The sequence below is a fragment of the Nycticebus coucang genome, chromosome X (genome assembly GCF_027406575.1).
Source record: "Nycticebus coucang isolate mNycCou1 chromosome X, mNycCou1.pri, whole genome shotgun sequence".
Taxonomy (NCBI): Eukaryota; Metazoa; Chordata; class Mammalia; order Primates; family Lorisidae; genus Nycticebus; species Nycticebus coucang.
In genome coordinates this window covers 127,619,575-127,763,753 of record NC_069804.1, presented here as the reverse complement: position 1 = coordinate 127,763,753, position 144,179 = coordinate 127,619,575, and the positions used below count along the sequence as shown (strand labels likewise).

The 144,179-nt window shown below is 42.0% G+C and overlaps 1 protein-coding gene and 1 pseudogene across 4 annotated transcripts; one reads left to right on the top strand and one right to left on the bottom strand.

The window, feature by feature from the left end:
* The first annotated feature begins 40,296 nt into the window (after nt 1-40,296).
* LOC128577007 (40S ribosomal protein S2-like) lies at nt 40,297-41,004 on the top strand (annotated as a pseudogene).
* A 6,494-nt stretch (nt 41,005-47,498) lies between these two features.
* On the bottom strand, nt 47,499-113,113 carry AMOT (angiomotin). Of its 4 annotated transcripts, none has more exons than XM_053580528.1 (14): nt 112,658-113,113; nt 104,567-104,641; nt 97,429-97,577; nt 94,096-95,029; nt 87,273-87,735; nt 83,134-83,278; nt 81,690-81,782; nt 76,694-76,839; nt 63,788-63,937; nt 62,825-63,015; nt 54,387-54,509; nt 53,393-53,625; nt 51,581-52,288; nt 47,499-51,243 (listed from the first exon to the last, which is right to left on the bottom strand). In XM_053580528.1, exons 4-14 carry the CDS (start codon nt 94,965-94,967, stop codon nt 51,146-51,148), a joined length of 3,222 nt encoding a protein of 1,073 aa, XP_053436503.1. In that variant the 5' UTR covers nt 94,968-95,029; nt 97,429-97,577; nt 104,567-104,641; nt 112,658-113,113; the 3' UTR covers nt 47,499-51,145. The 4 variants fall into 4 exon arrangements, with proteins under 4 accessions (XP_053436503.1, XP_053436504.1, XP_053436505.1 ...); XM_053580529.1 differs by having other exon boundaries at nt 94,096-94,985; XM_053580530.1 differs by lacking the exons at nt 94,096-95,029; nt 97,429-97,577; nt 104,567-104,641 and having other exon boundaries at nt 112,658-112,956.
* Between the last annotated feature and the right edge of the window lie 31,066 nt (nt 113,114-144,179).

The following is a 144,179-nucleotide window of genomic DNA, read 5'->3' as shown; positions in this document are numbered from 1 at the left end:
GGTGCCCGCCACAACACCTGGCTATTTTTGGAGGTGGGGGTCTTACTCTGGCTCAGGCTGGTCTCGAACCTGTGAGCTCAGGCAATACACCTGCCCCAGCCTCCCAGAGTGCTAGGATTACAGGCGTGAGCCACTGCACCTGGCCTGCCAGGTTTTTTAAGAGGCAACAGAAAAGGCCCCCTGTCCATTGGGGTCCAAAGTGTAATGTTCTCTAAAAGGTTCCATCACTTCCCTGGACTTCTGTTTCGTCTTCTGTAAAGATCCATGGTTTAACTACATTATTCCATTTACATTTTGGAAGGCATTTATTGAGTGCCTATCTATTATGCTTCAAATATGTGAGACTCCAGAGATGCCAGAAGGAAACAGACAAGTCCCTATCCCTGTTCAGGGAAAGAGTCTACTGAAGGAAACGGGTATATAAAGTATATTACAAGTATGACTCTACTACCATTCCCACAATAATAGGAATATGTAGACAGTGCCACAGAGGTTGAAATGCCCCTTGGGAATGAGGAAGATCTCAAAAAGTAGGTGATGTTTAAACTAGGTCTTAAAGGGTGCTTAGGAGTTTAAAAGGTGAAGAAGTTGAGATAGAGCATTTCAGGCAGAAGAAACAGCATTCATGAAAGTAGAGAAGTGTCTAGTAGACATGAGTAACATCAAGAAATTTTGGAATGACCAGAACTGAGTGTCTAGTAATAGCAGCAGTTAACATTTATTTATTTACTTAAGATTAATATGAGGTTTAATTAAGTCCCATTTGTTTATTTTTGTTGTTATAGCACTTGCCACGGAAGTCTTCTTCATAACATCTTTCCCCAGGCCAATATCTTCAAGTGTTTTCCGACACTTTCTTTGAGGATTTTCATTGTTTCATGCCTTAGATTTAAATCATTTATCCATCTTGAATCAATTTTTGTAAATAAATGGTAAGAGATGCAGATCCAGTTTCAGTCTTTTACATGTGGTTATCCAGTTCTTCCAGCACCATTTTTGAATAGAGATTCTTTTCCCCAGTGTAGGTTCTTGTTTGGTTTATCAAAGATCAGGTGGCTGTAAGAGACTAGTTTCATCTCATGGTTTTCCATTCGGTTCCAGATGTCTATGTCTCTATTTTTGTGCCAATACCATGCTGTTTTGATCACTATGGCCTTGTAGTATAGCCGAAAGTCTGGTGGAAAAGCTTCTGTACAGCTAAGGAGACAACAACCAAAGCAAACAGACAACTTTCAGAATGGGAAAACATATCTGCATATTATGAATTGGACAAAAACTTGATAACTAGGATCTATAGAGAGCTCGAACTAATCAACAGAAAAAGATCCAACAATCTCATATATCACTGGGCAAGAGAGATGAATAGAGCCTTCTCTAAAGAAGATAGATGAATGGGTAACAAACACATGAAAAAATGCTCATTGTCCCTAATCATCATAGAAATGCAAATTAAAACTACCCTGAGATATCACCAAACCCCAGTGAGAATAGCCCACATCACAAAGTCTCAAAGCTGCAGATGCTGGTGTGGATGTGGAGAAAAGGGAACACTTTTACGCTGCTGGCGGGACTGCAAACTAATACAACCTTTTTGGAAGGAAGTATGGAGAATCCTCAAAGAACTCAAATTAGACCTCCTATTTAATCCTACAATCCCATTACTGGGCATCCACCCAGAAGGAAAAAAAAATCCTTTTATCGTAAGGACATTTGCAATAGAGTGTTTATCACAGCTCAATTTACAACCACCAAAATGTGGAAATAGCCTGAATGTTTACCAACCCAGGAAAGGATTAACAAGTTGTGGTATATGTATATCATGGAATACTATTCATCCACTAAAAAAGATGGAGACTTCATATCTTTTGTATTAACCTGGACGGAGGTGGAACACATTCTTCTTTAAAAAATTCACAAGAATAGATTGCAAGAGGGACTTTGTCTAACAAATACAATTGGTGTAATCTGGTTTATTGTGCCCTCAATGAATCCCCAACAATAAAAAAAATAAAACAATAAAAAATAAAAAAAGTCACAAGAACAGAGAAGTAAGAATCCAATGTACTCTATTCTAATATGAAGGCAGTAGATGAGCTAATACAAGGGGGGGGATAGGGGAATAAGCAAGTGGGGAGAGGGGAGGAGGGAGGGGAATGGGGGGGTCACAGTGTATGGCACACCTTTTGGGGTGGGACACAATTATACGAGGGACTTTAACAAATGCAATCAATGTAACCTAATTCTTTGTACCCTCAATGAATCCCAAACAATAAAAAATAAATAAATTTAAAAAGGATTAATATGAGGGTACAAAAGATTAGGCATTTTTCAGGTAAGGTCCCTGTTGTAGTTGTGCCCCTCACCCTGCAAGTGTGCTATATACTCCTACATTGTGAGTTAACATTTATCAACCACTTCATATGAACCAGGAGCTGTTTTGTAATCAACGTAAAAAATATTAATGAGATACTGCACTATGCTTTTTTAAGAAATCTGGTATGTATTCTACATATACTCTACATCTTCATTCAAACCAGCCACATTTTATTCATTTATTTATTTATTTTTGAGACAGAGTCTCACTCTGTTGCCCTGAGTAGAGTGCTCTGGCATCATAGTTCACAGCGACCTTAAACTCTTGGGCTCAGGTGATCCCCTTGCCTCAGTTTTTCTATTTTTAGTAGAAATGGAGTTTCACTCTTGCTCAGGCTGGTCTCAAACTCCTGAGTTCAAGTGATCCACACACCTAAGCCTCCCAGGGTGCTAGGATTACAGGCATGAACCACTGCGCCTAGCCACCAGCCACATTTTACATGCTCAAACGGCTTACGAGAAATGTTTTGTTGTGCTATAGGGCTTAGAGGGTTTTTGTTATTGTCGTTGTTGTATTATCTTATGTTTTTCTTCTGTTGCAACAATATCACAGTTTATATAGTCATCCAAGGTGATCGATCCTCTGTGGACCCTGAAAATTCAAGAGATTTCCTAGCTAATCTGTTCACGTAGTTTTTAAATTTGCTACCATTTGGGTCAGACCAACTGATCATCTTCTGGTCAGCTTTCAGAAGACTTACCCAATAAGTCTTGAGTTTACTCGGTAGACAAATGAATATGCAAATCTAGGCCTCAGGATAGACTTAAAAGCAGGAGATTTGTATGATGACATCCTCAGCAGCACAAGTTGGTAGTTGAAACCGTGGGAATGGATGAGGTCAGCCAAGGAAACTGTGTGTATATTGCAGAATGAGAAGACAAGAAGACAGAGGGGCTCAAGGAAGCATCCACACTTCAGGGTGCATCAAAGGAAGAGAAGTGGTCAAAAAATTAGAAACAGAGCCAGGGACAGAGTGGTGTGTCAGGAACCAAGGAGAAAGAATCTTTAAAGAAAGGAATAGGCAACCATATCAACCACAGTAGAGAGGTCACGATGATTAAGAAGCCTGCCAACTGCGTCTTTGTATGACTCCGTATTGTTTTCAATGATAACAAAATTAAATTTGTTAATGAAAAAAAAAAAGAAGATGGTACATGAAAGTGCCTACATTAAATTCTTCATTTTAGCTGAAAGCTCCCTCTTGTGTCCAGAAGGGGGATTTTCTAGGCAGCTAACAAAAAAGCTTTAAGAACATCATCTGGGGCTGGATGCAGTGGCTCACTGTAATCCTAGTACTTTGGAGACTGAGGTGGAAGAACTGCTTGAGTATGGGAGTTGAAGCTAACCTGGGCAACCTAGCGAAACCCATGTCTCTACAATAAAAATTTAAATATTATCCAGGCATTGTGGTGAGCAACTGCAGTAGTCCCGCTACTCGGGAGCGTGAGGCTTGAGCCCAGGACTTTGGGGCTGCAGTGAGCTATGATGGTGCGACTGCATTCCAGCCTGGGCAACAAAATCTGCTGATCTATATTTTCATAAGATTAATTTTTGCCAATAAATATGCATTAATTTTATAATCTTGTAGAATAATCATAATTAAAAAACAGTGTTTTTTAATTAAAAGACAGTGTTTTTCGTCTAGACTTATGGCTGCTGTAGCAAGAAAATTGTCACATAAACACAAATATTCCATTAAGTGTTTTATACCCTTCCCAATGGTATAGAGAGAGTTTATTGAGAATCAGTAACTTTCAGTAACTTCTGGGAAAGACTGACATGGTTAACAATCCAGCTCAGGTGATTCACATTTGCCATGTAGTTTGAAAACTATCTCTCTAGCCATCAGGTCTCCACTACATGGCAAAAGGAAACAAAACCCTCACTTTAAGAGACCCAGGAAATCTGTAAGGCTCTCAGTCCAGACACAGGGAGTATGTATAGCAATGGAAGGTGCCAGAAGCAAAAATCCTAGCCTGGTTTGTCCTACTGTGGAAGCTCTGAAGAATCAGAGGAAGAACAGTGTCCTAGGAAGTTGGAGACGTAGCGTCTAATATCCCAGCTCTGTCTCTAAATGATTGTGTATGTATAACCTTAGACAAAGCCCTTCCTTTCCTGGAACTCAGAATTTCCTTTGATAGGGCCCTTGTATTCCACAGTTTAAGAGTCCCACTATGAAAGATGCAAGACTATAAAGCAGATGATGTTTCCCATCCTTTCTTCTGACCTGTTTTCAGGGCTATTGCCATGAGATCCCCGGGTCCTGATGCTGCTCACCCTACACTGTCAAGTACCCTCTACTTCAAGACCCTGTGCAAACCAGAAGCAACTTGCACCAACCTCCTCTCCATGATAAATTTTACCTATCAAATAAGAAACAGTTAACAGTGGTTATTTTGCAAAAGGAGCTAAGGGTTGTAATAGAAGAAGGAAAGACTTTTTACTGTATTCCTTTTGTTAGGCAAGGGGTTTTTACCATATACACATTGTGTGTTTATGTGTGTGTGTGTGTTAAGTAACAACATGTTTGCCATGTCAATTGGAATCTGTTGACCTCACAGCCAAACACATTTGGGAATGTGAATTCCCAGTGAGATCTTACTGGCATTACATAATGGTAGAATAATATATATATATAGCCCAGAGGCATTGTCATTGCTAAAGGGGAACAAAACATAAATTTCTTAAGAAAAGGAATGTATTTGATATTGCAGGTCACATACTGTGCTAGGTCCTGGAATGAGAATCTAGGCTGAGTTGATTCCAAAACCTGTCTTCTCTTCATCATATAGGGTATTTTCCTTGACCACATAGTAGGGAATGGAAAGTCTGTGACTCAAATAAAGATGCCTTGTTTATTGAATTCTTGCGCAGAAAAACAGGGAAAGCCACACGAGTTAGGTGTGGAAATCAGGGCCCCTTTCTTCAGGGTTTTTCTTCTTACCTTTCCTTTCATTTTCTTTCCTCCCACATTCTCTTTTCTTGTTCTTTCTTTTTGCCTTTTCCTCCCTTCCTTTCTCTTCCTTCCAAAGGATGTAGAGATTTCCTTTACCCTCATCTCCTAGAAACAGATCAACAGAGTGGCAGTAGCACCTGGACCTTGGCGCTGACGAAGGCAGATGTATCAGGTGTGGTAGCCTGTAGCCTGGCAAGGGGCCAGCGAAACCACTTCCACTGATCAACCAGGGTCTTGCCTAAGATGTGAGCAAAGCTGTGGAGCAGCAAAGAGCAGCACTTTTGTAGGAGCAGGCAGTAAAGGGTAGGTTATCTGAACATTGATTTAAGTTTTCAAAATTCTACTTGATAGTGTCCTAAAAAAAAAAAAAAAGGCAGAAAACAAAGAACTCTATCCTCTATCCATGAAAAAAAATCAAGGGTCACATTTGGATGGGACTGTTACTGGTAGTCATTGAGAAGGACATAGCTTCACGAGGTTTAGGACACCTCTGAGCATTAACCATTCCAAGCACAAAGCACACACAGAAAAACAGTGCATGTCAATCTCTCCTCGCTCTGTCACCTGCTCTTGCTTTTTTCTCCTTCTTCCTCTTCTTCCTCTCTGATATATTTTCTAATTTCTTCTCTGTCTCTCTCCTTCTCTCTCTGTTTCACAGTCTCTCTCTCTCTGTCTCTCTCTCTCCTTGAGGTAATCCAACCAGAGAGTCTCTTCAGAGATTTATTCCAATGAAATTAATTCCAATTTATTCCAATGAGGGACAGCAGAGTGGGGTTTTTCTCCTCTATAATACCCCATGCACAGATCACAACTCAGCAGTCACCGGGGGGGTTCTGTTACTTCCCTTCTCCCTTAGGTCACCGGGGGGTTCTCTTACTTCCCTTCTCCCTTAGGAAGCAAAGGATGTGAGCAGCTAGTGAGGCCTGCCTGGGTGAACGACTGAGTAGCTACTCTTGTGCTGTCCAGTGGAGTTTGCCTTGAGAGCAAAACCCACTAACATGGAGTCTGGAAGCTATCAGAGAAGAAATTGGATTCATGGATATTTTTCCCTACAGTCGTCCATCACCAGGGATTTTTGTGTTTGAGGCATGTTGCAGAGACTCTGGCAAGCTGCTGTATATCAACCATGATCAGTTTTTCACATGCTGTAATAATATAAAGGGAAACAACCCCTAAAATCTACATACCAGGATTTTTCTTGTTCGCCTTTGTCCTTTGGTGCCAAAATAATTAAAACAAAAACCTGAAAGGCAAGACAAATGAGTACTCTCTATTTTAGAAAGGCCTGGCTTAAAAAAAAAAAAAGAAAGGCCTGGCTTACTGGAACTTATGTCTGTGACCACAGGACAGGGTGTGCATATTTAGGTAACGACAGTGAACTCAAGTAATGCCACTTGAACTGTGTTGGCTACCTATTACGTTTCAGAAACTATTTTAACATATGTGTATATATATTTATATTTTATATATGTGTGTATATATACACACATACAAAAAAACTTTGTTCTTTATTTATGTTAAACTAAGAGGAAAAGAGAAATTCTGCTTATGTGTTATGGACTGAATGTTTGTGTGCCCCCAAAATTCATATGTTGAACCCCAATCCCCCGTGATGGCATTTGTGGGAGGGGAGCCTTTGAGAGGTAATTAGGTCATGATGGGGGGAATGCCCTCACAAGAGGAGACGTAAGAGAGAAGATATTGCGCTGCCATATGAGGACATAGAGAAGTGTCAGTCTGCAACCAGAACAAGAGCCCTCACCAGGAAACAAACTGGCCAACACCTTGATCTTGAACTCTCCAGCCCCCAGAACTATGAGAAATGAATATTTTTTGTCTATGGTATTTGTTATAGCAGACTGAGCTGACTAAAACACTGAGTCAAAAGAGATGTGATACTTCAAAAGCATGTTAGGTTAACAGGATGAAGAAAATGAATACAATTTTCTGCTTAAAGAGACATTCAGTTAAGGAACACAGAAAGCTTTATTATGAATATTATTACAAGGCAATTTGCAACAATACTCAGAAAAAGGCACTACTATATATTAGAAGTTGGGGCTCAGCACCTGTAGCTCAGTGGCTAGAGCTGATGGGTTTGAATCCAGCCTGGTTCTGCCAAACAACAATGACAACTACAGTGGAAAAAAAAAAAATAGCCGGGCATTGTGGTGGGAGTTTATAGTCCCCCCTACTTGGGAGGCTGAGGCAAGAGAATTGCTTAAGCCCAAGAGTTTGAGGTTGCTGTGAGCTGTGACACCTTGGCATTCTACCTAGAGTGACATAGTGAGACTCCATCTCAAAAAAAAAAAAGAAAAGAAAAGAAAAAAGAAGTTAGAAAATGTACAGTCCTACAATTTGTTAACATTCTCAATCGCGTCAGCCACAGAAAAGTGTTAGAAAATTCCAAGAGAAAAGACAAGACCTGAAAGGCAAGACATGTTGGGGTTTCTAAGTCCTACAGTTCCTAAGAGATATAGTCCAGGACAAGCACCAACCCTCCCCTCTGTCGGCCCCTTGAATGCTGGTAGTCCTCTGAGTTTTTATGTTCAGCCTTCCTCCATTCTCATCATACATCTTCTCTCTAGATGACCTCATTCTCTCCGATGATTTTTACTGTCCTTTGGTGTTTTCCATATCTAAATCTCCTGCTCAACATCCCACGGGATCTTGAGATTCATATATCAAAAACTGTCCACTTGGATACCCCACAACCGAAACTTGAGATGCCGAAAACTAAACTCATCACTTTTCTCCTGGAATCAGTTGTCTATTCTTTCTCTTAGTTGGTGAGACCAAAATTCACTTGTTAATAAGGGCAAAGATCCTGAGAGTCTTCCTCAACTCCTTTTTCTTCAACCACCATATCAAATCCATTACCAAGTCCTGCCAGTTTTAATTCCCTAATCACTGCCCTCCTTTCTAGTGCCCCTGCCTTGCCTTTGTCCATGAACTTATTGTCTTTAATATGGTGTTCCTTCCTCTGGTGTTGCCTCTTCTAATACCACCCCTTCCAATCCTACCCTCTACGCAGTCTGCTAGGCACAAGTTTGTATCTGGGAGGCTGGCTCCTTATTAAATCATTTCAATGGCTCCCTTTCACCCACGAGAGTATGTCCAAACTCCTGGGCATGGCATATAAGGGTCTCTTAACCTGGATCTCTGCCTTCCTCTCTAGCTCCATCCCTCGCCACCTACCCTTGATGCACTTTCCTTTCCAGCAACACTGAGATACTTGTAGCACCTCCCATATCCCATGCCGCTGCAGACCTCTGTGTCTTCACTCCTGTTATTCCTGCTACTGGAATGACAATCCTATTTCTATCCTTTCTTTGCCTGGATAACTCTTCTTTACCCCTCAAAACTTAGTTCCAGGACTCCCTCTTACGGCTGGCTATTCCTGACTCCCCACCTGAACAATGTTTTCTCTCTGTGCTCCTCTAGTGCCCTGTCTGTGTGTCTGTCACAGAACATACCACACTGTGTTGTAACTGTTGGTTGGCCTTTGATCTGGGGCCTGGCTTCTACACTGTATTGTGGGTTCCTTGAGGGGAGAGTGGGGACTATGTTGCAACTCCTGAGCAGACATGCACTATATATTCAACTGATTTTGAATAAAGGAATGGAAGCGCTCTACTTTTTAACATTCCCTTTGAATTACTCTATTTCCACTGCTGCTGTGTTAGTACAGACTTTTATTATCCCTCCCTGTGCACAGATTGAACACAGAGCCTTTGATGATTTTCTAAAGGGTAATGTACAAACTCCTTAGCATTGCATACCCAACTGGTTGCAACCAAACTTCAGGCCTATTTCCTACCAATACCTACCCTGCCGACATCCATACTCCAGCTATGCTCAACAAGCTTGCCTTTGCACATTCTCTGCCCCTCTTAATGAACTCTTATTCACCCTTAAGAGCCCACCTTAAATGTGCCCTCCTCTGTGCTGCCTTTCCTAAATTTCCCCCCAGGCAGTTAGTTGCATACATCTTTCCACTCCTATTGCTCCTGTCTCTTATAGCACTTTTTATGCTCAGTTATAGTCATCTACTTACCTTCTCCTAGCCTCAGTTTCCTTATCTGGAAAATCAGGCACAAGAACAGCTTCTATTTTATGGGGTAGTTGTAAGAAGTCATGGACACAATTCATTGAAAGCACACAGCACAGACAGCACCAAATAAATAGTAGCGAATATCATTTGAGTTCTCAATATGTGCCAGGCATTTTACATGTAGGGACTCCGTTCATTGTCCTCATATGAGGTAGGTACAACTATTGCCTCCATATTCTGAATGAGGACACAGTGATTTGGAGGAAGCTGAAATGACTTGCCCAAGCTCACACAGTAAGTGGAACATCTGATTGAACCTACATGGCCTGGTGCCAGAGCCATGCTCTTAACCACTATTCATCTGTGTTCGCTTTTCTCATCCCTATTACGTGTGAACTGTTCCAGGACTGAGACTACTTCTGCTTTCATTCAAAAGCTAGACTCACAGTCCCTAACCCTCTCATATCTGCTCAGGACAAGAGACAGAGACGCAGATTTTCCAGCCCACAATTGGCACTTTCTCTCTCCTCCCTGGATTGCCCCCTGCTATTCAGCTGCCTTGCCCTAAAACAACATGCTTTACCTTTCAAAGCCTGTCTCTTTGCCCCTTTCTACTGCCTCAATGACTTTCATGCATTCCAGATCTACTTGAGGAGGCCTGAGCGCCCCTCAGGTGGACAGAATATGGCTCTATGTCGCATACAGTTTTCAATCAATGTTCATTAATTGTTTGGGGCACAGTGTTATAATGCTTACATGCAGAACTGCAAAACCACCACCCGGGCTGCTATTCTGCTTTGATAAGTCCAGGCCACCATCTGAGAACTACATGGACCCGCTCAATTCTACAAACATCCCAGTCTATCCCAGAGGTATGAAATGTTGCTATTGCTTTGCAGTCTTAAAAAAGAGAATAGCATATAAAGTAACTAGCCAGCGGTAGCTCGAGAATTTCTATATTGGGAAGCCACACCCACCCTCCTCCCATGTTATCTTTTACAGTTCATATTTATATTCTCTATGTGAAGAGGCTTGGTAGGGCTGGTGAAGATGAATGGATTTGTCTGGAAGGCATGTTTGTAGAGAAAGCACACTTTCTGTCAGCTTATTTGGGATAATGATTAATTCGGGCTTATACCTCCCTTCCCTAAGCCACATGGCGTTACAGAGAGCATGGCTCATGGGCACATACTGAGTCCTGGATATAAGAGAGCTCAGATATGTTCATTTCTTGGCCCTGATTGCTGGGTTCCAGAGAACCTAGTTCTAACACCCTTTCCAGATACCTACTAATTTGGGAGAAGATGAAAACACTTTGCTGGTGAGAAATCCCAATTCGAAAAATAAGGGACTCAAGCGAAGGAAGGGGGGGGGAAAGAGTAAGACAGGAGCCAGAAAGAAGGAAATCACACCCACGCTGGAGTCAAGGCAAGGCTTGTAGTTTCCACTAAGAAACCAAAAAGCTCATAACAGGAAGAAAGAGGTGAGTTGCAATCCAAAAAGCAATCAACTCACTGACATTTTATTTATTTTTACCTGGGGAAAGTGGTGTGGGGAGAGGTGTTCAGCTCCCAGGCTGACCCAGCAGCTGCAGCTGCTACAAAGGAAGTGGGCGTTTGGGAGAGGGGGAGAGGGGACCAGGATAGGGGGCTGGCATATTCCTTGCTCCCAACAGAGGCCCTGAGATTCTAAGGAAGGAACCTGAGACTGTGTGAAGCCCAAGGGAGAGAAGGTATTTTCCAGCCCGGCTGAAAAGGAAGCCTCTCTCCAAGGACATAAAATCTATCCCAGTCTTGAGCTGAAAACTCAGAGGAAACCTCCCCATCCCCACTGCCTTTAGACTGCCCTGTTTGCCTTGGTCATTTTAAGTGTAATGAAGACAATGGAGTTGCAGAGGAGAAGGAGGAAGAGGAGAGAAGAGAAATAAACTGTGTCAATAAACAAAAATATATAAAATTAACAGAAAATAAGACTTTCTTGGGCTTTTCCCCTGAGCTATAGCATCTGGTTTCATTTCTCTTTCTAGAAGGAAAAAAAAGGAGGGAGGGAGGGTAGAGAGAGAGAGAAAAGAGGAAAGAAAAAGAGAGAGAGAAAGAAAAGAAAGAAAGAAAGGGTGGGGGGGTGGTGAGTACAGGGCATATGTTTTCAATGAAATCCTTTCAAACATGCTCAGGCAGCTGGAAGCTTGAGCCCTGAGTGGAACTCTTACTGCTGATGGAGACAGCACTGCCCTGCCATGACGGTATACAGGATGCTATATGGTCCTGAGCAAGTCACGTCACTTTCTGTCCCAGCTTCTGCCTCATAGAAAGGCTAGTGAGAGTTTCAAAAGAAGTAACAGGAAAATATACCCTGAGAAGTATAACAATCGCAGTAACAGTTCCTGGAAGCTTTGCTGTGCTTTACCTGCATTTTCTTATTCAATTCCTATAACACCTGATGTGGTGAGTGTCATTATTACCTCATTTAAAGAGGAAAAAACTAGATTACACAGCGGCTGCCTTGTGAACATCCATAGGCAGTAATTGGAAGAATTTGAACCCGGCTCTGATTGCCTCCAGAGCTTTTAACACCTAGATTACATAAGTTAAGATTGTTGGTATTGTTATTAAATTGTACCCTTCATGGTACATTTTTTTTCTGGAGGAAATCTTCGATTCAAATATGGTTTTCTTTTCTAAGTTTGAGGGACTAGAGCATTTCCATCTGTTAAATGGGAATCGAGAGAGGGGGACATTTGATGCCAGGGCCCAAATTCCAGACTTATAACTGAGGCAAGTGACACCTCCCATTTAGACAGTCTGGACTTCGTAATGTCAGGTGTGAAGAAAGCCACCCTCCTCATATTCTCTGGAAGGGCTTTGACATTTCGAAAACAGCACTTACTGTTTCAAATTGAGATCACATTCATTCTAGCTGGTTCAGTATCCTAACCCAGATCTCCCATCTCCTCATCTCCATTTTTTTTTTTTTTTTTTTTTAGAGACGGAGTTTCACTCCGTTGCCCAATGTAGAGTCTGTGGCATCATAGCTCACAGCAACCTCCAGCTCTTGGGCTTAAGCGATTCTCTTGCCTCAGCCTCCCAGTAGCTGGGTCCTCATCTCCCTTTTATGGGTGCCTACCAAGTAGGTTCCAATACTTCGCTTAATAGAATCCTCTAAAGAAAGACACACTTAAAGGTGCATAGAGATCGTTCCAGCTGTGAAAGATGTTGAAATATTGGAATGGGCAACTAAAAAGGGGGAATTGAATCTGAAAGGCTTTAAGAACAGGAGGATCATGCCTGTAATCCCAACTCTGGGAGGCCGAGGTGGGTGGATCACTTAAGCTCAGGAGTTTGAGACCAGCCTGAGCAAGAGCGAGAAACCATTTTCTTAAAAATAGAAAAATTAGTCAGTGTTGTGGCAGAGGACTGTAGTCCCAGCTACATGGGAGGCTGAGGCAGGAGGATTGCTTGAACCCCAGGAGTTTGAGGTTGTGAGCTAGGCTGATGCCACAGCACCCCAGCCTGGGCAACAGAGTGAGACTCTGTTCCCCCATTCCTGCTCCCAAAAAGGAACAGGAGGATCTCAGAAGCCTGAGCCACTCAAGGGCCACTCCTGCTAAGAGGCAGAGGAATGAACAAGCTTGCCTTTTAAACTTCCAGCACCCTTACTCCAACCAAGCTGGCTTAGGAGAGTGACCTCAGAGACTGAGATTGCAAATTCATGTAGCCTAAATATGTCCTCTGCAAAATGAAGACACTTGCATGTTTGGATGGCTTGAGTGTTTTTTTTTTTTTTTTTTTTATTAAATCATAGCTGTGTACATTGACATGATCATGGGGCATCACACACTAGCTTCATAAACCGTTTGACACATTTTCATCACACTGGTTGACATAGCCTTCCTGGCGTTTTTCAGTTATTGGGCTAAGACACTTACATTCTTGAGTGTTTTAATCTTTCTGTATGCCTGTAAGACTCATAGCCTGTCACTGAAGAGCGCCACCTACCAGCTGCTTCCAATTTCAGCCTCCTGTTAATAAAATCCAGAGCTCACAGGCCTGGGAACAACATATCCACTGGATATGGTACAATGGAAAGGTTTCTGGAGCCAAGGATGAGATACCTGAGTTCTACTTGGAGCTTTGCCTGTCTCTAGCAGTATGAATGTGAGAAAATCACTTGCTTATGAGCCAAGGGGATTAATCACATTTGCATGGTATACCTCACGGCTGTAGCCCGGGGCACCAGGAGAGAGATAGCATACATATAAATTTCAGTAGATAGTTCCACAGGCCATGCCTTGACTATACCTTGTAAAATCAAAGAAGAAAAAAAAGAAAAGCATTCCGAAAATATTGCAGGAATATTTTAATAAAAGAACGTTACTATTTTTCATGGGCATTTCACATTGTTTCTTGAAGAACTAGATTTTGTCTTTCTCTGTACTGAAACAAGTGAGTCCCCTTCACTTCCTAAATCTGAAACGTGTGTCAGAGTGTCTGCTGAGACAACTTAAGGATCAGACGCAGCCACCAGAGAGACATGTGACCAGCCAGGAAATCACCCTGGAAAGTCAAACTACAACTCTCTTTTCTGGCTATGGCTTGGCAAGTAAATATAAAAAGGGAGTGAGAGAAGTGGGAGACAAAAACAGATGAAAGAACAGAAGGCAGGAGACAGCTGAGACAAAGAGCAGGAAGGCAAGGTGAAGTGCAGAGTTGAAGAAATCCAGCTTGGAGTCTCAGGTTTTAACACATCTAGCAGATGCTTGACCTTGAAGCAGACATGGGAGGGATGTATGGATTTTTTATTTCCTCTGTGAAAAAGACAAAATAAGCATTTAGGTTACATGAAGCTAGCCTGCGTTACTTTAGTCATCAATGCTTGTCTTAGTACAGACACCAAAAAGGTGTTTTTCTCCTGTCAACTGACTATGTTCCTACTCCAGGTCTTTCCCATGACCTAAGCTATGCGTCTCTCCAAGAGTATTGGAAGTACTAACCAGGAACCAGGGGTGGGAGTGGGGGCAGTGGGAGCAGAGCAGAGAGGGATTCAGAACAGATGCGAATTGGATAAGAGGAGAATTCTTGGGCTCTACAAGGATTCACTGAACTAAGGCAGACCTAGCCTTGAATCTTGATTCTATCATTTACCAGATATGTGACCTTGAACCCGTCGCTGCCACTCTTTAAGCCTCATTGTCTTACCAGTAATGTAAACATAATAATAGCCTCTGTCTCTTAATGTCATTGTGAAGATTGAATGAGTTAGGGCAAGTAAAAAGCCGGGTGCAGAGCCCAAGACATAGGTAGTAGGCACTCATATGTGTTGGATGTTACTATAATAATTTGGTACGAGAAAGAGCTGACCCCTGAGCCATCTTTTGCAGAAATGCCCCCATCTTATTCAGAGTAATTGCTAGAAACAGACGAGCTTGTACCCTCCACACTTTCTCAAATGCTTTCTCAAAATACTGAAGAGATTTTTCTTTTATTAATCTCTCTTCCGCCTTAGCGCCCTCTCCAGCTCTCTCACGCTCTCTCTCTCTCCACACACCCCTCCTCCCTGATCATCACCAAAGAAGCCCCCTATGCCCCCAATAGATAAAAAGACGCAGCGGTACTCTGGCCCTGCTGCATTCGAAGCTGGGTAGACGTGCCCAAAGGGGACAATGTTGCTTTTGTTTCTCAGATACTAGAATATCTCATGAATCCTTAAGTGGTCATTCCAGCGCCTCTTCAGTCCACTCTTAGCTACTTCAGCTGGGCTCTCAGGAACCTAACAGTGCCACCTTTAAGGCCTCTCTCACAATTCTGACACCTGCATCCTGGTTCCTATAGAAACTCTTTCCCTCTTCAATGTATGTGATGTTGAGAAAACCCATAGGATGAATAGAGAAGGCAGAATCATAATGTTAATGGGACTTTAGACATGCAAATGCATGCTCCGTGGATGAGCTGAACAAAGTCGATGTGGGGGACCGGAATGGACAAGCGCCATCAGAGCCCCAGATGTGTAATGCTGGGACGAGAGGGAACCTAGAAATGATGAAAGGGAACACAAGGCTTATTTAGAGAAATGAGACATTTGAAGGGCCCAGCGAGAGGTGTGTAAATGGACAGACAAGATGAGAAAGTGGGAGGAAGTCTAAGGATGCATAGATCAGAGAATTCTTGAAAGCCATAGGGCAGGAGAGGAGGAGGCTGAGTGGGAAACTGCTAGCGGCTGGGAACTTTGTGCTCAAAGAACTCTAAGAGAAAAAACTATGGGAGTCTTGTTTGATCAGGTTGCCAGGTACACTCAAGGCATTTTTAACCCAGCACCAAAGGGCCCACCTAGGAATCAGACCAAAAGGTTCTCGCCTCCCACTGATAAATTAAGCTAGTCTGTGAACCTGGCTTTGCCCGTCTGTGTAGCCTTTGAACTTTGAATTTCTTCCCACTATAATAACGCATTTCAAACAGCTAACTGAAAGTTCTGGCAAAGAGGACCATAAAAGACTGAAAGGACATCAGCCTACATCAGAGTTTATGCCCTAATAGTTTGCTCTCCTCTTAATGATGTTTTCTAAACTGTCCCCTCAGAGAATACAGTGTTCCGTGAAAGTCAGAATATTCTGCCACTGAAGTTGAAATAATGTGTTTTCTCCAAATTTTTCAAGGAAAAGCAATAAATTAAAGGATAGAACGTACCCCCATATTTTTTTTTTCTGAAACCCTTGGTTCCTGCTCCCACGTGCCTACACTAGAATATAAAAGTTAGTGTATGATTTACATAGAGTTATATTTATAGATATTCTGTGATTTAAATCTGAATGTTTCATGATATTCTACAAAGAACTCTGTGATTTCCCATACTGTGTCACTGGAACCAGTTTGGAAGCTCTAGAATTAAGGACTGGGGTCATGATCTTTATTTTGCACAATGACTCTCTCACTTTCATTTTTGCTCCTTTCCAACTCATTCACTCATCACCCCCACACAAAGTAGCAAGAATGATCTTTCAGATACATCAACTAGATCTCATCTTTTCACACTTTTAGATTCATTAGTAGCCTCCTGTTGCTTTTCAGCTGAAACCCAGACTCCTGAGCATGGCCCACAAGTCCTGTATGAGCTGACCCCTGCTCTCTTTTCCAACCTCATTTTGTCCCACTGTCCTGCTTGCCCACAATATTCCAGCGACATGGGCATCTCAGTTCCTCAAATACGCCAGGCTGGAGTCTATCTCAGCACACTTGTACATCATACTGTTCCTTCTGCAATGTCATTTCTCTGTGCAGTAGGCAGAATTGGGGCCCCCGTAACCTTTTCCCCCAGCATCACACCACTGTCATGTTACACTACACAACAAAAGGGGTTGTGCAGATGGAATTCAGGTTACTAACAAACTGACCTTCAGATTGAAATTTTGTTTTGGATTAGCTAGGTAGGCCCATTGTAATTACAGGAGGCCTTAAAAGCAGAGAGATGCAGCAGAAAGGAAGTCAGAGAGATCTGAAGCATGAGAAGGTCTCCAGACACCCTTGCTGGCTTGAAGATGGAAGGGGCCATGTGGAGAATGCAAAAAGGAAATGAGCTTGGAAGTAGATTCCTCCCACAGAGACTCTAGCAAGGAATGCAGCCAGCCTACACTTGATTTTGGCCTTGGAGACCCTAAGCGGGGAACCTACCCCAGCTGCACTGTGCCTGCACTGCTGCCTCATGGAAACTGTGAGATAATAAATCAGGGTTGTCTTAATTCACTGACTTTGTGGTGATTTGTTATGGCAGCAGTAGAAATCTATTATACCATCCTTCCCTTTTCACAATTATCTCCTTTCCATCTTTTGGCTCTTAGCTTAAAACATTACCAGATTGGTAGGCCCTGCCCTGACCATCCTGCTCAAAAATGAGTCTCCTCTCCTCTCCCCCATCCCCATTATTCTCTTTCTCAGTCCTCTTTGTTTTCTTCACGAAGCTTATCAGAATTTTACCTATTTTATTTATTTGACTTTTTAACTTTTTTTTTTTTTTTTTTTTTTTGCCTGTCTCTCTCATCAAATTGCCATGAGACAAGGGGCCCCATCTGTCTTGGCTCTCCATCCTAGTCTCATTGCCAGCACAGTGGATCACATATAATAGGTACTTAATAGAAATGTGTTGGGCAGCGCCTGTGGCTCAAAGGAGTAGGGTGCTGGCCCCAGATGCCAGAGGTGGCGGGTTCAAACCCAGCCCCAGCCAGAAACTGCAAAAAAAAAAAAGAAAGAAAGAAATGTGTTGAATGAATGAATAGTGCCTGAAAAAGTGATATTCACAGTACAAACCACTGGAATGTAAGCTCCATGACAGCAGGGATTTTTGTTCACTGGGTTATAGAAGAATGGCCTAGGCACTCAGTAAATATCTGGCAAATTAATTAATATTTGTTGAGCCCCTATTTTGTGCCAGGAACATGTTTTGCATGTCCTACCTTATTTTATTGGATCCTCACAATACCACTTCAAGATGGGAGCTATTAGTTTCTCTATTTTACAGACGCTGCTCAGAGTGGTTAAACACACTGTTTAAGGCCACACTGCTAGTAAGTGGTAGAGTCAGAATTCAGACCCAGGCTTTTCTGCAAGTTTGTGCCTCTTTCACTGTATGTTACTGCCTCCCAAGTATTAACAGAACCCATTACCCTCTGGCCTAGAAAAGCTTTACAATAGGTAAAAAAAAAAAAAAAAATAGATACCTTGGCTTCCACATGTAACTTCACATACGAGTTTAAGAAATTCACAGAGCCTACCCATAAACCTCAGGTTAACTTGAAGTATTTTTTTTTTTTTTTTTGTAGAGACAGAGTCTTACTTTACTGCCCTCGGTAGAGTGCCGTGGCGTCACATGGCTCACAGCAACCTCCAGCTCTTGGGCTTATGTGATTCTCTTGCCTCAGCCTCCCAAGCAGCTGGGACTACAGGCGCCCACCACAACGCCCGGCTATTTTTTTTTTGTTGTTGTTACAGTTCGGCCGGGGCTGGGTTTGAACCCACCACCCTCGGTATATGGGGCCGGCGCCCTACTCACTGAGCCACAGGCGCCGCCCAACTTGAAGTATTTTATCTGTATTAAAGAACGTTCATGCCGTAATAGAGATTAACTGGGGTGTACCAGATAAGCTTTAGGTACCCTTCTGGTTCTTCTAGTTCTTAGATGGACATTCTTTTTTCTTTCTTTTCTTTTTTTTGATAATATCCTTCAATAAAAGCTGAGAGATGGGGATTCTTGAAGATGAAAAAAAAAAAAAAAAAACCTTCAGGCCTCCAAGATGTTAGGCATTGAAGAGGCCAGTATTTTAGGGATGCAGCTCTGTCTAGTATATTCAGTGACTGAAAACCATGTCAGTGTCCAGCCCTGGCTGTAGCAGTTCTTCTGCTGGTACCTAATCTCCCAAGTATTTGTGAAGTCACCAGAGATTTGAGAATAGCATGAAGCCAGAGGCAAAAGGCCAGGAACACAATCTCTCCCCAGAGCTGTGAACCCTGCGGTAGGGCAGTCTTCCTGGCTCAGGGTCTGAGATTGATGGCAGCTTCTCTTTTACCAAAAGCCTCCTCTTAGCTCTGGTGCTCAAGCGTTTGCCTATCCCTCTCTGAGCACTATTTCATTGAAACCAAGTATTTATGTTTCCTCGCTGCTTTGTGTAACACTTGAAATTCCTTCCGGAAGGATTGTGGCCAAGAAAGAGCCATGAATGAAGTTGGAGATAAGACCTTAAGGCTTGATTCATGCAGCTGAATTTCTGAAAATGCTTACATCCTTCAGTTGTTGGACAGCAGCTGTTGGCTTCTCTCTTCCAAGTTCCCTGTCATCACCCCCAGACTTGTCCGGGCTCCTCTGGTGCCCACAGCCCTGGAATGCCACTCTCCCTTGCCCTGGTCTCCAGTCCCCTTCCTCATAGTGTGTCATTATGACAGCAACAGGCTTTCAGGCCTGGATTTCTGAATGCAACCGAAACTACCCTGGGACAGATCGCAGGGAGAATACCAGCCCCCCCCACCCCAGTTCACAGACAAGGATTGCTTGTCCTCCACAAGTACCACCCACCCTGAAGCCTGTGTTCTCTTAAGAATCTGGGAACTTTCCAGATAAATCCCCTCCCCTTTTCTAAATGGCTTCCTTGCTTCTCATAAGGCTTGCCTGGAGTTTATCTTCCATTCTGCAAAGGAAATAGCATCGTGGCTAAAGGTTCAGGCCTTAGAGCCACACTGTCTACGATTAGATACTACTCTGCCACTTGCTTAGTTGTGGCCTGTGGCCAGTTACCTAACCTCTCTGGATCTTTTTCTTTATCTGTAGAATGGGGATAAAAATGATAGCCCTGAACTACTTGGTGGTATAAGGATTCCAATAAATACAAGTAGAGCACTTAGAGCATCACGTGGCTCATAGTTAGGATGACGTTCGCTATTGTTCTTTACCTGTTCTGGGGGGTAAGCTATCATTTTGTGTGTCCAAAAGCACAAATGGACACCTTGCCTACTGCTATGTCATCACTACGTCTGATACAAATCAATGCATGATGGCCCTAACTTGGGGTTCTGCAATGCCCCACCTTGATGATCATAATCAAGGTGATGATCATAATCAAGTAACTGATGTTACTTACTGAGCACTTACTACGTTTCAGGCACTGCCCTAAAACACTTTACGTGCATTATTTCATCTAGTCTTCACTAGAAACCTAAGAGGTGGATGCTGTTATTTTCTTCATCAAAGCCCAGAGAGATTTAATAACTGTATAATGTAAAACTTAAGTCAGCTTTGTGCAAAGGTTAATTATTATAGTTTGGGGCAATAATAGAATGCTCTGTGGAGGAGACAGAACTCTAATTTGACTTTGAATCCCATCGTAGAATTAGGATAAGCAGAGGGAACGAGGAAAGAAAATTCCAAGTAGAGGAAACCAGAAAAGTGGAAGCTAGAAATTGGTCTGGTGTGTGGAATAAAGAGAAGAGACTGTTCTGACTGTTCCAGAGGCCACAATAGAGAAAGGCAAGAACTCGGGCTGATGAAATCGTCCTTCCCACCTCACAGACTGAACAACTGAGCTGTGGCACTGGGACAACACTGCTCAGTGACTCAGACCCAGAAGCAGCAATCATTTGGTGTCCTGCCCTACTCCATCCACTTTACATGATTATGTTTCTATATCATCCCTCAAGCCCCTCCCCCAAATAGCTCCATGGCCACGTGGTATACTATCAATTTCCAAGGTCACAATCTCCACTTCTCAGGCAGGCTGTCGCTTGTGTCTCTCTTTGGGTGCCCCACTGAGGTATATGAGATGAGGAGAATGGGCCTTGTGAGGCTGACCTAACTTGGTCCATCCCCTAACTTAGGATTCCAAAGCAGTTCAAATCTACTCTAGAACCTTACTATAGCCCTATACCTTCCCTCATCTAAATCTCCAGCTTCCCTGCTGGCTTGTGGAAAGAGCTCTTTAAGAAAAAAATAACATTTCTCTTTTGCTATAAAAGCTTGTGAATCTCTCAGCCATGTCACACTATTGGTGGAACCCTGTGGCAGTGTATGGGATCAGGAAAGAAGAGTAAGATGAATTGGGTTTCAAAGAAAGGAGATACAGCCAGAACAATTTTCTCCAGACAAGGAAGGGTTAATGGCAGCACAGTGTTTTAGATTGCAAGCAAAATAACAATGAAAAGAAAAGCTTCTCCTCAGTTTCGTCCTTCCCTCCCTCCTTCCTTCCCTTCTTCCTTTCCTTCCTTCCCTCCCTCCCTTCCTTCCTTCTTTCCTTCCTTCCTATTTCCTTCCTTCTTTCCTCCCTCCCTCTCTCCCTCCCCTCCTTAAAAATGAGAACATTGCACACAGGAGAGAGTGTCTACTTCCCCACTGCCCTCATCTCCCCACCCCCCAACACACTTGACAGTTGGAGGCCCATTCTCTTGGAGTGATGAATCACATCTTGACAGGAATGAGAGGCCAGCAGGATATGAGAATTCTATCTTCTCCCTTGAGTCTGAAATGCATACTCAGATGTTGCCATGGTAACACACTGGTACTTGGGCTCCAATCTACACAAGCCAGCCCTATGCTTCTCTGGTGACCACCCAGTTCCACAGGATTTTATGTTTTGTTTCACCTTTCCTAGATGTCAGTAGCATACTGGCATCTTATCAGCTCACAAACCAGTCTGGGAGATGACTGTATCATCAGTAAACACGGGGTGGGGGGCGGGCAGAAAGAGGAGGCTAAAACTGGGCGGTAAGGTGGAAGACTGGGTTTTATATGGAGATCCGTGCCAGCAAACTATGTAACTTGGCAAGATTTTTCACCTCTTGTGACCTTATGTTTCCTTTCTAGCATTTCAGGGAGATGGACTGGTTGATTTCCAAAGGCTTTTCTCTCTCCCAAATGATTCTTTGCATATCTTTCTTTTTCTTTCTTTTCTTTTTTTTAACATGCACCGAAACATCAGTGGTAACTGTTTCTAGAGTTGGGGTTCTGAGAATTTTTTAAAGTGACTATTTAATGAAAAGCCTATGAAGGAAGTCGAAGAAAGGAAATAAATGGGCTAGGGATGGGTAGAAGACAAATGGTAACTTCCTACTTTCCGGTCTGGTGGGTAGTTGTATTCCATGAGGGCACACTCAAGGTCAAATGTAAGTGGGAAACGGAGCCATCTTTATTCTTCCACCCTTCGTACCTTCAATGTAGGTGATATCTTTCTCCTCACTCAGTCTCCCAAATTTCTAGCTAACAGTGGTTTATCTTGCTTTCTTGCCTTTATGTGGACTGCCTTCCCTATCTGAACTCCCTGTCATCTACCAACCAAATCTTATGTACGTGTGAAGTCTAGCTCAAGCCCTGTCACTCCCACAAAGGATCTCTGTGTCTCTTTTAGGCTACTGGGACCCCTCATGGTCTTACGGCTCTTGGGATATGCACCTCTTAATTTTTTCCATAGACTGCTCTCTCACCTTAGCTACTTGCATTTACATTGTTTTAAAAGTACTTTCTTTTTTGCATTTAATTACTTTCATATTGATTATTATTATTATTATTATTATTTTTGGCCTGGGCCGGGTTTGAACCCACCACTTCCATTATATGGGGCCGGCGCCCTACTCCTTTGAGCCACAGGTGCCGCCCACTTTCATATTGATTTTAAATATGAAGAGATATAAAGAAGAAAACAGAAATGGACCATAACCCCCTTTCTACTTCTGTTGACTTTTTATAGAAAGGTAACACATGGGAGAAGTGAGAATAGGGGGATGTTGGCCAAAGGATGCAAATTTCAGTTAGAACAGAGGAATAAGTTCAACAGATCTATTGTATAACATGGTGACTGTAATTAATAACATTGTACTGTAAACTTGACAATTGCTGAGCAAGTAAATTATAAGTGTTCTCACTGCCCCCTGAAAACGAGAAGTATGTGAGGTAATGTATATGTTAATTAGCTCAATTTAGCCATGCCATAATGTATACATATTTCAAAACATGTTGCACTCTATAAATATACATATTTTTGTCAATTTAAAATTTTTAAATAGCTCAAGATAATACATATGTGAGGTTAGATGATTCAAACTGTAGAAAGATACCGGAGGAAAAATAAAAGCCTCTCCCCACCATCCCTAGTCCCTTTCCTAGGGATTACTGTAAAATATCTCATGTGGTATCATCCAGAAAAAAAGAAAACAACATATACCCACATGGATATATGGATCTGTTCTAGGCATAATCTCTTATCCCCAACCCTGAGGTCAGAACTATGTTGGCATTCAACATTTTTAGGTTTTTAACATGGTGATAGAATGTCTATGACATTCAGTATGTCACTAACTCAATGGGGTTTGGGACAGCAAAGAAATAAATTATAAATGTTCAATATTAAATATATTAGAATTTATAGAGCAAATATTCACTGCATGTCTGATGAAGATTATAAATAGCCACATGTCAATTAACCTCCAGTTTTTTCCCTAAGTGAGTTTGTGCCAGATTTTGAAAACTAAAATCACTTTCAGAGCTTTTAAAGAAATGAAGATAAGGGATTGTCTTCACATTCTCTTTTTCTCAAACTCACACACAGACGCAAACACACACGCTCACAAAGAAGGTACTGTGCACACTGTTCTGTCCTTGCTTCTTTGTCCCCTGAGTCACAGATCCTAGCGATGTTTTTGTATCAGCCCATCCAGATCTAACTGATTCTTTTCCATGTTCCCCCAACATTCTAATCTATGACTATGGCAATAGTGACTTAGCAAGTTTCCTGTTGGTTGACTTTTTGGTAATTTCTAGGTTTTTAATCATCATTTTTTTTTTTTTTGCAGTTTTTGGCCAGGGCTGGGTTTGAACCCGCCACCTCCGTCATATGGGGCCGGCGCCCTACTCCTTTGAGCTACAGGCATCTCCTGTTTTTGTTCTTTTTTAAAATTTCACAATATTATGGGAGTGCGCATATTTTGGTGTGGAAACAACCCAAGTAGCCATTAATACATGAACAGACTAATAAAATGTGATGTATGTATACCATGTTCTTTCTCTTTTTCCTTCCTTCCCTCCTTCCCTCCTTCCTTCCTTCCTTTCCTCCTCGTCCTCTTCCTCTTCCGCCTCTTCTTCTTCTTCTTTTTGCTGTTAGAAAATCAAAATGAATATCCTTCTTCTTTATGTCTCTTGGTGAAATTTGGAAGTATATCTGTAAATGAAATTCTTGCCAGCAGAATTTGGCAACCATTTATGTGTTTGGGTCCTGTCTTTTTGGATAGATTACAAGCCCCAAAGTGCACAGTGTATATCTTTAAATTCTTTATATCTACCTCCAAGCTTTGACATATAGTAAGTGCTAGTAAATGCTTGCTGAATTAGTAAAAGTAATGAAGATGATGAAATAACATAATTAAAATAAAAATAATGGAGATAATGGAAACTCTCATGAAGGCCCTTATACAGATCTTAAAAATCAGGTGAAAATATTTAGCAAGAGCTTAAAAATATCATATCATTGGACCCTGTAGCTCCACTTCTAGTTACATTTTTCCTAAAGAAAGCATTTACTATATAAATGGAGATTTATGAATAAAATACCAGTTGTAATGTTATTTATAATAGCAAAACATTTGAGAATGTCTAAATGATTAACAGTACTGGTGCTGGGATGGCAGGTGGGAGAATGAGGGGAATATATATATATATATACACACAACTTACAAAAATCATGTTTGCAAAAAAATTTAAGAATACGGAGAAAAATTTGAGATCAAGTAAAAAAAGCAAGATAAAATTCATACATAGAATTCTCAACTATGTAAAAGTGTTTTAAAGGCACTGGAATAAAACTAAAGCGGAACATGAACTATTGTTTCCACACTGCAGCTAGGTTGAAGAATAATAAAGACTTTTTTTATCTGCTTTTTAGCACTTTTCTGTACTACGCATATTATATTTCTACAGTGAGTGTGTTGTTTTGATAATCAGGACCAAGATGCATTTTTTAAGTTAGCTAGAAGGAAAAGAGTCCCCTTTCCATGTCCACATAGATGAGGAGACATCTTTTGGTACTCGTTCACACCTTACCCACCTGGTACCCTGTGGATTCTCGGACAAGGCCCCAGCATGTGTTATTAGCCACAAGATGTGCTCATGGCCAATGTACCCATTTTATAAACTCCAACCCAAGCCAAATAATGTCTTTCCACAGAAAGCTTCTTTCTCCCCTCTCCCCTCCCCCACCCACATCTACTCTTCAGACTCATCCTAATTCAGATCAGTCAAGGTGACTACTTGATTATTTCGACAGTTTTTACTTGTTTGTTATTGTCTCCCTAAGGGTAGGCTGGTCTTCTCTCAGGTGCCTGCCCATTCAAAGTTCCCTCAGACCTGGAGAACAGTCATGCCATTTATCAGAAGGAGGACAAGCAAAGAGGTTAACTAGAGAGTCTGCCTGATTTAAGTCATTGTCACCAGCTTTATTTTGCCTGATCAGTCTACGAGAAGTGTCTTTTTCTGAGTTCATTATATTTCCCTTGCCTTTGGAACTTTCATAGAGAGTGGAGACTACCTATGAAGCCAGATCCTTTCCATATCCCACCCCTAGCCTTTTAAAATGATGTCCTCAAGCCAGTCTTGCCTTTCTCATAGCCATAAGCATATTTCCCCAGAAATGATGCATGATCACGTGCCTGAAATGGGGAAAGGGACCTCTAAGCCACATGATACCTACCCTGTTAAACCCTTTGGTTTTCTAGGCTAGGGGTCAGCAAACTACAGCCCTTGGGCTAAAACTGCTTAGCAGTCTCTTTTTATGTAGCCTATGAGCTAAGAATATTTTTATGTTTTTTAATGTTTAAAACAGTCAAAAGAAGAAAAATATTTGGCGATCATGAAAAGTATATAAAACCCAATTACAGTTTTTTGGGAACACAACCACACCGCTTAGAAATATCAGTTTGTCTATGGCTGCTTTCCTGCTACTATGGCCGAAGGAAGTGAGTCGTTGTAACAAGGCTGTAGGGTCTACGAAGCCTAACATATTTATAAACTGTCCTTTAACAGAATACATACAGGGACATAAAGTGACAGGGAAGGATGCAGCAAACTAAAGAGCACATGTCTATCTAAATCTAGCAACCAGGACTTGCAATCAATCTTTCATGATGCAGGCCCAGCTTCGGCAAATCTTCTAAATTTTTAGGGGGAGACAAAAATCCTTATTTTTATGTAAATTCTCCTGATTTTCATATGTTGGCAAACACTGCTCAGGTCAAATAAATCTGCCAAGGATCAGTTTACAATGTCTATTCTGAGACTGAATGTGTAAGGAGCCAGTTCAGACTAGAGGTCAGAGCCACTTATTCCACCATCCTTGTAAACCAAGGGTGCAAGCAAAGAACAACTAAGTTCATTAAAATAACCTGCTCTACTGCCAATGCCACAGCGTTTGGGGTAGAGCATCAGAAATGAAAAGAAGGAGAAAAGTTCAGCCCTTCCCTCTGCTATCTCTTCTCATGTGACTCCTCCTGTGGCTTTCAACACTGGTCACTAATTTCTTCCTGAACGCTCTCTGGGTTTTTTCTCCTCCCTCTCTGGCTGTCCTATTAGCCTATCTCACTGTTTCTTTCTCTGGCTCCTCTTCTGCTCGCTTGTGTTTTCTGTATTCTGGAATTTCTCTCCTATTGCCACTCTTTCAGGTCCCGGTGGGGAAAGGGGTCACAGAATATGCTCTGGGGTTGGTTGTTCTTGTGGATTCCTCCAGATTCTAGCCACAGGTTTTAGAAAGAGGTGGAAATCCTACTTAGGCCTCTGGCCTAACCCATGTGACTTCAACTTTCCTAGAGAGCCATGCATTGAGTTTTCAGCTTTTCTATTAAAGCGATACTTTGTACACCATTTCCCTCCTGTTCCTCATAAATCTTTCCATACAGAATCTCATGAGAGGAAGGGCTGATTGGCAGGGCAGGATTTCAGCATTCCCAGATTCTATAGACAAATGAAGTCTAAACACTAGCAAAATTCACCCCAGTTCTTACAAACCTTCTCTCCTGTTTTCTTTGTGCTTCTCAGGCTGTTCTGCCCCTGGCTCCATTACTAACTCCTCTTCTTGTACTCACCTTGTAAACGCTGCGAAGACCCAAGGTTCTTTCTTGCCCCTTTTCTCTTTCATTCTATACACTCTTCCTACGCAGTCTCAACCGGTCCTGTGGCCTTAAATACAATGTACAGATTGATGAATCCAGAATCCTCATCTCAGTCTAGCTCTCTCCTGAGCTTCTGACCCATGTGTGTATCTGTCTGCATACTCGTCCCCTCAGCTGGAATGTCCCCAAAGGATCTCAAATGTAGCATGTCCCAAATGAAATGGACGATCTCTATGCCCTCACCCCACAAGCTTCTCCTCCTGTGTACTCTTAGCACATTGCAGCACTACCCCTCCCAAGTCACTCAGGCCAGAACCCAGCAGTCATCTTAGATTCCTCTCTCTACCCTCCCCCACTACAATCGCTCACTCACCATAACCTGTGGCTGCTACTAGTAATCGCCCTAGTTTAGACACTCGTTATTACTCCCTGCAAATACACACACACACACACACACACACACACACGCGCACAACTATCGTCACAGCCTGCTTCGAGTCTGACCCCTTTCAATCCATTCTCCAGGCTGCTGCCAAGGTTATTTTTCTAAAATGCAAAGCTGGCCATGTCTGTCATCTGTTTAAAACCTTCTATAACTCTCCAGAGAGTCAAATTCAAGTCCCTGTGTGCACAGGTAAGACTCTTAATGACGTGGCTTCTGCCTACCTGCCTTGCTTTAGCTTTGGACACTCTTTCTCAAATACATTCTATCCAGTCGCCTGGAGCAGCAACTCCAAACACAACGTGCTACTTCTGATTTTCACTCCTTTGCCTGGAATGCCCTTCTTCATAACCCCACCCCTTACAAATCCTAGAATACATCTCGTCAGAGCTTTGGTAGTGACAAGCTAGCTAATATCTAATAGACATTCATGCGGAGATATGCGATGATAGCTACTTCTTGTCATATGAGATCATAATACTAGTATTAGCCAATATGTAAATACTACTTACCATGTGGTAGGCATTCTTCTAAGTATTTTTTTATATCAACCCATTTAATCCTCAGGATAGCTCTGAGAGATAGGTACAGTTATCATCCTCATTCTATAGATGTGGGCACTGAATCAGTGTCACACAGCTCCCAAGAGGCAGAGCAGATACAATCCCATCCTTCTGCCTCCAGGGTATGTGCTGTTAATCACTGTTCTCCTGGTGTTACGTTGCCTTAATTGTGTCACCAGTTTGTGGAAAGCAATATGATATAGCAGTTAAGAGTATGGGCTCTTTAGACAGAACTTTCCTCAAATCAAAGCTTTGCCACTTACTAGCTGTGTGCCTTTGAGCTGGTGAATTAACCACTCTGATTCTCAGCTTCCTCCTTCTAAAATGGGGGTAATTGTAAAGATTAAATGAGACAAGCACTATGTAGTATTAAACGCTTAGTACAGTAGATGGTCCATATTAAGTGATGTATAAATGCTAGCATTATTGGTTGTAATTAAAAGCAATGACACTCTGACAGTAAGGATTTCAGATATCAAAGAGAGGGGAATGTAGCAAAGTGGTTTAGGAAAGGATTTTGAATCTTAGCTCTGCCTCTTAGTAAATGATTTACTCAATCTCCCTGTGTCTTGGTTTCTTCATATGTAAAATGAGTACAATAGCATTTATTTCTTATCGTTATTTTGGGACTGAAATGCATTAATAAGACGTAAAACACTCAGAATAGCACCCTTATCCAAGGTTTTGTTTTCCACAGTTTCAGTTACCCGCAGTGTGACTACCTAGTCCAAAAAAACATTAAATAACAATTGTCAGAAATAAAAAAATTCCTACATTTGAAATTGCCTGCTGTCCAGAATAGCATGATAAAATATCTTGCTTTCTAAGTTTGTCCCACCTGGGTTGTGAGTCTTCCCTCTGTCCAGTGTATCCACCCTGTAGATGCCACCTGCCCATTAGTCACTTAGTAGCTGTCTTGGCAATCAGCTTGGCTGTCATGGTATTGCCGTGTTTACGTTCAAGTAACCCTTATTTTACTCAATAATGGCCCCAAAGTGCAAAAGTGGTGATGCCAATATACTGTTATAATTGTTGTATATAATTACTAGTTATTGCTGCTAATCTCTTCCAATTCCTAATTGATAAATTAAACTTTATCATAGTTATACCTGCGTATGGTTTCTACCTGCAGTTTCAAGCATCTACTGGGGTAATATTCCCCTTGGATAAAGGGGGAATACTGTTGACATATATTACATTGCTGTTGACATATGATAACAAACAAATTTCTTTGAGGCCTTTGCCTCTTTTGCCCATGTAACGGTCCACCCTAAATACAATTTTGTTTTGGTCACATCTGTGCCAGACTGCTGTTGCTTCTTCTTCTTCTTCTCTTTTTAAGTCACTATCACCTTTAAAATCACAGACTTGACTTTTACACTATAACCTCATACCCAGCAGTCTCTGGGACATGATATGATGACTGAATGAATGAATGTATCTGGATCAAAAATATGAATAAATAAAACAAAAGAATGAAGAATCAGGCTGAAGTATTGTGACTACTATCACAACTGCAGGTGGGACCAATTTTTTCTAACCAAAGAGTAGAATAGAAAACTCCCTTCTGCTCACTGTGAGGACTCATTAAATATTTAATAAATGACAAAAAAAATAGCAACATGCAAATGGCATATTCCATTTCAATTAATTCAATGTGCTACCTCATTATTCTTCATCTGAAAACAAGCATGATAGATTGTTCATTTTCTCATCCATACCAAGAATTAGCCTGAAATAGCTGCCTTTTCTCAAAACATAGCAGTCTGATCTAGCTAAGGAAAGATGAGGTGGGCTTTTATGCAGTTATGTCTTCATTTGATTTTGGGGGGGGCTCTGGAAAACAAGCAAGGGTTTTAAAATCCTGGCTGAGCATCAGAATAATGAGGGGGAGTTTATTAAATATGCATATTCCCCAATCCCATACCAGACCAACTTCATCACAGCTTCTGGAAATGGATGCCCAGAGATCTGTATTTCTATTTTTTTTATTAAATCATAACTTCGTACATTGATGCATTTATGGGGTTCAAGATACTGTTTCTATATACAATGTGAAATGCTTACATGGAACTAACACATCCCTCACAATTATATTCGTTTCTTAATAGTTTTGAAATGTACCATTGCATCATGTACATTAGGTGAGGTCCCCCCAAATACCTTTCCTCCTCCCATAGCCTCTCTCCCCTCCCCCTCCTCTCTTCTTCCCTTTTACTTTCTGGACTATAGTTACGTTTTACCATTCATATGAGTGTGTAGGTGATTATATATTGAAGAAATCTGTATTTTTAGATGCTGCCCAAATGACTTTAAAGCAGTGTCTTAAAGATAGTCAAGGTTGGCCAGTAGATGTCACTGAATCCTTCCTAGCCTTTACTGCCCTACCTACCCACTTGCCCCGCAGTCCTGAACTTTATCCATGTACTTGAAAATAATGTCTGTAGAAAGTAGTTTTGACCCTATCTCGGGGGCATTCATAGCACAGGTCACATGGACCATGAGAAAGAACAAGGGCCCTGTCATACGTTGCATCTGGAAGCCAAATGTTTTCCTAGGCATTTTGGTGAAGCAAGGGTAGCAGGCAGTTTGGCCTATGCAGGAAGCAAGCCCAAAGCCTGTGGTTTTTCCTTCTGTCCTCATGCATTGGCTTGTAAGGTGATACAGTCTGAAGGAACCTCTCTTGCTCTGGATTCTTGGAAATAAATCTGTTCAATGGAGCACAGAATCAGAAGCAGCAACATCAATCATTTTAAAGAAAAATAAACATATTTTCTTCTTAAATGGACTTCGGTTTTTAATTTTACTTCTAGTTCTAGAGAAGCAAGGGGGAAAAACACACTAGAAGTAGGTGCAGAAAGAATCCCATCTGCTACAGAAGGCCTCCACAGAACTTGACCACTAAAAAAAGAAACAGACTGTTCCTTGCTTCAGCAACTCAGCTTCTCGTGGTTCAATCTAGCCAGCCTTCCCACTGAAGGATTCAGCGATTTGCTCAGAAATATGCCTTTAGTTTAAAACACAAATGACCCCCTGCTAAAAGACAGTTCTTGATTCCACCAACTCGACACAGAATTTCGGCAATCCTTGTCTGGAGACACAGGTGCCGCTCATTCACATACCACATGACACTCCTCCCCAGGTTGAGGGGTCTCAAATCAGAGTGGGCTTTCTATTCCTCTTGATTTGTAGCTATTTCCTCCAGGGCTCCTGTGTGCAAGACTCTGCGTGCCTAAAATGTGATGGGAAGTATCTTGGTCAGCACAGGGTGCCATAACAAATACCTCCATTCCCAGAAGCTGTGATTAAGTTGGTCTGGTATGGAACTGGGGTATCTACATATTTAATAAACTCTCCCTCATTATTCTGATGCTCAATCAGGGTTTTAAAACCCTCACTTGTTCTCCAGAGCCCCCCAAATCAAAAACAACAGAAATTTTCTTACATTTCTAGAGGATGGAAAGTCCAAGATCAAAGTCTGGCAGGCAATGTCAGCGTTCTCACTGTGTCCCCACATGGTCTTTCCTTCGTGCAGGGGGTGAGGGGAGATCTTTTCTTATAAGGCTACCAATCCTACTGGATTAAAGACTCTACGCCTATGACCTCATTTATCTTTAATTACCTCTTAAAGCCCTATCTATAGGCCAGGCAAGGTGGCTCACGCTTGTAATCCCAGCATGCTGGGAGTTGGAGGCAAGAGGATTGCTTGAGCTCAGCAGTTTGAGACCAGCCTGAACAAGAATGAGACCCCATCTCTATTAAAATTAGAACAACAACAACAAAAAAAAAAAACTAGCCAGGCATTGTGGTGGGCCCCTATAGTCCCAGCTACCGGGAAGGTGAGGCAACAGAATTGCTCAAGCCCAAGAGTTTGAGGTTGCTATGAGCTATGGTGCTATGGTACTATGGCCCTCTACCCAGGGTGACAGAGTTGAGACTCTGTCTAAAAAACAAACAAAAAAAAGCCCTATCTACAAATGCAGTCCTATGGGGAGTTAGGGCTTCAACATGTAAGTTTGGAAGCAGGGTGCACAATCACTTCATAGTGGGAAGTGTGAAGCAGGTTCACTATGTACTGCTTACTAACTTGTCTGAGTCTGGTGAGACAAAATGGCCACATAAGCAGTAAGTTACATGGAGTGGATATGTTACTTTACCCAACAAGAGACAGCAGGGGCCTAGGATTCACTGTGAGCTATTTCTCCAAGGCCCAGACATTTGCTGGGGGTAAACAGAGCCATGACTGCATCTGTCCCACTTGTAAGTGACGCACCCCAGAAAGCAGCCCACCTTGGGTTTTATACCTGTGTCACATGATTCACTGGGCTGAAGCACTGAAGGACATCCTATTTCCAAGTGGGTAGGGGCAGGAACAGAGCCCAGGATGTCCCCATCAGCTCCCCTCTTATCTCAAGGTGTTGATTCCCCAGGGTATTCTGTAGTTATGTTTTTTTCCAGAATATTAGGAGGTACACACATTTTGGTTACATAATTTATCTTCATACAGATTGAGTCAAAGTTATAAGTGTGCCCTTCACCCACATAGTGTGCACTGTATTCATAGGTGTCATTTTTCCCACCCCCTCCTCCCCCTTCCCCCTACTTGATTTCCGTTGAGTTTTACTTTCACATATGTCCATTAAGTGTTGATCAATTGGTTCCAGTTTGGTATCGAGTGCACATGGTGTTTGTTCTTCCATTTTTGTGATACGTCACTTAGAAGAATGACATCCAGTTCCATCTAGGTTGTCATAAAAGATACTAGATCACGAAACACAACTATAGCCTAGGATGAATGAGGGAAGGGGAGGGAGAGGGGAACGGAGGAGGGTGGGCTGATAGAGGGAGGGTTAGTAGGGGGACCACACCTGTGGAGCACATTGCAAGTACAAGTTGGATCTATCAGGTATAGAACACAAACGTCTTAATGCTGTAATTGGGTAAATGAGGTGAAAGCTATGTTGATTAGTAGGATATAAACACTCCAATTTGTACAAATAATCAACACATCCAATCCCATAATGGCATAAGTGTATTTATGATCTATGTACAAATGAGTTAATTAAAAAATAAAAAATAAATTAAAAAAATACTAGATCACCATTTTTTTATGGCTGTCATACTCTGTGGTATACATATACCACATTTTTATTAATCCATTCATATATTTATATGGGTGGGCACTGAAGTTATTCTTAAGAATTACAAGTGAGAGAGAAGAGAGAACTGAGTAGATCCAAGGCCATCCAGAGAATGGTCCTGGAGACAGGAAGTATAGGAAGACTGAAAACAGACAGCTAGGCCAGCCTGCCTTCCAGCTGCTCAAAAGGTCCAACCAGGAGAGAAAAGCATTAGACAGGGGCATGCGTCATCTGCCAAAGCAAGTCAGTCTGCACTCCCCACCTCCTACCTCCCACCTCCACACCCACCCAATTGTCACCCCCAATGGCTAGAAGTCTTCTTTAGCCCACATTTCAACAGTACCCCAGAAGATTTTCACTCTTCAGGGCTTAATGATCTTACCTCCAAGGAGAAGGAGAAAGGGAAGTTGGAAAAACTGGGGACCAACCATCAGCATGATAAATAAGAAAAATGAATATTAGCCATGTATCACAAGATCAGAGACATGAAATTCTTGTGTCATGGTGACCATTATTGCATTTGTACAGCATAGTTTACTTTGACTAAGTATGTTCTAGAATATTACCTCACTCGACCTTCAAAGTAAACCAGGAGTTATTATTCCTGTTTGACAGATGAAGAAACAGATATAAAGGAGCTAGGACAGGGCCAAGGGTCACACACCAAGTTACAATAAAGTCTTAAAGAATGTCAGCAGTCATCAATAAAGTAAAAGTGCCACACTGGTCCCCTGGGCACCAGCAGTGCTCTTATGAACACAGCATCACACAGCGTAGGATTGATTCCCTCCAACTACTTTGTACACGTATATTTCATCTCCTTGAATAGTGAATTTCTCAAAATTAATGACCCAGTCTTTTATGTGGTTGTATTGTTGCAAAGCTTACCGCTGGACTGAACAAAAAGGACAAAATTTCTGAAAATATCTAATGTTGATAATAAAACTCTATAGGCTGCAATGTGCGTCCACGCATTTTATTTCATCTTTATGGAAACCACAAAAAAGGACATGTTAGGAAAGGTTACTTTGTCTTCCAATCCTCATGATGCTTATTTTAATTCTCTTTTAATGTATTCCTTTTATGACATATTTAACAAGAACATATCATTATTCTTTTTTCTTTTTTTTGAGACAGAGTCTCACTATGTCACCCTAGCTCGAGTGCTGTGTCATCACAGCTCACAGCAACCACCAACTCTTGAGCTTAAACAATTCTCTTGCCTCAGCCTCCCAAGTAGGGGGAACTACAAGTGCCCACCACAATGTCTGGCTATTTTTTGGTTGCAGTTGTCACCGTTGTTTAACAGGCCCGGGCCGGGCTGGAACCTGCCAACCTCAGTGTATGTGGCCGGCACCCTACTCACTGAGCTACGGGCACCGAGCCCATATCATTATTTTTATCATTAATAATTAACAATAGTTGGGCACCTACTAGGTAGCAGGTGTGGAGTCAGGCATGAAAACTGCTGAAGATACAAAAATAAATCACACATACTCTTGCAATGACGAAGTCTTGTGACTATATATTAATGAGTACTACAGTGTGAGGAATGCCTAGTAAGCAATCATTAGTCTGTGGATTGTACTTCTCTAATGCTGAGGATCTAATCATCCTCTAAGCAAATCCAGTTTTGGAGAGTTCTGATAGAAAGCTTTCTCACTCTCCCCAAATCTCCCTCCCTCCTTACTTCCACTCCTTGCTTATAGGCCTTGCATTTGGCCTACACAGTGTAAATCTTCCTTTTCACTTGACAATCCTTCGAATATTTGAAGGTGATTGTCACCATCAGCCTCCCTCTCCTCAGCTTCTCTGTGTCTACCTATGCCTGCAAGAGGACTCTGTCCTGCCCCCAATTTCCAGAGAAAACCAGGGCTTGAGATAGGAAGAATTCACACGCCCACCTCAGGCTTTCCTACCCCAAATTCCAGCTGCTGGGGGTTTGCACTGGGGCACACTCCTTGTTGTTTAGTTTGTGAAGCACAGTTTTCTCTCCACCTATGCTCACTTTGGGCCGTCTGCCTGCATCCCTACTCTGAGTTTCTGGTCCACTAGCCCAGGCCTTTTTTAAGAAATGTGGCTGTGTCTTAGTAAAGCATTACAAGAATGGAGAAGGAAGAATCCAATGTACTCAACTCTAATATGAAGGCAGTAGATGAGCTAATACCAGGGGTGGGGTAGGAGGATGAGGGATTAGGGAGGGGGGGAGCGGGAGGTGGGTTGTGGTGTAAGGCACACACCTCTTGGGGGCAGGACACAATTCTAAGAGGGACTTTACCTAAAAACTGCAATCAGTGTAACCTAATTCTTTGTACCCTTAATGAATCCCAAACAATAAAAAGAAAGAGATGTGGCTGTGAAGGGAATGCAGCTTGAGCACCTTGATTAGATGAGGAGCAGGAGCCAAGGAGGGGGGAGAGGTTGCAGACAAGGGAAGTAGAAGGCTTGGGGCTGGTAGGGGCTGCCCGAGGAGACAGGAGTGGCTAAGATCTAGAGCAAAGGTGGGGGATGGTGGAAGCTGATTTCGATCTGGAAGAAGGGTGCCTGATGCTCAGAGACTGGAGGAAAATAGGAGTTGAGTGAAGCCGTTGCTATGTTTGCTGGTAGAAAGGGCTGGAAGTTGGGATTGTTCCTGAGGTGGCTTTTGAGCTGGTTAACACCAGCACGGCAATAGCAGCTGTTTGCAGCTAACCTGCTTTCTCATCCGTCTGTGGCTGTGCTCTATTTATTGTTATATATTTTTAATATGAGCCTCACGTTCCCAACTGAAAACTCTGCTTTCAGGTTGAAATGGGAACTAACCGCTATCTGTGAGCAAGGGAGATGGATATTTGTGGGTTGTGTGAAAAGAATACTACATGTGGAGTACTTGCTGAAGGGAACAGGAAGCTGGCCAAGGGCAAGTACAGAAGGTCCCAGCTGAAATTGGAGCCTATGAATGTGTGGTGGCACCAATCTGCACATCGTTCTCCAGCAACCACAATAGGCCAGGCACGGTGGCTCATGCTTGTAATTTTAGCACTTTGGGAGGCTGAGATGGGAGGACTGCTTGAGGCCAAGTATTTGAGACCACTCTGAGCAATACGGTGAGACCCTGTCTCTACAAGAAATAGAAAAAATTAGCCAGGCATGGTGGCGTGCACCTGTAGTTCCAGCTACTCAGGAGGCTGAAGTAGAGGGATCACTTGAGCCCAGAAGCTCAATGCTATGTTAGCTATGTTAGCACCACTGCACTCTAACCTGGGCAGCAGAGCAAGATCCTGTCTCAAAACAAACAAGCAAAACGAAAACAACCAAAAAATTTCAGATCAGATACAGAAGTGGGAAATGCAGTTTCTGGATGAATCATTCATTCACCTATCCAGCAATGTTTATTGAGCATTTTTTACATCAGGCACTATTCTAAACTCTAGGGATACACTAGTGAGCAAAAACAGGCAGGATTATTTACAGTATCAAAATGACTGCATAAGTCAGCATTCCCCTTTCATTTTCTTAAGATCATGCAAGAACAACAAGGAGGAATCAAACAAGAACAAAAAACTCCTACAAACTCTCTGTATGTCCTAAGGCAAATGTGACCCACAGACTCACAAATATATGTGGGAGCTGCCAAAAGTAGCTGAGATAGGGAAGGAAAGAGAAAGAGGGAAGGAAAGGAAAGGGAGGAAGAGTTGGCTGAAGTGAAGAGAAGAAGCACTGAGAGAACAGAAAGGACAGCTCAGCTCTCAGAAAGTTTTAACAAAAATATACTCCCTGAAGGTGAGGCGTACACCTGAGCTGCAAAAGCTCTACCCTAGTTTGCAAGAGCAGGTTCAGGGTCTGGAATGACTAGAGCAGGGGCATAGACCTTTCAGGACTAGGTTTGGGTTAGAGAGACTAAAGAGGTGGGACCACTTAAGAACCACATGGACGAACCATATTTGCAGCAAGTGGTTTGTGTCTTTGCCTGCAGGGGGAGAGAGTTTGTTGATTGCGTTAAACGGAAGTTATAGGAGGCCATTGATTTGAACTGAGCTCCTGTACTAGACCTCAATAGACCAATAGACCAAACCAAAATGGAATCACCCATGCTGAAGTTTCACACCAACAAGCAGAAACTAAGTTATTTATCTGATCTTCCAAGAAATCAGGAGAGGGCAGGGGTGGGGGGAGAGAGAGAAGAGAGGGAGGGGAAGAGAGAGAGAGAGAGAGAAACTAGTCAAATCCTCAAACAGGCCAATTGTAGCTGGCATGATAATAAGCAGGTTTCCTCTGCTTTAACCTTCACAGGGAAAGTAAGTTTGAAATAACCAATCTGATTTTTGTTTCTCTTTATTTTTTGAGACATGATCTCCCTCTGATACCCAGGCTGGAATACAGTGGCATCATCATAGCTTGCTGTAGCCTCAGACTCCTTGGTTTCAAGCGATCCTCCTGACTCAGCCACTCGATTATCTAGGACTACAGGCATTCACCACCATGCCTAGCTAAATTGTCTTACTTTTGTAGAAATGGAATTTCCTGAGTTGCCCAGGTGGGTCTCAAACTCCTGACCTCAAGTGATAACTGATACTTCTGCCTCAGCCTCCCAAAGTGCTGGGAATACAGGTATGAGCCACCACACCCAACTTCTAATTCACTTTTTATTCCTTGTCTCTGCTTTTCTGTCTATAAATACCACTTCCTGTGCTGCAGAGTGGAGTTCTCTGAACAACTTCTGGCTGTGGGGGCTGCCCAATTTGCGAATCATTCTTTGCTCACATAAGCTCTGTTAAATTTATCTTGTGTAAAGTTTTTATTTTATCAAATCGGGAAGCATGGGGGGCTACCTGGCCCATTTTTTCATCATTAGAACCTCCTGCAAATAGCTGGGCCAGAATAATCCAAATCATTCAAGGATGGATAATTAAAATGGATTGGCACAGTACTGATAAAAGTACATTCGTTTTTCAAAGGTGGAAAAATGCAGCAAAAACAAACCTCACACAAAATTTTGTGGCTGAGTAGATTAAAATATTATCCAATCTTCCATAAAATTAAAAAATAATGAAGTAATCAGATGCCTAAGTGAAGGCTACAACACAGAGAACTATAAAAGAGATGGTAATACAACAAAGGTAGAATTTGAGCTGGCAGAACTCAGTGGAATTGGTCAGATTCTGAGTATATCTGAAGGTGGAACTGATAGGATTTGCTTATGAATCGGATGGAGGGTATGAACTGCATGGGCCTCTTCCGGTGTACTGGGAGGGTTTCCAGCAGATGGGTTCACAAGGCAGTTTGTTTCTATAAAATTTGGAAAAATCAGAGTATTTAACCTATTGGTTAAAATCAGTTAAGATGAGTGTATTTGTTAGTTAACTTTGTGTTAACTTGACTAAACTATGATGCCCTCTAGTTTAGGTTATGTCAAACACCAGTGTAGATCTTGCTGTGAAGATATTTTTTTAGATGTGATTTGCATTTCAATAAATAGATATTGTGTAAGGAGAATACTCTTTATAATGTGAGTGGGCTTTGTCTGATCAGTTAATGGTTTTAAGAACAAAGTTCTAAAGTAAACACAATACTGCCTCAAGACTACAATGTCCAGGGCAGCACCTGTGGCTCAAACGGGTGGGGCACCGGCCCCATATGCTGGAGGTGGCGGGTTCAAACCCAGCCCTGGCCAAAAACAAAAACAAAAACAACAACAACAAAAAAGACTACAATGTCCAATGTCTGAATTTCCAGCCTGCTGGCCAACTCTACAGATTTCAAACCTGTCAGCCCCACAATTATATCAGCCAATTCCTTAAAATCTCTCTCTCTCTGTATATATGTGTGTGTGTGTGTGTGTGTGTGTGTGTGTAATCTCCTATTTGTTCTATTTCTCTGGAGAACCTTGATGAATACAAATCTTATCTCTTTCCACTCTGATTTCCCTCCATTATACTTTCTCTCATATTTGAGATCCAGCAAAGGGGAAGCTGAGTTGAAGATATATTTAGTTTTTGTTTACTGAGATAGTTGTATGTGATTTTCACTCCATCCTGCATATAGATAAATCATTGCTTAACTATCTTGGTAAAGCAATGGTTTCCAGAAATACCCTAATTGCTTATTCTGCTGACTCATTCAGCATGGTAATTACAAAGGTGCAAAGCCAGAGATATTATCACTATATAAATGTATCCTATGATACTTGGTACTGAAAGTATGTGGTACTGGAGGAGAAACAAAATTTGAGATGTATGGATTCAGAAATTAGCCTGGGGGAAATTCTTTCAATCACCTGATGGAAATTCTCTTCTATTCGCAATATACTCAGTAATAAAATGTACACAACTATGTACTATACTTTTATTTCATCTGTGATGTGAATTGCATAAAATATAATTTATTGGAATTCTTGTGTTTTAGGCAGAGACCTAAATCAGTTCGACAAGCATTGAAAACATCTGTGTGTACAATTGCATGCTTATCTTCTCAATCATCAATAATAACAAATTTTGATCAGCTGTGCTAGTAAAAGACTAAATTATCTTTCTATTCTCCTGATAGCAAATGGTATTGCAAAATCATTTCCATATAAAGAAGTAAACAAAGAATATGAATCCAAAAGTATAGGAGGCTGGGCACAGTAGCTGTAATCCTAGCACTCTGGGAGGCCAAGGCAGGTAGATCCCTTGAGCTCAGGAGTTTGATACCAGCCTGAGCAAGAGCAAGACCCCATCTCTACTAAAAATAGAAAAACTGACTGGGCATCATGGTAGGGGCCTTGTAGTCCCAGCTACTTGGGAGGCTGAGGCAGGAGGATCACTTGAGCCCAAGAGTATGAGATTGCTGTAAGCTATGAGGCCACAGTCCTCTAGCTAGCCTAGGTCAACAGAGTGAGACTCTGTCTCTCAAAAAATCAAACAAAAGTATAGGAAAAAAGTACAATGGATCTGTATTTGGCAGTTAATTAAAAAATACCGTGCTGCTTCTTCTCAGAGAAAACACCAAATGGTAAATGACACAGGTATGGTAAGAGGGCCTGGAGGCCCTGGGGTGCCATAGTGGCTTCTGCACGGGCTTTGGTAATGGCATTCAGGGCTAGTGTAATGGCCAGGGTCATGGCTATGGTCATGTTTGGGGATGAGACTGTGGCCTTGGAGCTTGCAGAAGCAAGGCAGAGGACAGGAGTGATGCCCATCATCATGCTGGGCCTCCTAGTCAAGGACATGGCTCTTTGGAGGAGGTCTATCTCTACTTCATGCCCATCAAGGAGTCTGAGATCATTGATTTTTCCTGGGGGCGTCTCTCAAGGATGAGGTTTTGAAGATTATGGTGGTACAAAAGCAGATCCACTTTAGCAAGTAGACCAGGTTCAAGGTGTTTGTTGCCATAGGGGACTACAGTGGCCATGTCAGTGTAGGTGTTAAGCGCTCCAAGGAGGTAACCACTGAGGGGCTATGATCCCATCTAAGATCTCCATTGTTCCAGTGTGGAGAGGCTACTGAGGGAACAAGATGGGCAAGCACCACACTGTTCTTGCAAGGTGCCGGGATGCTACACCTCTGTGCTGGTATGTCTCATCCCTGCCCCTAGAGGAAAAGGCATCATCTCAGGCCCTGTGCCTAAGAAACTGCCAATAATGGCTGGTATCAATGACTGCCACACCTCAACCAGGGGCTTCATTGTCATCCTGAGCAACTTTGCTAAGGCCAGTTTTGATGCCGTCTCTAAGACCTGTGGCTATGTGATTCCAGACTTCTGGAAAGAGTGCATTCATCATATCTCCCTACCAGAAATTCATAGACCATCTTGTCAAGACCCACACCATAGTCTCTGTCCAGAGGACCCATGCTCCAGCTGTAGCTTACAACATAGCATTTTTTACACAAGAAAAATGAAGTGAATTAAGCCTGCTTAAAAAACTGTGCTTTTTGTTATCATGTTTCTGCTATTTGTCAGCTTTTAAAAAATTGTACTTACTTATGATTTCTCATTCTAAATAAATATTTGAATATCTGGTTCTGTATTCATAATTTTAAAAATTCTTTTTCCTAAAGAGGGTCTTTCAAATTATCTAAGCTTCAGAACTCACAAAATGTGGATCATGTCAGAAAAAGGAAGTATTGAACAATTTGCCCCCTTTTTTCTTTTGAATTTTATAACTTTGCTTATTGCAAAGAACTCATGAGTATCTATCACACAGCTAATTTCTAGATTGTCACAAAACAGTTATTTGCTTTTCCCCTTTTCCTCTCTCTAGTTTGTCCCATGAGTATCAAGGTGGCTCAGCAACTATCTCACTTCTCTTGACCAGCGATTGTGACATGACACGTGCCTTGATTACCTCTTTGTACCACCCTTGCTTGTGCCACTTAACCCTACAACCTTAAAATCACGGCTTAAAAAAATGTAAGATCTCTTGTCTTCCCACTTTTTTTTATTTCCTCAGATTTGGGGGAGAGAGATTTTTTCTTGTAGACTTATCTTCTCTGAAAAATGACATGCAGAATAGGGTAATAGAGTAGATGAGAGAATAAAATTTAAAGTGCAGATAGAGCCAGAGGAGAAAAAATGAGGCTTGGTGAATAAATCTGCAGGCTGGTAAAATATTTTCAGATTTTAAAATGTCTTTCATCTGTGCCGCGTAGCCACTTTTGGATCCATGTGAAAGAATTTATGACCTCAGAGGCAGTATTTGGTCTCATGGAATCATGGAATGTAAGAGCTAGAAGGGACATTAGAGATCTTAATCCAGTGACCTCATAGTACAGAACAGTCATTGGAGGTAAATGAGCTAGGCAAGATCACAAATGTAACTGTGGTTGCCTCAAGGACTATAAACCATAAACCAAAGCCAAAAGTAACCAACAACATACCATGTTTGATCAGAGCAGTAAATCAACCACTTAGAGTAATACTTGGGGAGAAGAATAACCAGCCATTTCACCATGGGTACTAAGAGTGAATGAAGGAAACCAAATGGCTACCCATTGAAGTAATGGAGTGTGTGACAGCTAATACTCAGACTGGACTTATCCATCTGACTACATGTAGTTGGGAGTCTATTAAGTAGCAGAAGAACTGAAGAGAGGAAGGAAAGTTAGATAAATGCCAGAAAATCCTTGGCTAGTGTTTCCCAAAGTATGTAGTCCCAGAAAGAGCTACACAGATCATGAAATCCTCCTGCTGGGTATATATCCAAAGGAAATGAAATCAGTATGCCAACAAGATATCTGCATTCCAGTGTTTATTATAACACTACTTACAGTAGTCAAGATATAGAATCAATGGATAAATTGATTAAGAAAATGTGGTGTATATGCACATTGGGATACTATTCAGCCATAGAAAGAATGACAACCATGGCCAGGACGCCTGTAATCCTAGCACTTTGGGAGTTTGAGGCAGGAGGAACCCTTAAGGCCAGGAGTTCAGGACCAGCCTGAGCAAGAGTGAGACCCCATCTCTCCAAAAAATAGAAAATTAGCCAGGCGTGATGGTGTGCACCTATAGTCCCAGCTACTTGGGAGGCTGAGGCAAGAGGATCACTTGAGCCCAGGAGTTTCAGGTTGCAGTGAGCTATGACCATGCCTCTGCTCTAGCCTGGGGGAAAAAATGAGACCCTGTCTCAAACAAAAAAAGAAACAAAGTGACTAGAGGAGAGATTTCTGAATCTGCTCATTGCAAAGAAATGGTAAATGTTTAAAATATAGATATGTTAACTTCATTACACACTTTTTACATTGTACTTCACTATAAAAGTATTATGTGTCAATCATAAATTAGAAAAATAAATCTCCTGAGTGGAACATATTCTTCTTAGTAAAGTATCTCAAGAATGGAAGAAAAAGTACCCAATGTACTCAACCCTACTATGAAACTAATTTATGGCTTTCATATGAAAGCTATAACCCAGTTATAACCTAAGAATAGGGGGAAGGAGGAGAGAGAGGGGAGGGGGAAGGATGGGCAGAGGGCGGGTGAATGGTGGGATCACACCTACAGTGCATCTTACAAGGGTACATGTGAAATTTACTAAATGTAGAATATAAATGTCTTAACACAATAACTAAGAAAATGCCAGAAAGGCTATGTTAACCAGTGTGATGAAAATATGTCAAATGGTATATAAAACCAGTGTGTGATGCCCCATTATCGCATTAACATACACAGCTATGATTTAATAATAAATTTTAAAAAATAGAAAAAAAAAGAAACTTAATATAAAAAAAATCTCCTGGGAAACCTGTTAGAATGCAAATTCCTGGGTCTTACTCTAGAACCAAAGGGTAAACATTTCTGAGGGAAAGTCAGAGAGGTGATTCCAGAACAAATGGTTTAGAGAAGACCCCCAAAAAACACTGCTCTAGACGAGTATCAGAGAAAATAATGATGCCATTTTGGTAATATCCTGTGAGCATAAAGAAAAGAAGATACTCAGAACAGAGCATGATAATGGATTCTGATGAAATAAAAGTCCAAGATATTTGCATCCTAGTTTCAAATTTGTCAACCACAAAACTTTCGGTTAGTTACTTTAGTTTTCATGGTAAATCTTACGCATATTGCAATCAGAAGCTTTTGAAAAATTTTAAGCAGGTGAATGACATTATATAAAGTATATTTGTTGATGAATAGAGACTAAAAAGAGTGGAACAAGAGTGGGCATGCAGATCAGTTAATGCACTATTAAAAATAGTCCAGGTGAAAGATAATGATGGCTTAGAATAGGTCGTCGGCAGTAGAGCTGGAAAGAATCAAATGAGTTTTGAGATTTATTTTGATAGTATCAGTAATGGATTTGATATTATCTAAGGGAGTGGGAGGTGTCAAAGATGACTCATGAGTTTCTGCCTTATGATGAATGGCTGAGGTTTCAGGGAGTATAAATTGCAGATTCAAGTGATTGAGTTTGAAGCTCAAATCAGGTATGTTAGGGCTAAACACTTAGGAGAAAATAGAAGCATGGAAGGACTTGATTGGGGCATCCATTTGCCGTGGGGAGCTATTGAAGGGTTTTAATCAGGAGAGCGTCATAGTTGATTAGTCTGGTCACAGTGTAGATTGTTTGGCAGGTAATGTCAGAGTAGGCAAACTGGAAGAAAGGGAAACTGTGGCCAGAGAGTAAGGAATTGGTGGACATGATGTCCATAGTGAAACAGTGCTGAGTGATAACCAGATCTGAGTTGGCCATGGACACAGCCAGCTGATGTGGAGTGGACATAGAAATCAGTGTAGGTGGAGAAGCCAAGGAGCTGACAGGCCAGGATACTGGCTGAGTCATTTGGGGCTGGAGAGACAACCGTGATCCAGGGGCCAAAATTATCAGTGCATCTGGGATAGTGACCAAATCAGTTGATGATGGTAAACAAGGAACAGCTGGACATTAAAGGTGCCAGAGCTGTTTATAAGAGTGGAGGAATAATGGCTTGGAACCTAAACCAGGGAGCCTCTAAAGACGCCCTTTGGTATGTGGGTTTTGCGAGAAGGAGCCCATCTGTTTTTGAGACCATAGCTTCTGTTTAAGGTAGGAGTTTAGGGATCAAAAGCAAGTGACAAGGCAGAAACACATTATCGTGTTGTTTTTTTTTGTGCGTGTGTGAGGCTCTCCAACCCCTTCTCCATGAGTTTCACAAGGACAGGTATTTGCTACATTTTATCTGATAAACCTCTGTGATCCTATTAAGGACCCTATGCACAGGTAAACACATGTTTACTGGCAGACATAAGACTAGAACTCCATGCTGTATTGACATCTAGACTAGTACCACCTGATCGAGTTTGTAAGTTACTTCTAAGAGGTTTTTTAAATTCAGAGAAGTTCTCTGATCCAGCCTTTGATCTTGGAAACAAAGTCTCCATTTGATTGTAGATCTGACAATGTAAGACTGACTTTGCACATGCTATTCCTTCTGGGTGGAATTTCATCTCCATCCCTTAGGTTGACGGGTTAACATCTACACATCCTTCAAAGCTCAACTTAGATCCTCCCCACCCTGCACACACCATGACATCCCAGCAATCACTTCCTTTTTTGCATTAGTTCTGTATCTTGTTCAAACTTTGTTGCCCTTGGTAGAGTGCTGTGGCATTCTAGCTCACAGCAAGGTCATTCTTGGGTTCAAGGGATCCTCTTGCCTCAGTCTCTGGGGTAGCTGGGACTAAGGTGCCTGCCACAATGGCCAGCTGTGGGAGGCAGACAGATCTCTCTGTGGGATACCTCAATCCAGGGTTAAGAGGCAGACAAGCCATCCCTTGGGGATCCTTATTAAAGCCATCGAAGATGAAAGGAACATGGTACCCAGACAGCGTAAAGTCATCAAGACTATCCCTTTGGGGAAAATCAGCAGGCAGACAAGTCTGAGTCCTTTGATCAGCAGTTAGACTAGGGAAGCTGGTTTGTCTGGCCTACAGAGACTAAACTTTTTTTCCCCTCTCCCTTTCTGAATGTGTTATCTGGTGATTGTTGACAATTTATTACCCTATACCCAGCCTTATTCTTCTACCCATCCTTCTGGGGAACTTGGGATTCCTTTTTTCCTATCTTTGAATTTTGACACGTTTAAAATTTTTTTCACAAATGCTTTGTCTTGGAGATCAATAAAAGGTTTCTGAGGAGTCAGAAGGCTGCTACATCACCTCAATCTGCTACTTGGCAGTCAATGTATGCCTGTCCAGGATATCCACACTTTATACATTAAGTTGGTGTAAAAAAGTCTTGTTATTTCTCCAGCATCATCTCCTTATTGACCCCCTCCAACCCAAGCTGGGGTCCCCAGGGAACCCTGACCCTGGCTATTTTTAGAGACAGAGTCTCCCTCTTGCTCAAGCTGGGTCTTGAACTCCTGAGCTCAAGCAATCCACCTGCCTGGGCCTCCCAGAGTGCTAGGATTATAGGCGTGAGCTACCACGTCCAGCCAAACTTATACCATTTCGTATATCACAATGAATTTTATATATGTGTGTGTTTAGTTTTCCCTAATAAATTAGAATCATGGATAGTATTTTTAAAAATTTTGTATTCTAGGTGGGCAGATGGCTAGAGAACCATGCACATAATGGTTAACATCTAAAAAGTAGTGATTTGATAACTCATATATGCCTGAATCCATTGGTAGAGGCAACTGGCAGATGAAAAAAACATGAGGACCCAAATACATTGCTGGGTTTGGTCAATTTGTGCATCTAAGTAGAGAGTACTTATGACAGGGCATGAGATTCTGGTGTTGTGGAGAGCACTTTTCTTCTTAGATGCTAAGTCCTATCACCCAGGGCTCTTCTCTCCAATACCAGCGTGACTGTCAGTCTATGTAGAAAGCGTTCTAAGACTATACCATTCCCATTTTTTCATCCAGTAGAAACAGTCCCACATGATAAAATGGAGATAGAAGAGGTGAGAAGCAGAGGTGTTTTTTCTGCAACCTAGTTAACTCATATAGAGTGTACAGATCCATTATCTCATTAGGAAAGATCTGCCAGAAGGAAGACGAAGTAGCACAGAGACACACCAGGTCAGTGATAATGCTGGATCATGATAATATCCGTAAGTTATACTACAATGTGGTTTCACACACTTTTGAAGGACTAATTGGTTTTTCTTCCCACAAGTTACTACTCATGAAGAACGAGACATAATATATGTCTTTCTGAAAAGAATGTTGTACAAAGCTCTGTAAAGTGTGGTTAACTTAGTGCCATCTTCTTCGTCCTGAAAAAGAGGGGAGGGCTTTCATCCATACAGTTTTCAAAGCATTCATCATAAAAATGGAGGGAATAAAGCCCAAGTGAAAAAGAAATCAAATTTACAGTGGGATGAATTCTATAACCCCGCCCCATCCGTTTGCTACAACCATCAAGTCTATTTCACTCTAAAACGTGTCATTTCAAAGTCCTTGGGGATCCTTTCCTCACCAGATAGGTTTGGAACTCACTGGTAAACAGGAGGCGGTCTTAACATTTTCAGGGAAGAGCCAACTTGTTTGTGGTTTTGATTTGCTTTTAATAACAAGCTCCCTCAACCAAAACTGATGAATTGGCATAAGAACAAGGGTATAAAAGGAATATCAAGGGGCCTTCCAAAATGCTAACCAAAGGATGAATTCTTTGCTTCGGGTGGCCATCATTCTGTCCCTTGGAAGCAGGAGATAAAAAGATGCAAAGCTTTTAATGTATGCTGCCTGAGTATATAAAGAGACCGATTAGAGCATGTGGCCCGTGGTGTTGTCTTAATACTTTATAATCTATAATCACATTCCATATTCAAGCAAATGCAAATTCTGCTCATGCTCTCCTTGAAAGGCAATTTCACTGCATGCTGAATTGAAAGTAATCACTGCTACAGCACAAATAAAGCCTCTGTCGGGTAAACACTAAAGCATTTTCCACACGATACTGCATTTTAAAATAGCTAACTTTATTTTCAGTGAAAAGATAGGCACAAAGTGGATTTAAACCTGCTTAATTTTATTGAAACTAGCTCAGTTGATTACAGAATGGAGTCACAATCATTATGGCACCACATACATTTTAAACCAAAGGCGATTCTTCTCTAGCCATCTGCCCACCCCAGCTTTCCATTTTACAAACACATGCCATTAATCACAAGGGAGGCCAGAAGGAGGTTTTGATGGCTACATGTAACCCATCGTTGCTACCGGAAAAAAATAAACAAACTCCCGACACTTGTCCTACCGATGATAGATGGCACTTGGAAGATATATTTCCAAGGATTGTGGCCGGCTGAAATGGGTGGCAATTAGCCCACAGCTGATGCCTTCCTTTCCCAACATTTTCAGTAAGAATGCACATATTTTAAGTAACATTTTCCATATGTGAATGAGTAATTGAGATAACAATATGGCTAACAGACATGAGAATATAATTGATCACAGTTAGTGCATATGCATACACTTTAAGCTGCCACATTATGAGTGTTTAGGCTTTTCATACAAAGTAGTTTGCACAATCAGTTTGTTTATTTTCCAGTCTTTATACCCACCCACCCGGTAACAACAGAAAGGGAACATGATGGGTCTCCCGGTATGTTTCCTATGGCAGAAGATGGCAGATAGTTCAGGTTCCTGCTATCCTGTCACCCTGAAGCTCAAAAGCAGCATTGAAAGTAAATCCTTCATTAAATCAACAATCAAGATACGTAATTTTAAAAGAAAGCTCAACTACCTTTATTTTAAAAAATCATTAATAGGAATTTTATATCAAGTAAAGTTTGTTCTAATGAAGTTTTTCTTTACATTGGACACCGGGGTACAGATGAATTAGAAGGTCCTCAGAGACTACCAAGCAATACAAGTTAAGACAACAATGTCACCTTCTTGTCCTGCATAGATAGATAGGTAGGAGTCCAGAAAGATCCTCAAATAGTACATCTACACACGTGAAAAAAGGTGGCCAACTAGCGATTTCTACCATAAAGCTGGATTTTTAAAATGAAAACTAGTAGAGATTTTCTGAAAAGGCTGCACCTTTCTACTCCACCGATACGGTATTCTTCCCTCTCTTAGATGTGCAATGTTATTCTTGCAAATTACCTGGTTCTGGTGTGAGAGGACAGAGATGTTCTAGAAAGTTCAAAGTAGTACTTAGGCAAGAACTTCCTCCTTTTCCCAAAACACATGGTCTAAAGAGATGGCTGCCACACAATGTGGAATGTATGACAATTGTCACCTTACAGAATGTGATTGAAATCATGGCTCCCAAAGCTGGCAAACATTCTGGCAATGAGTTATAACCATGAAAGGGGCAGATGAAAAGTTTGTTTTTATTTTTCCTTATTAGTTGATAGAAAGAGGCTCTTCTGAAGTTTGCCACTTGTTGCTTCTACTACTTGAGTTTTTGTTTTTTGTTTTTCTTTCTCCTTATGACTAAAGGATCATACTGAATGAATTATTATAACACAACTACACTTTTAATTTCTATTTGGGAATAACTTTATACTGAGGACTACAGCGTACGTGGGATGATCATGTCATTATTGAAAATGTGAAAAGACTGACTGAAAATTATACCACCCTCTGGCTTATCTTCCCCTCCTAAACACACACACAAGGTAATTCCTTTGGAAGATATCAGGAAAGACACCACTTCGATACCCACAGAGGAATCTCATGAGATGATCTGAGACACACACTCATTGTGAGAAAAGAAGTGGGGTCGATTTACTTGGGTGGGGGACATTGAATGTGACTCAATGTTGAAATGCAGACAAAGGAAAACCTTGCACAAGGCACTGCAGGAGAGGCAAGACAGTGGTTTCAGAACCCTGGACAAACTACTCAAGGCAGGGACCTTTTACAACATACACATGCCCTGGACCACAAAAGTGCCTTTTCATAAAATGGGCTTTTCTAAAAATAAGAGTTTCCCAAAATAAGCATGGTAATTGGCAGAGTGGACAACTATGCTGTGTGTCCTTGAAAAAGTCACTGAACCTCTCCAAGTCTCAGATTCTTCAACACTAAAATGAGGGGGGAGGGCTATACTGCCAAGTCCCTTCCTGTCACTATGGCTCAAGATGGAATATATCAGGCCTACTCTTCTATTAATCTGGTTTCTAACTAACACAGCCCCAAGCTTCAACCCCCCCACCCTTATCTAACACCACCCCACCCTCCCTTTACCCCTGAAAACTTATCTCAATGATGCTATCTCTAGATTTGTCATCTTAGTGAAGGGCAGAGAGGTGACACAGAGCAGGGACCTGTGGCAACTGGCATCTCTCTGTGTCCATGGAGAAAGCCCAATGGTAAGGCTTGGAATCATTGTCTCCTTTGGTCCCCACCTACATGCACATTTCCTGCTGCTTCCCAAAGGTATTCCAAGATGGAGACACTGGCAGTGAGAAGAGGTAGTTGAGGATACTGCTGCAATCAGCCTCTCCCTCAACCCTGACTGCAGCATAGTACACTTTGGGCTTCCGATGCTAGTCCCTTGGAGGTGATGATCAAAAATGCCCTTTAAGACATATGCTAAGAATATGGGAAAACCAAGTGAGTTATTTCAAGGTAGTCACAAGAAATTCAAAGCATTCAACCTGTCAACAAAGATGTGTTCTCGTTTTGCAAATGGCTGGCAACTTGAAACCAGTGACCCAGCCAGTGAATCTGTGCTGTAGGAAAAATAAGCACGAAGCCAACTGGTCTTAGAAAAGGCAAGTGAGCTGTGTTCATGGCTACATGGCAGACTACAAAAGTCTGCGTACAGCGCCTCATGCAATTCTCCATCAAGGCCTCTCTGATGGACTAACTCCCTAAGAGAGAGGAAGCTGTGCATCATTCGTTAATACTCTCCTAGCAACTGAAAGCAATATATTAATTATCCCAATGCATAAATTACTCCAGAGCATATATATGAATGAACCTCCAGGAGGGAACTAAAAGAATCCACTTCCAAAGCACCACTGAAATGAAGACAAACACAATCCCCTGGGGCAAGGTAGCTGGGAAACTGGGAGGAAAAATTAGCTCCAGCAACCTTCCTGCACCCCCAAACTCCCTACCGTTGCTCCAGCTTGCAGAGTTCCTAAAACTATTCCCTTTTGTGAGCCTGAGGCGAGACCTTTCTCTGGCTGCTGTCTGGATAGTAACTATACAAAACAGCGCACGCTCAAAATTCTCTCCAGCTTCCCACTTCCAAACTACATGTTGCACACTGTCTTCCACACATACCGTGCTCTTCGAGAAAAAGAAATGATCTGGAATATGGAAATTTTAAACAAATTTAAGCCCATCGAACACATCTGTGTATAACCACCTGTTAACAGTCCCAGTATTTGCATAAATCCAAACAATATACTTTAGAGCACATTCTGCTGAATCTGTCTATACAGGCACTCCCTAAGTATATCAGAATAGACTGGAGTTTATGGTATTACTTAAGCAGTCTATCCTGCCAATAGAAAGTCCCTTTAGAAAACATCCCCTCCCCCCGACCCTCGTCCTCACCCTCAACAGAAGAACAAACAAAAGGGGAAAATGATTAAAAGCATTCTTGCTGATAAACTGCAGCTCTTGATCTGGCCATTTAGATGAGATATTCCACCATCTCTGCGTCAGGCTCTTGTCCCAGGATCTGAATGGGGGCTTTTCTTTCCAGAGTATTGGAGTGGAAAACAGGGCCATCTAAATGGAAATAAGTGGTTAGAAAACACTGAGGGACAAGGTAAAAACTCAAATTTCTAGAACTAGGCAGTGTTGGGGCTCTCAGTGAAGCCAATGGCAAAATTAAACTTGCTTTCCATTCCCTTCATTTACTTCTGCTGGGAGAAAGGCCCAGAGAAACTCATGCCCGTTCCCATCTTGGTGGATGAGCCGTCATTTACAGACTCTCCTCACTTCTCTCCCCTTAGAACATGAAAAACTCAGTCCAAATGACAACTCTGCCCAAACAATAGACACCAGGAAGTAAATTTGCATTTGAAGGCAGAACCTGAATCTACCTGCTACAGAGGATTATTACCTGTCTTGTCCGGATTGCAGGTCAAACTCGGTGTAGACAAACGACGCGGTCCAGAACCGGTAGCTGGACTTGCAGAAGCCTCAGCCTGAGCCAAAACTGGAGTTGGAGGTGGAGCCGGAGTAGGAGCCGCAGCCGGAGCTGGAGTCGATGCCTGAGCCGGAGCCGGAGCAGAAGCCTGAGCTGCTGCTGGAGCCGGAACCGGAACCGGAGCTGGAGCTGGAACCGGAGCCGGAGCAGCTGGAGCAACCTGAATGGCAGCAGCAGGAGCAGGAGCAGCAGCAGAGGCAGCAGCGGCAGCAGCTGGAAATGGCGCAGCAGCAGCTGGAGAAACAGCAGCAGCGATAGCGGCAGTTGCTGGAGATGGGGCAGCAGCAGCTGCAGCCGTAGCAGCAGCAGCGGCAGCAGCCGGAGCAGCAACAGCAACTGGAGCAGCAGCTACCATGGTGGTGGTGTTGGTGGCAGCGGTGGCAGTATTGGTGGCAGCAGTGGCAGTGATGGCGACAGCAGTGGCGGCAGCAGCAACTGGAGTAGGAACAGAGATGGGAGCGACAGCTGCAGCTTTATTCGGTTCCGTTCCACGTTCAGTTTGGGTGCTGCAGTCTCGGCTGCCCGTCTTGGAGTGAGAGGAGAGCAGAGGAGTTGAGGGGGGCACAGGCGAGGGAGTAGATGGGACATAATCAGCACGATAATCTCCACTCAGGAGAATCCCTACAAAGGAAAGAGAGAAAGAAATTTGATACCAAATTCAGCCCTCTGGTTACCTGTTTTCCTTTATAGGAATTCAAAAGAAACTTGCTTGGCTGTAAATTTCTCATTTTTGCCTCCAGCAAACCCACGAATCAGTTTGTCAGGCACATCCCACCACAGCTAAAAATGTTTTTTTAAGACTTGCAAGATCCCTTCTGAGCCTCATTATCTGGATTCTAGCACCAGGTATTAAACCTTGAAGTCTCCTCGGTATCTTATTTTGCTTTAGTTTTCCAATGGTGATTGAGTTCTACCAAGTTGTCAGAATTCTTGTACTCAGCTCAATTGATAAACCAACAGCACATATGTATTATTAGAGAGCAGGAAAGGATTGAAAGGTAAGTGTGGTAATAACTTTGTGCTTTTGACCGTGACCGTGGTCTCCAAAATGCTTATTCTAACCAAAAGATACTGCAAGTGTCAGAGGACCAAGAAAGGAATTAAAAGCAACAAAAAGCTACAATAAAAACATATATAGCTTGCCTCCTCAGGCTCTAAAAATGTGCCTTTTGCTATCCAGAATATGTCTGGGCTTTTTATTTAGAGGAGAAAGAATGGAAAGGAAGGGATGGATGAAAAGGAATATTCTGTTCTCATATCAGAACATTATGGTAACAAATACCTACCCACCCAACTCCATTTAGCTTAACTAGGACTCTGGGTCCTCCGATTGTAGGGTACGAAGGAACACAGAAATGTTGGAATTTCAAAATTTAGAATGACACGAAGGCTCCATGGAGTTAGAACAAAGACAAAAGGTCCCACGTGGCAAAGGCCAAATTGAAGAATGTGTTGGAGGAAACTGAAGTTACTTTCCTTTCCACCCAAATAGAACACAGGATTCTTATCCTCTCAGGCCTTTGCTTTGATCAGTGTCCTCACAGTGAGTCTTCACAGCATGGGGGGCTCCTGAATAGGCAGCGAGGGGCTTTCAAGAGGGAAAAACTCAATCTGGTCCATCTTTCTCTCTAGAATCTGGACCATTGCCCTTTTTCCTTACTGCATGGACACTCCTGTCAGGGCTCTCCTTGAACATGTGACTATAATCTTATTTACTGTTATTACCTAGGCTCCCCTTCCAACTCTTGTCATCTCGCTTCTCTTCCATGATGGGGGTGCCAGTCAGGGTGGACGAGTGGGAAAGCAAGCCTGATCCAGCATTGGAAATGGACATCAGAGACTTTGCTGGCCGCATGGATGACAGCTGCTCTGTCTTACTTGGCTCCTTCCGGGAACGCTGCTGGAGTACTTTGATCATGGCATCCTTCTCAATAATCTGGGCATGGAGGGTCTTAATCCTATGAGCCAAACACAAAAAACATATAAAGATCTTGTTGCTACCTCTGTGTTTGATCTTATTAACTATGTGGACTTGAGTTTCCATTATCTATTTGACTAAAGGATGGTCTAATTAGTTCTGAGTTGGAAGACAGGAACGGTGTGCTATAATTAAAAAAAAAAAAAAAAAAAAAAGACTTTGTGCACACCCAAGCAGATACAGCAGAGTATTCAGGAGCTGTTGCTTAAACCTTAGAGGTTGCAGTAAAGTACTGATGAAAAGAAAGACTGTATGTGAGAAAATAAAGCAATGTAGTGTACACTGTAGTGAAGAATCTGAGTCAATAGATACAATGTGTTCAGTGAAAAGATAAGATATTCTATGAATGAATTTACAAGAGGCATCAGGTGTTTGACCTCTCAGTTTGAGTAGATGTCCTTTAGTTGAGCAATCTGCTATATCACATGGTGAAGTGCAGTCCTAGAAAGAGTACCTTCTAGTGCAAAGGCCAACAATTCAGCTCAGAGGGCAGACAGAAAGCAAATAGAAAGGCCAAGGGGCCAGGAACCCTACTTGGAATTCCACAGTTAGTGGGAATGATAGAGGTAAAGGTCATTGTATCTCACGCACACTAATTGGCAGACTAGCGGGGGTGATGGTGGTGGGGGGAGGCTGTGTGATCAGGTTTCCCAGTTGTGAATAAAGATGCTTGTCCTTTTAAGTGATCTGGTCTCTATACCAACTTCTCAGATCCATCACAGTCCAGATCGATCATTTTACCTGCCCTCCATGTCAAGGCAACGCTTGTTGGCCATCAGGATTTCTTCCTCCTCCTTCTGGATGCGAGCTTCTAGAGCTGTGTCATAACTGGTGTTAGGAGAGTGGCTGATGACTGTTGTGTCCCTGGGGAGGAAAATAGCAGTGACGATGATGAGAGGGAAGCAAAATCAATAAATACTATCTCTCTTCTAAGTCAAAGGATGATTTTCTGGAAAGTTCTAAGCTGAAATCAATCTCATTCAGAACAATTGGTTCTGGGTAACTAAATGGTAAGAGCTTCTAAGATGGGAAGGTTTTCCTTGCAGGGCAGAAGAAGAGGTCATCGCCCTGCAAGCAAAACTGAACATATATCCTCCCCAAACCTTCTGGCTATTTTTAGAGACAGGATCTCGCTCTGGCTCAAGCTTGTCTGGAACCTGTGATCTCAGGCAATCCACCCACCTTGGCCTCCCGGAGTGCTGGGATTACAGGTGTGAGCCACTGCACCCGGCCCTTCCAAAAACTTCTGGCACGTAGTCTCTTCAATGTTTCTAGATCATGGCCAAGTGATAGGAATATGTATATATTTCCACTTTATTCTCATGACAATCATGAAAGGGGAAAGGCTGGACTTTGAAGGAAGTCACAGGGTGTACTAAGTTGTGTACTGCTAAAGATGAATATTGGTAACTGTACCTGAGTGCTAGAAACAACCAAAAGACATGTCAACAGCTAAGATCAAATAGAGCTTGTCAGCTGACAAACAAGGTCTTTGAGTCAATGCTACTCTGTTCCTATCTAATCTACACGTGATGCCTTCTAGCACCAAATTGATGAGTACCCCAACTAAGTGACTGTTCTCTTGCCAGAGTTCTAACTGCAGAAGAGACCATCATGTTCCATCTGAAAGTGTTTCAGGCCATTAACTCAAAGATCAATTTCTAAGGAAAAGTATGTGCATGAGTGTGAGAGAGAAAGAGAGAGAGGCGGGGGTATTATTATTGAACTACTGATGTAATTACATCGGTCTTAAAGGACATCAGACAATAGGCCGACAAAACAATGAACTGGCACAGCTTTATTATACTTCCTAAGAGAATAAGCATCTGTGGGAGAACTCCAGGCATGTCTTCTGGCGGCTGCTAGCTATGTTCTCCTAGCTTTGAGACCGTGACTGCTGCAGGTGGGGGTAAAGTGGCAAGAAAATGAAGAGGTAGAAAGTTGATGTTAAGGTTGGCGAATTAGGGGGGAACCTCTGCAAAACTAATGTTCCCCTGAACACTTGCACCTTATATACAAGGCTGAAATCATTTATGCCGATGATAAAAGAACTGGAGAGCAAGAAGGAAACAGATGACAGTAGTTGTCATGATTTGCTAAATCTAAAATCTTTTGCCATGTCAGAATTCTATCATTTCTCTACTCCAATTTACTTCTTTATGGTCCCACTGGGAACCCAAGAGAGAACAGCACTAGCATAGTTCTTGAGAGCACAGGCCCTGACTATCAAGACAACACCGTCTCAGCTCTGTGTACTTACTCCCCAAGTACACAGAGCCAGGAACAAGGTCAATGACCTGAAAAAGTCAGTAGCCTACTCTAACTCTGTCTCCCAATATGATAACTAAGAAACACTTCCATCTCATAGGGGCTAACAAAATGATGCGGGTAAAAACATACAGTGTGTCAGGCACAGAAAAAGTACTCAACAAAGCCATAATCAAGAGAGAACCACACATAGGAGGACGGAGGATAACAAACAAGAAATTCTGACTTGAAAGAATTCTGTCTCTTGGTAGAATACTGGAGACGATTCCTGCAGTGCACAGTTCCAATGTGATGGCTGGGGCTTTCAAACCAGGCCTTTCAAAAAGGGCATGGTGTTGACGGACACTGGGGACTTGAGCATACGGTTTGTCACTGGGGGAACTAGTGCTGGCCTGCAGCCACTTTCATTGCATAAAAGACCATTTGGGGGACTCAGAGCCCTGCCAGCTAATTGATATGGACACTGTGAACTTCTCAGGAATGGAGCCTGAAAATGTGGGGCACTTAGTGAATTCCTACAGGGCTGCCAGGACAGCCCTCAGCATCAATCTTCCTTCTAGAAGACCAGGGCTACTAGGCCAATGGCTTAGGCAAAAGCAAACAAGCACAGTATTTGAAGAAGCAATCTGACCTGCTACCTTCCAGTATTCTAAGACTATGTTAAAGACCATCAGGAGAGAGACGCCAGGTTATAATCTCAAAACAAAACCTGCATATCCCTGAATTTGACATCCTCCATGTCAAATTCTTAAGTAAACAGTTTGTTATCTTATCTTGCCTTCCTTTCTTCAGCAGTTACCCCCATTACATTGTGCAAACTGTTGTTCTCAAGAATGTCACCAATGAGATGCTATTATAATCAAAACATCTAGTGGCCTCTTCAACTTCAAGTCTTTTTTGTATTGGTAACATTCTTTTGTTTATTAAATAGGTGAACTCTGCCTAAGAGGAACATAGTGTTTAAAGTGCCAAGGAGGCTGGAGAAGGGAGAGACAGGATAAGACTAGTCCCTGAGTACAAGAATTTTGCATGGGAAGACCAAAAAGTAAATAATATAAACTAGTACAGGAGTGAGTCTGGACTTTAGTCCAATAGATACTGAAAATTATTAGAGTTTTTTGAGGAGAATGAAATAATCTGATCTGTGCTATAGGAAGATAGCATCATCTCTTGTGCAAATGTGATATAGGGATTACAGGACAGACTGGAACGAAGCAGGCCATTCAGCCAGAAGATTATAATAATCCCAATAGGAGATCATGAAAATGTGAACCGGTCAAATCACAGGGAAATGGAACAGGTTATATGAGGTAGAATTGATTGAACTTGGAGACTACCTCAATCTGGGTGTTGGGGAGAGGGAGAAATGAATAAGAATTTTGTTAATTCTAATTTAGATGCTTAGGAAAGATGGCGTACCATTTGCAGTGAAAAGAAACCCAGGAGAGGTGTGTTGAAAAACACTAGAATGGGTTTTGATTTCACGTACACTGGAGTGAAATTTTCTTAAAAATTGAAGAAAAAAAAGAACAAACAATCCCATCTATCACTGGACAAGAGATATGAACAGAACCTTCTCTGAAGGAAACAGATGAATGGCCAAAAAACATATGAAAAAATGCTCACCATCCCTGACCATCAGAGAAACGCAAATGAAAACCACCCTGAGATATCACCTAACTCCAGTGAGAATAGCCCACATCACAAAGTCCCAAAGCTTCAGATACTGGCAGGGTTGTGGAGAGAAGGGAACACTTTTACACTGTTGGTAGGATTACAAACTAATACAGCCTCTTTGGAAAGAAGTATGGAGTCTCTTCAAAGAACACAGAATAGGCCTTCCATTTGACCCTGCAATCCCATTACTAGGCATCTACCCAGAAGAAAAAAAAATAATTTTATCATATGGACATTTGCACTAGATTGTTTATTACAGCTCAATTTGTAATTGCCAAGATATGGAAACAACCCAAGTGCCCATCAACCCATGAATGGATTAATAAACTATGGTATATGTATACCATGGAATATTATTCAGCCATAAAAAGATGGAGACTTTACATCTTTTCTATTAATCTGAATAGAGTTGGAGAACATTCTCTTTAGTAAAGTATCACAAGAATGAAAAAGCAAGTATCCAATGTACTCAATATTAATATGAAGCCAGTAGACGAACTAATACATGCCCACACAAGAGAAAAATTCAATTTAATTCAAGCTAATGGGGAGGAGAGGGGAAAGAGGGACGTGGGAGGGGGATGGGTGTGCTCTTACCTACTGGGCACAATCTAAGGGTATATGGCACACCTCCTGGGTGCCAAACACAACTACAACTGGGACCTTACCTAACAAATGTTAACACTAGGACCTAATCATTTGTACCCTCATATTAATCTGAAATTAAAAAAAAAAGAATATGTAGAAGACAATATCCAACAGGTTGCTAGAAACTCTATCTTTAATCATAGAGATGTTGGAGTTACTGTTCCAGAATTATCATCGTTATTACTATTCCAAAGAAGCTAGAAAACACAGCAACTAAAACAGAAGGTGGAATGAGAAGAAAGCAGAGCGCGGAAGCTGGGAAATGCCCGCAATAAAGGAATGGGTGGACGTATGATGTATGTGAACAGCTTCTATCTTCTGCTTCCCCTTTCCTTACTTTCTTCTTTCCTGGATTTACTGTGTCCAAAATAAACATGAAACATTGCAGGTGCAGAGAAAGGGAACAACTTGATTTAGTAAAGGCAAACTAATAAATGACATGGTTGATTGGGTGTGTTATCTTGCTATCCTTTCGTTGTTCTTCAGAAATAAATTCACTGTGAGCTGAAACTAAAAATCTGCATTGCCAAATTGGGTCTTCTGGGATGAACAAGGACCCTTACTCAGTAGTCATTTTCCCTCAGTGATATTGTTAAAAAATTTTTTTTATTAAATTATAGCTGTGTACATTAATGCATTTATGGGGTACGATGCACTGGTTTTATAAACAATTTGAAATACAACAAACTGGTTAACATAGCCTTCATGGCACTTTCTTAATTATTGTGTTACATCCAATGTACTCAGCTCCCTCAGTGATATTAAGCATCTAGAGAGCACCCTCAGGACACAATAATATGGAGCCTTAAAGTAGGGCATATTATTGTGATTATTTATAATATTTCCAATTGGCTAAAAAATAAATCTCAAGTAGTATTTTACTGAGCTAATGATCCCTATTTTACTATCTTTGAGCTACAGCGTATCTAGGAGGCAGCGCAGTATAGTAGCTAAGGTGACAAAAATGTAGATTGAAATCCTGGTTCTGCGATTTAGGATCTTTGTGTGATCTGGGCAAATTATTTCATTCCTCTGTGCCTCAGTTTCCTCTTCTGTGGAATGGGTAATAGTACTAACCTCAGAGTATTGTTGCCAGGATAAGTAATAAGTGTAAAGTGCTTAGCAGAGCACCTTCTATATGTATAGCAAGCAGTATGTGTGTTTGATAAATGAATACATTTCCTGTTATCCCTTTGAATAAAAACAAAAATTTTAAGTATCAAATAGTCATTTTAAATATGCCCCCAATTCATCAATTTGCTCCTTGTCTTTTTCTCTCTTTGGACCCTCTTAACTTTTCGCTGAGTGAAATTCACCTAAGCATACAGCTGACCAATATCACAAGAGTTGCTGTATCTGATGTATACGTGCATCTTGGGATGAAGGACGATACCAGTGCTTTCCATGTGCATTAAAATGCCTCCACCTGGACTCATTAAGGCTAAAAACCTAGCTTTGCATACCCTGATCTTGTCTGAAATTGCATCAACAGCTTTTCTTTGAAAGGGATGCTTCATAAAATCAGTGCTGGAATAGGTACAAATAGATCACCTACACTGTCTTCTCGCCTGAGAGAAAAACACTGGCAAATTCTTCTATTAATGTCTGTATTTGACACAATGAAAAACAGTTGGAAATGATCCAAATATCCATCATCAAGTGAACAGACAGTGGTATGTCTATACCAGGAAACACCACTGAGCACTCAAACGGCATGACCTATGAATGCATACATTAACTTGGGTGGATCTCAAAATCATTTTGCTGAGCATAAGACATCAAACAAAAAGAGGAAACACAATAAGATTCCTTTCATATGACATTGTAAAAAAGAAAGTTATAATTTTATGACAAAAACAGGTCAATCATTGGCCTGGGGTCAGGCTGAGTAGAAAAAGATCAAGTTCAAGAAGCACAAGGACAATTTCAAACACGTTCTCTATGTCCTTTGTGGTGGCGGCTACATTATTGCACAAAATTACCAACATTCATAAAACTGTACACTCAAAATAGGTAGTTTTTACAACATGAAACTAATACCTGAATTAAAAAAAAACAAACAAAAAACCTGTCTTCTACAATTACCATTGATATCACCCAAGCAGTAGTTCCTAATCATGAAACCTGTCATTCACCTATGAGTCTAGTAGGTTTGGAATAAATTAAGTTTGAGATCCTAGAAGAATACACAGAAACCAAGCAAGGGATTCAAATATGGCACTAGACTGAGGGATTTCAGTTACACATTTAGAAAGTGTCTCCTTTCTGTTTTCATGTCTTTTCTCCTTCCTTCCTTTTTCTTCTTTCTTTCCTTTCTTCCTTACTCAAATATATCTGAACAGTTTCCATCTGCAGCCAATATCCTAGACACTTAAAATTTATTTTAAAAGCAAAGAAAATGTAAAGCTTTCACTATAAAAGGGGGAAAAGGCAGAATCTTCGTCAATACCTACATTTAAGACTGGGAGAAGGAAGAGGAAAACAAGATTACAGAAAAGGAGTAAGAAGAGATATTGGAAAGAAAAGGAGAAGAACCCATAGATTCTGAAATAAAATTCTGAATGTGACCTCTCAAATTTAAAATCTCACAAAGAAAGAAAAAAGGAAGAGAAAATCAATTTCTGTGGCAGAGGATAACAGGCACTATCTTTGGAAATGTATACTCCTAGAAATAGAAGGATCTGGAGAAATCACCTAGCCCATTTCTTTCATTTTACAGAACTTTGAATACAATTTCTCTATCTCTCAATCTCGCCTGTGGGTTGGATTAGAAGCATGCAGTAAGGCACATAGTTCAGATCTGGAATGTTCACCTGTGGAACTATTATTAGGTAGTACTGGCTGCATGCACATTTTGCTGAAAACAGTAATTAGATGAAGACTTTCTACCTGGTGATTTACAGGAATTTGACTTGAGTTAAACCTATCTTACAGGAACCAACAGATTCTGAAAATCCATCAGAAAGAAGACCCCTGCCCCCACCAATACTCAAAGCTTTCAAGTAAAGAAGACAGGAGGGTACTTTCTTTATACAAGGTCTCCAGTGACAACCACCCCCCCACCTTTCCTGTATTTTGCCCTGTATTTTGAAGTCAGTACCAAGAACCTGAGCTTTCTAACATTTTCTCACACTGCACACTCTCTTTAGCTGTATCTTTCTAAGCTTCCTCCCAAAGACAGTGAAATGACCCTGCATCTCCCCACCTCTCAATAATAACAATGTTTTTTTCAGTGTTGAGATCTGAACAAGTGCTGGGTACAGGTATTTCCCTGGGAGCCAGCAGGTAAATTTCTACTTCTTTCAGCTTCTAATCTGCCTATAAACTTTGATGAGACTATCCATCTTCTGGCACAACTGGAGTTTCCGTGCACTCTATTGCTACCCAGGTATGGATTCAGCGTGCCTTTCTCTGGAAACAGGGGCCAGGTAAGCTTAAGCCCATGAGGACCCCCAAATCAAGCCACAGGCAGCTTTAATCTATTGGAAGTATAGTGGATATCAGGAGACAGGCAGACCACATTGGAGAGACATAAGATGTCTTTCTGAAGAACTGGGGAAGAGTTTATTTATAAAGCACCAGTTCAGATCTTAAACACTGAATCTACCCCTACCTTTGATTTGGCATAAGGACTCAAAAATAAATGTATCCACCGCCCCCTCCACACACAAGTGCTTCCAGGCCCTGCTAGCTTTAGGAGAATGCTAAAAGCAATACTACAGCTTTTAATAACATTCTGGATACAGATCTATGTGCAGCAATACGCTGTATGTAGCCCATCTTCCACATCCCGCTCTAGACCACGGCTCTATTATCTCCCTAACCCAGTCATCATCTGATTTCAATTTCGTTTTTGTCTTGTTTCTTTCTCTTTTCCTTTCTTTTTATTTTCCCAACTGATGATTATGAACAACAGCAAGACAGACAAATGGGTTGAGAGCTATTATTTCTTCTAAATGCTAAGAATCAATTTTTATAATATAAAAAAGAGGAACAAATAAGAAGCAAACCCCCAAAATCCTGCTACTTTCTCTCCCTACCAGATGGAATGTGCCTGCTTACATGTGATGAGCTCATGCCCGCAGAGAATGTAGCCTTCAAATATAAACTTTCTCAAAGGGCAGAGAGGAGTTCATGTTCAGCACAGACTCTGACATACCTTGGACAAATCAGAGCTATCAAATAGCAGCTGCCACTCCTGAGTGACATTTCATTTCTGAATGGCGTTTTTCTGGAGAGGCTTTCACTCCAGTTCTGGGGTTAAACAAGCTGCACATGAAAGAATCTGGGCTCTAGGGAAGAAGGTGTGTGGCATTCCGCTGACCATCTGTACATATTCTAGCTCCTGAGGAAAGCTAAACTACGATTCTAGTAAGATCATAAATCAACTTTCATTTTCAAAGCCCCGAACCTCTGTCCCCACAGCCATTCAGACCCTGCATAACCAGATGAAAGAAAACACTCTTCAGCACTTAGGGAAACAAACAGAATACTAAAGAACAGAAAACCCTGGCAAATCTATGAAGCAGTGACCTTTCTGCTCTTGCATTCACACCCTCCAAGTGGTGGCCCTACTAACTACTCACCTCTGAGCAGCCACGGTGGCAGCAGCATCCAGAGCAAAATGTCTCATCACATTCTCCTCCAGATACTTCTGCTCCCACTTTGTCATATCAGCTTCCAGGGCCAAGATCCTCTCTTCCTTCTCCCGAAGCAGCTCCATCAGTGCTGCAGCATTGTATTCTGAAACATTGGTGGGCTGCGAGTTGCCCTGACGCTGTTGGGGCAGATGCCAAGACCGCACAAGTTAGTGACAGAAGAACCATGGTGTTCCAGTGCTACTGGAGGAGCCCCTATTCTTGGAAAGGATTACTGCCCAGCCACTTCCATTTGGATCTCTGATTTGAAAACAAGCAGGGGGATTTCAGATCTCTTCCCAGGGCCATAGGACTTCCTATCTTGGGCCTGAATGTGAGATTCCCTCAGTGAGAAAAAGGAGCCTGCCACATCAAATTGTCACATTGCTCAGAAAGTGGAGCAATGGGTTCAAAACTGCCACCCCTGTCTGCCAGCATGGTACATGACAGAAGGGGTAATAAAAGAAAAACAACTATGATTTAGGTTCTATCTTGCTCCTAACTTGTTGTGTTTATCTCTAGTGACTCATGCAACCTGGGTCTTGATTTTCTCTCATCTAAAACTGAGTATGGCCAGAGGATTTCTAGAGACAATTTCTGGTTCTAAAATGTCCGGGAGTTATGTGCATAGCAGCTTCACTTCTTACAAGGTCTACCATTTCTGGCTGGAGTGAAAACAAAAGGTACAAGATCATAGGTTTATAGGACATTTCTGGGATAGGAAGCTAAAGAAACAGACTTGGCATTCACCATCATCAGGAGGCAGTCTGCAGTAAGATCACATGAGGGAGAACTGTAAACATGAGCAAACGTGCGCTTTTTTTGTTCATGTCAAACACCAGCTGAAAATTAAGTAACAGGGGATGATCTCATTGTCTTTCCTCCCCTGTTCTTCCTTTAAATTCTCCATACCTGCTGGATTCTGAGCGATTCCAGTTCCCTCTCCAGGCGTGTCCGGAGTCGGTGCTCCAGCTGCTCTCGTTTTTCACACGCCGCCTGGAGCTGCACAAGGGCCTGCTGCATCTTCTCCACCTTATCCACGTACACCTGCTTCTTTTTCAGCTAGACATACAGGTCAGGAAATGTGCAACATGGGAGAAAACAGAGCAACAGGGTCAGTTATGCAGCCCCCCAAATGTAGCCTCTTGTTTAGATCTCCTGGTGTCTATAGAGTCCAACTCTAAAAAGGAATGGATGGTGAGAAGCTGGTCCTTCACAGGAAGCCTTGTATTTCTAATACAGAAAATGTGAAGAGGGATAGAAACTGGGAGCCTTTTTTTTTTTTTTTTGAGACAGAGTCTCACTATGTCACCCTCAATTAGAGTGCTGTGGCGTCACAGCTCACAGCAACCTCTAACTCTCATGCTTAAGCGATTCTCTTGCCGCAGCCTCCCCAGTTGCTGAGACTACAGACGCCTGCCACAACACCCAGCTATTTTTTGGTTGTAGTTGTCATTGTTGTTTGGCAGGCCTGGGCTGGGTTTGAACCCACCAGCTCCAGTGTATGTGGCTGGCACCCTAGCCACTGAGCTACAGGCCCTGAGCTTGGGACCCCTTTTTTAAATCTTTCATTCTTCCCCCATCCCTATGTATTCCCCAAGTCTACTTCCGTCGGTACCATCTTAGATGGCAGGTTTTTCAGTGCCCACTTACTCATGTGCTTACCTCTGGTCTTCTTCACTCTAATCTGGAATATTCTGGGGAAAGTTATATCTTATTTTGATTATTCCAATAGGGAAATGCTCAACAGGGGGGCTATCCAGGAGAAAAGGTTTAATTTGGCATGGTAAGGAAACCCACCCCCTTTTATGTAGCTTTCTCCTCTCCAAGTAGAAGGAAAGGGGTGGTCAACTGCTGAAAGTACAAGGAGGTCAGAACCATCTTCTTGAAGTCTGTGGGCCTAGTAATTACCCAATACAATCCATCACTGCTCTCCTGGGAATTTTCTGTTTCTCAATAGGAAGGTGTTAATGTAATGGTTCAAAATCTTTCGTCTGCACATTGCCCAGAACTGCTCTGCTTGTTACTAAAAGACCACAGGTTATTTGTGATTTCTACCTCATGAGACTGAGTTGCTGAGACTGAGTAGCTGTGGTCTCTCAACTTTCATTCTAAAGACTCAAACTAATGAATCAAAAGTAAAACTAAGTGAGTCAAATGTGATTCTTCCTCTTTGCAAGCCTATAAGCCATATCTAAAAGCAAAGGGTAGAAACAGGCTGAAAATAAGAATGTGAATTCTTTATATCCTTATAACGCACAAGCCAAATCCTGGCTCCCCAAGGGAGGGAGGATCTCAGAGCTCTTTGAAATATTTATGATACTCTCAACATCCAAGACGAGATGTAAAAGTTCAGCCTTCCCACCTAGTTAGCAAATAAGCAGACTATGCTTCTCATAGTATTTGTAGGGCACCCTCAACGCTAATTAAATCAACCCATGGACTTTTTCTAAAGCCAAAATTTTTGTAAATGGGGCGTATCTGTCATTATACTTCTGAAGGAAGCTGAGGTTAGAAAATGCTTTCACAATTAAAATTAAAGTCTGAAAATATCAATGATAACTTGTTCAAAAAGAAATTCAGGAATTCAATTCTGACTTTCCAATCATTTCCCAAGCTCTGGAGTCACTGAGATAGCTAACTGCAATGTAAGAAGTGACCCACCCTGCCAGCATTGCCCATACACTCTTAGCTGGGGCCAACCTGACCCCTCCATTGCAGAAACCAGGGAACTCTTTCATGGTAATGAGTGTGAATCATTGTGCTCTAGAATTTCCATTCAGACAGCCCTCGTACATAACGGTGAGGAAACTATCCTTGTCTTATAACTGCCCCCTCCTCAAATGAGAATTGCAGACCTTTCCATAAGTGAAAGGAAACCTATGACATCTTGTATTTTCCTACCAGACCTGTGGTACGTTTTGCCTAGATACCTGCCAAACAAAAACGTTTAAAACGGTTTTTTATACTTTCTTGACATTTCCTTTTATTTCAGGCCTAGTTCAATCTACCCTTGTAAACCAGTTTAGGTATGTTTGAAGCCTAGATGTTTTTATTCATTATACCTTCTCCTTGGAAATAAAACAAATCAAAAATCCATCATATTCTTTCTCTCGGTAAGCTTAAGTCTTTCTTCCCTGGGGAATGTGACTATTTGTAACAACACTTACTGGGGCCACCAAAACTTTAAGGTCATGACTGCCTCTGCCCTCCTATTTGCTAAGCTTTAAATAATTGGAGAACAAAAAACATCCTCTATCCTTCACCTTTTGGGTTCTATAATCCTCCTGAGCTATTTAAAGTTGAATGCATTTATTTGTTAATCGCTCTGAAAACCCTAAGGGAGCAGTTCAATGTTACCGCAGAGAATGTTAACTAGAATTACTAAGGCTTACAGCAGTTATACTTAAAGGCAATTAAACTTGGATAGCATGCAGTTCTTGCCTTGATGGCAGAGTATGGCAATGTAAGCTCACAAAAGGGAAAAATAAGCAGTCCGGAGCCATGTGAATTTGCCCAGGCTCTGCCTTTCTCAAGAGAGGAAACCCAAATATCCTAGCAAAAGCACCTCCAGTGAGAGAAATTGCTGTGCCAGGCCAGGCACGGGTGGCTCACGCCTGTAATCCTAGCACTCTGGGAGGCTGAGGCGGGAGGATTGCTTGAGCTCAGGAGTTGAAGGTTGCTGTAAGCTAGGCTGATACCATGGCACTCTAAACTGGGTGACAGAGTGAGACTCTGTCTCAAAATAAACAAAAGGGCATTGAGCCAGTGTTCTCTCTGGCAAGAAAAACCAATAAAGGCCCAGGAAGTACTCTTGAGATGGCTGGAGATAAGCATGCAGATCAGACAACTTCCATAAAGCAGTCCAAAAAAACAAGCCCATTTTGGTTTCTCACAGGGATGATTTTCCACAAGGTACCAAGACTATTGCGGCTGGCCTAATTCTCTACCTCCTTCAAAAGGAGAAAGAGTGCAGTTTGCTCATAAACACCATGATAACCGAGTAAATGCTTACTCCCCTAGACAAGTTAGGGTAGAAAAGGACAACCCTTTGATGCAACCAACACAAGACCCTACAGATGCAATCAACAAAACCAGTTATCTTCTAAGTTACACACTTTATGTTTTCTAGATCCTATCTACAATGTAGAAAGGAACAAACATCTTTCTGGTTCATTAACTCTGCTACTATCCTGGACTTTCTGCACTTCACTTTTACCTTCATCATAATGAATCATGATATATCTCTGTAAGGATCAAATGAGATAACACACAACGTGCTTAGTAGAGTGTCTGGTACAAAAAGTACTCAGTGGTATTCTGTTTTCTCTTTTTCAGAGAAAAAGTTAATACTGAGTCATACACGTCCCAGTCTTCTCAACACTGAACACTCACTCCAGATATCCTTGACATGGTTCTCATTCTCTCAGTAACTCCAATGATCACATCAGTGTCTAATTCCATTAAATATGCAGCCATTTTCCTGCAGGAAGACATATAATACTAGTTCTCAAACACTTCCTACAACAGAGCTGCAGGTATCTTTATTGGGAAAGGCCATTCACTGGAGATTCAATTAGAAGTGATCACTAAGTAGCTTCAAGGACACCATATTTTCTTGAAATGACATGGTGTGGGCTCGGTGCCTGTAGCACAGTGGTTACGGCACCAGCCACATACACTAAGGCTGGCGGGTTTGAACCCAGCCTGGGCCAGCTAAACAACAATGACAACTGCAACAAAAAAATAGCCAGGCATTGTGGCGGGCGCCTGTAGTCCCAGCTACTTGGGAGGCTGAGGCAAGAGAATTGCTTAAACCCAGGAATTGGAGGTTGCTGTGAGCTGCGATGCCATAGCATTCTATTGAGGGCGACATAGTGAGACTCTGCCTCAAAAAAAAAAAAAAAGATGACATGGTATGACAGGCACCTCTGTTTTATGAGAAAGAAATATCAAAGCTACTATTTAACTAAAGACCCTCAGGCAGAGCTCGTATTGTCTTTTCTTCTCTCTCTTTCTCTCTCTGTCTCACACACACACACCAGAAATTTCTGTTTGACAGCACAATCAAAGTTTAAGGAACAAGGTGACAATCAGGTGACTTGGGTTATGGTCCTAGTTCTGCTATTAATGGCACCTTGCTTCCCTGTTTTCAGCCTCAGAGTCCCCATTGGTTGAAAAAAAAAAATGAAGGAGGTTTCAGGAGTCAGCAAACAAAACTGCAAAATGGTCAGCAGCAGACTAAAGCCAGCCATGCCACTGATTTGCATGTTGTCCGTGGCCACCTTCTAGCTACAGAGGTGGAGTTGAGCAGCTGGAGTTGCAACAGAAACAGCATAGCCCGCAAAGCCAAATATATTTACTATCTGGTCCTTTAGAGAAAAAGTTTGCCAATACCTGGAGAGGTTTGCAAACTGTTTTCCAGACTCCAAGTATTTGGTGGAGATGCTTAAGGGGGCCACTGTGGTGAGCGGGTTACATTGAACGGCTCTTCTTCTTTCTATGTGCGCTATGTATTAGAGTTCTTCACAAAACTTGGCTTGAAAAAATATTGCCACAGCTTGTGTGTGTGTGTGTTCGTATTCCTTATTGTGTGTTATCTGTCTTGCCTAGAGAATGATGCTCCTACCTTACTTTGCTCCATCATCTTTTCACAGTTGATGCTTCAGCATGTTTAGTAACTTAAGGTTTCTGAATGGTCCGTGCTATTTCACTACTCCCTGCCTTTGGACATGACATTCTCTCTCTTAGGAAAGCCCTGCTCCACCAGGTTTTCAAAAGTTCAAAACACCCGCCAGGCTAGACATGTGATCTCAGATGATCTGTAAGGGTCTTTCAACTCCAAATATTTTGTGAATCCCTTTTCACCTTCAACACTGACCAATATCCAGGCGTGCTAGACAAAATGGGGTCTTAGAATTCCTCTGTATAGGCAGATTTAGGGAGACAAAAACAAAACGAAAGTTTTGTTTGAGTTTGTGTGTCTGTGTGTGCAAAAGATACAGCACACATCTGTGTGCTTGCCATAGGATCCCAGATGATTTATTTTTCTATGTCTCTAGTGTCCAAAGAGGTGAAGTTTCACTTAAGAAATTTCCCAAGCTAAGTTGGTGGCTCAGGTCTTAAATGAGTTTTAAAAACCATAGTCACTCTAGGTTTCTAATTTAGAGACTGGGCCCCATAAGCCCCAAGAAGCCAAGTAAATCCTTAATTTAAATTTTCCCCAAACCTTCAGTGAATGAAGGAAATAATTCCATCCATTTTTTCCCTTACCAAATGCCAATTTTCAAGGAATTGCAAAATCCTCTCTTCCCTTGCTTTCCCCGATTCTATGTTCTCTTAATACAGAGTTCTAACCCACTCTTACTCTTTGTCTAGTTTTACATCTACCTTCCTCCCTACCCCATCCCGCCTCCTGCTATACCCCAAGGCTCAGTCTATGGTAGTTTCCTCTTTTGTCTCTATATGGATGATTCTCAACTGGGGAGATTTCCCCACTAGGGGACAGTTCAGCAATGTGTGGGGACGTTTTTGGTTTTCACAGCTAGGGATGGGTTGCTACTGGCATCTAGTGGGTAGAGCCATGGATGCTGTGAAACATCCCACAATACACAGCACCACCATCAAGAATTGCCCAACCCCAAATGTCAGGAATGCTGAGGTTAAGAGACTTGCTCAATGCTTTAGCACTAACAGAGATCTCTATCATGCCACACTCGAAACTCCTTACATCCATATTTTAATAATACCATGTTGTCTTTGGCCGCAGACCTCTAGGTGACTGAAGAATTCTTGCTATGAAATTTCACATGCCCCAGACTGCTTTCTCCAAAATGCCATTCTTTTGGCAGTTCGGTCACATCACTATTTACATGTATCCCATTTTTCCAGTCTCAGAATCTTGGAATGATTGTTCTTCCCTCTTTCCTTTCCTTTGTCTAGCATATCCAATCTATCATAATGTCTTAATTGTAACATCTCTCATATTCTTGAATTCCATTATATTTTCATAGACAACATAATTTAAGCTACAGAATAACTTAACAGATCGTACTTTCAGCTGCCCTCCAGATCTACACACACACACACACAAAATCAGTCCCCCCTACATACAGTTGCTCTAACCTACTTCCTGAAGTAGTATATCATGGCACCATCTTATTTAATCACAAAAGCAACCTAATGATAGCATATCTGTTCAACAAGTACTTATTCAGTACCTACTATAAAGCATCTTTACATTTCCCCTTTCACTTCTTTAGACCAGAGCCGCTCTCTCTCATCCATATGTCAAACCACTTGTGTCTATTGTCCCCTGTTCAGCCAAGATATGGCTTTTCACAATGCCTTTATCAATATAGACTACCACTGCCTTAAAAATTCTACCAGGCGGGTGGCGCCTGTGGCTCAGTGACTAGGGCACTGGCCCCATATACCGAGGGTGGCAGGTTTGAACCCGGCCCCGGCCAAACTGCAGCAAAAAATAGCCGGGCGTTGTGGTGGGTGCCTATAGTCCTAACCACTTGGGAAACTGAGGCAAGAGAATCACCTAAGTCCAAGAGCTGGCGGTTGCTGTGAGCTGTGACACCACAACATTCTACCGAGGGCAATAAAGTGAGACTCTGTCTCTAAAAAAAAAAAAAAAAACAAACAAACAAACAAAAAAAATTAAAAACAATTCTATCAGGTCTACTACGCAGATGGTCAAACTTATACTAGTCTGACCATTTCTTCAACCCTCCTCACCATCAAATCACTAAATTCTCTGCTAATTCTTCTTTGAATAATCTTATCTGACTCCAATTGCTGCTTTTCCTCATAACTTCTCACCATGTGTACTTTGTTCATGTGTGGATTCATTCATTCAACAGATATTTACTGAATGCTTATTATGTGCCAGCCCTATTCTGCAGCAGGAGGGATATAAAGAGAAAGAAGGCAAAGTCTCTTCCCCATTGGAAGGCAGTATCCCATAAGCCACTTAAGGGCAGGGCTCTCTTGTTTTCCTTGGTATCTCTCTTACGTTCTGGTTCTAGTTCACGGGTCACAATATTCTTAATGACAAGTTAATATTAAATAATTATCATGTTCAAGAACAAAAATAAGCATAGTACACAGCTTAGCTGCAACAGCACAAATATACAAACAACAAACATACACCTTCATCAAAATGTATAGACTTTGCTTGGCCAAGGCAAGATAAGGGTTTCACATCATTCCTGATCAGAGGTAAGTTTTTTAAGGGGAATCATAAAATTGGGAGAAAGAACAGCAGGAAGTCATCTATTGAAGAATAAGGCAAATACTCTTGAGCTCAATCAATCATATGATTTTCCATTGCACTTCTGCAATAATTTGAACCCGTTCCCAAGCATTTGGCAGAGGACTTCACCTCCTTCTGACTCAGGAAAATCTGATCCCTGCAAATGGGTACCACGTGATGGCATCTCTTCCCTCCTACCAACAACTGTGGGTGTCTTTCAAACTTATTTTTTAAAAGATGGCTATATACAAAATTGCTTCTAGCACCCCTAAAGCTAACCATTTGTTTCAGCTATTTGCAAGGAAGTGACACAATCATTAACCAACCCATTTATTTACTTGCAGACAAAGAACAAGGTTAAAATAAATATTTTGTAATGAAAACATCTAGGCTTTTTCCTACATTTATCACTAACTATATCACCTAATCTGTCTGCACTTTGATTTCTGAATTTGCCGAAAGTAAATAACACTTGCAGATTTCTTTGGGAGATATAATAACACTCACAATTTCACAAATGTCACAACTAAAATGCACTTTCTTTGCTCCTCTCCTTCAAACCACTCTCCTTCATACCACTATGCAGTATGTGACTCCAGAAGCTTTTGGTGATTTTAGTTTGATCTGATTTAGTCTTAAGAGACCTAGGATCCAAGTAAGGGTTCACACTGAAGCAATCTGGTAACACTACCCTGGTATTAGCAAGCTGCTTCTGTCCATTGCCAGGAGGCTGTGGTCCACTGGTAGATATTAAAAGAATTGAAGAGTAAAAAAACACCTCTAAAAATGTGCTACCTTTGGAATAGAGTTCATGTGGTAGAAGAGACTAAAGAGAAATCCACAAGGCTTCCAATTTGGAAATTTCAAAAGCCCAAATCATAGGAAAGACTGAAACTATGGAGTTCAGAGGGGTCACTCCAGCTCTATCAGAGGGGGCGTAATTCTTTCTTTTTTAACACATGGGTGAAGCAATACTTACTTCAAAGAAAATAACTGCCATAAATACAGAAACTGTCATCCTTAGATGAAATGCCCTTCAAAGAAATCAACAACTCACCAGCAGAACACTCGAGAAGTTTCCAGGGTAGATGTGTACTTTATCTGAATCCTATGAACACTCTAAATGCTTTCATAAATCACACCCTCAGATCTTCCATCTAAATCTATAATCCATCATGACCACTGGGTGATATTTACCTTCACCCACAAAATCCTATTGTTATTTGAAAATTATTTTGGACTATTAGACATATAAATGTATATCCCTAAGATACCTTCCTCTAATATTAAGAAAGGAGGAAACTGGTTATGGGTCATTGTGGATAGGTGATAGCAGAAAAATTATATGTCTTTAAAACCAGAAAGACAAATAAAGAGACCTAGGAAGAAGAAAAAATATCAGCCCTTAGGAAGAATGATGAAAATGGGAGTCAAACCATCTGAATCTGGTTTTGGAGAAATGAGTAGAGTGGCAACCTACTCTGGGAAATGCACTGGGGTTCTTTCCACTAACAGCTACCAATGTGGTGTCTAAATCATCACCAGCCACAGCAGTTTAGAAAGGTTAACGCCTGGATCCCTTCTTGCTGAATCGCTATGGCTTTCATTCTAGCCTAAAAGCCAAAGAACAAGGCTCACTGGCTGTCTCTGCCAGCCAGCCCGCCCACATTCCGCTCTCTCCCTTCCTGTGCTCTCAGCTCAGTAAGCAGCCCACCCGCAGCATCTTCCCTCTTTGATCTTGCCAAGGCCTTTTTCCCACCATTCCTGAAACAATTACCCAAGCGGGTTTCCACTCCAGATCATCATAAGACAGCAGCCAGCCAGAAGCCTGGGCTGCCTCGAGCCTTGTGAGAGGATATGCCAGGCATCCCTTGAAACTCTCCAGCGAGGTTAAATTGGTAGGGGGTGGGGAGGGCCTCTTTGAATGGGAGAATACCATGGTAGCTGTAGGACACAGAGCTCTTTTGACTTGGAGTTTAATGAGCCTCCACTTCAATAAGACCTACGTGTCCCGAAAGATAAGGGCAAGGATGGAAAGGCACCATTCACCTCGACTGGGGCTGCCGCTGCCTATGCTGCAGACTGGTTCAAGACCTGGATCAGAGTGACTCACGGAGAAAACAGGTCTGTTTTTTAGTTAGAGGGCTACCCACCTCCCTAGCAAGACACCTTGCTGGCTGTCAGCAGGACAGGGTCAATGAAAGAATGTGCTTTGAAAGTGGAAAAGAAAGGAAGCTGCCATTGTAGGAGAAAATTCTCTGTATGCCTGAGGTAATATTTCTGTGTAGAGCTTAGAGCACAGTGATTGTAGAGAACCCCTGGCAAGAGACCTAATGGGATTAGAAAGACGGAATGATTTTCAAGAAACGCATTTCAATGAGGTTTTTGTAGAGAGGAAGAGATAGATAGATAGATAGATAAATAATATAGTTCTTGGACCATTAAAGTAGTCATAATCTTCCCCCTGACCTTTGGATGCAACTAGAACTTGTTACCTGAGTGAGAAAGCTGAGAAAAATACTTCCATGACAAAAGGCTTAATTCAAGAAAGTTTCCCTAAATTTACTCTGGCTAAGCAGGCTAGAAGAGGTTTTCCTTGGAAGAACTTCCAAAGCCATAGAAAAAAGGAAAGTTCATGGTGCCATTTGTGAGCCATCACTAAATTATCTGTTTATGAAGAACACAGGCAGGTCACTGCCTCCCTTGAGCCATCTGTGACACAAGGATGACTCTTTGGTGAGTATCTTTCTTGCTTTAGAAATGTTTGCTGATAGTGTGAAGAAATCACAATAACGACTCCTTCCTAGATCTGTTCAAGACCTATCGATTTATCTCAAATACCTCCCTAATGTGCCATACTTAGAAACTTTACCCCAGAAAAAGGGAGGCCTGATGGGGACTCAGTCACAGTAGAGAAACAAAATTTCAATCAGCAATGCCTGTATTTGAGGATAACTGAAATTGTTTCAGGGGAGACAGGATGAATACCACCCAGGAGCAAATCTAGCTCTGATAAGCTGCTAAAACAAAAAGGGAAATGAGAACCAGTGCATTTTCCCTGAAATGTGGTCTTGCAAGTCTTTTTACGTGCGAGATGTGCTCTAGCTTGAGAGTCCAGGAGACATTACGTGGTCTCTGAGATTCTGCTGGGCGGAGGGCGGTAAGCCTGTTCTCCCAGTCAAAGGTTCCACCTCCTTTAGCAAGAGCAACTCAAAATTTCCCAACAATTGGACTCCATGAGAAAGTCCAAGTTTTATGAAGGCTAAAAATTTAACAATAATCGATGAGCTCATTTGTGATATTGGATCACCAGAAGTCATCATTCAATCCTAGCCCAACATTTAGAACTTCTTTCAATTGTAAAGCTACATTTTGGGGAGCAAGCCCCCAGAAAACTATTAAAAATCTCTGGAATCCAAGCCCAGAAAAGCCTCAGAAGTCTGAGGTCAGATATATATTTCAGACAACTTTTTTGGTGAGGGCTGCCCAGTGGGAACATGAACGTCTTCTCTCTAAGTGTACATTATTTTCGTGATTAACAACCAGCTACCACTGTTCCCTCAGCCACTGCAAACAAAACTGGTTGCAGATACCTCATCCCTATTTATCTCAAACTGGCTGGTTACCCCTTCTGGAGGGGGCCGCAGAGCTCTCTATACAACCTGCACTCAAAGCAGTCTGGAAAAGTTCTCATTGTCTTTTGAAAAGAGGGGTCTGATGGGCGAAGCCATTTTTAAAAAATTACAAGATGCAGAGGTTACTAAATCTGAACAAGTGCCCACATTTTCTTTTTGGGAATTGAACCAAAGGATGATTCAGACCAGGAGACAGGCAGCAGGATTTAGGGAATGAAGAGTCACGAGATAACCAGTTTTATTCCTGGCTCTACCCAAGACTTGCCATGTGACCACCAGCAAATTACTCTTTCCCAGCAGGTCTGTCAGCTTGCCTTTCTCTAAAAGAATCCAATCTCACCCTGTCCTATAATTTTCTTTGGAATGTCTTTGCAAAAAAATAGGAGAGAAGGAAGGGAATCTATGAAGTGTAGCAAAATGAGTGTCTTCATAAGCTCCTTAGACCTCGACATCAGGCAAATACAAGGTTTCCTCATTTTACATTCTGCAACTTAGCACAGTTCTGATTTAGACAAGTAACGAAGCAGGACTGTAACATGATTTTATACAACCTGAAGTTAACACTTGAGCAAATCAGTCTAAAGGATATCATAGATTAGATGGCATTACCTCCTGGTAAAGTATGAACTGACAACCCAACTCCAACAAGCCTTTGAATATGCAAAAAAAGAAAGCAGAGGAAATCTGTAAGTCAGATCTCCAGGAACTAGACCCGTTCTTACTGCGGGAAAGGAAGCAGGCAATGAATGAAGGCAGGAAAGATACATCACATACAATAGCCAGAATGCTATTTGGATACTAATACTCTTCTTTTGTCTTGAGCTGATAAAGCTTTCAATTTATTATGATAGAGGCTATTTTTCCCTTAAAACAATTCCAATTTTAGATTAGAAGTTAGTGCAACATGACGTTATCTTTACCAAGTTATACTTCAGCATTGATTTTTGTGGGAATGTACCCTTTCCCTAAGCGCAAAGCACATAAAAGTTAGGCATATTCCCATGCAATGACAATTGACATCAAAATTCATTAATGACAAGCCAGCAGCAGAGTTCCCTCCATTTCACATGGACGCAGTTTAGTGTTGCAATCAAGTAACATCTACATCAAGACTAATCAGATATATAGATTAATCAAATGCTTAATAGTTTGGGGGCCTTTGTATTTGTCAAGGGAAGACTCCATCTTCTCATACAAATAACTGACAAGTTCATCTCCCCATATAACTACATTCTAGAAACTAGCCACTAAGAGCCACAGCTCCTGGCCAGTGCATTCTTCTAACATAAAACTGTAAACTGTCCCCAAGTCCCATCTTATTTCTGACCTCCCTAGACTGCTTCTATCCCAAAACCAATCTGCCAACTAAGTCCAACAGCAAACAGTATGGTCACCAAGATTTATTTTTGACGTGAGAATGGACTGACTTGCCACTGAGCATGGAGTAGACAGGGGCTGTTCTGAATTCAGGATCCTTGTGGTACTATTGGGAATCATTTTCTAGTCCTTTCAAAATAAAGCTTTAAAAGCACTATTAGGGCAGAAATTAACATAGATACATATTTATACATCTATCTACATCCATACACACACACACACACACACATATATCTTTCAGAAGCTTAAGGTTGGCCTGGATATATAGTAAGAGCATGGAGTGTGAGGGCGGTTAGCTTAGTATATGAATGAGCATATGGAAATTGTTCCTTGACCCTGGTCCTATTCTGGAGCAAAAGAAAAAAAGCTGCAGAGAAGAGAAAATAAATCAAAGTCCACTCATATCAGCCCATAATCCTGAAGTAGTAAATAGCATCTCCCTGTTAAGGATCAGGCAGCTGCCAGTTCACCAAAATGAAGAGCACAGTGCCCTTGACTTCTCCCACCCCCAGGTTCATATGCTACCTGAAGAAACCACCATACCTCTTCTTCCAGCTTCACCACCTTGGCCTGGGCATTGCTCAGAGCCTGGTCTCGGATTTCGATGTGTCGCCTTTGGTCCTCGTTGGTAGAACGGGCGGTGGCCAGCTCTGCTTCCAGCTTCTCCTTTTCCCGCTGGCTTTCTTTATCTGTCAGGACATGAACAATCAACATTGCCCAGCTGGAGCCAGCTCAAAGCCTAACTGTGCACAACTGACAAGTCATATCCATTGCTGGACAGCCTACTGTTGTGGTGCACAGCTTAAAGAACGAGAATAACCAAGATCTGGACTCTCTCACCGGCTTTACCACTACCTTGCTATGTAAATTCAGAAAAGTCACTTAACAACAACTTAATGGTTGTTGCACAGAAGCAAGGAGAAAGTGGAAGGGTCAGGAAATCATTAAGCATTGCATAAAGAGAACGCACACACACACACATCAGAAGAGAAGGTGTGCTCGTCTCCTCAATTTTATTTTTCATAGTCTTACCTTGCTAGAAGGGCAAGTGAGCTCAGAAACAATTTCCCCATTGTTTCCTCAGGACAGTGTATTAACGAAATCTAAAAATATTTCATAAAATGGCGAATATTTCAAATCTCACCCTCTACACACTGACATTATTTTCTAAGATGATGTCTAGTTGACAACATGTCCTCTCCAGGGAAAGCCTTACCCAGTATCACCCTCTAACCCAAGCATTTTATCTCAGCATCTACTTTTCATGGAAACCCAATGTTTTCAGGAAGAGAGTAACATAAAACTGGAAACCACACTATCCTTTTTCTACTCTACCCTGCAGTATAGTCTGGGTGCAGAGGGAGTGCTGGAAAGAATGAGGCAGAGTTAGAAGGAAAACATCAGGTTCAGAAGAATATAGGCAGACATTTTGCCTGGAAAAAATACCTTCTATTTGAGAATCTACTTTTCTGCTAAGTTAGCAGTTAAGCCTATTAGGGTTTGAAAGTTTAGATTATTTTTTTTAAGTAATCTGATATGCTTGTGTGCTTACACCACACACACGTTTATGTGGGTATACACATACACGTATGTATATGTGCGTGTGTGTGTGTGTGTGTGTGTGAGTGTGTGTAGCTGTAATCTATGAGTTTAGAATAGAAGAGCTTACTGGAAAGATAATAGTCTTTCTAGCTTTGGTTTTATAGAGAGCTCAGTTAAGTAGCCCTATATAATGAGAATCCAATAAATATTCATAGATGGATATAGGGGGAAAATAGAAGGAAAAAGCACCAGTATGAGACAGTAGCCAAATCTATAATTTTTTGGGGAATGAAGGGACATTATCACAAGTTAGTGTCTGAATAAGTTAACATGGATTTACAAGTAGTGTCTAAACAGATTGTATATTTTGGTCCATATACGATTTTTATCCCTGTCTGCCCTCTTGTAGTGGCTGTACCTTGTTCCAGTACTCACAGCTGATCAGAACACTGAAATATTGCACCTGAAGTCATTATCACCAAATCCTGATAAGCAAATTCTCATTCCTCCCACTCAAGCACCTTAAAGATCTTAAAGTAGGACCAAGCAACGGAATCTTCCAGGTGCTCAAAGGCCCATCTAGCAGACATCTAAAAGTAGGACCAAGCAACAGAATGTCTGCTAGATGGGCCTTTGTGCTTCCACCAGGGAGACAGAAAAAGGAGCCATTATGAAATACGCCAGAACATTCTACTTTTTTTTTTTTTTTAGAACATTCTACTCTTAACAAGGCCTGCCCTCAAGAGAAACTATTTAACGAGAGCCTGATCTATTGGCATTTTTTTCCCCCCAGAACTTAGAGAAAGGGAAATAAGCAACTCCAGCCTGCTCTAGCTTCCACAGGGGAGAAGACAAAGCCCTCTCTAGCCACCCTGTAACACCTAAGAGAGTGAAAAAAACAATTGAGACCCATCTGTGAAGTTCACACACCAGAGACACAGGCTCACTAAAAGACTGAGATGTAATCACAGGACTAGAGAGCTCTTTCTCTACCCTACACCTTACCACCACATCCCTAAAGGTCCACTTACTGAGGCTCCTTCTCCTCCATACATCAAGTCTGCTATTCTACAAAGAAAAAAAAAAATGCACAAGGCGTCCTAAAAGGCAAAAACACAATTTGAAAGGACAGAACAACCTGGGCAGTAGAGAGACCTCATCTCTACAAAAAACTTAAAAAACTATTAGCCAGTCATGATGGTGTACTCCCATAGTCCCTGACACTCAGGAGGCTGAGGCACGAGGAGAGCTTGAGCCCAGGAGTTTGAGGCTGCAGTGAACTATGATCATGTCATTGCACTGATGTTCAAGGAACAGCATGAGACTCCGGCTCAGGAAAAAAAAAAAAAAAAAGGGAAGAAAAGAAAGGATAGTGCAAACATCAAAACGAGACCCAGCGGAGGCACCTGTGGCTTGGTGAGTAGGGCGCCAGCCCCATATACCAAGGGTGATGGGTTCAAACCCTACCCAGGCCAAACTGCAACAAAAAATAGCCGGGCATTGTGGCGGGCACCTATAGTCCCAGCTATTCGGGAGGCTGAGGCAAGAGAATTGCCTAAGCCCAAGAGCTGGAGGTTGCTGTGTGCTGTGATGCCACAGCACTCTACCGAGGACAACAGAGTGATACACTGTCTGTAAATAAATAAATAAATAAACGAGACCCAGATAAAGCAGAGATGTTTGAATTATCAGGCTGTGAGTGTAAATCAACTATGATTAATATGCTAAGGGCTCTAATCTACTTAATTAATATTATAAGGGCTCTAATGAGAAAAGTAGACAGCAGGCAACAACAGGTGAATAATACAAGCAGACAAATGAGAACTTTAGGAAAAACTCGAAGAATGCTAGAGGTGAAAATAGAGGTAACAATACCATCTTACTTAACCTCATACTATGTTTTAAGGATCAAATGAGAAAACATATTTAAGTGACAGAAACAGTAGAAAGCATGAACACCAAAGGAATTTACCACATAGAGGATAGTGAACGTCATCTCCATGATTCATAATGAGAGAGAATCTGTAGCCTCATAATACGCCTTTCATCGTGACACCCTGTCGCTGGGGACCTAGAAATTTATGTTCATCAAAGAAACTTCAATAGAGCAGCCTCACCTTCTTTCCCATTCTGACTTTATGTTTGGAAAGAAACAAACATTTGTTGAACACATATTGCATACCAGGTATTGTTCTAAGTTAATCTGCAGAACAGCCATACAAGAAAGATACTATTTTCTTCCCCATTTTTCATACGAGACAGCAGAGCCTTGGAGAGCTTAACTAACTTGCACAAGGTCCCACAACTGGTAAATAAGTGGCGGAGATCCAATTGAGGCCTACGTTGTTCTCAACTCTTATCTCCTACACCAGACAGCCTGCTCCTAAGGTTGAATTGGTTTGGTTTCTCCAGAATTCCTTAAGCACATTCCTCAGAGAGGCTTTTAAAGAGGGCTTTCCTTTCTCCTGCCACAGATCCACCCATGTGGGACCCTGTCAATGTCCAAAGACAAAAGAAATTAAGGGGGCCAAGAGCCATGCCCTCTTCCCTGCCTAGCTGGAGCTCACATTTCCTTCCTAGAACCATCTGACCATCTTTTTTTTTCCCTGCTGGTAATATAATTGGATCCACTAAGTCATCACATTTTATAAACTGGTAGCAGGGCTCCTAGGACACCTGAATGCCATCCGCATAAGAGAGGAGTCCGATCTCTCAGATCCAGGGTAGGAATCCATATGGTTTGTTGTGATTTGTCCTGGAAGGCTGTCACCCTCTTTCTGCCAGTGAACTAGCTTCCAGGGTAACCGTGATACCATGATACCACAGAAGCAACTTCACAACAATGTCCACTAGGCACTGATGACACCGGAGTAATGGTATTCCTTGCTTTAAGACAATGATTAATGTACACAGCTGATTTAATAAGAAAAAAAAAGACAATGATGACAGAAGAACAGGAGGTGCAGGGGAAAAAAGGAAGAAAAAGAAAAAAACCCCTATGCTAAAGCCAGGGCATGACAGAGCAACCCGGAAAGGAGGACGGTATTGTAAGTAAAGATCAAACAAACTTGTACAAGTGAAAAGTGGAAACTTCAATGGAACGACTTGAAGGGTGACTTGGGGGCCCAGCAAAGATGGAGGAGAGTGACATGTCCTCACCAAGCACAACTACAGCCAGATCTACCCTGAGGGAGGCTGGGCTGTGGGCATGTGCAGAAATGAAGCAGTCCATCTGTTCCCTTCCCTCCAAATAATTCTCCCTGAGGACTCAATCCACTAAGAAGTTTTTATTGCTGGTTTTATGATGGCAAATGGAAAGAATTAGGCATTGTCTAGCTGGGTGGAGTCCATTAGGGACCGATAAAGAAGAGGATTAATTCATTGTCATGGTCTTAGGAGTATTTCCAGACAAAGGAAACACTATTATGGGGAAGACACAGCTCTGCCCTCCCCCACACTCTTTAACTCTGCAACCAGAGTCAGCAGTTCAGGCCACAGGAATGGCTTCCTTCTAGCCACCCATGCAATATGCCAACATATAAGGATGTTATATAATACTCAGGGTTTAACTAAGGTAGCCTCAGGCACAGGTTAGGTATTTCAAACCCTAATCATCAATCCTGCATGTTAATTTCATCTCTACTGGAGCCAGTGCCTGGACCCTTCTGAGAAAATCTCTTCACCTTCAACTTTAAGGCGCCCTGTGTTCAGTAGGACCCTTTATTCAACTCCCCGTGACATAGCAGGGACTTTAAGGGGCTTCTCTGGTTTAATACAGAAGAAGCCATTTGATGGTACTAGATGTTGTAGTAAGAAGCTTTCGTAGGAGGAAAAGAATGGAACCTTCCAACTTCATGTCTGAACAGGACAAAGAATCCCTAGGTGACATTCACTCTGCCCTCATTGTTCTAGAAGGCTAAAAAGGACTGCGCAACCTTTTCACACACCTTGCTCCCATCCACCCATTCATACCTGCTTCAGAGATTTGCAGACTTACTTTTTGCGAAGAGATGAGAGATGGTTTTTCTGGTGTCCTCTGAGCCCTCGTACTCTTTCTCTGCAAGCTGCTTATTGGCAGTCTCTAGGCGCTCTGTGGAATTTGGAGACAATCAACAAGGGCCTCAACTTCAAACTTTCAAGCACATGCTGTTTGCCCTCTAAATACTGACCTTTGTCAAAACAAGCCTGCTTCTTCCTGTTAAACAGGAATGGGTGACACAGACAAGGGTTTGCAAATATGAATTCCAAAGCAATGCTAGACCATGGCAGGGAAAGAGAAGGGAAGAACTTAACACTTTTATTCCTCACTACCAAAACCTAAATGCAGAATTCTAAATTTCAACAAAATCATCCAACCCTGAACAGATGATGATATATTTATTAACCAGGAAAAAGAACATCACGGTCACAGTTATAGTGTAAAGTCTTTAATATACTGGAACGTCAAATCTAGAAGGGAACCATGGGCAGCATCTACCCTGTTTTCCCGAAAATAAGACATCCTCCGAAAATAAGACCGACTTACAGGAAAGATAAGACGTCCCCTGAAAATAAGACCTAGCGCATCTTTGGGGGCACACCTTAAAATAAGACACTGTCTTATTTTTGGGGAAAGAGGGTAGTTGTACCCCCTGATTTTCTAGATAATGTAACTGAAATCTAAAGACAGAAAATATCCCGAAGATCACCACTTTTGAAGGAGTTGAAGATGGTTTAAAGTAGAAATATTTCCCACTGTCTTCAATATTATCAGGTGAAGGTAAAAAATAAAAGGAGGGAGTGTGTCCTGGAAATAAAAGGAGACATCACTATTTCAAGCTTGCCTAGCCAAAAGACATGCCTCTGCAAAATCTGTCAAGGCAGAGGGATAGGGCCAGGCACGGTGGCTCATGCCACGTTTAATCCTAGCACTCTGGGAGGCTGGGGCGGGAGGATTGATCACTTGAGGTCAGGAGCTGTGAGACCATCCTGAGCAAGAGTGAGATCCTGGCCCCACTAAAAATAGAAAAATTAGCTAGGCATAGTGGCAGGCACCTGTAGTCCCAGCTACTCAGGAGGCTGAGGCAGGAGGATCACGTGAACCTAGGAGTTTGAGGTTGCTGTGCTCTACCTGGAAGAGAGACATCACCAATTTGCTAGTTGTAGGGGTGAGCCAAGCAGGTTCAGGATTCCTGGAGTTGGAGGGGTGCAGTTCATCACTCCAAAGGTCAGTCAGGTGCATCCTCCCCTCCCTACTTTGATCAATCAAGCTTAGGACCAAATATTATTATAATCACATTACACACAAAAGTAGCCTGGCATATGCCCAGACATTTACTGCCCATACCAGTGGTTTAAGCAAGCCCAGATAGCCTATTTGGAGCCTGCTCAGGCTCAGCCCACCCCTTCACTCCCCTGCAGCTGCTTCAGGAATGCAAGGACAAGCCCACTGGTCCCCTCACCTCTCAGATCTCTGTTGAAGTCGTGCATCCTTCGAATCTCCCCCTCCAGCTTGTTTCTCATGGCTTTCTCCAGGGCCTCTCTCTTGGAGGATGACTTCACCAGGTTCTCATATGCCTCCGAGACACGCTGGATTTCTGTCTCCACCTTAATAAACAAAAAGAAAGAAGAAAGAAAGATGGTGGTGATGGGAAAGATGATCTGAAAACATACAGGCAATCCTGAGTGACAGTTTCTCCCAGGGCTCGTAGATGACCAAGAGGCGAGCATAACACAGTCAGATGAGAAAATTTCAGAGAAGGATGTCCATGTTTGACCACAAGCTCGGTAATGAACTCGCTATGTTGTGAGACTTTCTCAGGTTAAAAATATAGATATAGTTTCTGCCTTAGGAGAAAGTGGCAAAATCTAATAAATGTTATCAATATGGTTATACATGACTTTAATTTCGGAACAAAAATTTTCTTAGTTTTGAAATTATTAATATGATGTAACATTATGTAGATAATTTTAGTACAGAGTATTCAGAGGGATTTCACTTGTGGATTTCCATTTATCCTCATATTTGCCTAGGCAGGGATACCTCTCCGTATTTTAGCAGAGGGAAAAGTTAAATTGCCTTTCCAAGACCAGGTCAGCAGCAGAAAGAGACAAAACATAAAAACCTTAAGCTCCGGCCTCATGCGGTAACTCAGTGCAATCAACAAACACTTACCATGGAGCAAATATTTACATGTACTTTAAAGCATTGTAGGGTGTATGAATGGGAACATTCTAGTTACCCTCAGGACGTTTCAATCTAATCGAATAAAGATTACATGCATAGGAGGCAAGATATAGCTTTAAGTAAAGTAGGAGTAGTGCTATAAAGTACAGAGAAAAAGAAGTTATTCCTGGTTGGGAGAAGGAGGGAGGAGAACAATTTCTGGGAGGAGGTGGCATTTAGAGTCAGATCCTGAAAGCTGGGTCAGATTTCAATGAGCAGAGGTGAGGGGAAGGGTATTCTATTCTGAGTGAGCAAATGCATTCCCAGAATGACCAGTAGTCTAATTTGGCTGGACACTGTGGGGTCCACAGAGGGAAGCTGGCGAGATGTGGCCACTAAGATAGATTGGAGTCAGTTCAGAAAAGGGTTTTAAGGCCAGGCATTTGGACTTTATCCCGTAGTCAGTGGAAAACCCAGTACATATTTTTGAACAAAAATTCGTGATCGAAGTTGTATGACACATCAGCAAATCTCCTCAAATGAAAAAGAAAAAAAAACAAAAAACAAAAAACAAAACTAACTCTAACAGAAAGGGTCTTGCTCTGAATCAGCCAGAATTAGGAACAAAGAAGAAATTAGACACTTTAACCAGGATAGCGCCACTACACATACAATAACTGCAGAGATATTTGCATGTAATTTGTATAAGACAAATAGGCCCATGGCCTATTAATCAAGTTTCAAATTAAAGTTGATTCCTGCAACCATTCTGCATTCCTTCTCAGTTTTCCAGGTTTCCTTAACAAAGCTCAGGATACTTCAGAAAGAGAAATCTCAGGACCCCCAAGGGGGAAAGGCAGGATTACCAAACCAGTAAGATTCAACCTGCCCCCATCTCCAAACTTTTACCAGTGACAGAACTGCCTGCAAACAAATGAGGCTTATACCACAGAAAAGAGCAGGCTGAAAAGTGTTTTTCTCTCTTCCGCAGATGGCACCAAGATAGCAGCACAGAAGGTGAAAACTGGTGAATGGCATTTAGAGACAAGATCTGCCAGGCCTGTGCCTGATGAAGCTTTTTCATGAAATTCAAGCACTGGATAGAGAAAATAAACATTTCCATCTGAAAGAGCACGCTTGGTGCTGGACCGCTCTGGGCAGCGTTTACAGTGCAAGGCTGTCCAGTTCCCCCACACAGAATGCCACACCTGGAAGGCAATCCCTTTTCTCACGTTTTACAGCCTGCCATTTCAAAATCTTATACTAATACTTCCCATACCCCCTGAACAGACACTGTACCCAGCAAAGGGAAAGTTACACATCTGTCAAGAGGACCTTCCAAGAGAAAACATCACGGAAGAGCCTGTCTATTGGTTTCATCTGGGTAATTGTGGCAGCAGGAGGTAGGGAAGGTGGTGGTGGGTTTTCAGACTTACTCTGTCTACTTATTCCTTGCACAAAAGCCTTGGGCCTTTTTATTTCCTCCAGCGCCCCCAGGATTTGCCTTATTTGCCCCCATTTTCCTTTTCTCCTCCTATTCTTGTTGCCCTCTCCTCCACCTCAGCACTGGGTCAGCCTCCACTTCTCCCAACACACAAACTTTTCCAATGACACCTATTTGAGGCATCTTTTCCTGCCTTGTGGAACAAACAACAGCAAAAATCCTATTCTGCCCCTCTTCCTTGTCACCCATCCCATCCCAGTGCCCCTAGAAATCACCGTGGATCCTGTGGCAAAGAGGGTCTATGGAAGATCTGGGCTTATCCTTTAGTGACTGAATCAAAGATAGGGCAGGGCCATCCAGAAGACATGGGGAAGGGGTGTCAACTCATAACCTAAGCAGACAAACCAGGTTTCTAGTGTAAGGATGTAACTAATTTATTGTTATCAACGTGATGGGGGGAGTGATGTAGTTCAAATGTCAGGGAGAAAATACAAAATCTGGATTAAACCAGGGAGAAGCAGTTTTCATTCGACCCCAATCAAACTCCATCCAGATTTGGGGAAATTGGGGGAGGAGGAGTCTTTCTGCTACACAAAAATACTTAGCTAATAATAAGCCCTCCTTTCCTCTCAGATCCAGATCTGGCCTTCACAAATTCTCTGCTTCCTTCAGGCCCCTGAAATTTCCACTCCTGGTGTCTTCTAAGGACAGAGTTACTGAACAATACAAGGCAACCTCCTCTCCCTCCCCCACCTTTGCCCTCACCTCCTTGAACAGTTCCCATTGTGGGGAGATCAAACCACTTGAGCTTCACAATGACAAAAGCTGCAAGGAGGCTGCCAAAGGCATAACCCTATTCACCAACAGCCACTGGAAGCCAAGAGTTAAGGTTCCTAGCTTGGGGCAGTCAGGAGCTCAAGTCCCAGCTGCAGGAGAGAGGAGGGGGCCTGGGGAAAAATGTGAACTGGGGACACAGACTCCTTTTTCTATTTCCTCAGCCTAGGGCTGTCACCTGTCACCCACCTGTGGTGCTAAGCCCCTCCTGCCTACCCGAACACACACCAGAGAAAGAGAGCAGATGTTGAATTTGAGTTGCAGAACAGGACCAAAGCAAAATGTGGAGAGGGGTGGAGGAGGGATAGTTGAAAAAGAGTCACTACCAGAACTCCCACTAGGAAAGTACTCTAAGTCTTTTCCAGAACAAGGCAGGACAGGCTCTAACTTCAGCTGGTGAAAATTTTCTAAGAAATACGTTTTATTTATTTATTTTTATTGTTAAATCATAGCTGTGTACATTAGTGCAATCAAGGGGTACAATGTGCTGGTTTCATATACAATCTGAAATATTCTCATCAAACTGTTCAACATAGCCTTCATGGCATTTCCTTAGTTATTATATGTAGACATTTGTATTCTGCATTTAGTAGGTTTCGCCTGTACCCATTCTAAGATGCACCGTAGGTGTGGCCCCACCCATTACTCTCCCTCCACCCTGACTTCCCCCTCCCTTCCCCTTCCTTGGCCCTTTCCCCATAGTCTTGTGCTATAGTTGGGTTATAGCCTTCATGTGAAAGCTTATATTTAAGATTTCAATTCATAGTTGGGAAAAAGTGATCAAGATGACAAGGTGACAAGGCTTCAAATGCTGGTAGTTCCTTCATCTACACAGATAGTACCCGCATCCTTGACCTTATGAAGAAGTCTCCCTGCCTTTTGGATTTCTAAAACAATTAAGTTTTCTTTAGGGCTATGGGGTCTGGAGAAACTGTATAATTTTTTTCTCTCCATGTAAATATTACTTCTTTTAGATAGACAGGCAGAAGGTTGATCCCAAAGTTTGATCCTTATTCAGTCTTCTGATGTGAGAATCCTGAAGACCCGCCCATGAAGTAACACAGGCACTCACAAGTGGAGTCTTTTAGATGGATATTAAGCAAATCCCACAAATCAGACTTCAGGGACACCCTCATATCCTAAAACAGAAGCCTCACCTTTTGCAGTCTTGCCACCTTCTCATAGCACCCTTCCAATTCCTGCCGCAAGTTCCGGTTCTCATCTGAGAGGATCTCAACCATCTGCTGGGCTCTGGACACGATGGCAAAAGGGTCTGCTGGCATTGGCTGGTAAGAAGCAGATTGCTGAGCCCGAGGCATAACTGAATAGGCTTCTCCTGGTTGCTGCTGTGGCTGCTGCTGCTGCTGGCTTAGGCTAGGTTGGGAGAGACGGTAATGATCCCCCTGGTGAGTCTGAGTAGGGAGGAAGTGCTGTTGCGACCTAGGCAGGTGAGCTGAATGGTCTCCTTGGTTTGGAACCAATGGGTGTTGAGCAGGAGACAATCTCGTGGATGGTGGAGATTGCAGCAAGGATAAGGAACCCCCAGACGTCAGGGAAGAAGTAGGGCTGTGAGGTTGAGAGCTTCTGGATGACAATGGCAGTGAGATGTCCTGTGTTGGCCTGTAAAACATGAAGGGCAGATCCACAGGTTAAGCTGTATTCTAAGGCACCAGGGAAGAAGGGCACAAGAAAGGGAGATGAGGAGGCTTCTGGTCCCACCAGGACATCTGCCAAGAGGGCCTTCCAGGAAAAGGCATCATAGAAGGGCATATCTATCGGTTTCATCAGGTAGTGGTGGCGGCAGGAGATAGGGAGGTGGTGGTGGGTTTTCAGGCTTATTCTGTCTACTTTTTCCTCTCACAAGCCTTGGGCCTTTTCCTCTGCAAAATGAGGAGCAGAGAGGGTTAGACCACGGGATCTCTGCAAAGACCTCTGTAGCTCTTTCCTGTCCTGACCTGTGACTCTGCCTAACAGAGGTGTCATCCCGTGGGAGAGAGAATCAGATGGCCTCTGCGGTCACTTTATAAAAATCTACATGATTCATGTCTGCGCATTTCAAACAATTTATCTACAAAGTGATTTTCACCTCAATATTTTAAATGAAACCTTTTCTAACATTACGTATGTGGTCCAGCACACATAGAGATTCCAATTCAGAAAATATGTTCCACTGGCCCAGAGAAAAAACAACAAACAACCATCAAAACCATCCCTCCGCAAGTCAAGGATAGGCAGATACTTATTCCATTAGCGGTATCACGTAATTATTGTTGATTCCAGTTATTAAACATTTAGCAGTTAGCAGTAACATTAGCAGTAACAGCAGCAAGACCTGAAGGGGGTTACAGGCAACATTATCATACTATTTTTGATGTACTGAATCATAAAATGTAAAGACTGAAGAGACCTTAAAGAATATATCCAGTTCAACTCCAGCACTGGACAAAGGGGAAATCTGAGGCCTAGAAAGGGAAAATGATCCGACAAATACCAGACTGAGTTAGTGATAGTGCCAAGGTACAATTCTTCTGTCCCTATCCCCATTTTCTGGCTTTTCCCACTGCTATCATGCATTGATTTCTGTGCATTAGTGTTCAGATCTGCAGCCTATTGCATATAGAAAGTTCCACAAAGAACTTTAGTACACCGTGGCTCTCCTATTTGTGTGCCCAATTACCAGGTACAAAATCCTAGGTACTCTCAGCCATTCAGAGAAACGAGCAGAGTATGTGGATAGACCACTTGGACCATCGCCATCAGCAGGAAGCGTATTTGTCAGAGTACACTGAAGACAAACAGCCTGTTCACCCCCAAGCCCATGCCCAACTGACCTGATACGCGTCTATGTCCTGTGGACACTTGTGCCACAGTTCATACTTCCTCAGTCCAGGGAAGACAGATGGCTAAGAAAGAGCATGGGATTTGGATCCCAACACAGAGTCTGGAGACCTTTTCTACTGTTCACTAGCTATGTAACCTTGCTCAAGTTACTCAATCTGCCTGAGACAGTTTCATCCCCGAGGTTGCAAATGAATTGCACAAATACTGAGGCCTTCTCATTTTTTTTTTTAGCTTTAGCTCAATAAGAATTACAAGAGAGTCTCTTATCTACCTCCCAGTGAGATAAGCTGACCTTGTTAGCTTGTTACTTATAAGATATCCATTTAATCTTCATGGTAAATTGCATAAAATTTATGGTGGAACTGGGACAAATCACCTGGAGCAATTAACTTTTAACTGGCCTTCCAGACACTAAAGCACATCCCTCCCACACACACTCCAGTTACCATTATTGTTCATTTATAGATCCCTATAAAAGATTTTCACCATAAGGACTTTTTACAGCTACGGACTCATTTCAAACACTTGTTCATGGAGACCCAATAACCTAGATGTTCACAAGAGCCCTCAAACTTGTTGAAACCCTGGATTCTGTCCCCCAGTCCCATCTTTGCTGTACCCACATTCTTCCAATAGCATACATTTGTCATGATACATAATTGCTGAAGAGGGCATGCAAACTACTTGGGCGGACCAGAGGAATTTGCATAGTACTCATCATTACAACTGGAAAGTTGCTACCATATGTAATCTTTCTTTCCCATAGTTCAAAGCACCCATCCAGTCAAAAGCCTGGGAGCTGTTTACAGACATGTTTAGTGAAGAGTTCCTCTTTTCTATTCTATGGATCTTCAGTTTCCTCATAGGCAAAAGACTATGTGCTCTTTTTCCTTCTTTGAGTAAGAACTATTACAGTTTCTATGTATCCCTAGAGTTAAAATATGATGCCCTAGGATTTGTTGTGGCTTGTGTATCTCCGGAGCTTAAATTTCATACTCTCCAATCCGGCTCTCAAAAGTTAAGGGAAAAAAAAATCACTAAATTAACCTTCATTCTCATTCCCAGGATTTGGAAGCCAAAGGCCTGGGATGTGTTGTCTTAAAAGACTGAACGCCCAGTTTTGAACTGAGCTTCCCCCCCACATCTCCCCTGGGCCCCATCAAGCAACCTAGACCTTTCTGTCAAAGAGATGCAACCATGGGCCTTCCTCCTTCCTGGAGGCTAAAAGGCCTCTCCGTGCCTTGGATAGCACATGTCATCCTAGGAGCCTTGCAAAGGAGGTGATCAGAAGGTCTCCAGAAGGAGGTCTCCATGGTCAGATAAGCCCAGGACAAAGATAAGCAGAGACAAGGCCGCTGCCCCTAGGTCCTTTCCCCCCTGCTGGAAAAGGAAGCAGATCTGAGTACACTATTATGTTGGGAAAACCAGTTCAGGCCGTCACTGGCAGGTTTGCAAACAAGCAAAGACTTGGGCAGTCACAAAAGGAGAGAAAGCCCTTCAGAGAAGTAACTCCATCTGCCAGCATCCGCCCACCACAAGAAAGCAGAATGGTATTAACAATGGGGGGATGCTCCCCCTGAGAAGAAGGGATTAAAGAACAATAAAGGTAGAGGAGAGTTAGGAGGGATGTCAAAGGAAGCAAATATACACCCAAGATTAAATAATATTAACAGTAAGAGTAATGATAGTAATAATAAATGTGGCAGCTGGGTGAGCAGCACACTCTGCAGGTCCTTCCACCACGCAGCAGTTTGAATCACTCCCCACTGACACATTAACCAGGAACAACAAGCCACCCTGCAGACAACAGAATCACATGATCCCATGGAAGCCCCAGCCCGCCTCCCTGCCTCCTCCCTCCTTCATCCTGCTCCTTCCTAAGACTACCTGGGCCCCACTGGGGCTCTGCAGAAAAGGGGACACAACGCACATGCAGGACGGAAGCCAGTGATGAAAATCAGAGTCCTCCCCAAAGCCAGAGGAATGAGGGGCTGCTCCCTCCCAGAGACAGTGTGTGAGGACAGCAGGGAAAGTAAAAGCCACTCCACTCAGCCGACACAGCACCTTCCATTCCGCCACCTCCCTGACTGGGAGCCCCGCCCTCCCCAGCCACACACACATGCACTTCGGTGCGTGCACACACACAGAGCCCACGCTCCTGGGTCACACGTGTGCCAGCCTGCACAGGCACTCTCACCAGACCAGATGCCACCAACAGCCTGGATCTCCAAATTAGCCTCACCCCAGAAACTGTGTCTTTCCCAGGCTTTGCACTGGTGAATCTGTGAATCCTAGAGCAGGCTGCAAATTCCTGATGGTTTCTCTTGCACAACCAGCTCTGCTCTGAACTACAGAGTTAGGTCACCCTTAGATTCCACTAAACAAGGATTTTAAGAAACCTCAGATCTGGGCATGATTTCAACAATTGAAAGGAGGTGGCTGCTTTCTAAACAGAAACGATTTAATTTTTAAAAGCAGTTGATAAATGTCTAAACCCTGGATGCAGAAGAAGCTGAGTACTTAGACAAAGATTCAGAAATTGTAAAATTCTTCAGATGGCTTGGCCTTATTTCCCATCTGGAGTTCTGGGCATTCGAGATATTTATTTTTTAAGTGAGGAGGAGGGTATAGGAAAGATGAAGTAATAAAAGGATTATTTATAACATTTTGTTCATTTTAATAGCAAATCTCCAGCATTTCACTGTACCTCTTGAGTCAAAGTTTTTTTTTTTTTTATTAAATCATAGCTGTGTACATTAATGCAATTATGTGGTACAATGTGCTAGTTTCATCTACAAGTTGAAATACTTTCATCAAACTGATTAACATGGCCTTCACCACATTTTCTGAGTTTTTTTTTAAACAGTAATTTGTTCAAAGAGCTTGCTTCGCATCCTGATTTGCAATCCGTGGATTAAGAACTAAGGATTTAGTCTTCTAATGGGTTGGTACTAGCAACAGTTACTCGGAAAGGTACTCAGAAACTGGATAAAGAAGAGATGTGTCTCCACCTAAAAGTGATACACTTCTGGAAAGCAGCTCAGCTCCCTCCTCCTGCCAGTCGTTTGTTAAGACCTGCCACTCCCTCACTCAGGGACCTGCAAAAATTTTACGGTGAGAATTTGACTGATGCAAGCCCAAACCGAATTCACATGGAGCATCCTCCCACTAGGACCATTTTAGGTGTGATTATTCATCAAGCATTATCAAGCACTCTGCTCTTCTGTCATAGAAAAAAAAAAAATAAACCGATTGAGCAAAACGGTGTGTTTAAATATAGCTCGATTTCTCTAGTGGTTTAATCAGTATGGGGAAAAAAATACCCTCCTTGGGCTCCTATTATTTATTTAGGCAGATCAAAGGGCTTTTCCATCTAGCTTCAAACACTGTGGGAGTCATTTCAGATCACAAACAATACTGGTGAATGAGTTCTGAAAATAGCTTTCCCAGGAAGGCGGGCCATGTGTAGAGGCTGGGGTTTGGCTTCTGCTCCACACCCCATCCAGCACACTCCCCTCCCACAAGGCAACAGACATCAGCCCATCCACAGACTCTTCCACACTGATGGGAAAGGCAAAACAAACCCCCCCAGCTTCATTGACTTTTTGCTGGCTTGAACAGGTTTCCACGGAATGAAGCAGTCTTTGAAAGACCTACCCTTCCCTGAGTCTTCATTTCTCTGGGCAGATGGGAATCAGGTTCTTGTTCTCCTTTAAACCTGAATGGCTCTGTCAGTTACCCCATTTCCTGTTCCAAGACACTTATCATAACATAGGCTCCTGCCCTTTGAAAGCTAAACAGAGGAAGTTAAAAAGAGCTAACCCCTTCAACCTGAGTTAAGAGGAGGAAAAAATTCCTAAACTGGCAAAGTTAGGGGTGGAGTCCAAAGCGAACTGCCTGTGGCTACAACATAGGGCCTGAAAGGTGAAAAATGAAAGGCCAGAAAACATCAGGTGACTTCTCTTATCTTCACCCTACTCCACCCCCAGCGCTTTGTCTCCTGAGTCACCCAGTGAACCTCAAGTCAAGGGGCTCTTTTCCAAGTGAGTAAGGAGGAGTCAGAAGACAAAGAGTTAAGACGTCAAGGAGGTCAGAGACCTAGTCTGTGGGCCTCATAGGAAGAAGGCCAGCATAGATCCATCTATCATTACCCATGGTCATAGGGCAGGGTTACCACACATAACTGCCATCATTGTTTCCCATAGTTTAATGGGCATAGTCCCATGCCTCACCTGCTGAAATACTACTGATAGTCTTGGCCCAAATACTAACAACAGGAAAAATGAACAGAATCATGGAATCCTAAGGTCTTGTGAAGACATCAATGACTGAGACCATGGGCCTCTGAATAATTAAGAGGTATATTTAGGAAGAACTAAATGTCTGAAACAGAAGTCATGAAAATGGTTTTCCTTCCGCATTTTAGCAACTGACCAAAACTTCTACCATGACATGATGGAAATTTAACTTACATGTTTAAAAATGTGCCAGGCAAGCAATAAACTCTCCACCAAAGAAAGACAAAACAGTCCAGACTTCACAAAGCGCAAGAAATACCAGGCAATTGCATCCTGAACCCGCGCGCATACATAGTTCCTTCCCACCCTAATATCTGGGTGTTTGTGTAGTGTCCAAATGGTAATTCTAGGGAGAAATGACAACTAATAGGAAATGTACAGATTTGTTTGCAAAAGTAAGTGATGAGAGCTTTATGGAAAAGAATTTGTGGAAGTGATGGGCTGTTCTAGACTGATGAAACTGATAACTTGCTTTTGCTTCTCAAGGAAAGGCTTACCAACTCACAAGAAGAGAAACACTCACCTTCCCACCCCCAAGAGACAGTACAGTGAATAGCTGCTAAAATCAAGACTTGTGCTCCTGTTCATCCACTAGGCACTTGAGACCATATTCAACCTATCAATTCAAGAGAAATTGACTAAACTAATACAAGGCTAATTATGGCTGAAGAGGCTGGAAATTCAGGTTGGTGGGCAATTTATTAAGCCAGGGGCCAGTCATGCATTGCAGGAGTTGATATACCAAACACCTGCCCATTCCTTCCCTTAAGATTCCCAACACACAGCAGAAGAAGCCGGTTGGGGATGAGGTCAGGAAATGACAGAAAGGGAACTGTCTTACCTGGCTGCTCCATACTCAGGGGGGTGCTGATACCTCATCAGTTGCCCCTCTGTCCTCCCTGGCTGGTTCAGGCGATGCTCACTATAGAAGTGCCCTGGCTCTTGGGGCTTGCACACTACAGACTGGGGTGGCATGCCTTTGAAGGGATACTCTGGTGGGGGGCCTCGGTGATCCATGCCCTTCAGGCTATGCTGGTTAGGAGGTGGCCCTTGGGCCTTGTAGAATTCACTGGAACTTGTGGGGTTCTTGTAGATGTCATTGGGTTGTGGAGGGGAAAGGGGAGTGCTGGTAACAGGTGGATGGGCCTTAACTCCACTGGTGGCCAGTGACATCTGCATTAGTCGTTCACTCAAGGAACGGACATGCCCTTGCTTAAGGTCTCTGAGTCCTTCATCCTGGTGCATCTTCCCAGGATTGAGTCGCTGAACCGATGGGCGTCCCTCGGTCCTCATCTTCTGGTTGGTGACTCCGGTGACATAGAAGGCAGCTCCAACACTGGCATGCTGTTGGCCACGAAAGTACTGGGACTGGACCTTGGCTTCCTCATAGGTTGGGAGTTCTTCATTATTCTGCATTCGTGGGGACAGCTGCTTCTCCATAATGATATTTTCTGACTGGATCTCCTGGCCCTGTGGTTCTTGTCGAGCAGCGTGAGCCACAAGCTGTTGGTGGTGGTCTTGAGGGCTCAGCACATCATTCTGAGGGCCTGGGTTCCCACTGTTACTGGGAAAGGGAGGGCCATTCCCTGTGGCTTGCTGGTGTATGGCAAGCAGGTTGCGATTCTCACTAGGATTGCCATAGCGAAGCTGCTCTTGTAGCAGACGCTGCAATACTGTGGTTCCTCCACTTGGCTGGTCTTCAGAATTTCTCATCTCTATTGCTGGTGGTGCCTTGTGAAGAGAGAGAGAAATTGGGCACCTGGGCTGCCCTTGACCTGGGAAGGGGAAACAGGAAGCTTAACACCCAGTTGATGGATAAATCAGTCCTCTAAAAGGGAAGAAAATGGGTTGGGGGGTGAGGATTTCACTGCAGAAACAAATCTAAAATTAATAGATTAGCTGTTGGGGATTCCTGGCTCTACAAAGATAGGATGAGGAATTAGAGGGATCAAAGCTCCATGTTTCCCCTTTCACTTTTAGGGTGAGTTAAATTTTCAGTCTGGGATTAACTTCTAAGAGGACTGGAGAAACCTGGAACAGTCAAGTAGGGTGATCGGAGTAGCAATTCTCCAGGGTCCTTATTCACAGGGTTCATCTCTTAGTCTATCCTATTTAAATTAAATATCCAACTCTTATGGCTGTGAAGGTGGGAGTATAACAGTAGAAAAAGTTACCCCACAGATAAGATTTATAAAGTGGCTTAGGATGTGAAGGGAGCTCAAAATACTAAATAAAAACTAAAATAAATACAAGGGGACAAGAGCTTGGCTTGCCCCCAATAGAAATGATCCCTGCCTTGATTCAAACCCTTTTCTTTGACCTCTTAAGAATCTGAAACATACCTTTTTGAAGATTCTTTTTATATAGTGTCCACTTTGGATTTTCCTTGGCTTAATATGAGAAGGACTTGGGATAATTATTACTGACAAAGTATCTCTCCCAGCCATTGGGAAGTAGTCACTGATGTTTGCTGTTGTTGTTGCTGGTGGGAGAGGCTTCAGGGGGAAGCCTCTTTTGTGTGAAGTATACCTCTGACAACATTTAGCAGTTGAAAAATATAAAGGTCATCCTCCTGGAAAGGGTATATGATGACCATAACCCCCTCCACCGCTAAGTCTTCTAAAAAAGTAATATTGGTTGAGTGAAACATGTAACAGTAGTAAGGCAACCTGATAAATTCTTTTTTTTTTTAAATAATATAGTTGGTTTGTTATTTATCAACTATTTATGTAATCATTACCAAATGCAAAGCACTATGAGAGGAACAAAATTGGAATAAGGTGAAAATCTCTCACTTCAAAGGAACTGAAAACATGGAAGACAGCTTTTCTTTTGCAGTTTTGGCCAGGGCCGGGCTTGAACCTGCCACCCCCGGTATATGGGGTCGGTGCCCTACTCCTTGAGCCACAGGTGCCACGTTGAGCTTTTTAAAGAAAAATGAATGAAATTGATTTTTGCAAGAAATTCTGGTGATGGGTTGTATGGAAATGCTAGTTACAACCTTTTCAAATTATGATTTGATTTCTTTTTCTTTTCTTTTTCTTTCTTTTTTTTTGAAGAGAGTATCTCATTCTGTCACCCTGGGTAGGGTGCTGTAGCATTATAGCTCACAGCAACCTCAAACTCTTGGGCTCAAGAGTTCTTCTTGTCATAGGCTCCTAAGTAGCAGCGACTGTGGCCCCCGCCACAACGTCCAGCTGATAATCAAATTCTCATCATACTATTGGTTTACAGGGTAACCCAAACAATTGATTACTCTTTGCTTGACTTCTGTTTTCTCCACTGAAAAATGAGTGCCAAGTGCCCTCTTTCTCTCTCTCCTTCCCTTTCTCTCTCTTTCTCCCTCCCTCTCAGCACTGTATAGTGCACAAAACTCATTAGAGACTCAAAAATTCTTTGGACATCCTCTGTCTCTCATAGTAAGCACTGAAAGTAATAGTATTGTTCAGTGAATGAAACATTCACTCTAAGGATTCTAAGTAATTGGTGGAGAATGGACATGATGCCACACAAAAAGTCACAATAAAAATCAACTTGACCAGCCTCAGGTTTCTAAATGAGAGCTCTGGAACTCCGGTTCCCAGGCCCTTATTTTTCCATGATATTAAGTGCCTTCCAATTTGTCTGGAAACATGAACCTTTTTCCTTTAATCATGCAAGGAGTAACCCAAATAAGCATATAGTGGATGGAGAAAAGTCATCTTCTTTCTTATTTCCTGATGGTCACTCCTATCTTGTTTCCAATTGTTTTATTGAGCAGTTTGACTCCACAGTTGACTTTCCAAAGGCTCCTTTAAAATCTCATTCATCATATTCTTTGGGAAGTGCACACCAATGGCTCAGCAACTCATCCCTCCCTGCAGGAGTCTTGTATTTGAACTGTCCAATTGGGATGTTCTGATAAGGGTGACAAGCACAACATACAAATTTGTTTTGGTGCCTGAAACTAAGAAGAGGACTACTTTTCCTCTCTCAAAAAAATGGAAACAGGAACACATATAGGGTTGAAGCAAAATCACTTCCAAATCCTCTCTGCAAGCCAAGGAAATGCAGACACTGAGCTGCCTTAGACCCTGGAAGATCATACCACCCCCACCCAAGCCACGCCCTCCCCACCCAGCACACACACAGGCACACATGGGCATAGGCACACACACACCCCCATGGTCCATACCTATTTCTGCTTTCTTTTAGGCTTAAAGCCTTAATCAGGATAGGGAATTCTTGCTTATGAGCAGCTCCAGAAACCGCACCGGCAGATTCCCTCTCCCCTAACACTCAGGTTGAGGGTAAGCGCCGCCAAGAGTTCAATCACTGGTCACCCTGAAATGTTCAGGAGGGAGGGAGAAATAAAAACGTTGTTTCTATTTTGCCACCAATGGCCAGCAGTCAACCAAACCAGTCCTTCCAAAGGAAAGACTTGGCCTCCCATGGTGGGTCAACCATTTATGACCCACTTGGGCAGAAAATGAGTGGCAACATTTATCTCCACTTGGGCAGAAAAGAAATCTCACTGTCCAGCAAGGCCATGCCAGTCTCCAGATGATGAAAATGTTCAGGTCTAACTGGGCACAGTGGCTCACACCTGTAATCCTGGCACTCTGGGACTCTAAGGTGGGCAAACTGCTTGAGCTCAGAAGTTTGAGACCAGCCTGAGCAAGAATGAGATCCCCATCTCTACTAAAAATAGAAAAACTAGTCAAGCATCGTGGCAAGCACCTATAGTCCCAGCTATTCAGGAGGCTGAGGCAAGAGGATCACTTGAGCCCAGGAGTTTGAGGTTGCTGTGAGCTATGAGGCCATGACAATCTACACAGGGTAACAGAGTGAGCCTCTGTCTCAAAAAAAAAGAAGAAGAAGAAGAAGAAAGAAAGAAAGAAAAGTAAGAAAATTTTCAGGTCTGAGACTGGAAAGGCTCTGTTCTGGCCTCACAGGCCTAGAAAACTACTGTTTCCATCACCAGGTAGCATGGTGGATGATGAACCACTGTCACTTTTAGGGTGCAACTTTTGAATTGCTATCAGTGGCAGGGCAGATTAATGAGGCGCAGTGCCCCACATCTCAGAAGGGAAGGCAGTTATCAGGAGCTAGGGTTTGGTTAGAAAAAAAGAACACTCGGTGAGGCTTCCAATTTGACTTCCTCAGCCTCAGACGAGCAGAAGGAAAAACTAAACAAAACTTCTTTTCAACTATGTCATTAAGTATTTATTGCATGTCAAGTATTGGAGACATTTGCCAGCCTCATGGTAGACAAAATGGGCACTACAATGACACCCACAATGTAGTTCCTGCCCTCACACAGCTTATGCCCTGATTATCTGATCGATAACCCATCCATTGCTGCAGGAGTAGGAAAGGTGACTACCCCTCTCAAGGAAAAGCAGTGATCCCTCATCAAGCAGAACCCTCTACTTGTTTTGCCTGCACTTCCATTGCCCAGTGTCTCAGCCAAAGGAAACTACCAGACTCATCATAGAGACCATTAGACCATAGTGCCTAATAGACATTGATTTGAGATAGTCCTCATTTCTAATTTCTGTTTTGACCCTCTGAAAAGCCCTGCTAGCCCAACCAAAATGGTTCTATCTAAAACTCAAATGTTTTCATTTTGGTGAGATACATGTGAACCACATTCCAACCTTTTGTCCCGGTCTATTCATAACTCTTAATCACTTGAAAGGCTTTAATCCACACACATTTGAGGAGCAAAGCAATGTGAAAGAAACACACAAGCATCTCTGTATTTTGGGAGCATGTCCAAGACATTCAAGTTTTTAAAAAAAAATCCACGAAACCACACTGTGATTAATTTAACATTATTTCCTTGCAATGTTGCCAAAAATAAAGTGAACAGATATAAAGCGAACAAACACGGAAATTTGTCTTTCCATCTTGTTTTGGCCCAACATATAATCACGATCAAAAGCAAAATTGACTCCAACCTTCAAGGTAATTATTTTCGTGTGCCTCCCCTTAATTTCAAAGCATAAGGACAACTTCTAATTGGAATCAAAGCTGGACTGTTAAGAGAGCTATGGTAAATAACCACCAAGCTTCTATTGTCCAATTCTGAACAAAACATTTGTCTTTTTTTCAACTGAAACACCAGAAAACAGCCCAAGGCTTTTAAACTTGAGCCCCTGGAGAGAAACCACCATACAATTCTTTTCCAGTATTACTTGGATGCTTCATGCCCATTTTGAGTGGCTTTCTCCTGACACCCAGTTTCTTACTGAGAGAACTACTTGTCCAGTCTTACTCTGTTCCCTTGATTTTGCCCTCTTTTTTTCCACATCCTTTTTAAAACCCAAATCACTTTCTGCCAACCGGACACAGACCATTCCCCCCACCGCCAACCCCACCCTAGCCTTGGCCTTTTTTGTTTCTGTTTAAAAGAGGAAAAGAAATCAGCGTAAGAAAAAAGTTTTGCAGAGTGCTCTCCAGTTTACTGACTTTTTTCTTAAAGAACTTATGTTCACCTGCACGTCAAGAGTCACATAAGGAGAAAATCACTACTACTCCATTTACTTGTTAGAGAAAAGAAAGGAAAAGATTCCTTGTCTCGTGCACAAGAACTAAAATGGTAGGAATTCTGCAACCTGTAATCTGCTCACAGTTCTAATCATATCACTTCTAGGGGTCTGATATCATCTTCAGTCAGTAAAATAATCTTATTTCTCCTGGACCCACAGACTTTCCATGAAGATATGTAATAGGGGAAGTAAATCCATGGTTGTGTCTTTAAAAATGCAATTTGAATCTGTATATTTAACTCTCTTGTAACAACAACAGGGCAGCAGGACCAACCCAAATTCTTACCGCATTTGCAGTCAGTAACCTCTCCCAGTACACCTGAGAGGTTGAGCCAAACACATTAGTGAAAGCCCAGATGTTTACCAAGCCAAGTCCCAGAAAAACAACATTACAATGTGTCCAGGACAGACCGATTTCTCACCCTTCACATAAATTTTGCAACATGCCTAGAAGGTCTTTCTATCCCTTCTTCCACTTCCTCCTCCCATTCTGCCCCATACTGCACTCCACCAACCAGAATACTCTGAAGATTAGGAAATCTGCTTCTCTGCTAAATCTTGGTCAACTTGTTCCATTCAATTTGGCTCCCACATTCATGGAAAGAAGCCTATAAACATATGTATTTATTTGTACAAAACACACACACAAAATACATAACATCTCATAGGAGAGAGGCCCCAGTAAATTCTCATGTCCTCTCAGATTGGTTCATACTGTGGCCAAAGTGTCCTAGAGAACACCTTTTCCAATAGTCTTGCCACATAGGATACTAATTCACTTCCTTTGGGAAGTATGAAACAATGGTCCTTTGTAGGTTATCCCTAAACTTTCAGTGGGTAATGGGTAGGCAACATGAGCACCATGGTCAAGAGTCTGGGCCTGGACTCACACTGCCAAAGTTCAAATCCCAGATTTATGGCTTACTAACTGACCTTGTCCATCTCTCTTGACCTCCCAAGTTGCAATCATATCATCTCAGCTCCAAAATAAGGACAACAGTGCTCTTACTTCATAGGGTTGTTATGAAGATTAAGGGAGGTAATTCATTTAAAATGCTATACATGGGGCCTGGCACACAGGAAGGCCTCAATAAGAGTCAGCTATTACTATAATTATTATTTCAAAGTTGCCTTTTTATAGAAGACTACAGCAATTTTATGAATTTTTTTTTTTTTTGGCATTTATTTGCAGCTCAGTCCATGTAGCAGGGGTATTTATTTATTTATTTAGAGACAGGGTCTCACTCTCTTGCGTGGGCTAAAGTACAGTGGTATCATCATAGCTCACAGTAACCTCAAACTCCTGGGCTCAAGCGATCCCTCTGCCCCTGCTTCCTGAGTAACTGAGACTACAGGCACCCACTACAACACCCAGCTAATATTTATTTATTTATTTATTTATTTATTTATTTAGTAGAGGCAAGGTCTTGCCCTTCCTCGGGCTGCTCTCAAACTCCTGACCTCATGTGATCCTCCTGTTTTGTCCTCCCAGAGCTCTCACAGGCCTGAGCCACCACACTTGGCCAACCCAGTAGTTTTAGATCATCAAAGGGAAAGACTTGAGAGACTACCTAGTGACCTAACCCCTTCTTTCTATAGATGGAGATGCCAGCGTCTCGAAGGTGTCAGAGCCAAGACCAGAATGAAGGGATTTTTTAACTTCTAGGGCAAGTGCCCTTTCACTACAACATTATTATCTAGCATTACTAGCTTATATATGGAAGATGCATAATAAACGTTTATTAAATCAAACTGACCCTGGTTTTAAGAGACTGTGAACCTGGTTTAATGCCACCACCAATTTTTCAGTTCCATTGGAAGCAAGAAGTTAATGGCAGAAGGGAAAATCCTGAGAGATAAGAGGGAAGTGCTTAGTTAGGAATATGGCAGAAGGACCTTGTAAATTTTCTCTCCTATAGGCCATGATGTCAGGTAGGTCAGAGAGCAACATGAACCTGCATTGATCTACGTTTCCAGACCCTCTCCCTGTTATTTGTAGATCTTTTCAACATCATACCAACTTTGCATTTGCTCATACTAACTCTAGCACTAGCTTAAGAAATGGCTTAAGGAAAGAGTTGGCTCCAACTTTTTGCTCTTATCTGCACTCCTGTCTAGATTACGTTGGAAAATTATTTTAAGAACCACAGCAAGGCTTGGCATTTCCAAATGCTACCAAGGATCAGTCTGAGATATCTGTTTCTTAGCTGTTTCGAATCAAACTGTTTCAAATCAAAAGTTTGGTCAGTTTTGTTCTTAGTTTGACTTCACTTTGCTTTGCTTGGAAGCAATTAACTTGAACACGTTAACAGGCAACAAAGGTGATTAACCTTCAAGTAGACATAAGCAATAAAAGTCTGAGTAGCAGAGATAATCCTATCACCAGTTCCCTCTACTCCAGGCACACACATCCATTCCAAGGGGGAGCTAGGACTCTGCCATCACTTACTATTCCTTATTGGCCCAGGAAAAAAACATAAATGATCTGTGGAGTCAGATTGAGCAAATAAAATGAGAAAAAAGTTTAAGAATATACCTAGAAGCTCTCTGCTTTACCAAGCCTGCTTCTAATGGCAGACAATCCATTTTCATGTTTATTTACACTTTATTTTACATGTAATATAAGCACAGCATGCCTTTATTTGTTTATTTATTTAACTTTATTTCCTTTCCCATATTTATAAACACACGAAAAATCACTTATAACCCCAGCATCTCAACCCAAACATTGTTAACATTGCAGAATATTTCTTTCCTAAGTAGATTTGTGTTTTTATAAAGCAATGAAATATTAATGTACCTCTGATTTTGGATCCTGTTTTTCACTTCATCATAAGCACTTTCTCCATGTTATGGCATAACTTCAATAACAAACATCGTAATGGTTGTGTAACAGTGCATTAAATGAGTGTATCAATGTTCACTGGTCCACTTTTTCATTAAGATATATAAATTACATCCAATTTTGTGCTAGTCTAAATAATGTGACAAAAACATCTTTGTGATTTAGCCTTTTTCAATATGGTGGACTGTTTCCTAATGATAGAACCTCAGAAATGAATGAATGCTTTTGTACACAACTCACTAAAAAAATTAGTAAAACACCAAAGCCCCATGAAATTCAACCTTCATTTAATGAAAACTTCTGTTCCCATTTTTCCAGCAGGGCAGAGAAGGGCTCCTGGGAAGGAAAGAAGCTAAGAGAAGTAACATAGTATTCCAGTGGCTTGTGAAAGAGCTGAGTGGAATGTGGGTTCCCCTGTGAACTCAGCTTGCATGCGCTTGCCCCAAATTGCCACCCGGCCAAGAAACTAAATAGTAAATGCATCAGGTGGGTGAGAACAGGTTGATGGCCTAGAATGACTTATCTCATCTTTCATTTTTGCCCTTGGAAAGATTTGACAGTCAGCATGAAGACATTCAGTTCTAGTGATCCAACCTGCTACATTCTGAGAACAGAATTCTTGAGTTTTCAAATCCCAGTCTTCAATATGTCTTAAAGGACATGTTGCTGTATAGAACTAAGCACACATGATCAATGAGCCTGTATGTGTACCTGTATTTTCAGCCTCAGTGATGGTGGCACACTTAAGGGCAGCCCTGTGTAATATTACATGACTAAGTGGCACATGTCTTAAATAAGCAATATGTTAGAGACAGAGGTTCATTTGCAGACCCAACCATAAAAGTCATCTAGTCCCAGGACAGTTGAGGCAATAGGCCAGAGATTTCCTCAGGTTAGAGAGAGCAGACACAACAGGCATGCCTCTTTTTCATCTGTCAGCCAGAACTCTCAGAAAAGGGCAGCTCTGCTTTTCACCTCTTCCTTGAAGGTTTTTCCCTGGTCCTTCTCCACCTCCCCCTTGACCTCAATCTGCTCAATCTGGAAAGTTAATTCTCTCTTTATTCCAACACTTAGCACTGCGTATTTTCCACAAACATTTATTGAGCACTTACTGTAGCCAGACACTGTGCCAGGTAGGCCCTAGCATGGGAAAAAAGGAATAAAACATAACCCAGTCCTCAAGGAGCTTCTAGTCAAGCACAGGAGGCAAAAGCCGATGAGAAAGAATGGTGTGAGCAGATAACTCTGGCCACAGACAGGAGTCCGCAAAAAAAAACTCTGGGATACCTGAAAAGGCTTTGCAGAGGAGAAAAAAACCCTATGAGCTGAAGAAAACACGTGGACTTTGGTGACCAGCTTGACATCAAAGATGGGTTAAGATGTATCTTGGGGAGTCATTAGTATATGGATGACAGTTACGGTCATAAGAGTGGGCAAGACCAGATTGAGTAGAAGCAAAACAGAATGCAAAATGAAACTGAGGATGGACCCCGGAAGAAAGTGATCATTCAAGGATCAGGGACTTTCCTGTATTTACCCCCATGACCTTTCCCCCCATATGGCTTCAATGTACATTATACATAGACCTTGGAATACACTGCTGCAAGGACAGAAGCCCCCAGCTGCAATGTCAAGAGAAAAAAAGACATTAATTCTCACCTTTTAAGCTTTTGAGCACCCAGGCAGAAATCACTGTAAGAGGCTGAACCAGACATGGAAATGGGAGTTGCAACTGTTAAGGTCCTAGAGGGCATAGCCTGAGTGCATGATTTTTCATTGTATCCATCCCAGCACCTAAAACATTAACTGGCACATAAAATGTACTTGCTAATTGCATACTGAGAGAATGACAGCTTCCCAAAGACTTTGCTAAAGGCCACCACAGGAGAAGAAAAGAAATGAAAGACACGGTATAACAGTAATAATAATATTACCTTTTGTTTCTCAGCCTTCCTTCTAAGAAGACAAAAGTTCTTTCACTTCTGTTATCTTATTTGTCCTCAGCAGCTCTGTGCGGAAATAAAGGCAGACGTGATTTATTCCATTTTATAACTGGAGAGAAACGCTCGAGATAGCTAATGATAACTAATTGGACTGGGATTTCACTGCTGCTCACCAGAAGGGCCAGGATCAGAACCCAGGTCTTGTAACTTCCTGCCCTGTACTTGGTTCCAAGACATGACCCTTCACAGAACTGCCTCTCCAGTTTTTAAGAGGACAGTTCACGAGAAAAATTCATTAGGAAAGCAAACTCCCTCGGCACTCCAGGAATATCTTGAGCAAATGAGTGAGCTGTACCTAGAAAAAAAATATCTAAGACATTTCCCCACACGGCATGGCTAAATATAATCCCCACTGGGGCTCTGCTAACACCATTGGGAGCTCCCTGTATCACTGCACCCCTTTCAAAGGGAACCCCATCTGCCTCAAGTCTGGTTTGTATGTATGAGTGAGGCTCAGGTGCTGACTACAGGTGTGGCACCCAGCAGGTGCATGGATAGGAGCCAGCGTTTCATATCTTCATACCGAAGGGCCTGAGTCACTCTCTAAAGGCAGAAGGCAGCCACTCCTTCTGTGGCTGCCTTGCAAGCATGGGGAACCTGTCCTGACTGAGGTGCCTTGCAAAACAGAATCTAGATTCTGCCTTCCCAAGAAAGCCTATGGTGAGATCACTTAAACCAGAAATCATATAACCCAGCCGACTTTCCCACTCATAGAAACTAGTGCAGGCATATGCCACGGACACAGCACTAGGGAATATAGATTCAGAATGACTGCCCCCTACAAGTTATGAGGAAAAGGAGGACCAGGGAGACCCATATTTTATATTTAGCCACAGGGCATTTACTCTATTGTAAATGGCTCTGAAACCGCAGGGGCAAGTACTCGCCCCCTTCAAAATGATGGAGTACAGTAGAAAGAACCTACTATGAACCCTGCACCCCTGTTCCCACCATAACTCCTCTCCTTCAGGCTGCCAAGGAAGAATTGCTTAGTCTGGTCACAAAAAGTACCAGGTTAGAAAATTCATCATATTCCCTTAAAGGAAACCTAACTGGCAGCCTGAGGCAGACATAATGTTCTTGGGGGTAAAGAACAAAAATCAAAATGTTCTTAGCTCCAAAAATTGTTTGCTTTTAAGAAAACAATCTACCTTCCTCAGTGCCTGTCTCTCTCTCTCCCCCTCTTTCTCTGTCTCTCTCTCTTTCACACACACACACACACACACACACAGAGCAAAGACAAACTAACTGTAGAAGGAAAAAAAAATCAAATGTTACCTTAATGAAATGGTTTACTGTGAGTTGTTATATTTCTCTAACTCATACGGGAAATTCAAATAAGCTTTTGGTTTACAGCCCATGATCCAGAAAGTAAAACTGGCTACCACACTCAAATGTGATCACTGTATATAAACAGAGTAAAACAAAAATCTGAACTGAAAACCTAAATGTAATAAAAGGACATTCGATTTCTTCAAAATAGGCGATCTAAATAATTTTCCCCATCTGTGATTTTTATCTTAGTTTGCTATTACACGGAAAAAATGTCACTAATTCAATGCAAATCTGTGCCCCTCAAAAACACCAAAATGAGGAAGGGATGCACTAATTAACTTGCTAATGGGAAAAGTCTTAATTGAACTCTTCTGTAACAAACTTCATCAAAGTTTCCAGGGCAACTTCATAAAAGGATGTCAAACCTGGCCCGTATTTTTATTCCTTTAAAAATCATTCCAATACACAGAAACTCAGAAAGCTGATTTCTCTGCAATGCTGTTAACACTCAGGCCACTACATTTTCTGATGTCAGCAATCCCCTTCCCACAAATATTCCAAGTATGCACCACCGTCATTCTCCTTTCAATTATGTGGTTTCTCTGCTCCTTTACTGATTGAGTCCAGGCCTCTTGGATAATGAGAAGCATGTGCAGAGCAAATATGCTCTTAAAAAACACATACATCAGTTTTATCGGCATTATAAAGGGGGGGAGCATATCATTTGGCTACATCAAAAGGATCAAAATGTGAAGTTTGAGATATATGAGAAAGAAAAAAAGATCCGGATCATCGTCAATGCCTAAAGTTGGTGCAGGGGTTGGGGGAGGGGACAGTTACTGTGACCTGAAGCAACACCAGGAAGAGTAAGGTAGACTCTCCACCAAATTCACCCTTTCTAACTGGCCACAGTTATATTTAATGTTATCTTAATGTTGCTTTGGGGGGTATTTAAGTTCTGACATACGCATGGAAATGAGCCACGAATTGTACAGCAAGCATAAATATTCCATCATTAATAAAAACCAGCTGTGTATAAAACACCACAATGGCTGGGTTTCAGTTACTGGCTATCATCAGTACGTGTCACAAGCAAATATTACTCAAAACTTTCTCCCTTAAAACATGAGCACACGCGCACACATACACACAGAAATTGGCTTTACTCTTTTTTACCTTTTGGAGTTTTGTAGAACTCACTGATATCTGTGGCACATTTCAACTAATGTCTCTTTTTGAAGCTATTTGTCATCAGCCTGGATGAGGCTAGAGTCCACTTATTTGAACCCCAACTTACCAGATAGTACAAAAATATTTAATTTTTTTCCAAAATACCTAAGAGGGTCAACAATACAAATGTTGGGTCAATCATAATTACAGTCAGTAAGGCAATGGGGCACTGTATATTATAAGACATTATAAGCTCATTAAAAGGGAACACCTACACAGGAACCTATAATAAGCCTGCTTTGCCATCATGCAAACCCCTTTCATCCAATGAACTCAAAGCATGTGCCCAATATGAAGCATGCCTAAACACCTCTGTGAAGTATTAATATCCTTGCTTCCCAGAAGAGTAACTGAAGCTTAGAGCAGCTAATTCATTTACCCTTGGTCACATGGCGAGTCAGACAGAGGTTGGGCAGACAAAACCAGATCCTGACTTCAAGTCACACAAGCTAATGATAATTTGTGGAGTTAGGGCAAGAGTGAAAGTGACTTTACAAATTTCAGAGTAGATTTGAGTAGATTTTCAAGACCTGCCTTAGGAAATATTGGCAAATATATCCATTTGCATTTTCTCCATGATCACATATTACCAAAAAAAGAAATAAAAAAAGGTCTTGTACTTCACTTAGTACTTTCTAAATACTGAAAATCCACACTCCACTTTTTTACTCCAGTTAGAGGAATTTAATATAATATATAATAAGCCATGGTTTCCAGGAATGAATTCATCAAAAATTAGAGATCATGGCCTGACAGCAGTGGTTCATGACTGTAAATCCTATCACTTTGGGAGGCTGAGGCAGGAGGCAGGAAGATCACTGGAGGCCAAGAGTTTGAGAGCAGCCTGAGCAACACAGCAAGAATGTGTCTGCATGAAAAATAGAAAAATTAACTGGGCATGAGGGCACACACTTACAGACCCAGCTACTCAGGAGGCTGAGGCCGGGGGATCATTTAAGCCCAGGAATTTGAGGTTGAAGTTAGTTATAATGATGCCCGTTCCTTCATGTCCAAGAAAACGAGCGAGACTCTGACTCTAAAAATAAAAACAGAAAGAAAATGGAAATCACATATATACTATACCTTCATTATCAAAGGAAAATTCAGGGAGTATAGAAGGAGCTTTCACTACACAGTAAAGGCTTCCAATGTAGAACCTATTACATGTAGACCATTCTGATACACTTACACGTCTTAATTATCTAAAATCCTTAGTTTCCTTGCTATTTTTTAGTCTAATTGAAGCATATTATTTTCAATGCTAAGAAACAAGCATATCAGTCTTTCCGCTACTTCTTTCTCATTCTGTAGATTTCATAGTCTACTCAATTTTTTACTCTCTTGATAACATGATACAGTGATTTAAGAATTGTTGCCAATTATTTAGACAAAGTAAACCATGGATCCTAGTATTTTTGGTTAAAAGAATGAGAACAGGATAATAGGAGGTCAAAGGAGTACAATTAACAGCTTTGCTAGATAGATACAACAACTCATGAACCACAGAATTTGTTTAGGGATTACTTATTAAACCCACTAGTGTCTCCTGGCATTTAAGAAACAAAATGTATAAGAGTCTTCATGCGCACTCAGTCTGGTCTGACTTCACTTCTCCACATGAGTTTATGCAGCTAAGTTTTAAGTGGGCTCTTATTTAAAGGCAATCTTGTATATTCCTAACTATGTAAAATTCATGTTCATACAAGAACAAGGACTTGAAAGAAACTAGAAAAAAAGTAATGCAGGTGATCAGTTACAGGATGATGGAATTCTTGATGGCGTGTTGGACAGGGTCTTAGCTTTTTAATTTGATGTTGCCAAAATATAAAACACAATGCATTTATATTGAGACATCCTTATGGGCTCTTTTTTATGTATGATGACTGCGTGATTGTATTTCTAATGATTTTTGAATTTCATTCTACTAGCAATCATTCACATTTATATCAGACATTGAGGCCTAGAAAGAGAACCATAAACTTCTGAGAATTGGCTTTCAAAATCACCCTGTCCAACCCCCTACAATTTACTGTCGAGAAAACTTGCCAAGGGTGGTAAACCGAGTTAGAATTGGGCTAGAGCCCAGGTCCCTCTCACTCATAGGCTCACTAGGCAAGCTTAGTGTAGATTCTTAAGATTAAAAATGGTATCAGTTGCCATTATTTACCAGAAACAATTTTCTGGATCTTTGGGTTAGTCAAATACAATAACTAAAAATAAAATATTTGGCCTATATGGGGTGGAGTCTCATCCTTAGATTAATTCAAAATCTATGAAGTCTGATTTTATTTCCAGAAAGCATACTAGCTATCTTCTACAAGTAGTTATAGGCCGGGGCTAATGTGGCCAGCTAGAATGATTTACACAATTAACTAATGCCATCTATATGACAAAAAGATTTCAAAGGCCAAATAATGGCCTCACTTAATTCAAGCAATAATCATTACAACAAACTCTAATGTATTCCTTCATGCAATAAATGTTTCTGAGATGGCCCAGTTACGGTGAATTTTTAAATATAAAGTCATGGTTTAAAGGAACTAACAAGGAAAGCTAATTCTTTCAAAGAAAACTGTCTGTCGTGGATTCTTTTATAAAGCAAATGACCGCCTATTCCCCCCCTCCCTTTTATGTTCAGATTGTGTGTGTTATGCGTGGAAGGGGCAACTTCCCTTCTTTCTCTGGGTTTAAAAAGGTCAGAAGCCTACCATGGAGAAGAGGATGGTCAGCCTGTTTAATGCCCCCTTCATTCCTGGGACAAATTCTAACCTTTGACTCAGGGGTGGGATCCTAGATTTTGGACCAAAGTCCACAAAAGGCAGCAAGGAATGAAAAATAAGTAAGGCTAAAGACCATCATATTAAAACACCAACAAAAATTCCTGGGGATAGGAAATCAATGGATCACAATTCTAAACACATTGGTTTAGTCCCTAGCTAATTAACTTGTCAAGCAGATCACTAAGCCCACTGAATACATGGCAGAAAGAGATGATGTAACAGAAGATGTGGAAACATTTACCCATTTACCATCCTAAAAGCCTTGGCCACAACCACACACACCTCTCTCCACCGCTTTCAGTGGGTTTAAGCTGGACTTAATGGGTGCAAAGGACATTTTCTACCAGTCCCCAAGAATAGGCTGTTCTCATGCATTCCAAATGCTCAGTCTCCATGGAGGAGGCTACCTGGTTGCAAGCATTTCCCAAGAGGGAATATATCCTCTCCACCTCCTTATTGGTAACACTCCTCATCCCCTCTGTTTACCCCAAACAAAACAAAACAACTTCTAACCATCCTGAGAACTTCAGGGAACTTTTCTAGGGTAAAGGAAAAGAAACATTAAGAGAGGAACAGGACAGTGTGAGAAACTCCTCTTGTCTTGAATGGGAATAAAAAGGGCCTTAAAAAGCTGGATCAAAGGAAGAAAGGGGGATGGGGGGAAAGGACTGCTTAATTACAAAGACACCCTTTTAAAGAAGGCGCAGGCCCTGGGAGAGGGCTCTTAGGAGAGGCACTGAAGCAGATGTACCCACTTAGAATTCTGGCACTCAATGGGACCTCAAGGTCATAGCATCCATTCCTCTGCCTTCTGATCAGACTGTTCATAGAGCATTCTAGAGTCTGATTTGTTCTTTATAAAACTTTAGAAAAAACAATTCTACAGAATGTCTTAGTCAGGCATTAGTCTAATAAATTCTACTTCATAATCCAGAAGTGAGATTTTAATTCCCAAATCCAAAAACTATTGAATATGAATTTTTAAAAAGCTCTTTCAAAAATATTTTAAATAGGTAACCAGATCCACAACTCTCAAGTATAAGTTACTCTATATACAGTTGTGGTCAGAGGTTTGCTTCATATCTAGACCTTGAAGTTAGAAAAAGCACCTTCAATTTTAGAGCCACAAACTTTTCCAAAGAAAGAAGTAACTTAAAATGAAGTATGATGTAGTGCCAGAAAGTGTTTGCAAATGACACCGATCAACCCATACAGAATAGTTGGAACCTGAGTTATCATCTGTAAATAGATACAACTACTCTACAACCACCTGGCTGTTAAAATGTCCCAGGCCGGTTATAAAATGTAGTTTGGTCAGACCAGCTTTTCCCTCCCAGCTGATCTGAAAAATGATAGCCTTTAAAATTCTCGCCCTGTAACGTTCCTTCTCTACCTTCCTGCTTTCTTTCCCCCTATTAAAATTTATCAAAGATATTATTTTAAAATACCGGTAAATAGTTTGTTCTCAAGCAAGCAGTGGGTTAGGAACATCTCAGTAATAGGTCTTTGAACACCATAATTTTTACAAGATCAACATATTTGTCCAACCGAAAATAGGTGGGAGATGGGTGACAATTTATCCCACCTCCAAAATGGCAATTCCAACTATTCCTAGCTACTAAACGAGGGCCCTGAAAGGTCTAACTGAGATGGCTTCACAAAAACTGGCCTGAGAAATAACTTTTCACAAAGATTAGTTCAAGGAGACTTAAATACCCTTAGCCCTTCATCATTGAAGATTATGGTGACTAATTATCTTCTTCTCTGGGAGAAGAGGGTAATATTCATAAAAGTTTTAAACTTCCTCCCAACTTATGCTCTTCGTGGTGGAGAGGGAGAAGAACTGAACTAAACAGTCCAAGTTGTCAGAAATTTCTTTCTAAAACATATACTAGGTATTGTAAATATTGTTTCTCACAAACTGTCCCTTCCCTCTCTTATTTAACTGTATTTAGTCCCTTGCTGTAAATTATTTTATTATTACTAGCAATAATTCACCGGGAGCTGCTCATAGTCTATAAAGACTTTCATCTTCTCTTCCACTTTCCCTTCTCTTCATTTTCATACTTACTGTTGAAACACCAACCTCCAGTGGCCTGGGCTTGGACCCTCAAGACACCTGACTGATCAGGCCGAACTACTTACTTTCAATGTTACAAAACAGATGGGGGCATTCCCCTCCTCACCACCACTACCACCAGGCACACAACCTACCCTCCCAAGAGCAGCGCTGTGTTGTAGATTACTCCCAGACTTTAAAACTTCGAGAATTCACAGCCCTCCTCCCCCTGCCCCTGCCTCAGGGAGTATGAGTCCCCACCTCAAGCCTAAGCACTTAGGAGAAATTCATCTCCTTATCTCAGATAAGCACGGACATTCCTGCTGGGCTAAATGTAGATCTCAGCTTCCCTTCGGTCTTTAGGTCTTTAGCTCCTTACTGTGATTAATTACCTAGAGACCTACAAGGACTCCAGGAGGCAAATAAGTTAAAAGTACTACCATCAAGTAGTGGTACCCACTAGCATCTCCTCCCGAAGTAGGACTGGAAAGGAACGCACTTTAACCGATTTAACTTGCACATCCCAGAAAACTCATGGCCAGCGGTAAAGAAAGTAGAACACCCGGCCATCCCCACATGCATCTTGACAGACTCACTCATTCCGAGGGCACGACCAAGTTCATGCCACCATGGATTCCTAACCCACTTCCCCGGGAAAAGTAACCACGCGTCTCCTACCCCTGAAGGCAACGAAGACAAGGTGACGACGACTTTCTGCTCGCTGAAGTGGCTTCCGTCCCGGCCGGCGGCCAGGGATGGGCAGTGGGGGAAGCCCCAATTCCCGGTTGCTCCCCTCCTCGCTGCTCAGTCCCGGTTTTCCTTGGTGGCAGTGGACAGGCAGGATACCGGGCCGGAGGGTGGAGCAGCGGATGGTCGGAGGCGAAACAGACTGGAGGTGGTGGTAGCGGGGAGGAGGCAGGGAGAACTAAGAGACGAGGAGGCGAAAGAGAGCAGAGATGGAAGAGCAATTCGGGGGTCTACCAGTTTAGGCAGCCAGAAAGCTCCTAGGAAGGAAGGGGCGTGACTGCAATGAAGGCAGCTCCTGGGCAAAGGATGGGAGGTAGGGAAGGGGGACGAACCGGTGGCTTTTCTTCTTGCGGTGAGCGGCTAGCACCGCCCCGGGGCGGGAGGCGGACTAGGGAGGAAGGCGGAGTAAGGGCGGGGAAAGAAGGGCGGGAGCCAGTGTAGACCTTGGAAGGGGGGGTGCGCGGAAGAGAGGCGGGGCCGGGGGCGGGGAAGCTTAAAACAATTGAACGGCCGGGTCAGGCGTTTGGGCTAAAGCTGGGGACCCTCGCGTCGCCTTCCCACTAGCGGACTGCTACTCAGTTACTTTATCCCGGAGAGTCTGCGCGGGGACTCCCTAGGAGGAAGGAGAGGGTTTTGCATAGTGTACAATAATAATCTGTGGCTACAGCGCAGCGGAGGCGCGTGGGAGAGCTAGTGCCGCTCCACGCCCCACAGCGGGAGGAAGAAAAACAAATAATAGAAATGCTGAAAAACAGCTTCAACCAAAGCTTGCTTAAAATAATGCAGGAAGGAGCAGCGCTCCTTCGCTTTCCTTCCCCTCTTGCTTCCTATAACCAGCACGCCCCCACCCAGGTCACAGCTCTGCAAGACACCCTCCTTTCTTCTTCAGCTCCCCCTAGCCAACCCCCGTTTCCCCCCCACACCCGGCGTCCGGGCCCTTGACCCCTCCCAGTGACGGGGGAGGGCTCCCCAGGGGAGACATGGGCGGGGCTCTTGGGAGGTCCCGCCTCTAAGGCTGCCTGGGAGCAAAGGCCTGGGTGGGGCGGTCCCCTGAAGTGTAAGTCCCACCCACTATTCTTTTGCGGTTACCCGTTGGCCAGTCCTGACATAGTATCATTTGCAATTGATCCCTTGAGTTGCCAATCCGATCCTTTTGTCCCACCCGCCCTCAAAAATTAATAAAACTAAACAAGAGGCTATTGTCTAGCTTGCTGTTCTCCCCCAGCTATTGCTAGGAAAAGAAAGATGAGACGCTTTATTTCTCAGTCTCGCAAAAGAGCGCGACAGTGTGTCGGCCGACTCTGGTACACATTTATGTTTACGGCACTGTCCACCGCTCTGGGAATAGGTAACTTTTCTTCCCCCTTATTCATTAAATCGGGGAGGGGGCTGGAGTGTCAACGTGGTGTTCACATTTCCTGGCTGTGAAAAATTGATAATGCTTAAGAACAGGGAGGGTTGAGAACAGCATCCGGGGACACGGAAAATCTACCATTTTATATCTGGGAAAATGAAAGTACAAAGAAAACAGTGTAGGGATACCAGAACAGCACGGAATTTGGAACCAATGGAAGAATTTATTTGGGGCTCTGGCACTTATTATTGAGTTTTCTGACTTCTGTTAAGTGACTTACCCTATTAACTTAATGGCACTGATGTGAAAATAAAATGAAGTGTATGTGAAATCTAAAAACCACAAAGCACTCCATACATGTTTGTGTTCCTACTTGTGCATGACACATGGTGGAGAGACTTCCATGTGTTTGAGAAGCAAATATGCTCCTCATCTGTTTGCAGTATTTACATCCGAGGTTGTTTAGGTTTTGTGGCTTTATTTTAAGTCAACTCTCTTGCTACAGTTTTGGGGGTGGATATGAAGTTGAGTGCCTGCCGTTTGAGTAATAAATTACCCCTTTTCTAAAAAGGGTGGGTGAGATTTCTTTTTTAAATAGTTCCGCAGTTGCACCACGACCTAAATCTATTGTGGTGCTGTTACTGAAAGAGGAAATCATGCTGTGTATCTCCAAAGTGAACTTGAGAAAACAAATATGAGAGAACATTTACCATGGAAACCACCATTCTCTACATATCCATATTTCCTAGAAAACATTTCAAGTGGGAAGAAAGCCTAAACTTAATGGCCTTGACAAACGCAGACCTATTATAATGAACTCAGGCAATGAAAGAGTGACATCCAATTCAAGGCTGCCTAATGGGATCCTTCTGAGGGGACTTCTTGTTCAAGGCATGCAAAACAAAGTGTGCTCAAAGGAAACACTATCTTACTGTGAACAGGGTCTCAGAATATTACTGGGTGCAGGAAAAGTAGTGGGTGAGTGCCATGTCATGGAATAGCTCTCTCCCAGGGGCTGTGAAAGATTCAGAAACAGAAATATGGGCAAAATGGATTCTCAGTTAGGATTCACTTTACAAATAAAGGTGGGGTTATTTGGGTGATTTTTCATGGGGAAGGTGACTTTTTGAGTATTAAAGACAAGGAGACACCTAGTTTCTGATTATTATTATTAGCTTATTCCAGCTTTTTTAGTTTGAGTACTGGACAGGAGATCTAGATAGGGTAGGTATATGCTGGAGGACTACTCCTGATCACAATGACAATGGGATATTATTAAAAATTAACAATGCTGGGTGGCGCCTGTGGCTCAGTGAGTAGGGCACCAGCCCCATGTGCAGCGGTGGTGGGTTCAAACCCAGCCCCGGCCAAACTGTAACAAAAAGAAAAAAAAAAAGAAAAAAAATTAACAATGCTATCAAAAGGGAAAAAGTCAAATATGCACATGATAAAATAAAACAGTACTGAAGAACTACAGTGAAAAGTTCCTCTTGAACACCCTGCTCCCATAGTCCCTTTCTCTTTATTGACTGTATGCCATCTTCCAAACAGATTATTTGCATATTCAAGATGCACATGTGTTTCTCTGTGTGTGTGTGTAGAGACCCACTTCGCCCTTTACAAGAGGGGTCATCGATCACAGCACATCTTGCATATTTTATTGCATTTCTTAACTCAACGATGGATCTTAAATATCCTTCCATCTCAGGGTAACTACAATTACCTCATTCTTTTTCACTGTAACATGGTATTCCGTTGCATAAATGTGCCAAAAGTCTTTTATTCATTCCTCTACTAAAAGGAGATTTGGAAGCCAGGCACCGAGGTGTGCACCTGCAGCCCCAGCTACTAAAGAAGATCCTTTAAACTAGCGGTTCTCAACCTGTGGGTCGTGATCCACAGGAACTGTATTAAAGGACCATGGCATTAGGAAGGTTGAGAACCACTTCTTTAAACCCAAGAGTTCAAGGCTAGCTTGGGCAACACAGCTACAACCTGTCTATTATAAGAAAAAGGAGAGAGGAGCTTGGACCATTTATCTTTTGCCACAACAGAAGATACTAGGAGAAAAAAATCCTTGAACAAAGATCTGGCCTGCCCCCAGCTTTGAAGCTGCCCTCAAAAGACTTTTCCACCATGCTTACTCCACAGCTGCCGGAACCTTCATGCAAGGGAAACCCCTAAGACACTTAATTCCTTTAATGTTCCCTCCTCAAACCCCACCTTGGGCATGACTCTTCTCCACATTTTGATGGAGTACAGTTAGCAGAGCTCTGAACTCATGGTGAATTGGGACATGTGTGAGTCACTTCTTAACCTGTGGCAAAAACATGTTTTTGATACCTCTACTTAACCCAGGACTTCCAAGCGCTCTCTCCTGCCATGCAAGACTTCCTCTTTGTTTTTACCCTGAAAACCTTTCAGTCTGTTTAAACTGAGTTTGAATTTAAAGCTATGCATTGCCTGCTCTACTTAAAAGGGAGGGGGTGGGGGCGAGGCCAACATCAACAAACATCGATTGAACTGCTATTCTGGACAAGACTGAAAAAACAAAGAGGTATGAGACTTGGCTCCTGCTTTCAAGGATACACACATAAAAAGACAACTAACAAGCATATGCTAAGTGCCAAATGAAGGGTATTGACAGTAAAAGCTGTGGAAGTTAAGAACAGAGAGTGAAAACTAGTTCCAGAGAGGGGGTTTCTACAGCAAACTATGCCACACACATTTAACTAATCCCCACAGTATCCCTGTGTCTTCATATCCTGCCTATAAAATATAGAAAGCCCTCTGGGGTATACCAGGAGCATTAACCACTAGCTATAAAACACCTGTGCAAAGACACTGGGTTGCCTAAGTCCTGCCCATTAAGAACCTCCATAGAATAATATGGAAAAGAGGATGAACAATCACAGCTCAAAACTTGAGATTTTCCATCCCAAATTACCTGTCCTACCTGACTTTTAATTTTTCCCAAAATGCCACTCCTCCTTTAACAGTCAATAAAAATCCCTATCTGTGCTCTAGAAAATAAAGTCCATTAAAAATCAAATGTCTGCCTTGAAAACACTAGATGAAATGAAGTAAGCTAGACACACAAGGACAAATATTATATAATTCCACTTATACGAGGGACCTAGAATAAGTGGATTCATAGAGACAAAAAGTAGGGTTCTGGTGATCAGGGGCTTAGGAGAGAGGGGATAGGGAGTTAGTGTTTAATGGGTACAGTCTTTGTTTGGAATGATGAAAAAGTTTGGAAATAGTAGTGATGTTTGCACAATATTTTGAATGTATTCAAAGCTACTGAATAGTACACTTAAAAATAGTTAAACTGGTAAGTTTTAGTATGCATAGTTTACCATGCACACACAAAAAGAAACAAAGTGACCCTTAGGCTCAGTGTCAGAAGACAATGCCAGTGATGAGGGTGTCCAAGAAAGAGGAGGCAGGACACACAGGGGAAAACAGGCTAAGGTGACCAGAAGTTCTGATTTTTCAAGAGAAATCAGAATTCAAATATCTTCAATGTAAAATCTTCTAGTTTTTAATTCTGGAAATTAATAAATGTCCTAATAAAAAAGTTTGCCCTTTGTGTGCCATATTTGTGCCCAATGCACAGGAAAAGTAGGAAAGAGAATGTAGTTTATATTCTATTCCCCAAACCGTTGACTAGATTCTCCTTAAAGGAAAGACGACAAAATCTCAGTGCTTTGCATTGAATGGCATTCTCCCCCACCCACCAAGTCCACCGGGAGTGTGAAAATGAGCAGTTTTCCTCTAATTGCCTGGTGAACAATTAAATTATTTAAATGCACTGATGAACTAAAGTAGAGGCAAGCACATTTGCTGGGGAAAATAAATACCAAGGATTTATGTTTCTACACACAATGCTCCTTTTTTATCTCCTTCAAAACATACTATAGACATATTAGACAAACAGTGGAAAACAGTCTTCTCTAAGATACCTCCTAAAGTTAGGCTTCTATTTATTCATAAGGGCACTAGCCCTTTACATGCAGAAACCAACCAATCAGACAATAGCAGCTTTAGCTGAACAGGAAAGAAACAAAGAGATGTACATGCAATACAAGCATTGACTTAAAAGTTCTTTCTTTTGGATCCCCTCTCTCCCACATTCCACCCTTCCCAAGCATATAACCACACATTGACACACACACATGTATGTGTGCACGTGCATGCACGCGCGCACACACACAGTCCAGACACAGGAAGTTTGAAGCCTGATCCTTGTGTGGAAAATAGCAATGTGGGAATTCAGGAAACAACACCAGAACTGTGCTCCAAGGCCAAGACCTGCTACAGCACTTGGGAGCCAAGTTACTTTTAGGATACTTGTAGGCCCCAGCATTTTGGAAGTAAATAGGCCGTAGAAAAATAAAGCGGCCTGCAAGTCTATTCCCTAAACACCGCCTAGGGTCCTGTTTGAGTAACCTGGCTTTGCTTCTTTATGATTTACACAGGGCCTCACTTCAGCTTAACCAAATACCATATCTCCTTCAGCAGCTTGAATTTCTGGAAAGGACCAGACTGTCCATACTTCTCAGTAGGGTTTGTTTGGAAAGTCCTAGGTTAACTGGAGCAAGAGAAAAGTAGGGAGGCCCGAGGAACACACATCAAAATCTGTATGCTGAAAGGTGGTGGGCTCAGAGGGAGAATATAATTTAGATGATGATGAAAAACAAATCTCTAAAAGCAAGTCAGAGGGAAATCAAATTCCTGAGCCAGTAAGCATGTTAAATGTACACAATTAGCAGGATTTAAAGGAAGTTCATCCTCTGACATTACCCTTTGCAAATAAACTCCTGATTGACTCTGCCCTCTCTGTTTCTGTAGTTGCCAGAGTGTCTGAAAGTTGTTATCCTAGTTGCAGGAGAAGAAGGCTGTGACCTGAGTAGAGATTTATCTTCTCTGGCTCACTGCCCCACTTTAGGGGGAAAGGCAGGTTGATGCCATTCCGGTGTGATTTAAGGCAGGGCCACCTTGCAAACCACAATCAGTCTTCTCTCCAGGTCTCACTGTCCTGTGAAATTCACACAGGAAAGACCCTTGTTAAAGTGCAAACATGCAACCTGGGAAGGGTTAAACAGTAAGCCATCATCGGTGTGCTCTCTGTGAAAAGGGCATAGACTTTTGAGGTCACTCAAGCTTGAATTCCAATCACAGCTCCATTGCTTACCAGTGAAGTGAATTACTTAACCATCCTGGTCCAGAGTTCCCTCATCTATAAAATGGGGACGATTATTTCTTTACCATAACAAGTTTCTGTAAGGATTAAATAAGATAATGTATTTAGAGATTGTGGTGATCCCCTAACACGGTTCTATGTACTCCTCCATTCACTGTTTTTTATTTTTTATTATTTTTTGAGAGAGAGTCTCACTATGTCCCCGTTGGTAGAGTGCTGTGGCATCACAGCTCACAACAACCTCCGCGATTCTCTTTCCTCAGCCTCCCTAGTAGCTGAGACTACAGGCGCCTACGACAACACCCGGCTATTTTTTTGTTGCAGTTGTCATTGTGGTTCCAGCTGGCCCTGGCTGGGTTCGAACCCGCCAGCCAGTGTACATGGCTGGTGCCATAACCACTATGCTACCGGAGCTGAGCCGTTCATTCACTCTTCTTAGGGCATTTCAAAAGGTAGGATGATCGGTTTGCTTGATGGCCTATAGCATTCAAAGTAGCTAGCAGTAGGGCCCTCAGAATCATTCTTTCCTAGTAACGTGCTCTGCAGTGCAGTGTGGAGCTAAGCATGTGGGCTTTAGCCCCAAAAGATTTTAGTTTCCCACTCTTTGTCCTGTTGGTCACTATGTGACTTTAAGCAAATTAATTGGTTTCCTGGATTATAAAATGTGTGTTGGGAATGGTGGGTGCATAGGGTGGAGCGAGTAAACACCTGTTAGAATTCCTTTGAACACTGTCTCAATATATAACTATTGTGAATAAAATTATGGAGGATTCCCCAAGCAGAATACATTTGAAATAAATAGCTTCTAAACTGGAAAAAAGAAGAATAACAACACCACCTATTTCAGAGAGTGGTTGCCTAGATAAAATGACAGCCATATGCAAATTTTTGCTGATATTATTATTTGTAATATTTTGTATGATGGCATGATTAAAGGCTACTTTTTTTTTTTTTTTTTTAAACTGGGCAGTTTCTAAGCTAAACCAGTGAATGGTTTTAGTAAGAGGGTTGAACGTCCTTAAGCATGATTGTTGCTAAGAAATTTCAGGTGGTGTTGGGATAGCTCTAGGCATCTCAGTTCCAAATGTTGCACTTCCTCCCTCCATGACTCTCGCAGTCCTTTGACAGGACGTGAGCGAAAAGACAGACTCCTAGGAGGTATTGTAGGAGATCTCGTGTTATAGAACATGTGCCCTGTGCACATGGGTCTGGGACACTCGGCCGGCTGCTCTTTGAATTTCACACGCTTCCCCTGCCTTAGAGCCCTTGTACACACCATTCTTTTTCGACATCTCCCTGGAGCCTACTCTCTTTCCACTCTTCCTTTTACTGATTCAATTCATTTCTCAGGCCTCAACTTAAATACATGTCATGTCTTTAAGGATAAATATTCCCTGAGCAGTAACTTCCCCTCTTCTCTCCCAATTAGCTTAAAACATCCATGTGAATAGTGTATTCCACATCATAAACTATATTGGAGGGGTTTTAATACAAAATAATATTTAAAGGGAATAGCGTCCTTGATTATTTTTTCCCCTTGACTATTGTTGGTATATATAAAGGCTACAGATTTATGAGTGTTAATTTTGTATCCTGAGACATTACTATATTCCTTGATCACTTCTAGGAGTTTTATAGTTGATTCCCTGGGGTTTTCCAGATATATAATCATATCATCTTCGAAGAGTGACAGTTTGATCTCCTCTGGTCCTATTTGGATCCCCTTGATTGCCTTCTCTGGCCTGATTGTGGTGGCTAAGACTTCCATTACAATGTTAAGAAGCAGTGGAGACAGTGGCCATCCTTGCCTGGTTCCTGATCTGAGTAGGATGTAAGCACTCTAATTTGTACAAATAATCAACACATCGAATCCCATAATGGCATAAATGTATTTATGATCCATGTACAAATGACTTAATAATAAAAAAAACTTAAAAAAACAAAAACAAAATAATATTTAAAATATTTAATGTGGAAGTTATTTAACTTTGTCTCCCAGTGTAGAAAATGATTGGTCTAGGAAGAATGTGCGTGCTTGCCTCACAGCTCTGTGCACCCCCTGGCATCCTCTTGCCTAACCTCTTAAGGAGTTAGTAATTTTTATTTATTTTTTATTTTTTATGTTTTGAGACAGAGTTTTACTTTGTCACCCTTGAGGGAGTGCCATGGGGTCATAGCTCACAGCAACTCTTGGGTTCATGTGATCCTTTTGCCTCAGCCTCTTGAGTAGCTGGGACTACAGGTTCTTGGCACAATGCCCAGCTATATTTTAGAGATGAGGTCTCAGTCTTGCTCAGGCTGGTCTAGATCTCTCGTGAGCTCAGGCAATGCACCTCCCTGGGCCTCCCAGAGTGCTGGGATTACAGGTGTGAGCCACCGCACCTGGCCAAGTTAGTCATTTTTAAATAGTTATTCCTGCACTAGGTGGGGGCATTGAACTAGATGATCTCCAGGGTTCTTTGCAACTGTTGCCTGCTGACAGTTGTCAGAATGCTGACAAGTTTTGTAGAGCGGGGGGCTGTAAGCCCTACAGTGGTATCCTCCTGCCTCCCCAGGTCCGTGAACACCGTGTATAATGGGGAGCTTTGAGTATAACTAGCAAATGTGCATGTGAACTGTTGAAGCAGAAGGTGGAGTGTTTATTTGGGACTAGTAAAAGACAAAGACAGTGAAGGCGTGAGTGCTAGGGAGTAAAATGTGACCCTCTGGCTCAATGCCTTTGAAGGCAAGTAGATGGTTTTAGATGACTTAAAGATGGTTTCACTTCCTTTACCCTCATCTGAACTGTAAACCAGAACTAGATTTACCAAAAGTCAGTATATATAATGAATGAAACAGATTTTGAATCAGATAGAACTGAGTTAAAATTCCCACACTCAATGTGGTTGTATGATCTTGGATAAATCATTTAACCTCTCAAGTCTCAATTTTCTAATTTATTCTTTGAGCAAGTGTGTATTGGGAGCATCCCTTGTGTGTTAAACACTGTTGTCAATACTTAGAATTCATTGGTGGACAAAACAGGCAAAATCTCAGACCTCCTGGAGCTTATAGTTTGAAGGGATGTGGAAATGGTGGGTAGATATTCAAGGATTTGTGAAGATTCACGATGTTGTCCTTACAGTCCTGCAATATGGTAGGTACCCCCATAAATAGGAGCTACTATAATTATTATTCTATTTTAATAAAGAAATCACCAGCTGTCAAAACTCAAGTGACACCAGGTAATATCTATATAAAGGACAATAAGTGGCTTAACCAAGTTTGACATGCTTGCCAAAAAGGAACAGCAGGTGGCTTGTATGGGTTTTTCCATCCTACTCTGATTTCCTGAGTAGCAGTTCCTTCTGAGGTAAAATTTAGCCCAGGGTGGCTCCGAACAGTAGGGTCAATCTCTATTTGGATAAACAATCTTTTTCATTATCTGCAGGGGATCAAAGAGCATGAATCTGAAATCATGTCATTTTCTTACAACCATTCCCATCATGTTCTTATCCAAGGGGCATCAACCTAGTGAATATTTATTTTCTTGAGGGAATTCATATATCTTTTTTGTTTATTGTTGAGGATTCATGGAGGGTACGGAGATCCATGTTAATTGCATTTGTCAAGCAAAGTCCCTCTTCACCTGAACATTTATCATGAATTTGATGCCCCACCCTCTCCTTCTATAGTCCCCTTTTTAGAAGCACAGTGTGTTAGAATGGAGGAAGGGGTAGATGCTGCTCACAGTTTTTCAAGTTTTGTCCCTTCTAATTTTGCATTCATTCGATTTCGTTTCCAGACGGGAAGCAAAAGGGATGATAAATGACTCATTTTCACAAAAACCTGCGTCATGAAATGCATGTTTCTTTCATCTAACAAAGGTCTAAGGAGTACCCATTAAATGCCAGATACAGCGCGTGCTAGGTGTGGGGCACCCAGCAGTTAATGAGACACTGTCTGTGATCTCAGAGGAATGAACAGTCTGGTTGTCGAGTTGTCTCATTCTTGAGTATGTTTACCACGTATACTGACCCTGCCTCTTCCCCAATTAGGCACCAAATATTTTGAAATGCAATTAAAAAAAATTGCCATTTTTTCCTTATTACAGAACAACAGAACTCTGATTTCTTTTTCCCACTGTAGGTGGTTCATTTCACCAAGTGTCACATTTCAGGTTCTGTCATGTTTACAGCCTTTCAATAACCCTTCTCCTCCTCCCCTGGGGGTGGGGAAGGCTTTAGGTCAGGGTGTTCAGGGCGACAGTATGCTGTAGGAGTCCTCCCTAACTTCCTCCCTTTCTCTAGGCTTTAGTTCTGGCTCTAGTTCCTATCTATCAGATTACTTATCACATTGTTTTCTAGCAATTCATGATCTGTATTGCCAACCAGACTGTGCGTTCCTCTGAGGTCATGGACGGTGTCTCATTTGCTGCTGGATGCCCCACGCAGAGCACACGCTGTATCTGGCATGTAATGGCTACTCCATAGACCTTTGTTAGATGAAGGAGACATAATATTTCATGGTGCAGGTTTTTGTGAAAATGAATCATTTATCATGCCTCTCGATGCCCCGTCTAGTTTGCGTTAAAATCCAAAATCAAAGAAGTTTATCTCTGCATCTGTAATCAACTGAGCAGGCAAAGTCATTGCTCTGGAATATTGCCTATACCTCACATGAAAAGCCCTCCAAACTATCCCAGCTCCATCTCAGTGGCTTTCCCAGGTTACCTTGAACATTTTTTTGTAAACTGAGCACTGTTTCCTTGGAACAGACTCTGGATTCAAAACTGCTTCCGTTTAAAAGCCTTTGCAACTGACAGCGCTGTGAAGGGCTTCTGTTTTTTCTGACTCCATCATCCTTCCCTTCCAGTTTTTCTTTTTTTTTTGGCCGGGGCTGGGCTTGAACACGCCACCTCCGGCATATGGGACCGGCGCCCTACACGTTGAGCCACAGGCGCCGCCCACCTTCCAGTTTTTCATTTGCATCCTAACCCCCTCCAGCTCCCAAGTGGGTGATCTCTCCTTCAAAAGTTCTTCTTTGCCGCTCATTTCCCACTTTCATGTAAAAGTATCATCGGATGTGGAGTCCCCAGGTTTGACTGTTGTGTTACAATTTACAAGCTGTACAAACTTGGTTGAGTATCTTAACCCTTCTGAGACTTAATTTCCTCACCTGTAAAAATTGAGAATAAGTGCTGTCGTGCCTCGGAGACACTGCACTGGCTTGTTGTGAGCTCTAGGTCAAACAATGGCTGTGAAAACCTCTGGGAAACTGAAATAGATGGTTATTTTCGGAACACCTGCGGTTAGTGTGGTTACCACAACACACTAACCCTACCCTGCCTCCCCCTCAATTAGGCACCAAGCATTCACTCCATCTTAAACACTCTAGCCCTGGGCTATCAGTGGGTGGGGGAAGCATTGTTCTTCCTATCTTCTTGACATGTTGATCTTGGCTTAAGTCTTCTTGCCCTCGGGGCTTTTCAGTCAGTATCTGGGGGGAACCCCTCCCTTGGTTTCTCAAAAGCTTCTTGTCAGGTGCTCTTTAGATATTAGGTAGTCTCTGCCTTCAGGCCTGCTTTGTTTTCCATAGTGAAAAGGAGTTCTGGTGGGGGGAAGGGGAAAAGGGAACATTTCCAACCTCTTTCTCCCTTTCACCAAAACTCTCACGGTACCCCGACTCCAATTTTTCAGGTATAATTTCTTTACATCCATCAGAGCGTACTCTAGAAGATATTTTAGATGGAGTTCAGGCAGGTAAGTTACATTTTGCAGAGATTTCACTTATTCCCAAAGTGCAGTCTCAGCTGATTGGTAATTACAAAACCCAAGACTTCCCCCACCTTTGTGGTCAAAAAACACTTCACGTTTACCTGCTCTCCTTGACCCCAGCTTCCAGACTGCGTTCAAGTTGGTTCTGAAGGCTCCTGAGGGAGTTCCCCAGCTTTAATTTGGCCAGATGCTCAGTGTCCTGCTCAAATCACACTCACCATTTATTTTTTTTTTCAATTTGAATATCTTTTGCACAGACTGTTAGATTCTTTTAAACCTGCCCCCTCTTCAGCTAGCTTGCCCTGCTACGAGTAGCTATCTTATTGCAGGCCTAAGAGTCCTGGTGAGTTAGGGTCAGGTTTGGTCTCCCCTCCCCTCCCTCCCCTCCCCTTCCCTCCCCTCCCCTCCCCTTCCCTTCCCTTCCCTTTATTTTTCCTTCCTTCCTTCCTTCCTTCCTTCCTTCCTTCCTTCCTTCCTTCCTTCCTTCCTTCCTTCCTTCCTTCCTTCCTTCCTTCCTTCCTTCCTTCCTTCCTTCCTTCCTTCCTTCCTTCCTTCCTCTCTTTCTTTCTTTCGTCTCACTTTGTGGCCCTTGGTAGAGTGCTATGGAGTCACAGCTCACAGCAATCTCAAACTCTTGGGCTCAGCCTTCCGAATAGCTGGAACCAAAGGCACCCACCATGATGCCCAGCTAATTTTTCTATTTTTAGTGGGGATGGGGTCTCACTCTTGCTCAGACTTCAAGGAATCCACCTGCTTCTGTCCCCCAGAGTGCTAGGATTATAGATGTGAACTACCACGCCCAACCAGGTTTGGTCTTTTCTTCAGAAGCCTAGTTACATTTACTTTAGAGGGCTTTCACCACTGCTTTTGCATGACTGATCTTACCACAATAAGTGCTCCATAAATTTATATATGTTTTTGAGACGGGATCTCACTCTGTTGCCCTTACTATGTGCAGCAGCCTCATCATAGGTTACTGCAACCTCAAACTCCTGGGCTCAAGCCATCCTCCTACTTCAGCCTCCCCAGTAGCTGGGACCAAAGGTAGGTGCTACCATGCTCAGTTAATTTTTAAAAATTTTTGTAGAGGCAGGGTCTCACTGTTGCTTAGGCTGGTCTTAAATTCCTGATCTTAAGCAATCTCCTGCCTCAGCTTCCCAGAGTGCTGGGATTATAGGTGTGAGCCCCCATGCCCAGTCATAATCTTGTTGAATGGAATTGGAATTTGCACTAACAATCCCTATCTTCTAGCAAAGCCAGGAAAACTACTGTCCATCAGTGACTGATTTCTGTGCCACCCCGGCTTTTTTTTTTTTGCAATTTTGAAGGGTTGTTGTTAAAAGAAATGAAGATTATGGGACAGGGACTATGAGTATGTATAACTCCCAAGGACTAACATATTTACCGTCTGGCTCATTACAGAAAAAACTTGCTGACTTCTAGACTTTTCCTCAATCTCCAAGAAAAGTTTGAATTAGTTTTGACCCTATCACCTTCTCTTTCAAGGTTACAGGACATTTCTGACTTATTTATTGCCCCCATTTTACCATCTCAATCTATCCCCCCTGTTCAATTTCCAGGCTAGCCATGAAAAGTTTAAAAGGTTTCTGTACTACCTCCTGAACTCACATTTCATTTCTTTCCCAGGGAGCAAACTAACTTCCCTTGGTAAGACCAGCTCCCTACTCCCTTCCCTCCTGCTCTAATTAATATCCCTTTGGCTTTGGTGGACACTGTGGAAAGTGAGAGCTCCTTGTTCATTTTCACAGTCTCAGAAAAATGGTCAGGGTAATTTGAAGACAGAGCAGATGTTAAATATGTGGAGATCTTTGTGGACGACTAAACCACGGAGACACCTAAAATCCCCCTGCAAATGGAGACTAACTCTGTTTCACCCACAAGGTGATTTATTTCCATCACTCTTTGGAAGAAGGGAGGATCAGTTTACTAGGGCTCAGCTTACTCAGCAGAAGGGCTAATCTCCTCTGTTAAAATGTATGTTCTGCCAAATTTAATCTTAACTCTCATTCATTGGTTTTCCTTGTGCACTGCCTTCATAGTTACTGAGGGTAGGCCACACCTAAAGAATGTTGCCAAACTCAAACAAAGAACATTAGCAGTTAGCTTAAGCACAAATGCTTCGAGAAGGACTATTAGATACCTAAGCATGTGATCAGTGCTATGTGGGGAAAAAAGAAGTAGAAACATGGAACAGCTTCCAAAAACCCTAGCGTAGCTGGAGAGACAAAATGCTTAAATAACTGTACAAGGGGTCCTAGGACATAATCCAGATGAGTGAATAGCCTCAATTTTAAATAGTCTGTCCTGATTGATCCATAGCCTATATATGCATGCATATATTTCAAATTGTCATTTTATTCTGAATATATGGTCACTGTAACCATGCTTGCTATAACAGGGAAGGGAAGGGAAGGGAAGGAAAAGGGAAAGGAAGGGAAAGGAAGGGAAGGGAAGGCAAGGGAAGGGAAGGGAAGGAAAGGGAGAGATTATTATGAGCTTTGATTATTAGCAAAGAAGGTACATAGTCAGTGTTCACAGAAGAGTCTTTGAATGACTGTAGAAGAGAGTTTGGGGAAGGCTTTCTATGTTTATGGAATAATAGCATTAACAAAGGTTGATAAGATGAAAGAGTCTGGAATCTTTGCAGTACAAGTGAGCAGACTGGCCCAGTTGCAGCAGGCAGTTTTTGTGCAGAGTTTAGGAAAAGTTAATTTCAGTTCTGAAAGATAGGACCAAATTTTTGAGAAACCTGAATGCCAGCTAGAACAATTAGAACTTACTCTTTTGGTGGTTTTGGAGACCAATGAAAGTGGTATTTTATGAATAATAACCCAGTGGAGGCACAGAATGGTTTAGAGCAGTAATTTTCAACCCACGTGCCACAGTATACGGGGTGCCATGAGAGGACATTAGGTGTGCTGGGAACATTTATAAAGGTCATTAATTAAATTATTTTTGGCTGCTCGGGAGGCTGAAGCAAGAGAATCACGTAAGCCCAAGAGCTGGAGGTTGCTGTGAGCCGTGTGACGCCACGGCACTCTACCCGAGGGTGGTACAGTGAGACTCTGTCTCTACAAAAAAAAAAAAAAAATATATTTTTGGAAGAAGTTCAAAGTACAGTAAGTATATTCTCTTTGTTGATCAACATAATTTAAGTGTGTCGCAGAAGTTTAACTATAGGCTTGAGTGTGCTGTGAGATAGAAAAGGTTGAAAAACACTGGTTTAGAGGGTCTATAAACTGGAGGCAGGGAAGACTTGGTAGAACATTAAGAACAAAGAAGTCCCAAGAAGGCGGTACACAACCTCTTATTCATTCTGCACAGTTCTCCCTGGTGTATACATGCTATTGGGGTAGCTAGGGAACAAGAGTGACAAATACCAAGCCTGACTGACTTTCTTGGGTCTTTTATCACCCCACCCCCCTGAAGAGTATCCTACCACTGTGTACATCATGTTTCTCAACCAAATCCATAGACCCGTGCTTGGTCTGGAACAGCTAGACCGGGATGGGAGGGCATGTTCAGCAGGTGGCAAGACCATGAACATGTTTCGAGGAAATTTAAATCCCTTAGAAATCCCTCTTCCAACTGGTCTCGAGGATTTAGAAGCCAAAATGTATTATGGCCTTAAAGAACTACAAGGGAGGCTGGGTGCCGTGGCTCAGGCCTGTAATCCTGGCACTTTGGGATGCTGAGGCAGGTAGTTTGCTTGAGCTCAGGAGTTCAAGACCAGTCTGAGCAAGAGAGAGACCCTGTCTCTACTAAAAATAGAAAAATTAGCTGGGTGTTGTGGTGGGTGCCTATGGTTCCAGCTACTTGGGAGGCTGAGGCAAGAGGATATCTTGAGCCCAAGAGTTTGAAGTTACTGTGAGCTATGACGCCATGGCACTCTACCCAGGGTGACAGAGTGAGACTCTGTCTCAAAAACAACAAGGGAACATGTTGACTAATAATTTAAAAATCAATTACCACCTGCCTGATCTCTTACATGATCCATGTATCAAACTGAGTGCTGGGATTCCCTTAATGTTTGACAGGCATCTCAAATTAAAATGTGTAAAACCAGTCAGACAAAGTGGCATACCGGTAGTCCCAGTTACCTGGGAGGCTAAGGGGGAGGATTGCTTGAGTCCAGGAGTCCTGGGCTGTATTGCCCTATGCCATTCTGGTGTCTGCACTAAGTTTGGAATCAGTATGGTGAACTTCTGGGGGCAGAGGGCCATCAGGTTGCCTAAGGAGGGGTGAACCAGTCTAGATATGAAATTGAACAGGTCAAAAATTCCTGTACTCATGATAATGGTATCATACCTATGAATAGCCACTGCACAGCCTAGGCATCATAGCATCTCTTACAAAAAAAAAAGGAGGGGGTATAACCTTTTGGGTGTGGGACACAATTGCAAGAGGGACTCTGCCTAACATATGCAAATATTGTAACCTGGTTGTTTATTATTAGCCTGAAATAATAAAAAAAAGAGTATGAAAACATCACTGCCCCTGCCTCTACTTTCTGCCCCTGTCTGTATCCCTCCTCTCTGCACCACTCTCTACCTAACTGCCTAATTCCCTAAGGAGATCACAGATCGCAGGAGATCAAAAAAAATCTTCCTCCTTACCACCCATATCCAGTCATTCGCTACAATATCTCAAAGTTTGGTTCCATTCCCACTGCCACTGTCTTTTAGGCCTTCATCACTTCTGCCTTCCCTCGCCTTGTGTCTTTCTCCAATCTCCCTCTCAAGTCCCTTATCCACACCACAGAAAGAAGGATCTCGTTACAACACAAATCTAATCTTGCCGCTTCTCTAGGTACAAGGCTTCAGTCACCGCCCATATTTCTTTCAGGATAAACCCCAAACTCCTTAGCTTGTCCCACAAGCCTTCTAACTTATCTTGTTCTTCCCAACTGGCGCCTTGTGTCCCATGCACACAGAACAGTTACTCTTTCTCTAAATACCTGCTCTTACCCCGGTGACTCTGCATATATCGCTCTCTTTCTTTCTGGGAATCTTTACTTTTTCTTTCCTTCTTTATTTCACTACTTGTCATTCAAGATAGCTTAGCCATTACCTCCTTGAGAAATCCTTCCTGGACTTTCCTTGTGTGTGTTAAATGTTCTTCTGTGGCTGCTGTGTTACTCCACTCATACTTCAGCTTAATAAAACTAATCACATTCTATTACACTATGTTGTAATAGTCTGTTTATCCCCTCCTAATAGAAAATGAGTTATTTGAGGGAAAGAGTCCATGTCCTTTTTCTATGAAGGCTATCTACATGTAGTACATTATTCAAAGTATTTGTAACTGGTTTAGATGAAGGAATGAATTTGAACATATTCACAGTGACATACTAAGGGCCAATGCCTGATTGCTTTGGAGTGCAACAGGTTTGATAGGCACACAGCACAGTAGGCATGAAAGTGGCAGAGGATCTGAAATATGGGAAAGATGTTGGTATATGAAGCATTAGGGGATGCCAAAAATAGAGAAAACAAAGTAACACTTAAGGTCCAGTAGAAACTGCCCATCACTGGGGAGGGAGGGCAAAGCCTAACAATATAGGAACTCTGTTCCAGTACAGAAAGAGTCCAGGCTAGCAAGAAGAAACAGATGACTTCCTGGGAGACTAGAGCTTAACAGGATGCTGGAGGTTAACAGGGGCTAGTGCCTACCCAGGGGGAAATAGATTTTCAGAGTTTTGGTCATAAGAAAACATCTAAATGACAGCATCATTAACCACCTTCCATTTCCTCTCATCCTGAGTGACTTAATGAGAGTTCTTTAGATCCAGGTAGGATAATCATCTCTGAGGCAGTCTGGCCTTGAGGCACTGACTACATAATATGATATGATGGGAAATGGATTTTAAGTTCCTAGAGGGAATGGGCATGGTGTGTTCATTTCTATATCATCCCACAAGGTTCAAGGCAGCATCTTGAGATAGAAAGCATTTCTTTCATCTGTAATACATCAAATGAGGCAGGGTGGTATAGATGAAAGAGTATTGGACTGGAAATCAGAGAGACATGGGCAACTTGTTCTAACTTTCATAAATTAATGCTGTCTGCCTACGGGCAAGTGACTGGTTCTCTGGCCCTCAGTTTCCTTTTCTTTAAAATGAAAATGTCAGGACCAGGCACAGTGGCTCAATGCTTATAATCCTTGCACTCTGGGAGGCCGAGGTGGGTGGATTGCCTGAGCTCACGAGTTCGAGACCAGCCTGAGCCAAAGAGAGATCTCATCTCTTAAAAAAAAAAAAATAGCTGGGAATTGTGGCGGCGATGTGTAGTCGCAGTTACTTGGGAGGCTGAGGCAAGAGAATCAGTTAAGGCCAAGAGTTTGAGGTTGCTGTGAGCTGCGACCCCATGACATTCTACTGAGAATGACAAAGTAAGACTCTGTCTCTAAAATAAAATAAAATAAAACAAAGATGTCAATATCTACTTCACAAGGTCCCCGAGATGAATACAATGAGTGGTGTGAAAGAAAATGTGAGGCACAATGGGGAAAGAGTACATGCTCACCACACATCAGCTGGGACTGAATATATGAATATTACAGGGTACACAACCCCTGCTCCAAAGGGTTCATCCACTGTAGGCCAATTCATTGTTAGAGCTAGATTCCTTTTGGTTTGGAGGGCTTTTTGGTTGCTAAGATATTCACAGTGGTTTGGAGGGCTTTTTGGTTGCTAAGATATTCCATTTTAGAAATGAACTACTACTTTGATGGGTCCCACCTTGAGCTGACACCTGGTTATTAGCACTTTGATGGGTTAAGGTACTATGGTGAGCCAAAGCAAGAATGTGAAAAACGACCCACAATAAGCAATGCCTTACCAGGGGTTGTTGAAGGGGAGAAGGTAGAGCATGACAGAAAATGGGGTCTCTAGTCGTGAATGTGGGAGCAAAATAAAGCCAAGTACCACCTACTTCATTAATTTGCAATGGCTTCCCATGGTAGCAGCTGAGGCCCAAGTGATAAGTTCTGGGCTCCATCACTGAGGTAGACATTTAATTGGCCTTAGATATGTACTCCTCCCCCACACAGCATAAACCCTGAGGTGAATACCTCATATTGTGACATCAAATCAACTGTGTATTTTATTAAATTGGGGGAATGAAACAGTGCCACAGGGTGGTCCCTGCATTGCGTCTCATAAAGCGTGTGACAAACTTCTTATTTTAGAGGGGGGCAGATGTCATTGGGAATGTGACTTGGGTGAGAAAGAAAATGAAAGCTGTCCTGGAATCTTCTCCCTTTCCCTTTTCCTATACCCCTTTTTTTGGCCACCCCAGGGGAGAAGGAGCTGTGTGAATCACTGTGTTTCTTGAATGACTGTGTCCTGGAGAAATCTGATCTTGAAAGCACCAGCATACTTCATATCCTAGAGCAGATAACACAAAAAATAGGGAAGGTTGCATATCACAAGGTGGAGATAGGTGTCTGTGGGGACCAGGAATTGGCCTAATACATCAAGAAAACAAACATCTTCTTCAAAGCAAGAAAAGGACCTGGCTTACCTTTGTATTTCCACAGAGCCTATGATAATGTCTGACACATGGTGGTAACTCAGTAAATGTCTCCTGCATACTCAAGTAAGGGCTTATATTTGTTTCCTAGGGCTGTCCTAAGAAAATAACACAAACTGGGTAGCTTAAAACCACAGAAGTTTATTTTCTTAAAGTGCTGGAGGTTAGAAGTTCAAAATCAAGGTGGTGGCAGAGCCAGGCTCCCTCTGAAACTCTCTCTATGGAAGGATCTTCCCTTGCCTCTTACTGTTTCCAGTAGCCTCAGACATTCTTTGGCTTGTGGGAAAATAGCTCCAATCTCTGCCTTCATCCTCACATGACCAGGTTTCTTCTGTGTGTCTCTCTGTCTCTGCATGGTGTGCTCCTCTCTATGCCTTGTTCTGTCTTTTCTCCTCTTCTCAATCATATTTTAGGTCATCGAATATGAAATGTCTGATTTTGAATCAAAAGTTTCGTATATTTTATCTCAAACAAGATGCAGTACAATTAATCAAAGTACGCGTTGAAACTATAGACACAGTTTTGGCATCTTAATGATGGCTTGTTTATTCCAGCAATGAAGAAGCCTGGAGAGAGACTGGTGATAAAATCCCAAAAGGCATTTTCCACAGCTTATTAAGAATTCAATATTTTTCCTTGAAAGAAGTGGTCCAAGGCTTGAAAGAAGTGGCAGTCAGTTGGTGTAAGGTCTGGTGAATATGGTAGATGACAAGGAATAGCTTAACCAGTGTTGTTTGTGTGACATGTGGTGGTGTGTTGTCTTATAAGAGGATTATCCTGTGTCTATTGACCAATCTCAGCTGCTTAATTATTAGCATCCTTGTCATTTCATCCATTTGGTTGCAGTAGACATCTGCTGTAATCAACTGACCAATTTTCATGAAGCTGTAGTGGCTAATACTGGTACTGGACCACTAAACAGACACCATTAGCTTTTTTGAATGAATATTCTGTTTTGGACTGTATTTCTGGCATTTCCTCTTTATCTAACCATTGTGCCAAAGACTTGCACTTGTCAAAAAGAACCCATTTTCGTCATGCATAACGATATGGTGGAGAAACAGTTCACCTTTATGTAGTGACAGCAGACAAAGGCAGGCTTTGAGATGGTTTCTCTTCTGATGCTTGTTTAATTCATGTAGAACCCATCTATCAAGGTTTTTTTATCTTGTCAATTTGTTCCAACTGGTCCAGTATTGTTGAAATAGTAACATCAAATCTTGCTGCTAATTCACTTTTAGGTTGAGATGGATTCACTTCCATTACAGCTTTCAGTTCATCATTATCCACTTTGGTCTCAGGTTGTCCACATGGCTCATTTTCAAAATTAAAATCACCAGAATGGAACCACTCAAATCATCCATGTACTGTGCATCCCTTAGCCATATCCTTCCAAAACACTTCATTGATATTTCAGCAGTCTTCCCTGCATTGGTTCCATAATGGAACTCACATTCAAAAATAACACAAAATTTTGACTTATCTGTGGTTTCACAAAAATTGCTCTAAAAAATTTTGAAAGATAATTTAAATGCAGCCAAAACATGCATTTAAAGAATGAGGGTGCATTTTCACAATTAAAAAAAAGAAGTGTCAAAGTGAAATGTCAGTGATATCAATAATAAAACATAGTACTTAAGGAACGCTGACATTTCTTACTTGATAATCTAATATTTGGGTTATAGCTTACCCCAATGACTTCAACTTAACTTCATCGTATCTGCAAGACCTTATTTCTAAAATAGGTCACATTCACAGGTAATGGGGACTAGAATTCCCACATCTTCTTAGGGACATAATTCAACTCACAGGGTGCAAATAAGCCCAGGTCCCTAATAGCATTTTCTTGGTCATTAACTTTGGGGAACATAATCTTTCACTAGAACTAGCTTTAGGGCTTGATCTCTACTATGGTCAAGCTCTAACTTTTTCTCCCTGACTTTCATTGTACAACTCTTTTTTTGTGTGTGTGGCCGTGTTTTTAATATCTTAATGTACTTGGACAAATGGTATGCCCACCCCCATTGTGTAAGCTGCTTACTTTCTTTTTTAAAGTGCTCTTTGTTCAAATTCTTTCAGTGTGAGTATGTTTATTTTCTCTGGTTTGCAAATATTGGGGGTCGGGAAAAGGGAGGCTCTTCAGGAAGCAGGAAGGACTGAGATGATTGTTGAAATGAACAGAAACAGTTGCAACCCTATCCCTTGATCTGCTAGGCCTGTGTGGCACGGCTGTGTTCCATGAGATTCAGCCCTAACTCATCCCACTAGGGCCTCCTTTCCCCTAACTCAATACCTAGCTACGAGACTACCTGAGTGTCTGGTTCTTGATAAATGATAATGTGGGATGAGAGCAGCATTTCTCCACCTAGGATCCAGAGACTAATCAAAATTTATAAAACTGTAAGTGAATATGTGTGTTTGAATTAGTTTACTGTGGCTATTACAACAATTTACCACAAAGTTGGTGTCTTTAAACAACAAACTTTTATTCCCTCACAGTTCTGGATGCCAGAAGTCAGAAATGTTTGGTAGGATCAAACTTCTTTCATAGTCTCTAGGGGAAAGTCTATCCCTTGCCTTTTCCACCTGTGGTAGTGGCCAGCATGCCTTGACTTGTGACCATATCATTCCAGTCTCCATCTTCATGTTGCCTTCATCTCTTCTGTCTTCTTGGTGTATACTTCCTAGAAGTATACTTGTTATTTGATTTAGGGTCCATGTGGATAATCCAAGAAGATCACCTCATCTCAAGATACTTAATTACACTATAAAAGCTTTTTATTTGAAAATAAGTCTATGGTCATACATTATGGAGTTTAGGACATGAATGTATACCCACTATAGTGTTGTTTTTTCTGAGGGGGAGGAACATGACTATTGATTTTTATCAGATTCTCCCAGATTTTCAAGGGTCTGTGACACAAGAAAAATTAAGAACAGATGATCATTAAGTACCTTTTAAGTTCAACATTCTGTGATGTTGTCATGGGTGAGTTAAACATGACTTGGTCTTGAATGTTAGGAACCTGATAAGTTTTGGTACATTTGATTTGGCATTGGAAGTATAACAATGTTAATATCTGACATTATTGAGCACTTACCATGTGCTAAGCTCTGTTCTAGATGTTTTATGAGTGTCAACTCATTTAATCCTCACAGTGATCTTATAAAGTAACATTATCAACCCTATTTTTCATGAAAAAATCTGAGATGCAGAGACATTAAGTAACTTGCCTAAGTCACACAGCCAAGTGGTAGCAGGGCTTGGATTCCAATTCAGCAAGTCTAGCTTCAGAGCCTGTGTTCTTAACTGGTATACTTTGTAAAGGAACTGTTTCAATTTTAGGATTTATGGAACATCCACTGTCACAAAAGACAAAGAACTGCTGTGGAAATGTCCCAGATTATATGGGGCTAAAGGGACATGACAAGTAAATGAAATTCCTTATCCTAGAATGAATCCAATATGGGATGGAGTCAGTATGTTATAGAGGATGTTCTTGGGCAAATTGACAGAACTTAGAAATCAGATGGAAGATTAGATAGACAATGGTACTAATATTGAGATTACTCAAGTTATTAACCGTTATTGTGGTATGTGAGAACATATCCTTATAGCTAGGAAATATGCACCAAAGCTGTTAGGGGCAATAGGCCAGGATTTGTGCAACTTTATAAAATAGTTCAGGAATTGAGATAGAATAGATACATAAAAGTGATAAAGCAAATGGGATGAAATGCTAATAACAGGATTATCTGGGAGAAGGGTATATGGGTATTCTTTGTGCAATTTTATTCTTACAATTTTTCTGTTCAAAATTATTTCCAAGTGAAGAGCTAATTTAAAAAAATGTATGGAACATTCTTTGTAGAACTGGATGGCTCTTTTTTATTAGGATATTCACATTTTATGCTAAATATGCAAATAACATGTTAGCATTATTATTCAAATCTGTTAGTATTTATTGAGTACTTATCATGTGCTGGGGACACCCATATATATTGTCTCATGTAATAACCTCCCAAAGACTAAAACGGGATTTAACACCGATTGCATTTTTTCTGGTGAAGAAACTGAACTTCAGAGAGGTTCAGCGATTGCGTAAAGTCTTATAGGACCATTAAATGATAGAACTGGGACTTACTTCCTCCAACTCTAGGTTTCTTGCCCTTTACAGGACCGGCAGCTGCCTCCTATTATAAATGGCCCATTTTAGCATTTCAGAACATAGAAATCTTTATTGTTGGCCTGAGCCAGTGGTCAGAAGGTCATTGGGAGTATTTTCTCCTTTCTCCAGTTTTCATCAGCCTTGGGCCCTGAGGAGCCAAAAAGGGAGGATCAGACTAAAAGAACAATGCTTCTATCTTTCTTTGCTAAGTGGAATTAGCATTTCCACAGGAATAGGAAGTGTCACATTGTTAATAGACTCCCTTGGGTTTATTATATACAGTCTATCTGCAGGCTTTGGCTATACCCAGGACGCATTCAAGACCAGCAGCCCCATCTGAAAGTGATGTTGTTCCACTTTCTGTCAGTCTATCCACTGACTAAAGCAGAGAAGATTAAGCATACTGCCTAATTTCATTACATTACAGCATGGCAGAAACATACAAAGTTAGTTACATGTTGATGGAAGCATCCTTTATGATTAGATGGCCATGAATTAGTCCATATATTTGTTAATTATCTGTAATGTTCATAGTACTGTACCAGGTACAGTAGGGGAAATACGATAGAGATGGGCTATTTCCCCAAATTCATACAACTCATTTCAAAAATGAGACGTGAGCAGGAAATATTACTACTGTAGAAGGCGATATACAGGAAATGACTGTATAGGGAAAAAGTGCTATTGGTGCTCAGAGAGGAGATAATCTCTGTGGTCTGGATTCCTTAGAGAAAGCTGCTTCTTGGATGAACTGGACCTTGCAGGACAAGTACGATTTATATAAGCAGAGGAAAGGCATTCCAGGAGATGGTCCTGGAGTTGGGAAGGCATAGGTTGCGTGAGGTGGTAGTGAATCAGATTGCAGTGAGACTTGGAGTTGGTCAATGGAGGGTTATTAAAGGCTTTTGAGCCAGTAAGTGACATAATAAAAGTAGTGTGTGTAGATGTCCTGGAGGTAGTGAGTAGAAAGGAGCATAGCTTCTCAACTTTGCCTGCACATTAAAATCAACTAGGGAACTTTACAAAATACTGATGTCTGGCTCCTAATGCAGAGATTCTGTTTTAATGGTAAGGAATATAGTCTGGGATTTTGGATTTTAAAAAGATCCCTAGGAATTCTTAATATTCAGGAAAGTTTGAGAACAACTGCAACTGAGGAAGGGGAGATACTAGTATGGAGTCTAACTAGAAGGCTATAACACGGCCAAAGGATCGTGAGTCCTGGGATGGCTGAGGTGGGTAGCAAAGGAAATAGAGAGGAAGGTTTGGATACAGGTGACATTTCAAAAGAACTTACTGAGCTTCTGGATAGGCTGAAAATAGAGAATGACAACAAAGATTTAAAGATGCCAGCACGATTTCTGGGTTCAGTATCTTGTTCATGGTAAGCACCCAATTATTACCTGAAATAAACCGAATTTAATATGATAATTTAGAGACTTGTTTTATTAGCAGAAACCTGGGTGTCAGGGGGGAAAAGTAAGTTTGGGAGTTAGACGAGGATTCTCTTCCTAGACCAAGTATAGGATGACATAAAATTATGCAAGTCGTCAATCGGTTCTGAGAGCTCGGGCTGCGATTCTGAGCCAAAATCTGGGCTGGAGACTTTGACTTAGAAACTATCTTCTTAGTTGATGAATGAAATCCTGAGAGTAGATTATATCATCTAGAGCAGTGGTTCTCAACCTTCCTAATGCCGTGGCTCTTTAATACAGTTCCTGTGGGTCTTGACCCACAGGTTGAGAACTGCTGATCTAGAGAAAGGAACACAATAAGAACAAAAGAAGGCTGATGGTGAGGTATTCCATAAGGCAGAGTCGTGTTTTTGTTGTTATGCTTACCAGAGCATGTTCTGTGCATGTTACCCAGTTCCCCCGAAAATAAGACATCCTCTGAAAATAAGACCTACTCACAGGAAAGATAAGATGTCCCCTGAAAATAAGACCTAGTGCATCTTTAGGAGCACACCTAAAAATAAGACACTGTCTTATTTTCAGGGAAACAGGGTAGCAAGTGAAGAAGAAAGAGTTAAAACGTCTAGCAAGAGCAGGAAAAGAAGAGAGGCCCAGAATTGTGTAGCTATGCTAAGACATAGAGGACAAGGTCCCTCTTTCCAGGTAGATTATAATCCAGTTGTGTAGACAAGCCACGGTACCAGCTGTATTAGTAGAGCTTTCCATGCTGAATGTGATATGAGTGCTACAAATGTTCATAGGAAGGGAAGAAAGGTTGAGGTTGTATGTCTTTTTCTTTTTCTTTTTGTCTTTTTTTTTTTGAAACAGAGTTTCACTGTGCCCTCGGTAGAGTGCCATGGCATCACAGCCCATAGCAACCTCAAACTCTTGGGCTTAAGCGATTCTCTTGCCTCAGCCTCGCAAGTAGCTGGGATTACAGGCGCCTGCCACAATGCCCGGCTATTTTTTTTGTTGTTGTTGCAGTTGTTTAGCTGGCCTGGGCCGGGTTCAAACGTGCCACCCTCTGTGTCTGTGGCTGGCATCATAACCACTGTGCTACGGGTGCTGAGCCAAGGTTGTACATCTTGTTTTGAGATTGAAGGGAAGGATGAAAGGATGCATTTAGAGACAGAGAGAAGCAGAGGTTGACAGAACAAGTCTTATCTGTATTAAAAAACGGCCCAAAGCCTGAATTTTCTTTCTCCTTCCCTGAACACCTTAGCTCACTGCCCACCTTTTCTACTCTCCACAGGCCCCATAGTTAATTTATCAGTTTTTTTAAAATCGGGTCTTGCCATGAGTCACCAGACAGCCAGAGTAATACCTTTACTTTGTCATAGGCCACGAAGTCCCTGGGGGAACATTTAAGAAAATGTTGCTGATGTCGAAGTAGTTGATTCCTTTAAATGCGTGTGAATCAGATGGTTCAAAGGGGAAGAAAAATAGGTGAATTTAGTCCATCTCAGAAAGACCTAAAAGTCTTTCCTTAGGGTTCATTCATTTAAGCATTTAGTGAATGATGTGTTCAGCATGCTCGGTATTGTATGCTGAGACAATCTGTGGGAGAATGGCCCAGACAATCCCTCAACATTACACTGTTACCTTGGGCTTCCTCTCAAAATAATTTCAACTTGCCAACCTAGAGTTAGACACAACCTGAGACGCTCCACAGGTTACTGAATCAGCTCATTATTTGTTTAGTGCCCTACCATTTGTTTGACATTATGTAGACACAAGGCTCTATTGAATGTGGAGAGCGTGTTAGCTGGGAGGTCATAAATGAGGCCTTGGAATGACAGTCCAAACAACCTGTCACACATTTCAGTCACACATAGCAGCCATATAATTCTGTTGCTTTGGAAATAGTTAAAAGCTAGTTTTACAATAAGAAGACAAGCTCTTGAAAACAGGGAAGGGTAGGGTTGGGGTGTGATTGACAGACTGTCTTTACGGTTTGACAGATATCCACGATTGTTTTTTCTAACAGTAAAATGGGTGATTCTTAAACGCAATTTTAGGTTCTTCTTTCTCTAAGGAAAAAAAAAAAAGAAAGCCTCTTTGTTCAACTTTGCTGTGTAGCATCAGTCAATGAACTGTTTCCTCTCAAACCATGCATATTGCCTCGCAGCCTTCAACTGCATAGTCATATATCACAAACATTTGGATGTGGGAAGGGGAATGGCCAGAAATAACCATTGAAGTCAGATGGGTTTTCCAGTGCATCTGTTTACGCAGAGAGGGTCCCTACAGAAGACTGTTTTATTTCAGGCAATATTTTATCCTGATGACAAACTGTAAGTCAGTGAGTCATTTTCACCATCTGACATTTTGCTGTGAAAGTTGCTGGAGAGAGGGTATGTCACTTTTGCAGGCTGCTTGTGTCCTCAGGCAAGTTGCAGCATCGTGTATGACACAACATAGGTTATGTCAGATGGTGAACCTTTATGAGACTGGGTTTAAAATGGAAACTTGCATTTTTCAGCTGTATTTCAATTACCTTGTTCTAAGATTTAAGACTTGTTGCAATAATGGGTAATTTGAGAACTACAGAATAGGATTCGTATAACCTAGTTAAAAAGCCTATAAGGTCCCAGCTACATATTGCCATGATCACTTGGCAATTTCCCCTCATTAAAACTCTTCATTTTCATAGATCTCCAGATTCCTATTGATACACTTAATGTACTTCCACAAAGATTCAGGAAGTCATCAAATTAAGTTCCAAAGGTTTATTTTTTTTGTTTGAATGCAGAAACAATTTTTCCATATAAACTATGTTATAAATTATGGGCATATTCCTAAACCAGTCCACCTAAGACTACTTAACCTGTAATGTGCTTGAAGTAAAATATTGTAAATCATCTATAATAATATTTTTAGGAAGAACAAAATTAATTTCCAGTATGGAAAGACCAGACTAAATTCCCCTTTTCTTTGGTGACTCCCCTCCAGGGCTGCCCCTACTCCAGCTCTAAATCTTTTATCAGTCAGGTTCCAATACAAGGGTGGTCTTTTCAGGAGAAGAAAAGAAGAAGGGAGAGACTTTTATGCCCTTGAGGATGGCCATTCACTTTCTTCCCCCATCATCAGGGGTTGTTCTGCCTGCTATCATGATAACACAGAATCCCTTTAAGGACTATATGTGGGTATATTAGAGTTTCTATTGAGAGTAGTAGTGAAAACAGGGTGGGGAAATTCTCAGGTCTGTGCTTCCATGTCCACAAATTAATACACTCACTCAACCATGCCTTAATCATTTCCAATGTATGAGCCCTCGACATCCTCCCAGTCTACTGAGCAATGCAGACATATAAACAAACCATTGCAATGCAGCATGCTACCTGCAGTGATTGAGTGCTCTGTAGCAGATTGAGAGGTGGTACAAAACAGGAAATGTGGCTCGGCGCTTGTAGCTCAAGTGGCTAGGGTGCCAGCCACATACATCAGAGCTGGCAGGTTCGAATCCAGCCCAGGCCTGCCAAAACAACAATGAAAACTACAACAAAAAAATAGCTGGTCATTGTGGCGGGTGCCTGTAGTCCCAGCTACTTGGGATGCTGAGGCAAGAGAATCGCTTAAGCCCAAGAGCTGGCTGTGATGCCACAGCACTCTACCCAGGGCAACAGCATGAGAGACTCTGTCTCAAAAAACAAACAAACAAACAACAACAACAACAACAAAACAACAAGAAATGTTCCTCTTGGTCTAAGAAATCTCCACAGAGCACACACTAAGCCTCGTCTCAAAAGATGAGGTGTTCAGCAGGCAAACAAGGGACTCTGAGAAGGCATTTTAGGCAGAAACAAGCAGTCATGGAATTCTGTATTTTGAAAACTAAGAGCAATATGGTATGGCTTGGTCAGAAGTACTAAAAGGGGCAGTGTTAAGGGAGAGGGGACTAGTTTGGGCTATAGGTGAAGAGCTTTGCATGTTAGGCTGAAGACTTAGCATTTTATCCCATGGTGATTAATGTGGGGTGCTGTGGTCAAATTCGCCATCTTAGTGGCAATATGGAAAATAGATAAAATGGGAGGCAAAAGGTAGTCAGAGACTTTTAAGCAAGACAAGAGGGAGGAAAATGTTTCCATTTAGTTATTTTAATTTTTTAATTTTTAGGATCATTATACATTATACATTATACAAAATTCAACATCTTAACTATTTTTAAATGTACAGCTTAGCAGTGTTTAAGTATAATACAGTCACGTTGGTGGCCAACCAGTCTCTGGAACTCTTCATCTCGCAAAGCTAAAACGTTATTTATTTATTTATTATTTATTTTTTGAGACAGAGTCTCACTATGTCCCCCTGGATAGAGTGCTGTGCTGTCATAACTCACAGCAACCTCAAACTCTTGGGATTAAGCCATTCTCTTGCCTCAGCCTACCAAGTAGCTGGGACCATAGGTGCCCACCATAATGCCTGGCTATTTTTTCGTTGCAGTTGTCATTGTTGTTTTTAGCTGGCCTGGGCTGGGTTCAAATCCTCCAGCCTTGGTGTATGTGGCCACACCCTATCTTCTGAGCTACAGGCGCAATCATCAAAGCTAAAACTTTATACCCGTTAAACACTGACTCCACACTCCCTCCTCCCCATGGGCCCTGGCAATCACCATTCATTCTACTTTCTGTCTCTATGAATAACCTAGCTGCCTCATGTAAGTGGGATCCTACAGTACTTGTCTCTTTGTGATTGGCTTATTTAGTAATTTAAATTTTTAAAATAAGGGTAATTCATGTTTGCTATTTAAAAAAATTCCAAACTGTATCAAAATGTGTAGAATAAAAAAAATAAAAGCTTGGAATAGATGGCATGTTTTATTAAAGAGATTTTTGATATGTATTTGGAAACTAACATTTGCTGAGTATATGCCAAAACAACACTGTGTTGAGTGTTTTACATGCGAATTCAATTGACCTCTTAAAACAGGCAATGTCATTAACTCATCACATTTTATCATTAAATCATCAACAGTCTCCAAGGAGAAGGATCTGACAAGAATTAGGCAAGAGGTCAGGGTTGATGCCAGAAAGCCTGGAATGAGGAGAAGACTTTGTGTACCACTGAGAGAACAGGAGCATACTCAAGGAACTGAGGAAGCCCAGTTTCCAACACTCAACTGAGCAAGGCAGGGGAAGGTATGTAGTCCAAGTGGGCCTAGAGTTCACAGGCCCATCCTCTAATATTCCTGAGCTTGAAAGATTCCTGTCAGACATGTTTCCTAGTGGGGAAAAGGCTCTTATCAAAGTTTATCTGGGTTAATTTAAGAATTTGGGGGTTGGCTGCCAAACACTTCTAACAGAGCCTAATCCTCCAGTATGGATAGCAATTGTCTATTCCTATGCTAGCATACCCCAAACTTTATTTCATGGAAATATGCCAGTTTTGTATAATATGTTAGTATGTAGTCTTAAAAAAATAAACAAATCCTTGGTCAAATACATTTGGAAACTGTTCATACTAGATGTTTCTCCTAAAGATTCATAGCACATATGAGCTTATTAAACCTCTAAGAAGTCCTGTAGTAAACAATAAACCAGTTAACACTTAAACCACTGTTCCTTAAAACTTTGGTTACTTTATACAGGGTGTCCCAAAAGTCTCCATTAAAACTGCCATACATAGGGAACATGGGAAATTGGAGCCAAATGTACTGTTACTTACAAAATATTCATTATGGAATTTTACAAAGTATTTACAAAATATTCCCTATGTGTCGGCCACCTCTTTGCAAAAATTTTAAACTATTAAACATCCAGAAATCTACAAAGTCTGCCTTGAGACAGCATCCAAGGTATGCGAGATTCAGAGCTGGGCTCAATAAGTAAGAAGTCAAGGAGATGTCTCCATTGTCAAGTGTGATTAGACTAGCTCCAAGACTCTGGGGTGATGATTTCTGCCAAAAGATTTTACTAAATTTCAAATCCATAAGTTCAAGGTATTTTAAACTATCTGTAC

What these genes read in the sequence shown, in the direction of transcription:
- AMOT (XM_053580528.1), bottom strand. Translation starts at nt 94,967, where the DNA reads ATGAGAAATTCTGAAGACCAGCCAAGTGGAGGAACCACAGTATTGCAG. An exon ending in CCTGAGTATGGAGCAGCCAG is followed by an intron (nt 87,736 to 94,095) that starts GTAAGACAGTTC and finishes CATGTTTTACAG; the next exon opens with GCCAACACAGGACATCTCAC. An exon ending in AATCGCTCAGAATCCAGCAG is followed by an intron (nt 63,016 to 63,787) that starts GTATGGAGAATT and finishes CTGCCCCAACAG; the next exon opens with CGTCAGGGCAACTCGCAGCC.